General features: G+C 55.4%; 5 protein-coding genes and 1 long non-coding RNA gene across 11 annotated transcripts in view; 4 read left to right on the top strand and 2 right to left on the bottom strand.

The window, feature by feature from the left end:
- Window positions 1-733: 733 nt before the first annotated feature.
- LOC132809040 (uncharacterized) lies at window positions 734-3,014 on the top strand. The gene is made up of 2 exons (XR_009642180.1): window positions 734-831; window positions 1,817-3,014. It is a non-coding gene; the product is annotated as an uncharacterized LOC132809040 (long non-coding RNA).
- Window positions 3,015-19,596: 16,582 nt separating this feature from the next.
- LOC132809080 (twinfilin-1-like) lies at window positions 19,597-36,513 on the top strand. Its single transcript, XM_060822477.1, has 9 exons — window positions 19,597-19,674; window positions 21,335-21,412; window positions 22,270-22,448; window positions 23,842-23,937; window positions 24,310-24,414; window positions 30,565-30,690; window positions 32,281-32,431; window positions 34,709-34,830; window positions 36,339-36,513. The coding sequence occupies exons 1-9, from the start codon at window positions 19,650-19,652 to the stop codon at window positions 36,498-36,500; spliced, it is 1,044 nt and encodes a 347-aa protein (XP_060678460.1). The 5' UTR covers window positions 19,597-19,649; the 3' UTR covers window positions 36,501-36,513.
- Window positions 36,514-40,402: 3,889 nt separating this feature from the next.
- On the top strand, window positions 40,403-86,968 carry LOC132809019 (RNA-binding protein 10-like). 6 transcript variants are annotated; one of them, XM_060822392.1, is made up of 26 exons: window positions 40,403-40,637; window positions 43,105-43,227; window positions 45,540-45,717; window positions 47,868-48,041; window positions 49,260-49,329; window positions 54,204-54,277; window positions 60,674-60,760; window positions 63,829-63,889; window positions 64,432-64,590; window positions 65,836-65,996; window positions 67,247-67,344; window positions 67,839-67,926; window positions 68,798-68,902; window positions 69,048-69,153; window positions 70,158-70,306; window positions 71,353-71,500; window positions 73,636-73,727; window positions 77,704-77,862; window positions 79,264-79,413; window positions 81,460-81,543; window positions 82,645-82,830; window positions 84,034-84,108; window positions 85,236-85,318; window positions 85,517-85,625; window positions 85,708-85,747; window positions 86,727-86,968. In XM_060822392.1, the coding sequence occupies exons 2-25, from the start codon at window positions 43,211-43,213 to the stop codon at window positions 85,708-85,710; spliced, it is 2,616 nt and encodes an 871-aa protein (XP_060678375.1). In that variant the 5' UTR covers window positions 40,403-40,637; window positions 43,105-43,210; the 3' UTR covers window positions 85,711-85,747; window positions 86,727-86,968. The 6 variants fall into 6 exon arrangements, with proteins under 6 accessions (XP_060678375.1, XP_060678373.1, XP_060678377.1 ...); XM_060822390.1 differs by having other exon boundaries at window positions 85,711-85,747; XM_060822394.1 differs by having other exon boundaries at window positions 81,460-81,519; window positions 85,711-85,747.
- A 1,079-nt stretch (window positions 86,969-88,047) lies between these two features.
- Window positions 88,048-99,303, bottom strand: tpk2 (thiamin pyrophosphokinase 2). Its single transcript, XM_060822418.1, has 8 exons — window positions 99,227-99,303; window positions 97,230-97,468; window positions 96,375-96,438; window positions 91,988-92,118; window positions 90,654-90,772; window positions 89,590-89,722; window positions 88,493-88,589; window positions 88,048-88,300 (listed from the first exon to the last, which is right to left on the bottom strand). The coding sequence occupies exons 1-8, from the start codon at window positions 99,300-99,302 to the stop codon at window positions 88,254-88,256; spliced, it is 906 nt and encodes a 301-aa protein (XP_060678401.1). The 5' UTR covers window position 99,303; the 3' UTR covers window positions 88,048-88,253.
- A 6,527-nt stretch (window positions 99,304-105,830) lies between these two features.
- LOC132809028 (mucin-12-like) lies at window positions 105,831-111,865 on the bottom strand. Its single transcript, XM_060822405.1, has 3 exons — window positions 111,466-111,865; window positions 109,985-111,295; window positions 105,831-105,877 (listed from the first exon to the last, which is right to left on the bottom strand). The coding sequence occupies exons 1-3, from the start codon at window positions 111,863-111,865 to the stop codon at window positions 105,831-105,833; spliced, it is 1,758 nt and encodes a 585-aa protein (XP_060678388.1).
- Window positions 111,866-112,132: 267 nt separating this feature from the next.
- Window positions 112,133-139,403, top strand: part of LOC132809048 (protein SET-like) — a 39,414-nt gene continuing 12,143 nt past the window's right edge. The window contains exons 1-3 of the mRNA XM_060822423.1: window positions 112,133-112,854; window positions 136,393-136,470; window positions 137,944-138,055. Of these exons, the coding sequence (XP_060678406.1) occupies window positions 112,465-112,854; window positions 136,393-136,470; window positions 137,944-138,055 (580 nt within the window). The 5' untranslated portion in view covers window positions 112,133-112,464. The remainder of the gene's footprint in view (window positions 112,855-136,392; window positions 136,471-137,943; window positions 138,056-139,403) is intronic.

Here is a 139,403-nt window from a genome sequence, read left to right on the forward strand (position 1 = left end):
TTCTCTCCTTCTCTGTCTCCCACCCCTCCCTCTCTCCTTCTAACTTTCTCCTCTGAATGGCCTGCTGTCCCTGTGTAACAGGCTGGAGGAGGAGGGGCTGAATGGCCTGCTGTCCCTGTGTAACAGGCTGGAGGAGGAGGGGCTGAATGGCCTCCTGTCCCTGTGTAACAGGCTGGAGGAGGAGGGCTGAATGGCCTCCTGTCCCTGTGTAACAGGCTGGAGGAGGAGGGGCTGAATGGCCTCGTGTTTTCAGATGCCTGGCATTTGCAGTGATGGGTGCAGTGATTGGTATTGTCAGTGTGAGGGGGATGTTGTGGTGGGGGTGTCTGGTGGAGTTGTGGTGCTATTCCCCCAGGATGTGTGTTCCCCCGCGGGTCAGCTCCGGGTGTGGTGTAACACCCCCCCCCCCCCCCCAGCTAACAGAGTGGTCACCAGCTGGAGATTACGGTGCTGGCCCGGGGGTCTCGATGCTATACTCAGTCCTGTTCTCTCTCTCTCTGTCTCTGTCTGTCTGTCTCTCTCTGTCTCTCTCTCTCTCTCTCTGTCTCTGTCTGTCTCTCTCTCTCTGTCTCTCTCTCTCTCTCTCTGTCTCTGTCTGTCTCTCTCTCTCTGTCTCTCTCTCTCTCTCTCTCTCTGTCTCTGTCTGTCTCTCTCTCTCTGTCTCTCTCTCACACACACACTCACTCTCACTCTCTCTCTCTCTCTCTCTCTCCCTCCCTCCCTCTAACAGAACGACCACAAGCTGGAGATTACTATGCTGTCCCAGGGGGTCTCGATGCTATACTCGTTCTTCATGCCAGCATCAAAGCTGAAGGAGAGAATCGAGCAACCGTACGTAGTGTCTGACTTTCCTGCCCTCGCGCCCATCTCCCCATCCACACCACGTCGCTCCGGGCACTCTGTGTTCTCCCTGCACAAGCATGTACCTCTCACCTGGCTCTCCCCACAGGAACAACCCCTACCTTCCTCCCCATGGGAGTGAGTCACCCCACCCCCCTATTTTAACTCCTCTATTCCCCCCTATGGAAGTAAGACCCCTGTTTCTCCCCCCCGGGGGGATGGGTCTGCCCATTGTCCTCCATCTGTCATTTGCGGCCCACCTCCTCTCACGTGCTCTCTCTCCCACACCCTACCTCTCAGCATGTCTCTCGCTCCTTCTGCCCCCTCGGCATGTTCCCCCCCCCCCGGGCGTGTGTCTCCCCCCCCCCCCCCCCACCCCCGGGCGTGTCTCTCTCTCTTTCGCCCCTCCCCCCTCGGCGTCTCTCTCTCTCTCTCCCACTTTCCCCCCTCGGCGTGTCTGTTTCCCCCGCCTCGGTGTGTCTCTCTCCCCCGCCTCGGCGTGTCTCTCTCTCTCTCTTCCCCCCTCGGCGTGTCCCTCTCTCTCTCCCCCCTCGGCGTGTCCCTCTCTCTCTCCCCCCCGTCCCTCTCTCTCTCCCCCCTCGGCGTGTCCCTCTCTCTCTCTCTCTCTCCCCCCTCTGCGTCTCTCTCTCTCCCCCCTCTGCGTCTCTCTCTCTCCCCCCTCTGCGTCTCTCTCTCTCCCCCCTCTGCGTCTCTCTCTCTCCCCCCCCCCCGCTCTCTCTCTCTCTCCCCCCCCCGCGTCTCTCTCTCTCTCTCCCCCCTCTGCGTCTCTCTCTCTCCCCCCCCGCGTCTCTCTCTCTCCCCCCCCGCGTCTCTCTCTCCCCCCTCTGCGTCTCTCTCTCTCTCCCCCCTCTGCGTCTCTCTCTCCCCCCTCTGCGTCTCTCTCTCCCCCCCCTCTGCGTCTCTCCTCTCTGTGTCTCAGCAGCGGCCTCTCCTTTTGCCTCCCCCCTGGTTGCAGGATGACCGAGATTGTTGCCAAAGTCTCCAAGAAGAAGATTGGCAAACACGTCAAGGCGCTGGTGTTCGAGCTGTGCTGCAACGATGAGAACGACGAAGATGTCGAGGTCCCCTACGTCCGTTACACCATCCGCTGAAAGCCGGAGTGTGGGGGGGGAGGGGGAGGGGGGAATCCTGGTGGTGGGAGCGGGCTGTGGGATGCTGCTTTCCTGTGGGGCGTGTCAGTCCTAACCTGAGCGTCCGCGCGTTTCGGAGGGGAAGGGAAGGGGGGTGTGTGCTGAGTTCCGCGCGGTTCCCTCAATCTCCCTGGAAACCCCCCCACCTCTGGTCTGCATGTCTGAGCACCTTCAGGTGGGGGGGGGGAGACACGCCAGGCGCGATCTTGTATTCCCCCTCCCCATCCCAGTCTCCCCACCCTCTCCAGGCGTGAGTGTGTGTGTGTGAGAGAGAGAGAGAACGCGTTAGAATCCCTGATCGCCCTTGACCTTGCGTCGTTTAATTTAAACGTGTCGTGTGTAGCCTCTGCCCGCCCCCCCCCCGTCTCTCTCTGTCTGTTTGGAGTCTCCCGGGGGCTGAATTTTGGTGGAACTTGGGGGGGGGGCGGTGGGGGGAGAGATGAGTCTGTTGAAGAATGGGGGCACCCCCCCTTTCTCCTTGACTCGCCCCCTGAGCCAAAGGATTCCTTTGTCTCGTTCCTCCAGTCGTGGTGTCGTAGCGTGTGTCCCCCTCCCCCATCGGCTGTAGTTGCTTTTATTTCTCTCCCCGTGCGGGATCGGAGGGAGGGAGGGGTGTGCGGTGGGAGGAAGCCCGTGTGGGGTTTGGGGGAACGTCCGTGTGTGTGTGCATATTTTTTGTTCTGTGTATAACTGTGTCTTGGACCCTCCCCCCACCCACCACCTGCTGTGTCCACTCCCTATCTGTCACCCTTGTGTTTGTGAGTGTGTGTGTGTGGGTTGCGGGGGAGATGCTCCTATTCTGTTGGCTGTTACCCACCATGAAAAAGACAGCGGGCTGACCCCACCCCCCCTCTCCCCCTCCCCCGGCTCTGGGCAGGGAGGGAGGGAGGATGGTCGTGGTGTTTCCCAGGCTGCGTGGAGTGGGGGGGTGGGAGGGGAGTTGGGGAACAGAACCCAGACGCACCGGTCTTGTGTACACATAGGCTACGGCTGCAATAAACTTTCACAGTAACCAACAGTTCACATGGGCTGTCAGCTATCGTTGGTATTCACCCTCTGCCCTCCTCCCCCCTCTGCCGTCCTCCCTCTGCCCTTGCCCGAAATGAAAACGTTTTCTACAGATCAGACACAGATGCCTCAATGCTTTAATGAGCTTTATAAGCTAACATTTATGCTTGATTATGGCGTTTAATTGAAGTTTAAAATAAGAAATTAGTACAGATTCCTTTTGGCTGAGTGGTCAGCACCGCTGCCTCACGGCGCCAGGGTCCCGGGTTCGATTCTCCCCCCCCTCGGGCGACTGTCTGCATGGAGTTTGCACATTCTGCCCGGGTCTGCGTGGGTTTCCTCCGGGTGCTCCGGTTTCCACCCACAGTGCCCAGCGATGTGCAGGTTAGGGTGGGATTGGCCGTGCTAAATTGTCCCCGTAGTGCCCAGGGATGTGCAGGTTAGGGTGGGATTGGCCGTGCTAAATTGTCCCCCGTAGTGCCCAGGGATGTGCAGGTTAGTGTGGATTGGCCATGCTAAATTGTCCCCGTAGTGCCCAGGGATGTGCAGGTTAGGGTGGATTGGCTGTGCTAAATTGTCCCCGTAGTGCCCAGGGATGTGCAGGTTAGGGCGGATTGGCCGTGCTAAATTGTCCCCGTAGTGCCCAGGGATGTGCAGGTTAGGGTGGGTTGGCCGTGCTAAATTGTCCCGGTAGTGCCCAGGGATGTGCAGGTTAGGGTGGGATTGGCCGTGCTAAATTGTCCCCGTAGTGCCCAAGGATGTGCGGGTTAGGGTGGATTGGCCGTGCTAAATTGTCCCCGTAGTGCCCAGGGATGTGCAGGTTAGGGTGGATTGGCCGTGCTAAATTGTCCCGGTAGTGCCCAGGGATGTGCAGGTTAGGGTGGGATTGGCCGTGCTAAATTGTCCCCGTAGTGCCCAAGGATGTGCGGGTTAGGGTGGATTGGCCGTGCTAAATTGTCCCCGTAGTGCCCAGGGATGTGCAGGTTAGGGTGGATTGGCCGTGCTAAATTGTAATGTCCACAGACTTTGAGCCAATCCCTTTAAGTGGAATTCCTGTCACCCTGCTGCCTTCCCCTCGAAGAGGGAAGAAGGGAGGGGACCTTCCCTACCCCGACAAGGGTGGGCTGTCATGGCCTGGAGTAAGGACTTCCCCTTGCTGGGGCGGTCTGGCCGGGCAGTTCCCCTTTTAAACGGGGTTGTCTCTCGCTCAGGCTTCCCCTTTCTCACGGCTGGGTTCCTCAGCTACAGAGTCATCCAGCGCAGAAACAGACCGTTCAGCCCAGCCAGTCCGTGCTGCCCCTAAACCCAGATTAAACGCGGCCCACTCCGGCCCTGCTCCTGGCTCCATACCCCTCCCTGGACCTTCCCTATAAATCTCTCTCGTCTCACCTTAAAAATCTGCCGAGAGAGAGAGAGAGACCACCTTTAGGGGGTGTAGAAAGGCTCTGGCATTTGCTTAGTCCATGTCCCTCAGAATTTGGTAAACCCCTCAGCCTCTGACGCTCCAGGGAAAACAGCCCCAGCCTCGCCTTATCAACACACACCTCCCGTTCCCGGCAACACCCTGGTCAACCTCTCCTGAGCCGCTTTCTGGCTTAATACTACCCTTGGAGGGGAAAGGGAGGGCTGCAGATGCTGGTGAGTCACAGAGTCTGGAAAGCACGGCGCTGGAAAAAACACCGCATCCGAGGAGCAGGAGAGTCGACGTTTCGGGCATAAGCCCTTCGTCAGGAATCTCCTCCCTGTAACAGGGCGACCAGCACTGGGAGCAAGAGAGACCTCACCAAGGTCCTGTCCAGCCCCAATGTCACCTCCCCAGCTCAGACACTCAGATGAGGTCCAGAGTGCTCAACGCCTTCTCCCTTAGTGAATTAACCCTCTTCGCTGTCCACTACACCTCCAATTTTGGTGTCATCTGCAAACTTACTGACTGTACCTCTTAGGCTCACATCCAAATCATTTATATAAATGACGAAAAGTAGAGGGCCCAGCACTGATCCTTGTGGCACTCCACTGGTCACAGGCCTCCAGTCTGAAAAACAACCCTCCACCACCACCCTCTGTCTTCTACCTTTGAGCCAGTTCTGTATCCAAATGGCTAGTTCTCTCTGTATTCCATGAGATCTAACCTTGCTGACTAGTCTCCCATGGGGAACCTTGTCAAACACCTTACTGAAGTCCATATAGATCACATCTTCTGCTCTGCCCTCATCAATCCTCTTTGTTACTTCCTCAAAAAACTCAAATCAAGTTTGTGAGACATGATTACTCAAGCGTAAAGCTATGCTGACTATCCCGAATCAGTCCTTGCCTTTCCAAATACATGTACACCCTGTCCCTCAGGATTCCCTCCAACAACTTGCCCACCACCGAGGTCAGGCTCTCACCGGTCTATAGTTCCCTGGCTTCTCTAATATAGACATGTCACCATTTATTTCCAGGCATTCTGTAAGATGTCACCATCTATTTCCCTACAGTCTGTATCTTCCATATCCTTTTCCACAGTAAACACTGATGCAAAATACTCATTTAGTATCTCCTACGGCTCCACACAAAGGCTGCCTTGCTGATCTTTGAGGGGCCTGATTCTCCTTAATTCCATTTCCCAAAGCTATCTCATGTCCCCTTTTTGCCCTCCTGATTTCCCTCTTAAATATACTCCCACTGCCTTTATACTCTTCTAAGGATTCACTCGATCTATCCTGTCTATACCTGACATATGCTTCCTTCTTTTTCTTAACCATAGCCTCAATTTCTTTAGTCATCCAGCATTTCCTTTCACCCTGACAGGAATATACTTTCTCTGGATTCTTGTTATCTCATTTCTGAAGGCTTCCTATTTTCCAGCCGTCCCTTTACCTGCGAACATCTGCCCCCAATTCACCTTTTGAAAGTTCGTGCCTAATCCCGGCAAAATTAGCCCTCCTCCAATTTAGAACTTCAACTTTTAGATCTGGTCTATCCTTTTCCATCACTATTTTAAATCTAATCGAATTATGGTCGCTGGCCCCAGAGTGCTCCCCCACTGACACCTCAGTCACCTGCCCTGCCTTATTTCCCAAGAGTAGGTCAGGTTTTGGCACCTTCTCTACTAGGTACATCCACACACTGAATCAGAAAATTATCTTGTACACACTTAACAAATTCCTCTCCATTTAAACCCTGAACACCATGGCAGTCCCAGTCTATGTTTAGAAAGTTAAAATCCCCGACCATAACCACCCTATTATTCGTACAGATAGCAGAAATCTCCTTACAAATCTGTTCCTCAATTTCTTTCTGACTACTAAGGGGGTCTCTCGGTCTAAGATGATCATCCCTTGAGTTCCACCCCAATAACTGATTTTAAATCTTTTTACAAAATCTCAGTCGAACAACCTTCTAACATAATCACCATAACAGGAAGCAAACTATTATTCCACAAACCACCGAGAGGGGGAGAGAGAGAGAGAAAAGAACTACAATTCAATGAATAATTTTAAAATTGAACCACGATAAATTGAGTTACGTTCAATTGAGTTAATGCTATCTGATCATCAGTTGGATCACCGGGAGCATCAGTTGGCAATGCTGTATTTGTTCTGGATTCTTCCTTGCCCCCGAGAGACCCCCCCCCCCCGAACTGCCAGACCCCAGCCCTCCTGACTGCACAAAAGCCCTGAGCAATATTGCTGATATGTCTGTGTCTGTGATACAGAAAGGACCCCACGTTCTGTGAAAGAGTTTGGTTTTTCTGATGCGCCTCACTCATGAGGAAATCCCCACAGGCTGTGCTCCATAAACGCCCGTTCCCCTGGCGTGCACATCTTTGTGTTTGTCGGAGAAAACCCACGCAGACGTTGGTGGGGGGAGGAAGAGAATGTGCAAACTCCACCCAGACAGTCGCCCCCGAGGCTGGGATTGAACCCAAGTTACGTCACCCCGAGATTCCCGGAGGATTCCCTAGTGCCCAGCTCATCCTTGCATGTAATGAAGGAATATTAAAACAGTTTCTTCCCACGCGAGTCCGAAGAGGAGGAGGGGAGAGAACGGATCCACCATATCCTCGGTTCCCAAAACTCTCGGGATGACGCCCCGAGACCCACAAAGCCTGTGGCCTGATCACCAGCAGTGAGCAAGGGGGCCAACATGGGTGGGGTGGGCTTACTGGGGGAACGCTCCTGTCTTTTGCAAGCCGCTCCCTTGCCAAACGGGCCCCTGTGGAGCCCCTTCGGTCGCGTCGTGTTCCAAATCGAACTCTTCCTGACGGGATCTCCACCCTCCGTTCGTGACTTCGGGTCACTCGGAGCCGCTCAAGGCTCCTCGAAACGCGGCCCCCACCTCAACGCGCGCGCCGACAGAGAAGAGGCTCACAGACACAACCGTTTTCCATATCCGACTCTCGGTCAACGTAGTCTTTTACTGTGTACCATCCCTAACTTGAAAATAACGAAAGAGCTCCCCTCCCAGATCGCTCGTACCTCCGAGTCAGCTTTTCGAAAGACACCGTGGCAGACGGAGTTTAATTCAGATCAATGCGAGGGGCTGCATTTTGGGAAAGCAAATCTTAGCAGGGCTTATCCACTTAATGGTAAGGTCCTGGGGAGTGTTGCTGAACAAAGAGACCTTGGAGTGCAGGTTCATAGCTCCTTGAAAGTGGAGTCACAGGTAGATAGGATAGTGAAGGCAGCGTTTGGTATGCTTTCCTTTATTGGTCAGAGTATTGAGTACAGGAGTCGGGAGGGTCATGTTGCGGCTGTACAGGACATTGGTTAGGCCACTGTCGGAATATTGCGTGCAATTCTGGTCTCCTTCCTATTGGAAAGATGTTGTGAAACTTGGAAAGGGTTCAGAAAAGATTGACAAGGATGTTGCCAGGGTTGGAGGATTTGAGCTACAGGGAGAGGCTGAACAGGCTGGGGCTGTTTTCCCTGGAGCGTCGGAGGCTGAGGGGTGACCTTATAGAGGTTTACAAAATTATGAAGAGCTAGGGTAAATAGGCAATTTTTTTTCCCCCCTGGGGTGGGGGAGCCCAGAACTAGAGGGCATAGGTTTAGGGTGAGAGGGGAAAGATATAAGAGACCTCGGGTAACCTTTTCACTCAGAGGGTGGTATGGGTATGGAATGAGCTGCCAGAGGAAGTGGTGGGGGCTGGTACAATGACAACATTTAAAAGGATCGGGGGGGACATGGATAGGAAGGGTTTGGAGGGATATGGGCCGGGTGCTGGCAGCTGGGACTAGATTGGGTTGGGATATCTGGACAAGTTGGACCGAAGGGTCTGTTTCTATGCTGTACATCTCTATGAGCTCCCCATCAAGTAAATCTCCTAGACTCCTCTCGCCTCCCAGAGCTTAAAGCCAGAGTCCGTCGATCCCCGGCTGGAATCCGAACACCGTGGGAGTGAAAAGGGGACTTTTTATTTTGTAAGTTGCCCCCCTCCTTGCCGTGTGCTTTGACCGTGTTTCAGACAATCGGGTTCCTGCGAGGGTCCACGACAGCCCTCATCTTATCCCTCGGCCACAAATTGCTGAGGAGGGGGTGGCAGTTTTGCCCGGGACGTCCAAGCTGATCGGTCCCGGCAATCTCAGTCAGCTATGTGGGGTCGCGAGGACCCCGCTCGGTATTTCTTAAACTCCGGGCCATCCAGACTTCCCGTTCCCCTGCAGAAGCTGCAGTTTGTTTGGCTTTAATGAGATGGTGAAAGACCCAAGCCAACTGTTGAGTCCCCTTTTAGCTCTTGACTGGGTAGCATCAGAGGGAGCATTCGCGTGGGACAGAATAAACGAGGGGGAACACTGATTTTGACCAGAGTCAACTACCCAAAGAGGACATTGTAAGATCCTCACATCGCTGAAGGCCCTGCCTTATCTTCTCTCTCAACTGCACACAGAACATCGAACATAGAAAAATACAGCGCAGTACAGGCCCTTTGGCCCTCAATGTTGTGCTGATCCAAGCCCACTTTCCTCCATATGCCTATCCAATGCCCGCTTAAATGACCATAAAGAGGGAGAGCCCACCACTGCTACTGGCAGGGCATTCCATGAACTCACGACTCGCTGAGTAAAGAATCTACCCCTAGCATCTGTCCTATACCTACCTCCCCTTAATTTAAAGCTATGCCCCCTCGTAATAGCTGACTCCATACGAGGTTCTCATGGTCAACCCTATCTAAACCCCGAATCATCTTGTACACCTCTATCAAGTCACCCCTAAACCTTCTTTTCTCCAATGAGAACAGCCCCAAGTGCCTCAGCCTTTCCTCATACGATCTTCCTACCATACCAGGCAACATCCTGGTAAACCTCCTCTGCACCCGTTCCAGTGCCTCCACATCCTTCCTATAGTATGGCGACCAAAACTGTGCACAATACTCCAGATGCGGCCACACCAGAGTCTTAGACAACTGCAACATGACCTCAGGACTCCGGAACTCAATTCCTCTCCCAATAAAAGCCAGTACACCATATTCCTTCTTCACAGCACTATTTACCTGGGTGGCAACTTTCAGAGATCTGTGTACATGGACACCAAGATCCCTCTGCTCCTCCACACTACCAAGTAGCCTACCATTAGCCCAGTAATCCATCTTCCTGTTACTCTCGATACTTCATCATGTAGTAAATGATAAATAGTACTGACGGAAGATACCCCCATTGGTCATAACACTCTACATTCTCTATCTCATTTATAAAGACTATCCAATAACGTAGTCTTCTTCTGTACATCATCTCGAATTTGGAAGTATCGAAAGAGGTCTCCATTAGGTTATCCGAATTTCTGAAGCAGCTGTTCAAAAGACATCAGGGCCCCTTTTTAAACTGATCCCCGAAATATGAGATTCCCCTGGATCTCCAGAGTTTGAAAGTGACATCTGTAAGCCCCGGTTGAAATCCCCGTGCTCCCACTATTGGAGCAGAGGGGGATGTTTGATGTGAGTTGCCCTCATTTTGCCGCATTATATTCCAAGCTCTAATTGTGTTGAGTATTATAGGGTTTTTACAGTGATCTGTAAAGATTTTCCTCTTGTCTGAATGTAAGAGGTTAATAAGTGGGCATTTTACTTTGATGCCCAGCCAGATGGATTGTGGGTCAGACAAGCTATGTAGCTTAATAGGGAACTTAACTGATATTTCCTAAAGTCTGGGAAGTCCAATCCTCCCCTTGCCTGTGGAAGCTGGAGCTTCTTCAGCTTAATGAGGGGGCTGTCTATGATTCCAGATAAATGAACCCACCCAGCCATTTAATTTACGTAGCGCCAGCCTCGGCAGCATCACCGGGAGCATTCTCATAGGGGATAGGAGACGGGGCAGGACATTCGTTTTAATTAGTGTTATTCTACCCAGCCAGGACATTGGAAGGTCTCCCCATCGCTGGAGGTCCTGCCTTATCCTCTCCAGTAAATGCACTAAGTTAGCCTTGTATAACTGACCAAATACTGGGGCAATAAAAATGCCTAAATATAAGAAACCCTTAAAATCTGATTGAAGATGTGTAGCTCGGGTATCCGTTGTTGAAACATCAAAGCAGCGCTTCACACGAGGCTCCAACAGCACTGATGATGTTCCCTAGCCAGGGAACGAAACATTTGCAGCAAAAACTTCCAGCTCGGCGAGCAGAACCACAACATAAGAAACCCTCCAGGGACCAACGAAAAGGGAAAGTGGGATCCGTCCACTAAGTGGGGTATCACAGCAAGGTCACCCATTGGCAGTGCTTCCGACTTTGAGAAATTAATTCTCACAGCCTGAGAATGCACTAAATGTGTTAATAACTTGGATTAAGCGAGGCACGGACCTCAGGGGATAACTGAGGAATAGGAACTGCATAAAGGGGTAATTTTATGTTTACCTGTACCAATCCCCGGGGCCGTTATATTAGGATCAGTCCGTATAGCTTCTGCTAGTGGCTCGATTATTAGCGTAAATAGCAATGGGGAGAGAGGACATCCCTGATGGCAGCCCCTACCCACACTGAAGTTATCTGAACCTAATCCATTGGTAATCACAACTGCTTTGGGATTACTAGACAGTATTGTGACCCATTTGGTAAACACCTGTCCAACGCCAAACCTTTCCAATGTGTAAAACAAATATGACCATTCAACCCTATCGAATGCCTTTTCCGCATCTAATGAGACTACAACTCCTGGTATCTTTCCCTGATGGCAGGCTTGAGTCATATTCAAAACCCTTCTAGTATCGGATGATCTACGGCCCTCAATAAACCGCGTCTGATCCTCCTTTATGATATGTGGCAATACCCTTTCTAGCCTCAATTTTAGAGAGGATTTTAAAATCTACATTTAGCAAGGATATTGGTCTGTATGACATACAATCTTCTGGGTCCTTTGATTTTTGAGGATGAGAGAGATATTTGCCTCTTTCAGCGAAGGCAAGAGACAGCCCTGAACTGTGTGCGTAGTTATACATGTCCACAAGTGGACCAGAGCTGAAAATGTGTTGCTGGAAAAGCGCAGCAGGTCAGGCAGCATCCGAGGAGCAGGAGATTCGACGTTTCGGGCATAAGCCCTTCTTCAGGAGTCGGGCTTATGCCCGAAACGTCGAATCTCCTGCTCCTCGGACGCTGCCTGACCTGCTGCGCTTTTCCAGCAACACATTTGCAGCTCTGATACTCTAGCATCGGCAGACCTCACTTTTTCCATAAGTGGACCAGCCAATATTCCTGTAAATTCTTCGTAGAATTCAGCTCGAAAGCCATCTGGGCCCGGCGCCTTACCGCTCTGAAGTTGCCTGATTGCGTCAAGTATTCCTTGGGTTATTAGGGGAACATTCAGAACCGATACCCGTTCTGGAGTTAGGTCAGGTTTTTAAAATATGACTGCATCCTCCTAGTCCTGTCTTCGCAATCCTGCGATTTATATAAATCAAAATAAAACTTTCTAAAGATTGTGTTCATCCTTTTATAGATGTAACAGTTTGAGGAGCCTTCATTTTACTTTGTGAAAAATACTAAGTATTTACCAGGTTTATCGCCGAATTCATATAACCTTTGGTTTTGCAAATAATATTTCCCTCTTAGCCGTTTGGGTAGGCGTGGTGTTTAGAGCTGTCCTGAGGGCCGTAACCCTTTGCAATTTGATAATAGAAGGTCTATCAGCGATTTTAGCTGCTTTTAAGCGAGCTCCGAGCAGACGCTCCCTTTAATTTCTTTCTGGGACGCCGAGTAGGAGCTGATCCAACCTCGTGCGTGAGCTTTGATGGTCTCCCACATCGTCGGTGGGTTGCCAGTCGTACCTGAATTAATTTCTTAAAATAAAAACGTTTTAAATTCTTGAGAGAAGTACTTTACAAGTTGACTATCTTTCACCAGGAAGGGCCGGGGTGGGGTGTGGGGGTTGTCTCATTGTCCCTCGCCTTGGTCTCCATATATACAGCAGCGTGATTGGAAATTGCTACACTGCCCATTTTAACAGGACGATACGGAATTTTTTAAAAAATCGAAAGGGGGCAAAAGAACCTATCGATTCTGGTGTGACACTTACATGGATCGGAGTAAAAGGAAAATCTCTGCCCTGTGAGTTGAAGGCATCTCCACACATCTCGTCCTAATCCTTCGTTCGAATCCACCAATTGTCTGGATACTCCTGCAGCACTCTTGGGAATCCTGTCTCTTTCCGGATCCGTAATACAACTAAAATCTCGCCCTAGAACTGGATGACGGGCACCGAGAGCCGTCAATTTTGAGGCGGTTTCCATTATAAATTTAAAAAGGATGTGCCGGGGGGAGCAATACAGATTTAAAATCCCATGTTCAATAGACAATAGGTGCAGGAGTAGGCCATTCTGCCCTTCGAGCCTGCACCGCCATTCAATATAATCATGGCTGATCATCCTTAATCAGTATCCTGTTCCTGCCTGGTCTCCATAACCCTTGATTCCACTGTCCTTGAGAGCTCTGTCCAACTCTTTCTTAAAGAGACTGGGCCTCCACTGCCCTCTGGGGCAGAGCATTCCACACAGCCACCACTCTCTGGGTGAAGAAGTTTCTCCTCATCTCTGTCCTAAATGGTCTACCCCGTATTTTTAAGATGTGTCCTCTGGTTCGGCACTCACCCGTCAGCGGAAACATGTTTCCTGCCTCCAGAGTGTCCAATCCTTTCATAATCTTATATGTCTCAATCAGATCCCCCTCTCAGTCTTCTAAACTCAAGGGTATACAAGCCCAGTCGCTCCAGTCTTTCAGTGTAAGGTAATCCCGCCATTCCAGGAATTGACCTCGTGAACCTACGCTGCACTCCCTCAATAGCCAGAATGTCTTTCCTCAAATTTGGAGACCAGAACTGCACACAGTATTCCAGGTGTGGTCTCACCAGGGCCCTGTACAGCTGCAGAAGCACCTCTTTGCTTCTACACTCAATCCCTCTTGTTATGAAGGCCAGCATGCTATTAGCCTTCTTCACTACCTGCTGTACCTGCATGCTTGCCTTCATTGACTGGTGTACAAGAACACCCAGATCTCTCTGTACTGCCCCTTTACCTAAATTAATTCCATTGAGGTAGTAATCTGCCTTCCTGTTCTTGCCACCAAAGTGGATAACTATACATTTATCCACATTAAACTGCATCTGCCATGCATCTGCCCACTCACCTAACTTATCCAGGTCACCCTGTAATCTCCTAACATCCTCCTCACATTTCACCCTGCCGCCCAGCTTTGTATCATCAGCAAATTTGCTAATGTTACTATTAATACTATCTTCTATATCATTAATATATATTGTAAAAAGCTGTGGTCCCAGCACTGATCCCTGTGGTACCCCACTGGTCACTGCCTGCCATTCCGAAAGGGAGCCGTTTATCACTCCTCTTTGTTTCCTATTAGCCAACCAATTTTCAGTCCAAGCCACCAATACCATGCGCCCTAATTTTGCTCACTAACCTTCTGTGTGAGACTTTATCAAAGGCTTTCTGAAAGTCTAGGTACACTACCTCCACTGGATCTCCCTCGTCCATCTTCAAAGTTACATCCTCAAATGATTTTTGAGGATGTAACTCTGAAATCCCATATTCCTCTCCATTATAATCAGAATATATCGTCCAGATTCATCTTTTACCTGGTTTAAGATTTTGAAAGGGAAATTCTTCCAAATAAGAATAACAACTCCCCTGCTTTTTGAGCTGAAAGAAGAAAAAAAGGCCTGAACAAATCCATCCTGTCATAATTTCAAGTGTTCTTTATCCAATAAGCGTGTCTCCTGTAGGAGAGCCATATCAACCCTTTCTTTCTTGAGGTTTGATCATATTTTCTTCCTTTTGACTGGTGAATTACTCCCTTGACGTTCCAGGTGCACCACTTAACCGACTGATCGTCCGGGCAAATCCGAGACCCCTCGAGAGGGGGAAAACCTTATCCAGAACATCCCGAGCATAGAGCATATAAAAATTCACAAAAATAATACCACTCACAAGAGTATAATAAAAAACTATTTCTAAATAAAAAAAAATGTATTTAAATGGAAATTTCCCCCCTTGTTCCCAGGGGGAATCGCTTCCTTTCCAAAAGTCCATCATATCCTCTCCCAACCAGTGCCCCACCCTCGACCCAGGCGCTCAATAGGATGAAGAAAATTCAAATATACTGCAAAGCTAGAGTTAACAGTGGGCACCCTACACCCCACCCGAACCAACACCTGGATATATTTGGCAATGTTAATACCATGTATAAACATATATAACTATAAAATTACAACCTCAACAAGTAATAATTAACCGTACTAATACAAAATAACGAGGGAAAAACAACCCTGCTCCTAAAGACAGAGATGGAACAGGATAAGGTAACCACCTCCCCCCACCAACATTAACTCGATCCCCTGGCCTATATATATATGTAGAATTTAAAAAATTAGGGGGGGAAGAAAATCGCTAAGTAGAGAACAAATAAATAAATCCCTCTCCCCACCCCGCCAAGATAATATTAAACATTCAGGTAAAAAAAAGGGATTAATATATTTAAAAAGGGGGCGTAAATCGGGGTGGGAGGAGGGTAAAACAACATCAATTAACTCTTACAATTTATCTAAGAGAGTCCAAGAATTCCTTGGCCTTTTCCCGCGATCCCAAGTTATACACGGACCCTTCGTGGTTAAAGTGTAGCGTCGCGGGGTAGCGTAAGGAGGACTGAATATTTAAGTCCCTTCTTTACTTGGTCAAACACCTTCCTCTTTCGGACCAGAGCTGGGGAAAAGTCCTGGAATAACATGAGCTCGGATCCGTTGTAGGTCATGGGCTTGGGGGGAGTCTTTTCCAAGATTTCTGGAAGCTTCCATCTGCCTCTCCTTGGAGCTCTGCAGCCGGAGCAGGACGGGCCGGGGGGGGGGGGGGGGGGTGGGGGGGGGGCGCTTGGTTCGAGCCAGGCTCGTGCACTGTGACCCCGGGGTAGGCCCGTTCCACCCTGACCAGGCCTGATCCAGCCTCCAGATTTAAACAGCTGTGGGAGCCACCGCACGAGGAACGCTGGCCTTCCTCTTCCCGTTCGGGAAGATATGATTCTCGAAGGTCTGGACTCGCCCCCCCCCCACCACGGCTGATAGTGCTGTCGTCTCGGGGGTCGTGGCCCTTAGCCAAGCTCCTCCGACTCGACGCTCAATTTCCTCGATGCCTCGGCTCCGGGACTCTTCGATGAAGGCGTCAATCTTCGCGTCGAGTTTGGAGATTACTTCCGCGAGACTCGCCACGGTAGCTAAGTCCCCCCGGGGCGACTGCGGACAGCTCTGCTGCAGCTGGGGAGGGTGGGGGAGGGGTTCCTGCCTGCTGAAAGCTGCGGGTTCCCTTCCCTTTAGTCATTTTTACTGGAGATTAAAATGTTTAACTTCAATATACTAAGCAACATTAAGTTAAAAACTATTTGAAATGATTTGGTGAGTGTGGTGGGGGTGGGTGACCCACTTTGCCCAAGTCTTGGGAGGAGCAACATAGACTCAGACTCGCTGGGTCGCCGCCATCTTGAGTTCCCCACCCCGTGTACAAAGTTAACGTGACCCTCACCTTGGAACTTGTATCTTCTTGCAGCCAGGCTCTCCTCGACCCTCTCCTCCCTCAGTCTTGAAAGCATTTCTGTTCTCTTAATCGGTGAATGACTCCCCTTAATGTTCCAGGTGCACCATTTAAACGAAGGGCTAGCCATGACAGTCCGAGACAGGTTTGTGACCGCTCCCGGGAGGGAGGTTTCCCCACCTGTGGCGCGCCGAGTGAAAAGTTTGTATCAATCTAAAAATACAACGACCTAATCAAAACTTCTAATTGCTCCTTCTGCAACAGACCAACATATATCACAAATGGAAGGAGTCTCTCCCTCCTTGCTCGCAGGGGGCGCTCACATTGCCCACTCACCCCTCCATGGCTCCTTCTAACATAGAGATATACAGCACAGATACAGACCCTTCGGTCCAATCCGTCCATGCCGACCCAGATATCCCAACCCAATCTAGTCCCCAGCACCCGGCCCATATCCCTCCAAACCCTTCCTATACCCATCCAGATGCCTCTTAAATGTTGAAATTGTACCAGCCTCCACCACATCCTCTGGCAGCTCATTCCATACACGTACCACCCTCTGGGGGGAAAATTTACCTCTTTTATATCTTTCCCCTCTCACCCTAAACCTATGCCCCTCTAGTTCTGGACTCCCCGACCCCAGGGAAAAGACTTTGCCTATTTACCCTATCCATGCCTTTCATAATTTTATAAACCTCTATAAGGTCACCCCTCAGCCTCCGACGCTCCAGGGAAAACAGCCCCAGCCTGTTCAGCCTCTCCCTGTAGCTCAGATCCTCCAACCCTGGCAACATCCTTGTCAATCTTTTCTGAACCCTTTCACGTTTCACAACATCTTTCCGATAGGAAGGAGACCAGAATTGCACACAATACTCCAACAGTGGCCTAACCAATGTCCTGTACAGCCGCGACATGACCTCCCAACTCCCTGTAGTCGATACTCTGACCAGTAAAGGAAAGCATACCAAACGCTGCCTTCACTATCCTATCTACCTGCGACTCCACTTTCAAGGAGCTATGAACCTGCACTCCAAGGTCTCTTTGTTCAGCAACACTCCCCAGGACCTTACCATTAAGTGGATAAGTCCTGCTAAGATTTGCTTTCCCAAAATGCAGCACCTCGCATTTATCTGAATTAAACTCCATCTGGAGCTGTTTTCCCTGGAGCGTCGGAGGCTGAGGGGTGACCTTATAGAGGTTTACAAAATCAGGAGAGGCCCGAAACGTCGATTCTCCTGCTCCTCGGATGCTGCCTGACCTGCTGCACTTTTCCAGCAACACTCTCTCGACTCTGACCTCCAGCGTCTGCCATCCTCACTGTCACCCAAATAGGCCAAGTCATTTCCCTGGGGTTGGGGGTGGTCCAGAACTAGAGGGGCATAGGTTAAGGGTGAGAGGGGAAAGATATAAAAGAGACTGAAGGGGCAACTTTTTCCCCAGAGAGGGTGGTACGTGTATGGAATGAGCTGCCAGAGGATGTGGTGGAGGCTGGCACAATTGCAACATTTAAGAGGCATTTGGATGGGTATATGAATAGGAAGGGTTTGGAGGGATATGGGCCGGGTGGGACTAGATTGGGTTGGGATATCTGGGTCGGCACGGACGGGTTGGGCCGAAGGGTCTGTTTCCATGCTGTACTCTACGTATTAAAATGCCACACCCATCTTGACAACTAGATGCCCAGGCCCCATGACAGAGAAACACAAAATAAACACTGTTGTCTATCTGATCCGAATCAATCAGACGATCTTAAAGCGTCTGGGAAGACATTTGCCTATTATTTACTTAGCTGTGCTGCTTAACTCTGTTTGTATCGCTCGCAAGACATCGCTTTCGACGTGACAATAAATTCAGTGAGTCGAAATTAAACACAGACCCCGAAACGCAATATCTTCCAGAATACTGGAGACTCGAGTCCCTCAGTCGCCTGTTTAACCTAAACCTGTCACAGGTCACCGCTGCGGAAAAGTCCTGGAAAAGCCCTAATTTGTGATCCGTTGTCTATCAGAGGGCTGCAGCCTCTGCTGTACGCGAGGGCCCGGGGGGGACTGGTCCGATCTGCGTTTGCCCGCTGAGATGCTGGGACCCTCCCGGCAGCATTTCCGGGATCAGGCCCGGGCTCCCGGGATCTCCCCCGTCGACGATTCGGGTTTCTCTCGGAGTCTGGCAGACTCCGGGACCGGGCCGCGCTCCGCAGGTGAGTCCCCCCATCCTGGGGAGGTCGAGGTGCTCTGCGGGCCACGATCCTCAAAGTGGTGAGCACTGCTGCCTCACAGCGCCAGAGACCTGGGTTCAATTCCCGCCTCAGGTGACCGACTGTGTGGAGTATGCACGTTCTCCCCGTGTCTGTGTGGGTTTCCTCCGGGTGCTCCGGTTTCCTCCCACAGTCACAAAGATGTGCAGGTTAGGGTGAATTGGCCGTGCTAAATTGTCCCCGTAGTGCCCAGGGATGTGCAGGTTAGGGTGGATTGGCCATGCTAAATTGTCCCCGTATTGCCCAGGGATATACAGGTTAGGGTGGATTGGCCGTGCTAAATTGTCCCCGTAGTGTCCAGGGATGTGCAGGTTAGGGTGGATTGGCCGTGCTAAATTGTCCCGTATTGCCCAGGGATGTACAGGTTAGGGTGGATTGGCCGTGCTAAATTGTCCCGTAGCGCCCAGTGATGTGCAGGTTAGGGTGAATTGGCCGTGCTAAATTGTCCCCGTATTGCCCAGGGATGTGCAGGTTAGGGTGGGATTGGCCGTGCTAAATTGTCCCGTAGCGCCCAGTGATGTGCAGGTTAGGGTGAATTGGCCGTGCTAAATTGTCCCCGTAGTGCCCAGGGATGTACAGGTTAGGGTGGGATTGGCCGTGCTAAATTGTCCCCGTATTGCCCAGGGATGTGCAGGTTAGGGTGGGATTGGCCGTGCTAAATTGTCCCCGTATTGCCCAGGGATGTGCAGGTTAGGGTGGATTGGCCGTGCTAAATTGTCCCCGTAGTGCCCAGGGATGTGCAGGTTAGGGTGGGTTGGCCGTGCTAAATTGTCCCCGTATTGCCCAGGGATGTGCAGGTTAGGGTGGGTTGGCCGTGCTAAATTATCCCGTATTGCCCAGGGATGTGCGGGTTAGGGTGGGATTGGTTTGGTGTGGACATCCCCTTTAAGGGAGGGTGCCTGGTTTAGTGTGGACCTCCCCTTTAAGGGAGGGGTGCCTAGTTTGGGTGTGGACCTCCCCTTTAAGGGAGGGGGTGCCTGGTTTGGTGTGGACCTCCCCTTTAAGGGAGGGGTGCCTAGTTTGGGTGTGGACCTCCCCTTTAAGGGAGGGGGTGCCTGGTTTGGTGTGGACATCCCCTTTAAGGGAGGGTGCCTGGTTTAGTGTGGACCTCCCCTTTAAGGGAGGGGTGCCTAGTTTGGGTGTGGACCTCCCCTTTAAGGGAGGGGTGCCTAGTTTGGGTGTGGACCTCCCCTTTAAGGGGTGTTTGGTTTGTTGTGGACTTCCCCTTTAAGAGGCTGGGTCTCCAGATGGTGCGACCTTCCCCTTTAAGAAGGGGGCGGGGTTAGTTCGGGGGCTCCGCCCACTGGACGGACGATTTCCTGTCGGCTCACTTCCCCTTTAAGGGAGTGTACCCGGAAGTGCGGCCGCTTCCGGGTTTGAGAGGGACAGAGGAAAATGTCTCATCAGACAGGGATTGGGGGTATACCCGGGGCTGGGGGCATTGGGTGGGGGTGAGAGGGGGGTGAAGGATGGGGGAGGGGCATTGGGTGGGGGTGAGAGATGGGGAGTGGGGAGGAGCTGGAGGGGGTGGGTATTGTGGGGTATCTTGGGGGGTGGGGGCTGGTTCAGTACAAACTGGGGGAGGGGTAACTTGGAGAGGGCCGGTGTAGGAATAAAGTGGGGGAGGGGGGTAATGGGGAAGAGAGGGAGGGCATTGTCGGAGGAGCGCGGATAACTTACTGTTCTCTCTCCCCCCTCCCCTTCCCCCCCCCTTCCCCCCAACTCCCCCTCCTTGTCTCTTCCCCCGTCTCTCTCTCTCTCTCTCCCCCCCCGTCTCTCTCTCTCTCTCTCACCCCGTCTCTCTCTCTCCCCCCCCGTCTCTCTCTCTTCTCCCCCCCCCGTCTCTCTCTTCTCCCCCCCCGTCTCTCTCTCTCTCCCCCCCGTCTCTCTCTCTTCTCCCCCCCCCGTCTCTCTCTTCTCCCCCCCCGTCTCTCTCTTCTCCCCCCCGTCTCTCTCCCCCCCCGTCTCTCTCTCCCCCCCCGTCTCTCTCTTCTCTCCCCCCCCGTCTCTCTCTTCTCCCCCCCCGTCTCTCTCTCTCTCTCTCCCCCCCCCGTCTCTCTCTCTCTCTCCCCCCCGCCGTCTCTCTCTCTCTCCCCCCCCCCCCTCTCTCTCTCTCTCCCCCCCCCCCGTCTCTCTCTTCTCTCCCCCCCCGTCTCTCTCTTCTCTCCCCCCCCGTCTCTCTCTTCTCTCCCCCCCCCCGTCTCTCTCTTCTCCCCCCCCCGTCTCTCTCTCTCTCTCTCCCCCCCCGTCTCTCTCTCTCTCTCTCACCCCGTCTCTCTCTCTCCCCCCCCGTCTCTCTCTCTTCTCCCCCCCCGTCTCTCTCTTCTCCCCCCCCCGTCCTCTCTCTCTCCCCCCCCGTCTCTCTCTTCTCTCCCCCCGTCTCTCTCTCTCTCTTCTCCCCCCCCCCCGTCTCTCTCTCTCCCCCCCGTCTCTCTCTCTCTCTCTCCCCCCCGTCTCTCTCTTCTCCCCCCCCCGTCTCTCTCTTCTCCCCCCCCGTCTCTCTCTTCTCCCCCCCCGTCTCTCTCTTCTCCCCCCCCGTCTCTCTCTTCTCCCCCCCCCCGTCTCTCTCTCCCCCCCCCCGTCTCTCTCTCTCCCCCCCGTCTCTCTCTCTCCCCCCCCGTCTCTCTCTTCTCCCCCCCCGTCTCTCTCTCTCTCCCCCCCCGTCTCTCTCTTCTCCCCCCCCGTCTCTCTCTCTCCCCCCCCGTCTCTCTCTCTCCCCCCCCGTCTCTCTCTTCTCCCCCCCCGTCTCTCTCTTCTCCCCCCCCGTCTCTCTCTCTCCCCCCCCCGTCTCTCTCTCTCCCCCCCCCGTCTCTCTCTTCTCCCCCCCCGTCTCTCTCTCTCCCCCCCCCGTCTCTCTCTTCTCTCCCCCCCCGTCTCTCTCTCTCCCCCCCGTCTCTCTCTTCTCCCCCCCCCCCGTCTCTCTCTTCTCCCCCCCCGTCTCTCTCTTCTCCCCCCCCGTCTCTCTCTTCTCCCCCCCCGTCTCTCTCTTCTCTCCCCCCCCGTCTCTCTCTCTCCCCCCCGTCTCTCTCCCCCCCCATCTCTTCTCTCTCCCCCCCCCCATTCTCCCCCCCCCCCCCCAGCCTCCCAGGATCTGCAGCAGCTCTTCTCTCGATCGAAAGACGGCTCCTTGCGCCTGATCCAGGTTCTGATAGACGATGGTACGTCCTCCCCGCGATGCCTCTGCAGTCGAATGGCCCTGTGCTTGTTTTGTTTAGGGGTCTTATTGTATTTTCGGAGGGTGGTCGGGCCCAATGGGGGTAGAGGTCGAACCAGTGGGTGGGGGCGGTGTTCGGGGGTCACTTTCTCTCTCTCGCATGCTCGATGTCTGAGGGGGAGGTGGGGGTGGGGGTGGAGGGGTGAATATGGATTACAATCAGTTCCCCCCCAATCTTCCCCCTCCTCCAAAAAGTCAATGAAGCGTAACCATTTCTCTCCCTCCCTCTCCCTACCCCTCCATCCCTCCCTCTCCCTACCCCTCCATCTCTCCCTCTACCCCTCCATCTCTCCCTCTCCCTCTACCCCTCCATCTCTCCCTCTCCCTCTACCTCTCCATCTCTCCCTCTCCCTCCACCCCTCCATCTCTCTCTCTTTCCCTCCCCTCTCTCTCTCTCTCTCGTCTCTCTCTCCCTCCCCCTCTCCCTCCCCCCCCCCCTCTCTCTCTCTCTCTCTCACCGCGTCTCTCTCTCTCTCTCTCTCCCACCTCTCTCTCTCTCTCCCTCCCCCCCCCCCTCTCTCTCTCTCTCCCCCGTCCTCTCTCTCTCTCTCTCTCTCCCACCCCGTCTCTCTCTCTCTCTCTCTCCCACCCCGTCTCTCTCTCTCTCTCTCTCCCACCCCGTCTCTCTCTCTCTCTCTCTCTCTCCACCCCGTCTCTCTCTCTCTCTCTCTCTCTCTCCACCCCTCTCTCTCTCTCTCTCTCTCTCTCTCCCACCCCGTCTCTCTCTCTCCTCTCCCCCCCCCTCTCTCTCCCCCCCCCCCCCCCCCCATCTCTCCCCCTCCCCACCCCTCCCCCACACAGAGCTCCTGGTGGCGGGTGAGTGTTGCCCCCCAGTTGCCAGCTGGGAGAGTGACTACGATGAGCTGCTGTTGCCTCTGCTCAAGCCCAAAGTCCCCTGCTACGTCCTTTATCGGCTGGATAGCCGCAACGCTCAGGGCTTCCAGTGGGTCTTCATCTCGTGGATCCCCGAGAGCTCCGCGGTAAGGCCTGTGCCGGGGAAGGGTGATGGAAGAAGCTGAATGAGGCCTGGTGCACTATCGCTCTTGCGCTCTCTCTCTCTAACCCCTCCACCCGCCCCCCGATAATACTCTTGTCCCTGTACACAGGAGGGTTTGGTTTGGTGTTGTATCACAACTCTCGAAGGGGAGCCTCGGTGAGTTGCTGTAGTGTGTCTTGTAGAAGGTACACACCGCTGCCCCTCTGTGTTGGGGATGGAGCTCAGCCGAGCATTCCTAATGAGCCCAGCTACCTCGGGGGTGGGAGGGAGGGAGTGTTGGAGCTCAGCTGGGCATTCCTAATGAGCCCAGCTACCTCGGGGGTGGGAGGGAGGGAGTGTTGGAGCTCAGCCGAGTATTCCTAATGAGGCCAGCTACCTTGGAGGGTGGAGGGAGGGAGTGTTGGAGCTCAGCCGAGCATTCCTAATTAGCCCAGCTACCTCGGGGGGTGGGGGGAGTGTTGGAGCTCAGCCGAGCATTCCTAATGAGCCCAGCTACCTTGGGGGGGTGGAGGGAGGGAGTGTTGGAGCTCAGCCGGGCATTCCTAATGAGCCCAGCTACCTCGGGGGGTGGAGGGAGGGAGTGTTGGAGCTCAGCCGGGCATTCCTAATTAGCCCAGCTACCTCGGGGGGTGGGGGGAGTGTTGGAGCTCAGCCGAGCATTCCTAATGAGCCCAGCTACCTTGGGGGGTGGAGGGAGGGAGTGTTGGAGATCAGCCGGGCATTCCTAATGAGCCCAGCTACCTCAGGGGGGGCAGTGGGAGGGTGTGTTGGAACACAGCCGGGCATTTCTAATGAGCCCAGCTACCTCGGGGGGTGGAGGGAGGGAGTGTTGGAGCTCAGCCAGGCATTTCGAATGAGCCCAGCTGCTGCAGGGTGTTGGTAGTGAAAGGAGCGAGTGTTGAAGGTGGGGGGGGTCAGTGTGTCGATCGAGTGTGGGGGGTGGAGGGAGTGAGTGTTGAAGGTGGGGTCAGTGTGTCGATCGAATATGGGGGGATGGGCTGCTTTGTCCCTGAACAGTGTTGAGCTTCTCGTGTTGTTGGAGCTGCCCCTAGTCCAGGGCGTGGGGAGTATTCCCTCACCCTCCTGACTTGTGCCTTGTCGATGGTGGGACAGGGCTTTGGGGGGAGAGTCAGGAGGGGGGTTACTCGCTGCAGGATTCCCAGCCTCTGACCTGCTCCTGTAGCCGCTGGATTGATATGGGGCTGGGTCCGGTTCAGTTTCTGCTCAACGGTAACCCCCAGGGTGTTGATGACGAGGGGATTAAGTGATGGTAACGCCATTGAACATCAATGGGGTGAGATATTGGGGGGAGCTTTTGAATGGGGTGGGGAGTGAGCTGTCTGGCACTGATGCCCCCTCCTTCCTGACCCTCCCAGGTGCGACCGAAGATGCTCTATGCTGCCACCCGTGCCACCCTGAAGAACGAGTTTGGGGGCGGGCACATTAAAGACGAGATCTCCGCGACTCAGCGGGTATGGGCTCTGAGGTTTGGGACGGAGGGGGGTTGGCTGCGAGGAGGGGGAGGGAGGTGGGGATGGGATGGGAGGGGAGGTATCAAGGACTGGGCTTTTGAAATGAGAGCTCAGTGGGGTGTGGGGAGGAGGGGTGGAGGTCAGTTCTCTGCGACTGAGCGGGTACAGGCTCTGGACGGGATGGGACGTGAGAGGGAGAGGGAGCTCAGTGAGGGGGTGGGGTTGTGGGTCAGCGATGGGGTTTGCCCGAGAGTGATTGAGGGGAGAGGGGAGGGAGTTGCAGATTCTTCCCCCGCTACGTGGAGAGGCTTTTGCATGATTTCTCTAATTCTTCCCTCTTTCCCCTCCCCCCCACAACTCCCCGGGTTACAGGAGGACATCACTCTGAGCGGTTACCAGAAACACTTGGCATCGGAGTCAGCCCCTGCCCCGCTCACAGCCGCTGAGCAGGAACTGCAACAACTCAAGATTACTGAGGTATCCTCCCTTGTAGGGAAACTGTCCCCCTTCCTCCCCTTACCCTTCCCTCCCTCCCTCCCCCTCACAGGGGAGCCGGTCCCCCTCATCCTCCTCCCTCCCCTCTCTCCCAACCATGACAGATCGAGAACTTTGCTTTTGCTGTTTTGTGCGGGGGTGGTTGGGAGAGACGCTGAAAAGGGAGGCTGACGGTGTACTTTGAACAAAACAACGCAGGTTTATCGCGAAAGAAAAGGGAGGGGGAGAGAGAGGCGGTTTGGAAAGAATTTAGCAGAAAAAGGAACTCAAGCTTCAACTATTTTTCCTCACTGCTCCCAGCAACATCCTTTGCAGATACTCAACCCCGATTGAAATAATACCTCCTGAAGTAGAGTCTGGGATATTGGAGTCTACGCAGGATTGAGTATCTGCTGAACTCAGTTACCCTTCGATCTTAACTCTCTGATTTCATCCTTAACCAATGAGATTTCTTTTCAGAGAAATACTTTGATGTTCGCTCCCTCAAAAACGGCGATAGCTTTGGCAAATAGGGCTAAGGAGAATTTGAAGGAATCCCACAAATACGTTAAGGACGCAAGGGTAACTGGGAGAGAACAGGGCCCCTCCAAGATCAGCAAAGCAGCCAATGTGTGGGAGACGGGGTGGGTGGCGATACTAAACGAGTATTTTGCATCAGTGTTTACCGTGGAGATGAACATGAAGTTACATAATGTGCGCAAACAGACGACAACATCTTGAGTCTTAACAGAGGAGGAGGTGCTGGACGTCTTAAAAGGTGGATAAATCCCCAGGACCTGATCAGGTGTACCCTAGAACTCCGTGGGAAGCTAGAGAAGTGATTGCTGGGCCCCTCGCTGAGATATTTGCATCATCGATAGTCACAGGTGAGGTACTGGAAGACTGGAGGTTGGCAAACGTGGTGCCACTGTTTAAGAAGGGTGGTAAGGACAAGCCAGGGAACTATAGACCGGTGAGCCTGACCTCGGTGGTGGGCAAGTTGTTGGAGGGAATCCTGAGGGACAGGATGTACATGTATTTGGAAAGGCAAGGACTGATTCGGGATAGTCACCATGGCTATGTGTGTGGGAAATCATGTCTCACAAACTTGATTGAGTTTTTTGAAGAAGTAACAAAGAGGATTGATGAGGACAGAGCGTTAGATGTGATCTATATGGACTTCAGTAAAGTTGTGGTGGTTCTGTTCGCCGAGCTGGAAGTTTTTGTTGCAAACGTTTCGTCCCCTGGCTAGGAGACATCATCAGTGCTCTGGAGCCTCCTTCGAAGCACTTCTTTGATGTTTCTTCCGGTATTTATAGTGGTCTGTCCTTGCCGCTTCAGGGTGTCAGTTTCAGCTGTCTGCTGTAGTGGTTGGTATATTGGGTCCAGGTCAATGTGTTTGTTGATGGAGTTTGTGGATGAATGCCATGCCTCTAGGAATTCCCTGGCTGTTCTCTGTCTGGCTTGCCCTATGATAGTGCTGTTGTCCCAGTCGAATTCATGTTGCTTGTTGTCTGTGTGTGTGGCTACTAGGGATAGCTGGTCGTGTCGTTTCGTGGCTAGTTGATGTTCATGTATGCGGATTGTTAGCTGTCTTCCTGTTTGTCCTATATAGTGTTTTGTGCAGTCCTTGCATGGTATTTTGTAAACTACATTAGTTTTGCTCATGTTGGGTATTGGCTCCTTTGTTCTAGTGAGTTGTTGTCTGAGTGTGGCTGTTGGTTTGTATGCCGTTATGAGTCCTAAGGGTCGCAGTAGTCTGGCTGTCAGTTCTGAAACACTCCTGATGTATGGTAACACACAAACAAAGCTGCATCAGGACACTATTCAAAAGAGCTACAACACACTGCAGTACACCAGAACTGCGAAAAGAGGAAGAGGAACACCTGTACAAGGTATTCGCCAAAAACGGATACACGCGCAACTTTATCAACAGATGCTTAAGAGATACACCACGGAACGAGGACATGCCACAACCAAAAGGACTAGCCACACTACCATACGTCAGGAGCATTTCAGAACTGACAGCCAGACTACTGCGACCCTTAGGACTCATAACGGCACACAAACCAACAGTCACGCTCAGACAACAACTCACTAGAACGAAGGACCCGATACCCAACATGAGCAAAACTAATGTAGTGTACAAAATACCATGCAAGGACTGCACAAAACACTATATAGGACAAACAGGAAGACAGCTAACAATCCGCATACATGAACATCAACTAGCCACGAAATGACACGACCAGCTATCCCTAGTAGCCACACACTCAGACAACCAGGAACATGTATTTGACTGGGAAAACTACTATCATAGGGCAAGCCAGACAGAGAACATCCAGGGAATTCCTAGAGGCATGGCATTCATCCACAAACTCCATCAACAGACACATCGACCTGGACCCGATATACCAACCACTACAGCGGACGGCTGAAACTGACACCCGGAAGCGGCAAGGACAGACACTATAAATGCCGGAAGAAACATCAAAGAAGCGCTTCGCAGGAGGCTCCAGAGCACTGATGATGTCTCCTAGCCAGGGGACGAAACGTTTGCAACAAAAACTTCCAGCTCGGCGAACAGAACCACAACAACGAGCTACAAATCTTCGCACAAACCTTGAACTTCAGTAAAGTGTTCGATAAGGTTCCCCATGGGAGACTGATTAGCAAGGTTAGATCTCATGGAATACAGGGAGAACTAGCCATTTGGATACAGAACTGGCTCAAAGGTAGAAGACAGAGGGTAGTGGTGAAGGGTTGTTTTTCAGACTGGAGGCCTGTGACCAGTGGAGTGCCACAAGGATCGGTGCTGGGCCCTCTACTTTTCATCATTTATATAAATGATTTGGGTGTGAACATAAGAGGTACAGTTAGTAAGTTTGCAGATGACACCAAAATTGGAGGTGTAGTGGACAGCGAAGAGGGTTACCTCAGATTACAACAGGATCTGGACCAGATGGGCCAATGGGCTGAGAAGTGGCAGATGGAGTTTAATTCAGATAAATACAAGGTGCTGCATTTTGGGAAAGCAAATCTTAGCAGGACTTATCCACTTAATGGTAAGGTCCTAGGGAGTGTTGCTGAACAAAGAGACCTTGGAGTGCAGGTTCATAGCTCCTTGAAAGTGGAGTCACAGGTGGATAGGATAGTGAAGGCAGCGTTTGGTATGCTTTCCTTGATTGGTCAGGAGGGCAGGAGTCGGGAGGTCATGTTGCCCCCGGACAGGAAGGATGTTGTGAAATTTGAGAGGGTTCAGGAAAGGGTTTGAGCTACAGGGAGTAGTTGGATAGGCCGGGGGCTGTTTTCCCCGGAGCGTCGGGGCTGAGGGGTGACCTGATAGAGGTTTATAAAATCACGAGGGGGGGGGGGACATGGATAGGGTAAAAAGACAAGGTCTTTTCCCCCTGGGGTGGGGGAGCCCAGAACTAGAGGGGTGTAGGTTTAAGGTGAGAGGGGGGAAAGGGACCCAAGGGGTAACTTTTTCCCCCAGAGGGTGGTGCATGTGTGGACCGAGCTGCCAGAGGAAGTGGTGGGGGCTGGTACAATGACAACATTTAAAAGGGATCTGGATGGGTTTAGAGGGAGATGGGCCAAGTACTGGGGAATGGGGACGAGGTTAGGTTCGGATATCTGGGTCAGCAGGGATGGGATGGGCCAAAGGGTCGGCTCCTGTGACTCTTGTGATTCCCCTCGTTAAACGTGACACCCAACCTCCCTCTCGGAAATAAAGATGGGGATGCAGATTCCCTCTGGTTTTCGCGCGTTCCCCCGCCCCTGCCCACCCCCAGCTTGAACAGCGAGGGTGGGAAGTCAACTGCAGAGGCTTCACAGTTGTGTCTCTGCCCTGCGTCCATACTTGTAACGTCCTCTACAGGCGAACGTTGGAATATAGAACATTCTAGTGCAGCCCAGGCCCTTCGGCCCTCAATGTTGTACTAACCTGTGGAACCAATCTGATGCCCATCTAACCTACACTATCCCATTCTCATCCATAACTGCCCTTAAAGGTGGCGAGAGTGCTGCTGTTGCATTCCTCTGGGTGCTCTGGTTTCCTCCCACATTCCAAAGATGTGCAGGTTAGGGTGGGATTGGCCGTGCTAAATTGTCCCCGTAGTGCCCAGGAATGTGCAGGTTAGGGTGGATTGGCCGTGCTAAATTGTCCCCGTAGTGCTCAGGGGTGTGTAGGTTAGGGTGGATTGGCCGCGCTAAATTGTCCCCGTAGTGCTCAGGAATGTGCAGGTTAGGGTGGGATTGGCCGTGCTAAATTGTCCCCGTAGTGCTCAGGGGTGTGCAGGTTAGGGTGGGATTTGCCGTGTTAAATTGTCCCCGTAGTGCCCAGGAATGTGCAGGTTAGGGTGGATTGGCCGTGCTAAATTGTCCCCGTAGTGCTCAGGGGTGTGTAGGTTAGGGTGGATTGGCCGTGCTAAATTGTCCCGTAGTGCCCAGGGATGTGCAGGTTAGGGTGGATTGGCCGTGCTAAATTGTCCCGTAGTGCCCAGGGATGTGCAGGTTAGGGTGGATTGGCCGTGCTAAATTGTCCCCGTAGTGCTCAGGGATGTGCAGGTTAGGGTGGGATTGGCCGTGCTAAATTGTCCCCGTAGTGCCCAGGGATGTGCAGGTTAGGGTGGATTGGCCGTGCTAAATTGTCCCGTAGTGCCCAGGGATGTGCAGGTTAGGGTGGATTGGCCGTGCTAAATTGTCCCGTAGTGCCCAGGGATGTGCAGGTTAGGGTGGATTGGCCGTGCTAAATTGTCCCCGTAGTGCTCAGGGATGTGCAGGTTAGGGTGGGATTGGCCGTGCTAAATTGTCCCCGTAGTGCCCAGGGATGTGCAGGTTAGGGTGGGATTGGCCGTGCTAAATTGTCCCTGCAGTGCCCAGGGATGTACAGGTTAGGGTCGATTGGCCGTGCTAAATTGTCCCTGCAGTGCTCAGGGATGTACAGGTTAGGGTGGATTGGCCGTGCTAAATTGTCCCCGTAGTGCTCAGGGATGTGCAGGTTAGGGTGGGATTGGCCGTGCTAAATTGTCCCCGTAGTGCTCAGGGATGTGCAGGTTAGGGTGGATTGGCCGTGCTAAATTGTCCCTGTAGTGTCCAGGGATGTGCAGGTTAGGGTGGGATTGGCCGTGCTAAATTGTCCCCGTAGTGCTCAGGGATGTACAGGTTAGGGTGGGATTGGCCGTGCTAAATTGTCCCCGTAGTGCTCAGGGATGTACAGGTTAGGGTGGGATTGGCCGTGCTAAATTGTCCCCGTAGTGCTCAGGGATGTACAGGTTAGGGTGGATTGGCCGTGCTAAATTGTCCCCGTAGTGCTCAGGGATGTACAGGTTAGGGTGGGATTGGCCGTGCTAAATTGTCCCCGTAGTGCTCAGGGATGTACAGGTTAGGGTGGGATTGGCCGTGCTAAATTGTCCCCGTAGTGCTCAGGGATGTACAGGTTAGGGTGGATTGGCCGTGCTAAATTGTCCCCGTAGTGCTCAGGGATGTACAGGTTAGGGTGGGATTGGCCGTGCTAAATTGCCCAGAGTGTTAGGTGCATTAGTCAAGAGGGAAATGGGTCTGAGTGAGTTTCTCTTTGGAGGGTCGGTGTGGACTTGTTGGGCCGAAGGGCCTGTTTCCGTACTGTAGGGAGTCTAATCTAATCTGTCCTATAACTATCAACCCTCATTGTAAAGCTACGTTCCCTCGTGCTAGCCCTCACCATCTTGAGGGAAAAGGCGCTCTCTGTCTAACCCTCTGATAATTTCAATTAAGTCACCTTCTTTTCTCTGATGAGAACAGTCTCCAGTCCTTCTGTAAGACCTTCCCTCCAGACCAGGCGACATCCTGGTAAATCTCCTCCGCACCTCTTTCCTCCCCCCCCATCCCCGCCTCCTTTTCTGCCTCAATAAGATCGCCTCTGGTTCGTCTAAACTCCAATGGGTGCGGGCTACTCTGCCTCTCCTCGTCCCTGGCTCCCCAGGATTGGCTGCAGGAGCCTTCCCTGGACAGACTCGAATATCGGGTCTATCCCTGCTTGGATACAGGGCCCCAGGAGCATCCGTGCATTTCTCGGCTGGATCCTTTGGGTTTTTTTTGTTCGACACGGCCTTCGAACGTCTGCCTGGACGCTTTGGTTACGGGAACGTGTCTTTCGATCTGCCCCGTCAGATGAACACTGAGGTGAGCGTGGACACCAAACAGCCAACACTGCAAGGCATCTCGTTTCCTGTTGACGAAGACGCCGTCCGTGCCTTGCGACAACTCCAGCAGAAGGATTGCTCCTACGTCCAGCTGGTAGGTGGGCTGATGGCGGGGGGCGGGGAGAGGGGAGGGATGGGCGCCGTTGTGGGAGGGAGAGGGAATTTGAGAGAGGACCCCAGCGTTGCAGGTCAGCCCGCCCACGAGGTCTCTCGCTCTATGGCCAACCCTGTGCCCGTTCCTGCCACCCTACGCCAATCTGAGGTGATGCCCCTCTGGGTCCTAGACTCTTACACGAGGGGGAGTCACCTTTTTTACCCCCCCGCCTTTTCTGCCTCATTAAGATCACCTCTGGTTGGTCTAAACTCCGATGGGTGCGGGCTACTCTGCCTCTCCTCGTCCCTCGCTCCCCAGGATCGGCTGCAGGAGCCTTCCCTGGATGGACTCGGATACCGGGTCTATCCCTGCTTGGATACGGGGCCCCAGGAACATTTCCTGCTGTGCTCTGACTGGGGCCTTCCTGCGAAACCTTGCTGAGGTTTATGGGAAGGGAGAGCGGGATGGGGGCAGACCCAAGCCGTGATGGGGCTGAGTTGTGGGACAGGCTAGAGGGGTCGAGTGGCCTCAACACAGCGCCGTGTTTGAGCTGTGTGTTTCCACACGGTGACTGTATCCCCAACCCTCACCCAGCCACACCCTCAGGACTGTCGGAAGGAGGGACTGTACAGCGAAGGAGCATTCATCTGAGGGGGGGCTCTTTCCTCTCCCGCTAACCACCGTCTCTCTCTACCCCCTTCCCCCTCTTTCTCGTACCTCTCCCTCCCTCTCCCCCACCCTCACTCCCCCCATCCTCTCACCTTCGCCTGCATGCCTCTCTATCCTCTCACACTCACCATCTCTCTCCCTTCCCCCTCTTCCCCATTCCTTCCTCTCTCTCCCTCCCCTCTATCTCTCTTCTCCCCCCACCTCCTTCTCTCACCTTGCTCCCCCAACTTTTCCCCCACTCTCAATCTCCCCACCTGCCCACCCCACCCCTCTCTCTCCCTCCCTCCTGCCCCTTCTCTCCCTCCCTCGCCCCCCCACTCCCCTCTCTCTCTTCCCCCCCCCTCGCTCCTCTCTCTTCTCCCCCCTCCCCCCCTCTCTTCGCCCCCCGGTCCCCTCTCTTCCCCCCCCACCCGCTCTCCTCTCTGTCTCCCCCCCCTCTTTCTGTCTCCCCCCCCTCTTTCTGTCTCCCCCCCCTCTTTCTGTCTCCCCCCCTCTTTCTGTCTCCCCCCCTCTTTCTGTCTCCCCCCCCTCTTTCTGTCTCCCCCCTCTCTTTCTGTCTCCCCCCTCTCTTTCTGTCTCCCCCCTCTCTCTCTGTCTCCCCCCTCTCTCTCTGTCTCCCCCCTCTCTCTCTGTCTCCCCCCTCTCTCTGTCTCTCCCCCCGCTCCTCTCTGTCTCCCCCTCTCTCTCTCTGTCTCTCCCCCACTCTCTCTCTGTCTCTCCCCCCCTCTCTGTCTCTCCCCCCGCTCCTCTCTGTCTCCCCCCCTCTTTCTGTCTCCCCCTCTCTCTCTCTGTCTCTCCCCCCACTCACTCTCTCTGTCTCTCCCCCCACTCTCTCTCTCTGTCTCTCCCCCTGCTCCTCTCTGTCTCCCCCCTCCCTCTCCCCTCACTCTCTCTCTGCCTCTCCCCCTTACCACCCTGCAGAAAGTGGACACTGAAGCAGAGGTCATCTCCCTGGTCAGCACCCAGCAGACTGGCATCGCTGACCTCCCCCAGCGGGTACCCTCCGATGCTCCTCGCTGGCATTTCTTCCTGTACCAGCACTCCCACGAGGGCCAGTCGCTCGAATCTCTCGGTGAGACCTCGCCTCGAGGATTGTGGGAGTTGGCGCTGTCCTGTACCTGAGGGAGGAGGAGCTGTGGGGTGGGATCGGGGGGAATATGGGAACGTGGTTGGACGGTCAGTCTGGTGGAGTCCCTCAGGGTAGTACCTAGGCCCCCATCCATCATCAATGACCTTCCCTCCCCCATCGGGGGGAGGGGAGGGGGGGATGTTCCCCGATGGTTATACAATGTTCGGCACCATTCGCCCCCTCCACCCCCCCTCCCTCAGATACTGAAGCAGTCCGGGTCCAAATGCAGCAAGATCTGGACAATACCCAGGCTTGGGCTGGCGAGGGGCAGGGAACATTCACTCCACACAAATGCCAGGCTGTGACCGTCTCCAACAAGAGAGAACCTAACCATCGCCCCCTTGATGTTCAATGGCGTTACCATCACTGAATCCCCCTCCCCCCACTATCAACATCCTGGGGGTTACCATTGACCAGGAACTGAACTGGACCCAGCCCCAGATCAATCCAGCGGCTTCAAGAGCAGGTCAGAGGCTGGGAATCCTGCAGCGAGTAACTCCCCTCCTGACTCTTTCCCCCCCCCCCCCCCCCCAAAGCCCTGTCCCACCATCAGAGGCTGGGAATCCTGCAGTGAGTAACTCCCGTCCTGACTCTCCCACCATCGGGTCAGAGGCTGGGAATCCTGCAGCGAGTAACTCCCCTCCTGACTCTCCCCCCACAGCCCAGTCCCACCATCGGGTCAGAGGCTGGGAATCCTGCAGCGAGTAACTCCCCTCCTGACTCTCCCCCCAAAGCCCTGTCCCACCATTGACAAGGCACGAGTCAGGAGGGTGAGGGAATACTCCCCCCACTTGCCCTGGACGGGGGCAGCTCCGACAACACTCGAGAAGCTCGACACCGTCCTGGGACAGAGCAGCCCCTCGCTCGAAGGGCCCCACATCCACAAACATCCCCTCCCTCCCTCCCCCACTCAGTAGCAGCGGTGTGTACCATCTCCAAGACACACTGCAGAAACCCATCCTCAGGCAGCAGCTTCCAAACCCACGGCCACTTCCATCTGGAAGGACAAGGGGCCGCAGATACATGGGGTGGGAGGGGGGAAAATCTGGTGTCTGTACTCAGTTTGGGGCTTGAGGTGTGACCCTGACTGTCTCCTCTCCCTTACCCAACGGTGAAATGGTTAGAACAGAGAGACCAAGGGATTCGGGGACATCAGTCTTTGATGTTGGCATCACAGGGAGACAGAGTGGCTAAGAAGGTGTTTAGCACACTTACCCTCATCGCTCAGAGCTTTGAGTGTAGGAGTCGGGGATGTCGCATTAAGGTTATACAGGACATTGGTGAGGCCCCTTCTGGAATACTGTATCTAGTCCCAGTCCCCCTGTTTATAGGAAGGTTATTAATGCAGAGGGGGGGGTGGAAGAGATTCACCAGGATGTTGCTGGGTACGGAGGCTATGAGTTATAAAGAGAGGGTGGGGCTGTTTTCCCTGGAGTGTTGAGGGGTGACCTTATAGAGGTTTATAAAATCATGAGGGGGATGTGGATAGGGTAAATAGACAAGGTCTTTTCCCCGCTGGGGTGGAGGAGTCCAGAACTAGAGGGACATGGGTTTAGGGTGAGAGGGGGAAAGATTTTTAAGAGTGGACCCCAGGGGCAGTTTTTTTCCACACGGTGTGTGGAATGAACTTCCTGATGAAGTGGTGGACGGGTGGGACAGTTACAATGTTTTAAAAGACATTTGGTTTAAGTGCATGAATAAGGAAGGTTTAAGGGGACCGGGAGCAGGCCGGTGTGGGACTAGGTTATGGGTGAGTGAAAATAAGCTCTGGAAAGAGAAGTGGGGTGCAGATGGGTGGGACATTGGACCAGCAGGGAAGAGATGGGCCATAAGGCCTCTGTTTGTTTGTGATTTTTTAAAAAAAATGAAAAACTTGGTTGTTTCTGCTGACTGGAACCATTGGTTGGTGCTGAAGTTAACTGGTTTCTTTCTCTCTCTCTCTCTCGTTTTCTCTCTCTCTCTCGTTTTCTTGTTCGCGCTCTCTCTCTCGTTTTCTCGTTCGCGCTCTCTGTCTCTTGTTTTCTCTGTCTCATTTTCTCGTTCGCGCTCTCTCTCGTTTTCTCGTTTTCTCGTTTTCGCGCTCTCGTTTTCTCGTTTTCGCGCTCTCGTTTTCTCGTTCGCTCGCTCTCGCTCCCGTTTTCCTCGCCCCCTTGTCTCACGCTATCTCTCTTGTGCTTGCTCTCTTGCGTGCTCTCTTCCTCTCCATCTCTCTGGGTCCAGTGTTTATCTACTCCATGCCTGGCAGTAAATGCAGCATTAAGGAGCGAATGCTGTACTCCAGTTGTAAGGGACCCTTCCTGAGCTACGTGGAACAGGTGCTGGGCTTGCAGATTGCAAGGAAGGTGAGTAAGGAGGGAATCTCTCTTGGGCGGGCAGTGGGGTGGGGGGGGGGCGAGCCAGGAAACATGGAGCATCCTGCCCACTCTCCCCCCAGCCAACCATCTTGGGATGGCCCCCGGCGATTGGCCATCCCCTTCCCTTCCGGATTTCCCGGACTGTTTTGCGGAAGGCGCAGGGTGGCTGGTCAGCATGTTGGAGCCATTGGCGCGAGCTCACTGGAGCAGGTGCGGAAATGATGGTCTGGACTCTCTCCGGGATTCCAGACAGGCAAAGGGGGTGGATGTTTACAGTTTTTCTCCATGTTTTTGTGTTCCAACTTCCAAGCTGACCAGTTACTGAAAAACGTATCTGTCACTCTCTCTCTCATGTCTTGTTCCCTCGTTCCTTTGTTTCTTCACTCCCTCTCTCCCTTCCCCATTTCCCTCTCCCTCTCATTTCCTCTCTTCCACCCCCACAATATTCCTCTCCCCCTCCTTCCCCATATCCCTCCCCCTCCTTCCCCCCCTTCTACCCCATGTCCCTCTCCTCTTCCTTCCCCATGTCCCTCCCCCCTCCTTCCCCCCCTTCTTCCCCATGTCCCTCTGCCTCTCTACCCCATGTCCCTCTGCCTCTCTACCCCATGTCCCTCTCCTCTTCCTTCCCCATGTCCCTCCCCCTCTCTCCCCCTTCTCCCCCATGTCCCTCTCCCCCACCTCCTTCCCCATGTCCCTCTCTCTCTCCATCCCCCCTCCTTCCCCATCCCCATCTCCCCTCTCTCTCCCCTTTCCCCCATCTCCCTTTCCCCTCTTTCCCTGTTCTCCCCATGTCCCTCTCCCTCTCTCCCCCCTTCCCCATGTCCCTCCCTCTCCCTCCCCCCCTTCCCCATGTCCCTCCCTCTCCCTCCCCCCTCCTTCCCCATGTCCCTCCCTCTCCCTCTCTCCCCCCCTTCCCCATGTCCCTCCCTCTCCCTCCCCCCTCCTTCCCCATGTCCCTCCCTCTCCCTCCCCCCCTTCCCCATGTCCCTCCCTCTCCCTCCCCCCTCCTTCCCCATGTCCCTCCCTCTCCCTCCCCCCTCCTTCCCCATGTCCCTCCCTCTCCCTCCCCCTCCTTCCCCATGTCCCTCTCCCTCCCCCCCCTTCCCCATGTCCCTCCCTCTCCCTCCCCCCTCCTTCCCCATGTCCCTCCCTCTCCCTCCCCCCTCCTTCCCCATGTCCCTCCCTCTCCCTCCCCCCTCCTTCCCCATGTCCCTCTCCCTCCCCCCCCTTCCCCATGTCCCTCCCTCTCCCTCCCCCCTCCTTCCCCATGTCCCTCTCCCTCTCTCCCCCCCTTCCCCATGTCCCTCCCTCTCCCTCCCCCCTCCTTCCCCATGTTCCTCTCCCTCTCCTCTCTCTCTCCCCCCTTCCTCATGCCCATCTCCCCTCTCTCTCCCCCTTCACCCCTGTCTCCCCCCCCGTCTCCCTTTCCCCTCTTTCCCCGTCTCTCCCCATGTCCCTTCCCCTCTCCCCCTGCGTGTCTCCCCGCCCCCGCCCAGGTGGAGATCGATGACGGGGCGGAGCTAACGGCAGAGTTCCTGTATGACGAGCTCCATCCAAAGAAGCACACGTACGAACGAGCGTTCAACAAACCACCAGGGCCAGCCCGCAGTCGGGGAGGCGGGAAACGTATCGTTCGCAATCCTGCAGCAAGCAGTTAGGGGGAGGGGGAGAGGGACACAGAAACAGAGGGGGGGGATACGAGGGAGTGACGCACAGAGAGGGGGACCGAGGGAGAGAGGCACAGAGAGAGAGGGGGGAGAGAGGCACACAGGGGGGAACGGGGGGAGAGGCACAGAGAGGGGGAACGAGGGGGAGAGAGCCGGGGGGATACGAGGGAGAGAGGCACAGAGATGGGGGAACGAGGGAGTGAGGCACAGAGAGGGGGTAATGAGGGGGAGAGAGGCACAGAGACAGAGGGGGGGAACAAGGGGGAGAGGCACAGAGAGACACTGAACGGGGGGGAGAGGCACAGAGACTGGGGGGAACAAGGGGGAGAGAGGCACACAGACGGGGGTGGAATGAGGGGGAGAGAGACAGACAGAGGGGGGGAAACGAGGGGAAGAGGCACAGAGGGGGGAATGAGGGAGAGAGAGAGAGAGACACGGGGGGGGAATCGAGAGAGAGAGAGAGAGACGGGGGAGAGATGAAGAGAGGGAACTGGGGGGAAGTTACAGAGAGGGGTGGAACGAGAGGGAGAGACATGGAGAATGAGGGGGAGAGACGGGGGAGAGACACACAGGCGGAATGAGAGACGGGGGGGGGAGACAGAAGGTGAACGAGAGGGGAGAGAGACAATGGGGAGAATGGGGGGGGGGGAGGAAATGAGGTGGGGAGGCACAGAAAGAGGCACCATTCAGAACAGGCACGAACCAAACAGGGGTAAAGACAGGAGCTGGACTCTGGTGTTTTGTGGGAGGGGTGGGGGGCATTTAAGGAATAGGTTCCTCCTCCTCAGTCACTTTAACAAGTTTACCAGGGGAAGGGGCTGTACGGAACAGAGAGCCTCAGCATTTGGTCTTTGGTATCACTTCGCACCCCTTCCTCATTCACACACACACTGTCTCCCCCTCTCTCCCCTCCTGATGTTCCCTCCCACCCCCCCCCAGGGATGTGCTGTTACAAGCTGGACTGACTGTAGTTGTGATTGTGTGTGTGCGTGCACGTGTGTGGCCATGTGAGTGAGTTGATTTTTGTATCCCGAACCTCTGAATAAACACTGCCTGGCAGACCCCCCACTGTGAGCAAATGCTCTCAAATTCCTGTCTCCTATCCTTTCCTCTCTGATGGTGGCAAATCCTGTCCTCTGCGCAATGGGGCGGGAGAGATGCCTTCACTAGCCGCTGCACTCTGGGCCGGATTTTATGGAGACTCCGCACCCCCGGCACTTGCCCAGGATGACCTGGCGACGCCCCACCTCGTCCAGGAGCCACGATTACTCACTGCCCAGCCTGACGGGAGCCGACAGACCCTCTCTGCTCAGGAGCTGCCGGGGGCCCGGTTAACCGCGCGGCTCGGGGAACCTGGGTTTGGCATCGTCAGGACACTTTGCAAGAATGCCAAGTAAAGGCAAAGGAGTGGGTTAAGGGGGGGTGGGTGGATGTGAAAATTATCATGGAAAGGTTGCTCTGTGAGTTGGGGTGGGGGGAGGAGACACCCCCCCTTCAGTGTCTCTAGGGTCAGAATCCTCCCTCACAAGGGCACTGTGTCCCTATGCCACCAGGTTGCTGCAGTGGGTCATCCCCCCCCCCCCATCCTTCTAAAGGGGGCAATTAGATAGATAAATGCTAGCCCTTCTCAGTGAGTCACTCCGGTTCCTTGATTTGAGTATGTTCTCTTCCCCCACCCCCCTACTCTTGGTCTGACACTCTCTGCGTAATGCTGGTGGAGTGGTGTGTCCATCAGCGAAACCCCACAACATTGACACCACTACCCCCCCCCGCCCCCTCCCCCAGGACCACAGATCACCAGGGATGGGGGGGAACCGAAGCAGCCAGGGACTCAGTGCAAGAGCAGCATCTACATCCGGATTTTCGGTCTGTGCGATCGAGCGTGATGTTTTTGCTCTTGCTCTCTGCGAGAGGATCCATCTCTCATTCTGAACATCGCGCTTTCACTCTTGCTGTCCCACCCTGACCTGCTCCGTCTTGTCTGAAGGAATGTGTACTTTGTCTCAACACACCGCACTTGCTTAGATTTTACACTCCCAGGACAGAGACGGGGGTTAGATACAGAGTAAAGCTCACTCTACACTGTCCCCCCCCCCCCCCCATCAAACACTCCCAGGACAGAGACAGCACGGGGTTAGATACAGAGTAAAGCTCTCTCTACACTGTCCCTATCAAACACCCCCAGGGACAGCACGGGTTAGATACAGAGTAAAGATCCCTCTACACTGTTTCCCCCCCCCCCATCAAACACTCCCAGGAACAGCATGGGGTTAGATACAGAGTAAAGCTCCCTCTGCACTGTCCCCCCATCAAACAGTCCCAGGGATAGGGACAGCATGGGGTTAGATACAGAGTAAAGCTCCTTCTACACTGTTTGCCAGTCCCTCCAATCAAATACTCCCTGAATAGGCAGAGCATTGGGTTAGATGCACAGAAAAGCTCCCCCTACAGTATTTCGCGCCCCCCCTAATCAAATGTTCTCAAGACAGGGACAGCATGATACTCCCTTGACAGGGTTAATGCCAAGGAATTGCTGCATGAGTGTGCCTGCGTGATGTTAAATCCTCCAGCCCCCTCAGAGGGGGAGCGTGGCTCATAGGTCAGTGCAGAGAATAGCAGCAGTGAGACAAAATTGCTCCTGGGATCCTACTGTGCAGCACCAAGGCCAGCTCAGGGGCACTCCCAAGAGGCTGGTGGCCCTCGAAGAGGTGTTGTGGCATGTTTTCTGTTAACTCATGTGAACAGGAGTCGACTCCATCCTATTCTCCTTGGCGTCTACCCCATCCTATCCCCTTGGCCATGGCTCATAAAACTGTCAAACAAAGACACTGCCTGAACTTCCCTGAGACTAGGCTGGGGGGGGAAAAGAGATCCGTCTGACGGACAGGCGGGGGGTCCAATAGGAGGCGACCAGAGACGGGACCGGCCAATCAGCGTGCCATGGCAACTGGACTGACGAGCGGCTAAGCCAATGGGGACCAGGAGGGGGCGGGACCAGCCAATGATTGACGGGTCGTTCCTACTCCATCTTGACAAACGCGTGGCAGCGATGGGCGGGGGCCGGACTCAACCCACCAAATGAAGGAGCAGCGCTACGAAATCTAGTGCTTTCTAATAAACCTCTTGGACTATAACCTAGTGGTATGTGACGGTGAGCTTCGTCCAACACCAGCACAGCCACAGCGTGACTCCCAGCGGGGTCAGCACAGAGGCAGTTGCGGATGACGGACGGGCAGACTAGCCAATGGGAAAGAGGTGCATCTTGACCGACAGCCATCCTAACCAATCAGCCGGCGGTCCCGACTTGAAAGATGGACGCGCGACTAACAGGCGACTGGTAGAGGTGGGACGTTATAAGCCCACTGGCCATTGGTGCTTGCGGGGGGCGGTTACCGCTGACCGACGGGAGCCCTGGCCAATGCGAAAGGGGCCTATCTTGACCGATAGGCACTTCGGCTAATCAATTAGCGGCATCACCTTGATCGATAGGCAGACAGACCAATCGTATCAAGGATAGGCTGCAGAGGGCGCTCCTGCCATTGTGACTGGTGAACGGGGCGGTCTCTGCTGACGGACGGACAGACTGGCCATTGGCAGCGGACCTGACGTTGACCGACACCGATGTGGACCAATCACTCCCCGTCAGCGGGCTCGACCAGCGGCGTGGGGGGGCGGTGGTGTGACGTACCCGACCAACGGGAGGCGGGGCGGACGGTCGGACACGTTCCCGTCCATTGGGAAGGGGGGCGGGGCACCCAGGTCACGCTCCGACGGGCCAATGGGACGCCCCGTCCGCCTGTGACGGGCGGGCGTGGCGGCCAATGGGGGTGTGACGGCGGGCGCTGCCCCGCCCCACCGGGGGGTGGGCGCGAGGGCAAGCAGCCGCCCCCCGATCGTCGACTGCGGCGCCGCCGCCATTTTGTGGCCGCTCCGTGAGGGCGAAGGAGACGACGGAGAGTGAAGGGGGGATGGGCCCGACAACGCAATCAAAGGAAAACGCGCCGTGAAATCCGACGTTAACGGCGAGGAAGGGCCGCTCCGCCTGTCCCGAGGGGTCTCTCCCCCCCCCCCCCCGCTGACCTTGGTTACAACAACAACCCCTTGCATTGAAATAGCCCCCTTCTCCAGGTAAGGGCCGTCCGCAGGTTCCCTCCCTCCTGGGTTACCCACTTCACCTCATTTTTGGAGGGGGGAGGGGAAGGAAAATCCGACAGAAACGAGAGGGGTAAAACTTCCAATTTGGATGGGGGGGGGGGGAGAGTTTTTAAAAAAATGTCCATTTCGCCCCTCCCCCCCAATACAAACACGTGTCGCGCTGTCAGATTATGTTCCCTGGGTCGGCGGTGGGGGGGGGGATAGCCTGGGGAGGCGAGGGGCCGAACGGGCTTCGTTGCGCTGCCGGCCGGAGTTGGGGGTGTGGAGGGGGTGGAGGAGTGGGGAGAGGAGACGTCACGTTGTCCCCTGGACACCGCCACCTTCCCCGGGGGCGGGTTTGGGGCTCCCCGGATCCGATGCCGCTGCTTCCTGAATCCGGATCCGATGCCGCTGCTTCCCGAATCCGGATCCGATGCCGCTGCTTCCCGAATCCGGATCCGATGCCGCTGCTTCCCGAATCTGGATCTGATGCCGCTGCTTCCCGAATCCAGATCTGATGCCGCTGCTTCCCGAATCTGGATCCGACGCCGCTGCTTCCCGAATCCGATTCTGCTGCTTCCCGAACCCGCCGGCGCTACGCCCTGAAAATGGCTTCATTCCGGCGGGGGGGGGGAGTGGGGGCGAAGAGACGGGGACCGGTGGTGTCTGATTTGGGAGCTGGGGAACGTATCGGTGTCGCGTTGGGGAAGCAATAGTGCCGTCGGATTCGGGAAGTAGTGGCATCAGAGCCGCGGGGTGGTGTTGTGTCCGGGTTCCCCATCCTGTCCTGGCGTGGGGTTTTGTGGCCAGTGGGGAACGTCTTCTGCCATTGCAAGTTTTCCCCTTTCCAGGAGTCCGGTGTGGGGGGTTGGTCGGTAAGTCGTGAATCGAGCTGTTGGTGGCCCCCTAAGGGGTCCAGATCCAAGATCGCTCCGCACAGACTCCACAGCAGCTGGGAGTGCGAAGGGACCGCCCACGGGAAGTGGACCATGTACCGTCTGCTGCGTTTTCTCCAGCCTTCTGTCTTCCTCCCGGAGCCACGGCAGGGGACAGATCTCTCGTCCGAGTCATGGGGAGGAGTAATTCCGTTATCAGCCTCACAAGAAGATGTAGGTTGTGGCCAGACCATCCTGAGATCGGTGTCTCTCCAGGGCAGGTCTGCTGTGTTTCGTGCGCGTGTGCAATGCTGCGAGACCCTGGTACGGAAGGAGAGGCGCGCATCTGGATTGCCTCCAGATGTCCAAACCTGCTTCACAGCTCTGTGGGAGTGCTGCCTTCCTGAGGGGAATTCGCAGAATGAACTCCCAGCAATTGCAAAAGCATCATTTATGTCCCACTGATGGACCCCAGGACAACATGTCTCCAATCGCCACCCCCAGCTATGCTCTAATAGTGGCATCTTTTCAGCACTGCCCCCCCCCCCCCCCACACTGCCAGTGCCTGCTCCCTTGCCATTGAACCCCCAACAGTGCCCACTTCCTCGTCGCTGACCATCTGTCACAGCCTGCTCCTTCAACTGTGCAAAGCTGTGTCCTGCAGTTGTTTGTAAAATTGGGCAGTTGCATGAAGTTTGCATCCTGGAAACCTTGTTGAATGTCTCTGCGACCCATTGTTCTAATTTTCTTCGGACAGAGCAGTTCCCGAGTTGTAAATTGGTCATTGAGTTTGACAGATAGCCCTGGGTAGCACTGGTTTCACTTTGTACAGCGCCCAGACATATTCTCGAGGTGGCTTCTCTAATCTCTGCCGATCTCAGCACAGTGGCTCAGTGGTTAGCACTACCACGTCACAGTGCCAGGGACCCAGGTTCAATTCCCACCTCGGGCAACTGTCTGTGTGGAGTTTGCATATTCTCCCCGTGTCTGCGTGGGTTTCCTCCGGGTGTTCAAAGATGTGCCGGTAAGGTGAATTGGCCATGCTAAATTGCCTGTATTGTTGGGTGGATTAGTCAGGGGTAAATATAGGGGGGTGGCTTTCTCTTCGGAGGGTCGGTGTGGTCTTGTTGGGCTGCAGGGCCTGTTTCCACACTGTAGGTAATCTAATCTAATCTTTTGTCTCATATTCCGTGCTATGTTGCCCAGTAGCCTCCTGAAGGCCATCACTGCACTCCTCCAGGTGACACACACCAGTCCGAGTGGAATCTGCACTCTGGCTGCTGCGGTCCGACTATTCCTGCAGACTTGGCCGTAGGGCAGCTGAGGTATTTCAGCCCTGTGACATCCTGTCTGGTCCTGAGCTGCGATTTTTCTGGGGAAGCGATGATCTTCTTTATTCCCACTGATAACAATCGAGAGTGAATGGTGTGTCACTCACAGGGCTGACCAGAGAGAGGGGCAAATATCTCACATCCCCTTCCGCTTCCCCCCCCTCCCTTTTTTTTTGGTATGTGTTTTGGTTTTTGTTTCTCACGGAGGCAGGTGGATGGACCAGTCAGCACTGACAAGAGTGTTCTATTTTGCAGGCTAAACGACAGACGAGAGAGAGAGAGAGAAGGAGGTGCAGACACTCAACGGTTCGACATCTAAACAATACTGAGTGCGCAGGTGCGCACAGTCTGGAAGCTGGGGATGGATTACGACAAGCGGTAACTTCAATAGGCCTGTGTTTTTTTATAGGGACCACCAGTGTGCCTCCAGCCCCTATTTGTAGATTGAAAATATCTGTGTTTGTTCAGTGGGAGGAGGAATTATTGGCAAAGTCAACCATTTATTGCCAGTCCCTAATTGTCCTTTGAGAAGGCGGTGTGAAATAGGGACGTGGGAGAGGGAGTTCCAGGACTTGGACATGGCAACTGAAGGAACGGGCATGAGCCCTTCTTCAGGAATGAGGAAAGTGTGTCCAGCAGGCTAAGATAAAAGGTAGGGAGGAGGGACTTGGGGGAGGGGCGTTGGAAATGCGATAGATGGAAAGAAGTCAAGGTGAGGGTGATAGGCCGGAGTGGGGGTGGGGGCGGAGAGGTCAGGAAGAAGATTGCAGGTTAGGAAGGTGGTGCTGACTTCGAGGGATTTGACTGAGACAAGGTGGGGGGAGGGGAAATGAGGAAACTGGAGAAATCTGAGTTCATCCCTTGTGGTTGGAGGGTTCCCAGGCGGAAGATGCGGCGCACTTCCTCCAACCATCGTGTTGCTATGGTCTGGCGATGGAGGAGTCCAAGGACCTGTATGTCCTTGGTGGAGTGGGAGGGGGAGTTGAAGTGTTGAGCCACGGGGTGGTTGGGTTGGTTGGTCCGGCTGTCCCAGAGGTGTTCCCTGAAACGTTCCGCAAGTAGGCGGCCTGTCTCCCCAATATAGAGGAGACCATATCGGGTGTAGCGGAAGCAGTAAATGATGTGTGTGGAGGTGCAGGTGAATTTGTGGCGGATATGGAAGGATCCCTTGGGGCCTTGGAGGGAAGTAAAGGGGGGCGGGAGGTGTGGGCGCAAGTTTTGCATTTCTGGCGGTTGCAGGGGAAGGTGCCGGGAGTGGAGGTTGAGTTGGTGCGAGGTATGGACTTGACAAGGGAGTCACGGAGGGAGTGGTCTTTTCAGAATGCTGATAGGGGAGGGGAGGGAAATATATCTCTGGTGGTGGGGTCTGTTTGGAGGTGGCGGAAATGAATACAGATGATACGATGTATATGGAGGTTGGTGGGGTGGTAGGTGAGGACCAGTGGGGTTCTGTCCTGGTGGCGATTGGAGGGACGGGGCTCAAGGGCGGAGGAGCGGGAAGTAGAGGAGATGCGGTGGAGGGCATCGTCGATCACGTCTGGGGGGAAATTGTGGTCTTTGAAGAAGGAGGCCATCTGGGTTGTATCTCAGCCTGCTGGACACACTCTCCTCATTCCTGAAGAAGGGCTCATGCCCGAAACGTCGATTCTCCTGCTCCTTGGATGCTGCCTGACCTGCTGCGCTTTTCCAGCAACACATTTTCAGCTCTGATCTCCAGCATCTGCAGTCCTCACTTTCTCCTCAACTGAAGAAACGGCTGACCTCTCTGCCAGTCGGGGCTGTGTGTGTGTGTGTGTGTGTGTCTGTGTCTGTGTGTGCGTGCACATGAGTCGGTGTGTGTGTGTGTGCGCGCACGCGAGTCGGGGTGTGTGTGTCGGGTTTGGAAGGCGCTATTGGAGGATCCTTGGTAAATCGCCGCAGTGCATCTTTTCGACGGTTCACACTGCTTCCACTGTGCATCGGTGTTGTAGGGACCGAATGTTCAACCACATCTGCATTGTCCAGGATAGTTTCAAACTGCTGACATGTTGTTGGAGCTGCACTGTGTATTTCAATGGTTGGACAGGCTTTGGGGGAGAGTCGGGCCGGGGGTCGGGGGGGGGGGGGTAGGTAGGTACGTACTCTGTTTAGGAATCCCAGCCTCTGACCTGCTCTTGTAGCCACAGCATTGATATGGCTGGGTCCAGTTCAGTTTCTGGTCAGCGATAATGTCCAGCAAGTTGATAGTTGGGGGTGGGGGGACATTCAGTGATGGTAACACCATTGTACGTCAAGGGGACGATAGTTAGATTCTCTCTCTTGTTGGAGACGGTAAGCCCCCAAGGGGAGGGGAGGGAGGGGGGGAGGGGGGGGGGGGGGGGAGGGGGGGGGGGGGGGGGAGGGGAGGGGAGGGGGGGGGGGGGGGGGGGAGGGGAGGGGAGAGGAGAGGAGAGGAGAGGGGAGGGGAGGGGAGGAGAGGGGAGGAGAGGGGAGGGGAGGAGGGAAGGGAAGGGATGTACATTCTCCCACCTCCAGCATCCTGGTGAACGGGCAAGAGGTTGTGCTCAGAGTCCTGCTCCAGGGCGAGCCCTCCTGCGTGCACACGGGAAATTGTACTTGCACGAGTCAGCATTTTCGGGGGGGGTCAGGGACGGGTCGAGGGGTCGCAATGAGTGCGCAGCAGCGCCTCATACCTGCGCGTCCTGTTGCAGAGCAAGCCGGGGAGAACGTATGGGGCGCTACGGGAGCGAACGTAAGAAAGACGAGGTACCGGACACGCGGGACCACGACTACAGGGACATGGATTACAGGTCGTACGACCGAGAGTACGAATGTGACGGAGGCAAGGAGTACCTGCAGCAGGACTACAGGAACTACGATCAGTCCGAGGTAACGTTCGAACCACAGCGGGGTTTAATCCTTTAATATTGACGGGGTTAGGGGGTTAGGGTGGTGGTGTTTCATTTCAGCAGAACTGCAGCATTTGAACACAGCCCCACCACCACTACTCTGTGAAACGATGTGCATTGAGTAGAGCTTTACCTGTTTCGTCCTGCTTAAGCACTTTCCCTTCACCGTCCCCCCCACCCCCTTATCTCTAGCCAGCTCTGCCCAGCTCCGACTGAGTTCCGAATCAGTGCGGTCTGCTGCCCGTCTCCCTTCCCGCCCAGAGAAGGGATGGCGTGGTGGCACGGTGACCAAGGGAACCGTTGGCCCATCACCCCAGGTGCCGCCGTGTTGATAAGTTTCCCTGTGGCCACTCCTCTTCCCGAGGCTGTCAGCCGGTATCGAGGTGATTCCAGAACGATCTCCCAGCCTCGTGAACCTCGAGGTGAAGCCTGGCACGGTCTGGGGCCAAGACCTGGTACAGACTGGAGACCAGGTACCAGCCTGATCTGGGTTGGAAGGTCTGAACTTGTATTTATTTTTTATTTTGCATATCTAGTAATTAAGGAAGCTGTGTCTGTGATGGCACTGTAAGCGGCGACTTATACATTTTGCTCATTTGAATGCAATTCTGTTCTATTTATGTAGCCGCAGCTGCCACTTTGTCCTCTCTCCACCTGTTGATGCCTCGCTCTCTCCACTCTCATGTCCCACCATCCCTCTCCCTGCTGCTTCCCTGTCCACGTGAATTACCCGAGATTTGAATGGCACTGTTTATTCTGTTGTTTTCCTCCCCCCTGCCCCTTCTCACTACCTGCTGGTTGTGTGCGTCACGATACGCAGGAGGTCGCTATGCAGCATCTGTGTTGCTGTCACAGTGCAGTCTATGTGTGTATGCGCATGCAGTTTTGTGATGTTACTTTGTGTGTGTGCGGATCTTGTTCTCCCATCTCCCCTCAGTGCCTCACAGCCACAGTTAAAAGTGCTTCAGTTTGGACACTCGAGTGGGGCTTCACTGCTGAAGGGCAGGGGTGGGAATCACAGTACTGGTATGCAAACCAAACCTTCATCAACAGTTTGTGAGTGAGAGAGAGAGAGCAGAAATGAACCAAACAAAATCTGGACATAGCCTAAGATACAGGAGAGGACCATGGGTATTTGGATGCCTGGAAACATATATCAGTGAATGCAGGAGGTGGCTGTGACAGCACCTATGCTTCTGTCACAAGGTGTGTCTGTGTGGAAAACTGACAGGGTCTTGTGGGTGAGGATGTGTGTGTGTGTAACTGTGGCAGTGTCCTCTGTGCGCACGCGTGCGTGTATCTCTGATAGTGTCCTCTGTGTGCGTGTGTGTATACCTGTGACAGTGTCCTCTGTGTGTGTGTGTGTGTGTGTGTGTCTGTCTGTCTGTCTCTGTGGCAGTGTCGAGTGTGTGTCTGTGGCAGTGACCTGTGTGTGTGTGTCTCTGTGGCAGTGTCGTCTGCGTGTGTGTGTCTCTGTGGCAGTGTCGTCTGCGTGTGTGTGTCTCTGTGGCAGTGTCGTCTGCGTGTGTGTCTCTGTGGCAGTGTCGTCTGCGTGTGTGTCTCTGTGGCAGTGTCGTCTGCATGTGTGTGTCTCTGTGGCAGTGTCGTCTGCGTGTGTGTGTCTCTGTGGCAGTGTCGTCTGCGTGTGTGTGTCTCTGTGGCAGTGTCGTCTGCGTGTGTGTGTCTCTGTGGCAGTGTCGTCTGCGTGTGTGTGTCTCTGTGGCAGTGTCGTCTGCGTGTGTGTCTCTGTGGCAGTGTCGTCTGCGTGTGTGTGTGTGTGTGTGTGTCTGTGTCTCTGTGGCAGTGTTGTCTGTGTGTGTGTCTGTGACAGTGTCGTCTGCGTGTGTGTCTCTGTGGCAGTGTCGTCTGCGTGTGTGTGTGTGTGTGTGTATATATCTGTGACAGGGCCCTCTCTGTGTGTGTGTGTGTCTATATCTGTGACAGGGCCCTGTGTGGTGGGTGTCTGTGCCGGGAGACTTGCGTGCAAGTTTGTAGTGATAGGTAAATGTACGTTGAGTTTGGCTGGGTGTATCTGTGCGAGAGTGTATTTGTGAGTGTGTGTAATCCTGCCAAGCCCTATTTGTTGACCTGCCTCTGGTGCTAACCCTCTCGCCATACCACCCACTGCAGGAATACAGAGAGGACAGCGACAGTTACAAAAGCTATGAGAACACAGAAGAGGCCTTCAGCTTCCCGGGCGACGGGGACTACAGGGACCAGGACTACAGGAGCGAGTCCGGTGATGAGAAAGCCAGCAAGATCATAATGCTCCGGATGCTGCCTCAAGCAGCCACCGAAAACGATGTACGTATGAGAGAGAGAGTGTGTGAAAACAAGGCCTGAACGTTTCTGTGAGGATCAGAACCCCAACCCCTTCCCACCCCCATTATGGCCGTGCGATGTGTTCAGCGATGGGGTTGTCTTGATCAGCTGCAGAGATCCACTCTCTATCCTGCCTTTCGCTGCTAGGGCATTAGGTAATTGAACTGACAGACCAGAAGTTGTACTTACAGCAAAGCTGACTGTGGTAGCACATCCCTTTGCCAGATGGAAATTAAACCCCTGATTGCCCTCGAGTAGAACCCCAGATTCAGACATTGTGGTTGTGAAGGACAGTGTAGAGGAGCTTTATATCTGTGTCTGTGTTAGATACTCTGTATCTAACCCCGTGCTGTCCCTGTCCCTGGGAGTGTTTGATGGAGGGGACAGCGTAGAGGGAGCTTTACTCTGTATCTAACCCTGTGCTGTCCCTGTCCCTGGGAGTGTTTGATGGTGGGACAGTGTAGAGGGAGCTTTACTCTGTATCTAACCCCGTGCTGCCCCTGTCCCTGGCAGGGTTTGATGGGGGGACAATGTAGAGGGAGCTTTACTCTGTATCTAACCCTGTGCTGCCGCTGTTCTGAGATTGTTTGATGTGGGGACAGTAGAGGGAGCTTTACTCTGTATCTAAACCCGTGCTGTCCCTGTCCCTGGGAGTGTTTGATGGGGGGGGACATTGTAGAGGGAGCTTTACTCTGTATCTAACCCCGTGCTGTCCCTGTCCCTGGGAGTGTTTGATGGGGGGGAACAGTGTAGAGGGAGCATTACTCTATCTAACCATGTTCCCTCCCTGTCCCTGGGAGGGTTTGAGTGAGGACAGTGTAGAGGGAGCTTTACTTTGTAACTAACCCCGTGCTATCCTTGTCCTGGGAGTGTTTGATGGGGGGGACAGTGTAGAGGGAGCTTTACTCTGTAACTAACCCAGTGCTGTCCTTGTCCTGGGAGTGTTTGATTTTGGAGGTTGGGGGTGTGTGGGGGGGGGGGGGGGGGGGGGGGAGAGTTTGCAGTGTACTCCCAGTTGAAAAGAGTGCTTTATTCTCCACCTAACCCCATGCTGTAGCTGTCCCTCTTGTCCACCATTGTGCCTCCCTGGGCTTTGCCAGCCTGGGAGCGGGAGGAGTATAAGGCGTGAGGAAGGGGTATGTGCGAAAGGAATCTGTCAGGCACCACTAGAGTTCGCTGCCTCTCCCTGTCTTGTTTCAGATCCGGGTCCAGCTGCAGTACGCCGGCTACCAGCCTCGGGAGGTGCGGCTAATGAGGAACAAATCTTCAGGTGAGAGTCTGTTGGTGATTTTGAGAGAGGTCTCCTCCTTTTGCAGCTCCTCCGTACACTTCCCCCCCCCCCCCCCCCCCCCGCCGCCGGCACTCGCCACCCTCGCCACCCTCCCCTCCCCTTTCTCACTCTGTTCCAGTGAGTGGTTTCAGGTTGCTGATTGGACTGTGGTGGATGTCGCCGCATGTGGTTGAGCGTAGAGAGCCGAAGGGCCCCGCTGTTGGTTGTGTTCTTCGAAGAGGAATCTTTTGAATCTGTTTTGTCTTTTAAACCTCCTCCTCTTTACTGTCCCTCTACCCCCCCCCCCCCCCCCCCCCCCCAACAACTCCACTCCTCCCACTGCCAACGCCTGGTTTAGCATGTTGGAATCGTGCATTTCTGCTCTTGCTGCACCCCCCCACTCCTCCATAGCAATTTCGGAAAGCAGGTTATCCTGCGCGGTGAGGGCTCGGAGATGCGGTCGAGGCTGTTTGGTAGTGGTGGTGAAATGAATACCAGGATATGGTGGTCCCTGCTGATACCAGATCTGGACTACTGTGCACAGTATTGATCATCTTATTTAAGGAAGGAAATGACAGTGTGTTGAAGGCCGCTCAGAGAAAGTCTTCCAGAGTAATACCAGGAATGGGCAGATCGAGGAACGGATGGGCTTATTATCCTCTGGAGTGAGAGGCAACCTTTAAGATCCCGAGGGAGTCTCGACACGGGTAGATGTGGCGAGGTAGTGTGGGGGAATCACTCTTGAAAAATCGCCTGTATAAAACAGCGATGACCCGTTATTATTCCTGTATCTCAGAGGGTGGTGAATCTTCCACCGTTTTCTCCTGAAATGGAGGTGGGGCACAGAGTTTTTGAATGTTTTTCAGGCAAGAGGGAGAGGTTCATGAAGGGCAAGGGGGGATAAGGAGTTTATGGCAATCAAAGCAGCCACAATGGTATTGAGTGGGCGAGCAGGGCTTGTGTGGGGTATCCATCTCCTAAATTGTACATTTTGTACGAGTTTATGTTATTGTGGGCACTTCTTTGGATCCCCTCTACCTGCCTCGAAACAGGGCCTGGTGTTCGGGCATCTCCCAGTCCTTTTGCAACTCACTCTGTAAGAGATTGTTCTTAAAAAAAACAGGAGTGATGTTGAACTCTGAGATCCATGAACCATTTTGGGCTCCACATCGTATCAAACACGCGGGGGTGCTGGATAGCACGATAGCATTGTTGGGGGGGAGGAGGAGGCGAAGGTGATCCTACAACTGAGGGGGCAGTAATGATCAGGAAAGGTCAAACAGGATGGGGGCTCCTCCTCTTGAATACGGAAGGGTTCAGGTCTTTGAAATGGAGAGGGGGAGAGTTCGAGCAGGTCGGTGCTGAGATGTTTCCACTTGTACGGGGTGTGGGCAGAGGGTAAGAAGGTCTCTGATAAATCCAATCAGCTAATTCGGCAGAAAGATCCATCCACCGCCCCCAGAGAGCGCGGGGAGAATGTGAGAGCAGCAGTTCGATCGTCATTTCTCTGCCGCGAGTCTCTTCCAGCACCCTCATTACCTCCCACATCAGCTTGTCCCTGTGCTCCTTTCCTCTGTGTTTATGCAGCAACTCCTCACCCCCCGCAACTCTCCTTTCAAAGTTCATAAAGTTCGAACGGTGCAAGTTCCAGTTTTTTGCTCCTTGGAGATGAGCGTGTTTCCGTTAAAAAGAAAAGAGTATCTCATCTCATGGGAATTTTATTGATGTTTATGCTTTGTATGTGGGGTGTGATGGCTTTGTGGTGGGTTGTTGCTATCCGGTAAGTCGGTAAGTTATGCAATTGGCATCACTTGTGTTCTTGGATGCATTGATCTCCCCACCCTGACTCCCTACCCGTTTCCCGTCCCTCTGAGCTGTGGTGCAACAAAGTGGTTCCCATCTCTTGTGAGCTCACTCTTCCCAGGGTGAGCTAGGCTTGCGCACGGTCCCTCGCATTCACAGGAGGGGCCTGTGTGCTTTGTGCCCTCTGACCTTCGGTACCGGGGTGGGTGGGGAGGTGGTTGTGAAGGGAGGGCCCGGGCTGGGGCTGGTGAAAGTGTGGCACAGGCAGGGCTGTGCGCAGATGAGACTCGGCAGAGCAGGGTCACTCTCTTTGCATGGGCAAGTACAGGGTTTCGACAGACGGGTTGTTTGGGGGTGGGGGTGGGGTGGGAAGGGAGATGGGGGAGGTGTTGAGGAAGCAAAGGCCAAGCCCCTTGCCTGCCACCGATGGCGGGTGTCCCTTCCCTCTCCGGGTGCAGTGATTCACGCCCACTGCGTGGGTCTCCCAGGAAGGATCGGTGAACATCGCCCTTGCGAAGATGGAGCAATTCTGCAGCTGGTTGCAAGGTTTACTGGGGCTCTTCACATGGCAGCTAAGAGCTAATCACGTTGTGTACGTCTTGAGTCACTGTCCCAGAACAGGCAATGTTGGCAATCTTCCTGCATGATGTTAGTGCATTTGTTCATCCATATGACAACTTCGCTGGCACTTCAATAGATTATTGACAGTAATATAAGGAGTGTAGCTTTGCTCGCTGAGCTGTAGGTTTGATATCCAGGCGTTTCATTACCTGGCTAGGTAACGTCCAAGTGAAGCTTGGAGTTCGCCACTGATGATGTTACCTAGCCAGGTAATGAAACGTCTGGATATCAAACCTACAGCTCAGCGAGCAAACCTACACCCTACACCTCAACCTGAGCTACAAACCTTGCAAAAGCAGTAATATAACCCCTGCATTCCCGTACCTGGATTACTGTCCAGTGATATAACACCCACACCCCGGATTGCTGTCCAGTGATATAACTCCCACACCCCAGATTACTGCCCAGTGATATAAATCCCACACCCTGGCTCACTGCCCAGTGATATAACACCCACGCCCTGGATTACTGCCCAGTGATATAAATCCCACACCCTGGCTCACTGCCCAGTGATATAACTCCCACACCCTGGATTACTGCCCAGTGATATAACTCCCACGCCCTGGATTACTGTCCAGTGATGTAACTCCCACACCCCGGATTACTGTCCAGTGATATAACACCCACGCCCTGGATTACTGTACAGTGATATAACACCCACGCCCTGGATTACTGCCCAGTGATATAACTCCCACACCCTGGATTACTGCCCAGTGATATAACTCCCACGCCCTGGATTACTGTCCAGTGATGTAACTCCCACACCCCGGATTACTGTCCAGTGATATAACACCCACGCCCTGGATTACTGCCCAGTGATATAACACCCACGCCCTGGATTACTGTCCAGTGATATAACTCCCACACCCTGGATTACTGCCCAGTGATATAACTCCCACACCCCGGATTACTGCCCAGTGATATAACTCCCACACCCTGGATTACTGCCCAGTGATATAACTCCCACGCCCTGGAATACTGTCCAGTGATGTAACTCCCACACCCCGGATTACTGTCCAGTGATATAACACCCACACCCCGGATTACTGCCCAGTGATATAACTCCCACACCCTGGATTACTGTCCAGTGATATAACTCCCACGCCCTGGATTACTGTCCAGTGATATAACTCCCACGCCCTGGATTACTGTCCAGTGATATAACACCCACGCCCTGGATTACTGCCCAGTGATATAACTCGCACACCCTGGATTACTGCCCAGTGATATAACTCGCACACCCTGGATTACTGTCCAGTGATATAACACCCACGCCCTGGATTACTGCCCAGTGATATAACACCCACACCCTGGATTACTGCCCAGTGATATAACTCCCACACCCTGGATTACTGTCCAGTGATATCACACCCACGCCCTGGATTACTGCCCAGTGACATAACACCCACACCCTGGATTACTGCCCAGTGACATAACACCCACACCCTGGATTACTGTCCAGTGATATAACTCCCACACGCTGGATTACTGTCCAGTGATATAACACCCACACCCTGGATTACTGTCCAGCGATATAACCTCCCACACCCTGGATTACTCTCCTGTGTTATAACTCCCACACCCCAGATTACTCTCCTGTGTTATAACTCCCACACCCCGGATTACTGTCCAGTGATATAACTCCCACACCCTGGATTACTCTCCTGTGATATAACTCCCACACCTTGGATTACTGTCCAGTTAAGTAAGCCCCACACATCTGTTTCGGCCAGTGTAGGTTGGAACCGTCTGTTGAGAGGGTTGGTGGGGCTGGGTACCGTGTAAATTGCACGGAATGAGTGGCTGGTGAGGTGAGACTGAATCCACTATCTTGCCACTTGCTATTTTCAGAGGTCAGGTCCGAATCCAGCCTGTAAGTAAGACCCCCAGGGCCTGTGCCTCTATAACTGAGGTCACCAGTTAAAGGGCGAGGTGGGTGGACGTTGCGCAGAGATGCACGATCTAAACTGACCTTCCTGTTGTGTGCGATGTATGCAGTTCTCTGAGGTGAAGTGGCCTTTTATTCCTGCATTGTGTGCTGTGCTGCAGTTGTCCCACTGAGGAAGGAGGCTTGATTTCCTTTTATTTTTCTTCATGGTAGTTTGCCAGGGAGTGGTACAGAGCACTCGCTGCTGGGATCGAGCAGGGAACCCCGTGTTTGTTTTCAGGTGGCTGTCCCGAGGGGATCCCTGCGACGGGGGGCTGGCTCCCCTCCCAGCACTCGGGGAGGGTCTCTTCCCCCAGCTCTGGAGTCGTTCACGCATCCGTCCTAGGGGGCCAGGCTGCCCTGGGTAACAGCCGGTGTCATTTCGTTCACTTCCTCCCACCCCCCTTTCCCGTCCCTACATCAGACTTGCCCGTGCAAACAGGGTTTCTGAGGCCTGCTGAGGAAAGGCTCCTTTGTTGTGATGAACTAACACACTCCGTCTGTATTTGAATGCTGTCTCCAGGTCAGAGCCGTGGTTTCGCCTTCGTGGAGTTTAATCACTTGCAGGACGCTACCAGATGGATGGAAGCCAATCAGGTTGCTCTGCTGCATTTGAACACACACAGACACACATACAAGTACAGTCTCTGTTAATTGGGACACCCCAATGCCTGGTTCACACGGTCGCACCAGCCTGCAGCAGCACTGGGCAGTACACTTACTACCCGGCCTGCCTGTTCAACTAAAACCACCTCCTGCCTCCCTCCATCTCTCCTCCTTGCACCGCTCCCTCTCTCTCCCCACCCCCCCCCCGTCCCCTCGCCCCCCCCCTCGCCCCCCTCTCTCTCGCCCCCTCTCTCTCGTTTCTCCCTTTTTTCTCTTTCTCCCTCCCTGTCCCTGCCTCCTTCTCTTGCCCCTCCCTCTCCCCTTCACCCACCGCTCTGAATCGCTGTTCCCCCACCTTCCTCTCCTGCCTCTTTTGCCTGCTCTTTCCCTCCCCCCACCTCAGCCACACCCTCCCCTGCCCCTCAGTCCTCCCTTCCTTACTCACTTCCCCTCTCTTCCACCACTCTTTCCATCTCTCTCAGGCTGCCATCCCGTCTCCCTTGCTCCACTCCTCCTCCACCTGCTGTCCACTCCCTCTTTCTTCCCCTGTCCACTCACCCTCTCCTCATCCTCCCGTCCACTCCCTCTCTCCACCTCCCCTGTCCCCATTCACTCGCTTCTCTGCTCCATTTCTTCTATCCCCCAGTACACTCCTTCTCCCCACCCACCTCGACTTGTCGTCTTACCCCCTCCTTGTCTCATTCTCTCCTCCCCCCCCCCCCACGCTCTCTGAGACTCCTGCCAATCCAGTCCCTTCCCCGCCCCACACCCCCAACACCCAACAAAGCTGTACGTCTCCCCTTAGCCCACCACCAAGCGCTGCCCCCAGACATACATCCAGCCACCATCCCAAACTACATCCGCCGTGACTTCTGGTTTGCTTTCCCAGAGCCAGCAACACCCTTTCCCCTCACTCGCGTTGAGTGCCAGCCCTCTGCCCAGATCTTCATCTCAGTGTCCACGGAGTCTCACGGCCGAGAGTGGTGGGGCAAGTCGCTTCCTCCCAGAGACGGGGTGGGGGCACGCGGAGCGCAGAAACCAACCTCTTTGTTTCCCCCCCCCTCCCCCCAACCTTCACCTCCCACCTTAACCTCCACCGGGGTGCAGCGCAGGCTAAGGAGCAAGTGAGGTTTGGGGTGGGTGGGGGACTGAGAGTTTAGGTTGGTCCATCTCTGGAAGTGAGATGGGAGGTTGGTGGTGGTGGTGGGGGGAGGGGGGGGTGGGGGGAAGTTAAGCGCAGTGGGAGTACTGACAGACCTCGTCAGCTGCAACCTGACCCTGGCGTTCCTGAGTTGTCGGTTGGTTCGTTGTTTCCAAACCCTAGCCTTGCACTCGCAAACACCCACCACCCCCACCCTCGATACCCTCCGCCAGGGTATTGCATCAGTGTGCTGCAAATCCCCACCACTCCCCCATCTCCCCCTGTGCTGGAGGATCGTGTCAATCAGGCATCCGTGTCTTTAAAGATGTTGAGTGAATTATAATTTGCCAACAGAAGAAACACAGGTGGAACTGTATATTTTCTAATGAAAATATCATGCTTTATTTAAAAAAAAAGAAATCAAATGAAGTTTAAAGTGTGGGTCACGTTGGCGCAGGCTTGATTCTGTTTTATGTCTTGATTTTTTTTAAATGGAGAAAGAAAGTAATGGAAAGAACGCGCTGTTTGGAATTCACCTGGTTCTGGCAGCTCCCCACCCACCACCCCCGACACCTGGCTCCGTCGCTGTCCTTTCCTGAGTGCCAAGTGTGTGTCTGGGTACCCGGCGGGACACCCACGATTCCATTCAGGATGGCGGCGGGTGTTTGCCTGACTCACCAGCCCTTAACCCCTCCAGCTCCTCCCTCGTGTGACTTGTTGGGTTTTCAGGAATTGGGCTTGGAGAGAGGTGGAGGGGGAGATGCGAAGGAGGCATCCCCCCCACCCGGCCCTGTCGGCCTCGCGTAACTTCTTGGCATGGCTCGACGAGGGCAAGCCACGGGCCTCTGAGGAAGAGGAGGAGGAGGTCGGGGAAGGGGTGGCCGTCGGGCATAGATCTCCCTCATCTCCCTGCCCCCCCACCCCAACCCCGCCTTCGATGGACTTTCACTGAGTGTGTGTGTGTGTGTGTGCGCGTGTGTGAGGGAGTGGCGGGCGCGGAGAAATGAGACTGTGTCACTGGAGCCCAAGTCCAGAGGGTGTCTGTGAAAAAGGGTTAGCGAGGAGTCTAACCAGTGTCATGATGCGGTTTGCTGGCCTTTCTCTTGCCCCCACCCCTCCCCTCCCGCCTCCAGTGCCCCAGGAAGGTGTCACCTATGTCAGGGCAACACAGCATTGGGCAAGTGTTATCGGCAGAGTGCAGCGCGTTTAATTTGCAACCCACCCAGTTCGGTGCTGCTCTCGTTTCCTGGGAGACTTGGGAAATGTGACGTCTGGGCCGGGGTGGTGGTGGGGGAAAGGTTTTGGTTGGAGGCGGGGGCGGGGTGAGGGTTGCATCTGGCTGTGTTGCCTTAGCAGACTGGTCCTGGGCAATGGAACCGGGTGCCCGTGTGGTGCGAGTGAGGGCCACACCCCCACTCCAGTGCTGTCGGATGTGGGGTGTTGATCCGGCAGTGATCTGCTGTTGAGGTGGAGTTTGGTTTCTTCTGCGTGGAAGTGTCTTGGTGGGCTCAGGCTGAGCACTCGGAGGCAAGTACGGAGGGACAGGCCCTCTATGAAGGAGCTGAGAGTTGGTCAGTGTTGTGGACCAGGACTCAAAGGGGCTTTTAGTGTCACAGCAGCAGTTTTCCAGGTGAGGGTAAGACTCCATCAGCGTGATTCCACTGAGCTGTCCTTCTTTGGCTTTGGACTTCTCTGCGGAACAGGCATCATCCGAGATCCTTCAAGATATCAGCGGCAATTTCAGCCAGGGTTCCTGCTCCTGATCACTGCCCAGTGATCCCTGGGGTAGAGAGGAGAGAGAGGGGAGAAATCAGCCAGGGTTCCTGCTCCTGATCACTGCCCAGTGATCCCTGGGGTAGAGAGACAGAGAGAGAGAGAGAGAGGAAATCGGCCAGGGTTCCTGCTCCTGATCACTGTCCCTGGGTTAGAGAGAGAGGGGGGAAATCAGCCAGGGTTCCTGCTCCTGATCACTGTCCCTGGGTTAGAGAGAGAGAGGGGGGAAATCAGCCAGGGTTCCTGCTCCTGATCACTGCCCAGTGATCCCTGGGTTAGAGAGAGAGGGGGGAAATCAGCCAGGGTTCCTGCTCCTGATCACTGTCCCTGGGTTAGAGAGAGAGAGGGGGGAAATCAGCCAGGGTTCCTGCTCCTGATCACTGCCCAGTGATCCCTGGGTTAGAGAGAGAGAGGGGAAATCAGCCTGGGCTCTTTGAGTGTCCCAGAGGCTGCTGCAGTGACTTCTGTGAGGGAACATGCTGCTGCTGCTGCCTGACCAGCCTGGGATCTCCCGTCTACCTATAGTTTCAGCTCCTTTTGGAGGGAATTCGATGTAGTAAGTGAATGTGAGGTGAGGGAGCTTATGGGTAATGTGTGTTGCTGTTGTTTGTGAAAGGTCCTTTGAGCTCCCTGGTTTCATGCTGAGAGTGATGAACTGCTATCAGTGAGAATGCTGCTGTTGTTAGTGATCTGTCTCTGCCCTGTGCCATTTCGAGCCGTGTGGTAAGATTTGATCAGCAAGGCATCGTGGCTCTGTGTTGGCGGGTTGCTGGAAATGCCCACTCACTCAGAAAGCTTCTTCCAGTTGGTTAACATTTCAATCTGGAATCAGGATAATTCTGTTAATAATATTCCAGTCACTCCAGGTTTGATGTATTCCATGTATAAACCACCCTAAACACTTCAATTAATTCCAGTCTGTAACTCACTCCCAAGTATCAGTTATTCTATGTATGAACCACCCTGAACCTCTCAATTAGATTCCTGTGTGTAACTCCCTCCTGTGTGTAACTCCCTCCCGGGGTATCTGTTATTCTGTATATAAACCCCCCCCGAACCCCTCGATTAGATTCCAGTCTGTACCTCCCTCCCGGGTATCCGTTATTCTGTATATAAACCACCCCGAACCCCTCGATTAGATTCCAGTCTGTACCTCCCTCCCGGGTATCCGTTATTCTGTATATAAACCACCCCGAACCCCTCGATTAGATTCCAGTCTGTAACTCCCTCCCGGGGTATCTGTTATTCTGTGTATAAACCACCCCGAACCCCTCGATTAGATTCCAGTGTGTAACTCCCTCCCGGGTATCTGTTATTCTGTGTATAAACCACCCCGAACCCCTCGATTAGATTCCAGTCTGTAACTCCCTCCCGGGGTATCTGTTATTCTGTGTATAAACCACCCCGAACCCCTCAATTAGATTCCAGTCTGTAACTCCCTCCCGGGGTATCTGTTATTCTGTATATAAACCACCCCGAACCCCTCAATTAGATTCCGGTCTGTACCTCCCTCCCGGGGAGCTGTTATTCTGTATATAAACCACCCCGAACACCTCGATTAGATTCCGGTCTGTACCTCCCTCCCGGGGTATCTGTTATTCTGGATATAAACCCCACCCCGAACCCCTCGGTTAGATTCCAGTCTGTACCTCCCTCCCGGGGTACCTGTTATTCTGGATATAAACCCCACCCCGAACCCCTCGGTTAGATTCCAGTCTGTACCTCCCTCCCGGTTATCTGGTGTCCTGTGTTTATGAACTGAAATGATTGCAGACCCAGTGAGTGGCCATTTCCTAAAGCCCCGAGTGGGCGCAGGAGTCGTGATGAGTGGTACTGTTGCCTTTTCATTCTCTGCTTCTTGGTCGTTGTGATCTTGTGGGGAGGAGTGTTTCTATTGCCGAGAGGCGAGTTTTTCTCGAAAACGGTGTTGAAAGGGCTGCAGACACAGCACGATTACCTCCACCTCCCTGACTCCAGCTCGAAGCCTCCCAGGCCTAGTATCAGGGGGGAGAACTGTGCAGCTCCAATACCCGGGGGAGCACGTTTGGGTGGGGGAGTGGGTGTCGCTGCTGTTAAGTTGGTTCCCGCACTCCTGGTTGTTCTGACCGTCCTGCGGCGATGTCTCCCACCAAGAAAAGACACAAAGGTGGTGTGGCGGCCACGAAGCTCACCTCTGACGATCCCCCGCCTCCCGTGGTTGAATAGCCTGTTGGGCAAATGCCAGCCTGGGATCAGCCTCGGGCTGGGCGCAGCGAGGGCGAGGAGGCCAGAGTGATCCTGCTGTGACTGTACCTGGACAGCACCTTGTTTGTGGCCTGGTGTGGCCAGTGATCGGTTCTGCACCGGCCCTCCGGTGACCCGTTGCCCTGTGAATGGGATCCTGTGCGCTAAAAGAGAGCGTGGTACTGGTCTGATATTTGCTCCTCCCTCCTCCGTTCTCTCTCTCTCTCTCTCTCTCTCTCTTTCTCTCTCTCTCTGTGTCTCTCTACTCTTCTGCAGTCATGGCTGGATCTCGGGGTTGAGCTGAGCGGCGAGTGGGGCACCGCCCCGTGAGCGTGTACCAGAGATCTCGCTGCTGCCCCCACCCCCAGCACCCGGACTCCGCAAACGTGACCGTGGTGCACGTAGCCGTTGTGGGCAGGAGTAGGGTGGAAGGACCCGGGGCAGGGAAAAGGGCTGAACAATAACCACCCCCACCCCTGAGTCCCTGAGCGTCTGCAGCCTCTGACCCGGGGAGGGGGTGTGGGAGGAGGGCTCGGCTCCTGACCCCTTTCCCGTGGTTGGCGTCAGGGTGTAACCCACCCACACCCCCTGCCCCAAATGCCCGCAGTGCCCCAGTTCCCCGCTCAGTCTCATTCTTGTAAATTGTCGGTGTTGGCTTGCGTCCTCTGGGTGGGGGAGGACGGTCGGTTTCAAGGTGGGTCGGATCTGGGTCCCCTGGTTGTTTCGGAGTTGTTGGTGGTGTCGTGGAGGAGGTTGTGTTTGCGAGTGGCTGCAGTGTGTTTGCTTGTGTCCGGGTTCCCAATGAAGCGGGCCAATGCCGCTGTGTCTCTCTCTCTCTCTCTCTCTCTCTCTCTCTCTTTCTCTTTCTCTTTCTCTCCCTCTCTCTCTCTTTCTCTCTCTCTCGGTTTCCAGCAGAAAAGGTAGTTGCCTCTCAGAGGAGGCAGGGTCCTTCCTCCCATTCCCTCTTCCACACTGAGCAAGGTGTTGCGATCCTCCTGTGTTGCTTCGGTCAAAGGTGGTGAGAATTTGGTCGGCTCAGGGCCGGGTCCCTTACTTCCACAGTCGAAAGGTTGCAGCTGTTTTATTTTCCCGTTTTGTTCTGTTTTGTTCTCCAATCTGTGTCGTTTTTTTTTTATTGTTGTTGTTCGTTCCTCTCCATGCAGAAGGGTGTTTTTCACAATGAGGCATGAGGTTGGGAGCCTGTGTCCCAAAGGAGGAACTCATTTTGTCACACCTTGTGTTTCTTGCAGCATTCCCTGGTTATTCTCGGTCAGCAGGTCTCCATGTACTACAGCGACCCCAAACCCAAGGCCAACGAGGATTGGCTCTGCAACAAGGTAGGAGCCTGCGGCGTTTGGATCTCGTCAGCGGGTCAGCGCTGAGGGAGCGGGGGCTGTGGGAGGGTCTACACTGAGGGAGCGGGGCTGTGGGAGGGTCTACACTGAGGGAGTGAGGGCTGTGGGAGGGTCTACACTGAGGGAGTGAGGGCTGTGGGAGGGTCTACACTGAGGGAGCAGGGGCTGTGGGAGGGTCTACACTGAGGGAGTGGGGCTGTGGGAGGGTCTACACTGAGGGAGTGGGGCTGTGGGAGGGTCTACACTGAGGGAGTGGGGCTGTGGGAGGGTCTACAATGAGGGAGCGTGGCTGTGGGAGGGTCTACACTGAGGGAGTGGGGCTGTGGGAGGGTCTACACTGAGGGAGCGGGCGCTGTGGGAGGGTCTACACTGAGGGAGCGGGGCTGTGGGAGGGTCTACACTGAGGGAGCGGGCGCTGTGGGAGGGTCTACACTGAGGGAGCGGGCGCTGTGGGAGGGTCTACACTGAGGGAGCAGGCGGTGTGGGAGGGTCAGCGCCGAGGGAACGGGGCTGTGGGAGGGTCTACACTGAGGGAGCAGGCGCTGTGGGAGGGTCTACACTGAGGGAGTGAGGGCTGTGGGAGGGTCTACACTGAGGGAGTGAGGGCTGTGGGAGGGTCAACACTGAGGGAGTGAGGGCTGTGGGAGGGTCTACACTGAGGGAGCGGGCGCTGTGGGAGGGTCTACACTGAGGGAGCAGGCGCTGTGGGAGGGTCTACACTGAGGGAGTGAGGGCTGTGGGAGGGTCTACACTGAGGGAGCGGGCGCTGTGTGAGGGTCTACACTGAGGGAGTGAGGGCTGTGGGAGGGTCTACACTGAGGGAGCGGGCGCTGTGGGAGGGTCTACACTGAGGGAGCAGGCGGTGTGGGAGGGTCAGCGCCGAGGGAACGGGGCTGTGGGAGGGTCTACACTGAGGGAGCAGGCGCTGTGGGAGGGTCTACACTGAGGGAGTGAGAGCTGTGGGAGGGTCTACACTGAGGGAGTGAGGGCTGTGGGAGGGTCTACACTGAGGGAGCGGGCGCTGTGGGAGGGTCTACACTGAGGGAGCCAGTGCTGTGGGAGGGTCTACACTGAGGGAGTGAGGGCTGTGGGAGGGTCTACACTGAGGGAGTGAGGGCTGTGGGAGGGTCTACACTGAGGGAGTGAGGGCTGTGGGAGGGTCTACACTGAGGGAGTGAGGGCTGTGGGAGGGTCTACACTGAGGGAGTGAGGGCTGTGGGAGGGTCTACAATGAGGGAGCGTGGCTGTGGGAGGGTCTACACTGAGGGAGCGGGGCTGTGGGAGGGTCTACACTGAGGGAGCGGGCGCTGTGGGAGGGTCTACACTGAGGGAGCGGGCGCTGTGGGAGGGTCTACACTGAGGGAGCAGGCGCTGTGGGAGGGTCAGCGCCGAGGGAACGGGGCTGTGGGAGGGTCTACACTGAGGGAGCAGGCGCTGTGGGAGGGTCTACACTGAGGGAGTGAGGGCTGTGGGAGGGTCTACACTGAGGGATTGAGGGCTGTGGGAGGGTCTACACTGAGGGAGCGGGCGCTGTGGGAGGGTCTACACTGAGGGAGCAGGCGCTGTGGGAGGGTCAGCGCCGAGGGAACGGGGCTGTGGGAGGGTCTACACTGAGGAAGCAGGCGCTGTGGGAGGGTCTACACTGAGGGAGTGAGGGCTGTGGGAGGGTCTACACTGAGGGAGTGAGGGCTGTGGGAGGGTCTACACTGAGGGAGCGGGCGCTGTGGGAGGGTCTACACTGAGGGAGCCGGTGCTGTGGGAGGGTCTACACTGAGGGAGCGGGTGCTGTGGGAGGGTCTACACTGAGGGAGCGGGCGCTGTGGGAGGGTAAACACTGAGGGAGCGGGCGCTGTGGGAGGGTCTACACTGAGGGAACAGGCGCTGTGGGAGGATCTACACTGAGGGAGCGGGGCTGTGGGAGGGTCTACACTGAGGGAGCGGGCGCTGTGGGAGGATCTACACTGAGGGAGCGGGGCTGTGGGAGGGTCTACACTGAGGGAGCGGGCGCTGTGGGAGGATCTACACTGAGGGAGCGGGGCTGTGGGAGGGTCTACACTGAGGGAGCGGGCGCTGTGGAAGGGTCTACACTGAGGGAGCGGGGCTGTGGGAGGGTCTACACTGAGGGAGCGGGCGCTGTGGAAGGGTCTACACTGAGGGAGCGGGACTGTGGAAGGGTCTACACTGAGGGAGCGGGCGCTGTGGGAGAGTCTACACTGAGGGAGCGGGCGCTGTGGGAGGGTCTACACTGAGGGTGCGGGCGCTGTGGGAGGGTCTACACTGTGGGTGCGGGCGCTGTGGGAGGGTCTACACTGAGGGAGCGGGCGCTGTGGGAGGGTCTACACTGTGGGTGCGGGCGCTGTGGGAGGGTCTACACTGAGGGAGCGGGCGCTGTGGGAGGGTCTACACTGAGGGAGCGGGCGCTGTGGGAGGGTTTACACTGAGGGAGCGGGTGCTGTGGGAAGGTCTATACTGAGGGAGCGGGCGCTGTGGGAGGGTCTACACTGAGGGAGCGGGCGCTGTGGGAAGGTCTACACTGAGGCAGCAGGTGCTTTGGGAAGGTTTACACTGAGGGAGTGGGCGCTGTGGGAGGGTCAGTGCTGTGGGAGGGTCAGCGCTGAGGGAGCGGGCGCTGTGGGAGGGTCAGCGCTGAGGGAGCGGGCGCTGTGGGAGGGTCAGCGCTGAGGGAGTGGGTGCTGTGGGAGGGTCAGCGCTGAGGGAGTGGGTGCTGTGGGAGGGTCAGGGCCGAGGGAGCGGGTGCTGTGGGAGAGTCAGCGCTGAGGGAGTGGGTGCTGTGGGAGGGTCAGCGCTGAGGGAGCGGGTGCTGTGGGAGGGTCAGCGCTGAGGGAGCGGGTGCTGTGGGAGGGTCGGTGCTGAGGGAGAGTGGGCGCTGTGGGAGGGTCAGCGCCGTGGGAGAGGTGCTGTCAGAGAGTTGGTGCCGAGGGAACAGGCATGTACAGAAAGGATGTATTTTGCATAAATGGGAGTGAAGGACAGTGAGTTCCTCTGTCATCGTTACCCTCCATTTAAACTGTCTCCCATTTGCCTTGCAGTGTGGTGTACAGAATTTTAAACGAAGAGAAAAATGCTTCAAGTGCGGTGTTCCCAAGTCAGGTGAGAGCCAGGTTTTCCACTCAGCAGACAAGATTCGCTCGGCTCTTATACCCAGGAGGTAGATAACGCTCATCCTGGTCCAGTGTCCAATCACTGGGTCAGAGTGAGGCGGGGGTGGAGGGGAGTCAGCCAGGGTTCCTGCTCCTGATCACTGTCCCTGGGTTAGAGAGAGGGGGGGGAAATCAGCCAGGGTTCCTGCTCCTGATCACTGTCCCTGGGTGAGAGAAAGAGAGAGAGGGGAAATCAGCCAGGGTTCCTGCTCCTGATCACTGTCCCTGGGTTAGAGAGAGAGGGGGGGAAATCAGCCAGGGTTCCTGCTCCTGATCACTGTCTCTGGGTTAGAGAGAGAGGGGGGAAATCAGCCAGGGTTCCCGCTCCCCGCGTTAGAGAGAGAGCAGAGGTCCTTCAGCCCTTTCTGGTAGGCAGCATCTACTCTGTTATTCTGTGAAGGTCTTTGATGCTGTCACCTTGTATTGCTCAGGATGACTGTTGATTGTATTAACTAACGTGTGTGTGTGTGTCTCCCCCCCCGAAATCTGTAGAAGGGGAGGTGCGTCTGGTGCCTGGCAGGAAGGATCTTCAGCTGCCCCTCCCTGACGGACCACAGCCACTGCTCAAGTTTCCGCAACCGTTCCAACCGCCTCAGTTTCACCAGCAGCACCCAGTACACAGCCAGCAGTTCAACGAGAACGCCAATGACAGTAAGTGTGTGATCACTTGGAGGGTCTGCATGTTTGTCCAGGTCTGTCACTGTATAACAATAGGTTACAGTACTGGTGGGGACAGGTCTGTCCCTGTATAACACTGGAGTACAGTACTGGTGGGGACAGGTCTGTCACTGTATAACAATGGGATACAGTACTGGTGGGGACAGGTCTGTCCCTGTATAACACTGGGGTACAGTACTGGTGGGGACAGGTCTGTCCCTGTATAACACTGGAGTACAGTACCTGTGGGAACAGGTCTGTCACTGTATAACACTGGGGTACAGTACTGGTGGGGACAGGTCTGTCACTGTATAATACTGGGGTACAGTACTGGTGGGGACAGGTCTGTCACTGTATAACAATGGGATACAGTACTGGTGGGAACAGGTCTGTCACTGTATAATACTGGGGTACAGTACTGTTGGGGACGGGTCTGTCCCTGTATAACACTGGGGTACAGTACTGGTGGGGACAGGTCTGTCACTGTATAACAATGGGATACAGTACTGGTGGGAACAGGTCTGTCACTGTATAACACTGTGGTACAGTACTGGTGGGGACAGGTCTGTCACTGTATAACACTGGGGTACAGTACTGGTGGGGACAGCTCTGTCCCTGTATAACACTGGGGTACAGTACTGGTGGGGACAGGTCTGTCCCTGTATAACACTGTGGTACAGTACTGGTGGGGACAGGTCTGTCCCTGTATAACACTGGGGTACAGTATCGGTGCGGGACAAGGCTGTCACTGTATAACACTGTGGTACAGTACTGGTGGGGACGGGTCTGTCCCTGTATAACACTGTGGTACAGTACTGGTGGGGACAGGTCTGTCCCTGTATAACACTGTGGTACAGTACTGGTGGGGACGGGTCTGTCCCTGTATAACACTGTGGTACAGTACTGGTGGGGACAGGTCTGCCCTGTATAACACTGTGGTACAGTACTGGTGGGGACAGGTCTGTCCCTGTATAACACTGTGGTACAGTACTGGTGGGGACAGGTCTGTCCCTGTATAACACTGGGGTACAGTATCGGTGCGGGACAAGGCTGTCACTGTATAACCCTGGGGTACAGTACTGGTGGGGACAGGTCTGTCACTGTATAACACTGGGGTACAGTACTGGTGGGGGGCAGGTCTGTCCCTGTATAACACTTGGGTACGGTACTGGTGGGTGTTGGTGTCTGACCTTTTTAATTGAGGTACCTGAGGAGTGTCCGTTGTTGTTTGCTTGACAGCTGTAATTCTGCGGAACCTGAACCCACATACTACACTCGATGTAATCCTCAATGCGTTGACCCCCTACGCAGTTTTGTCACCCTCTAACGTGCGGCTTATCAAAGATAAGCAAACGCAACTGAACAGAGGTTTCGCCTTTATACAGCTTTCAACCATTGTGGTGAGTCATGAGCACTATTGTTAAATCATTGTTAACTTCTCAATGTGATAATTGAGTTTATCGTATTAATATTAGTATCGGTCAAAGAAATCGTAGGTCTGTATCAGTCATGTTCGTTCGTTTGGATTCTAGCACTCCCAAGATAGGGACTGCACTTGGTTAGATACAGGGTAAGGCTTCCTGTTCACTGTCCCCCATCAAACCCACCCAGGGCAGGCACAGCACAGGATTAGATACAGAGGAAAACTCCCTCTACACTCTTTACCCCCCGCCCCCAACAAACACACCCATGGACAGGGTAAGTTCTGGCTTAGATACAGAGGAAAGCTCTTTCTACACTGTCCCCCATCAAACACTCCCAGGGACAGAGGATTAGATATAGAGTAAAGTTCCTTCTACACTGTCCCCCATCAAACACTCCCCGGGACAGGGACAGCACAGGGTTAGATACAGAGTAAAGCTCCCTCTACACTGTCCCCCCATCAAACACTCCCCGGGACAGGGACAGCACGGGGTTAGATACAGAGTAAAGCTCCCTCTTCACTGTCTCCCCCCATCAAACACTCCCAGGGACAGGGACAGCACGGGGTTAGATACAGAGTAAAGCTCCCTCTTCACTGTCTCCCCCCATCAAACACTCCCCGGGACAGAATAGCACGGGATTAGATACAGAATAAAGCTCCCTCTACACTGTCCCCACCAAGCACACTCAGGACAGGGACAGTACATGTTTAATACTGATTGAAGCTCCCTCTACACCATCCCCTTTCTGACATTCCCAGTACAGGAATAGAACAAGGTTAGTTACAGGCTAGAGCTCCCTCTACACTGTTCCCCCCATCAAACGCTCCCAGGGACAGGGGGTTAGATACAGAGTAAAGCTCCCTCTACACTGTCCCCCCCCATCAAACACTCCCAGGGACAGGGGGTTAGATACAGAGTAAAGCTCCCTCTACACTGTTCCCCCATCAAACACTCCCAGGGCAGGGACAGCACAGGGTTAGATCCAGAGTAAAGCTCTCTCTACACTGTCCCCCATCAAACCCTCCCAGGGCAGGGACAGCCCGGGGTTAGACTCACATTGAAGCCCTCTCTGTGCTGTGGAATGGTTGTCCACAGTCTATCACCACCCGAGCTGGTTTTGTATTCTGTCACTTTGAGTCTGGTGATTGAAGAGGGGTGTCTCTGGCAGGGCTGGCTTTGTTTGTTGCTATAATCCGAGAGAGATTTTCTTTTTGTCTGATTCGAAGGAAGCCTCCCAACTGCTTCAGATCCTGCAGTCACTGCAGCCTCCTCTCAACATCGACGGCAAGACCATTAACGTCGAGTTCGCCAAAGGCACCAAGAGGTACGATTTCCACCCAGGCCAGGGTCGTGTTTCAGAGTGACCAAAATATGTGACGGTGGATTCTCCCGCTGCCTCAGGGCTCTCAGCTGGTAATGGTTAGACTCACTTGCTTTTGTTCAGGAGCTGTTGAGCATTTAACCCCACCCTGGGAGAACAGAGCAGGTTTTAGTATCAGGGCTGACTCTCCTGCCTTGACGCTGGCCCTTGGGCAGCTTGGTGGTCTGCAGTCACAAATGTGGGTGTGTGGGGTAGAGACTTCACTGGAGACACGGTCCAGTCAGCACGTGCAGCGTCATTGCCGACCGGATAAGTTCTCCACCCGGGATCCCGGGGATTCACAGAAACCGAGGGAGAAGTTAAGATCGCCGGTTAGAAGTTACCCTGCTTTGCCTTGAACCCATCTGGGGCGGAGATGCCAGGGCTATCTGTCAGCGGAGAGTTTCCTCACTTTGAAATTCTCTTTTCGCCAACACCCACCCCCCTTCCTGTTCCAGGGACGTGGTGCTGACCGACGGCAGTCGGGCGAGTGCTGCATCCGTGGCCAGCACAGCGATCGCTGCCGCGCAGTGGGCAGTCAACCAGGTGAGTGAGTGGGAGAGAGGGGTGTGTGTGTGTGTGTGTGTGTGTGTGTGTGTGTGTGAGTGAGAGAGGAGAGATGAGACGAGACAGTGGCCTGAAGTGTGGCCGAGAGGGAGAGGTTGAATAGGCCGGGCGCTGTTTTCCCTGGAGCGTCAGAGACTGAGGGTTGATCTTACAGAGGTTTATAAATCTTGACGGAACATGGATTGGGTCAATAGACAACGTCCTTTCCCCCAGCGGCAGAGGTTTAAGGTGAGAGGGGAAAGAATTAAAAGGGACCTACGGGGTGGTGCGAATCGGCCTAGGTTTCCTGTGTCCAAGGAGCAGCATGTGATTCCCATGAATGCTGGTCCTGATGGTTTTGTCTCCCTCCACCCATCCCTTCTCGCTCCGAGTGCCCTTGTCCAGGAGAGGGCTTGCACTGTTGAATCAGTACAAGTTGTGTTTTTTTTTAAATCGTGTGGACCTCTCTGGCCTGGCCAGGCCAGCATTCATTGCCCATCCCTAATTGCCCAGAGAGCACTGGATGTGGATCTCGAGTCACGTCCAGTCCAGACTGAGTAAGGGCGGCAGATTTCCTTCCTTCAAGGACATTAGTGAACCTTGGGGGGGTGGGGGGTTTCCCAACGATCAGCAACGGTTTCACGGCCATCATTAGCCTCTTAATTCCAATTTTATTTTTTTAAAACTGAGTTTAAATTCCGCCATCAACCCCCATGGCGAGTTTTTTGACCTGGGGTCCGCATGATGTTGTCTGGGCCTCTGCGTTAACCGATCAGTGATGATAGCGTGAGGCCATGCCTCCAGAAAGGAGTTTGGATGTTGGCGCAGGCTGTTGCACTCTGACCTTTGCCTCCTGCCCCCCTCCCTGCAGAGTTCAGATTCCGATAACCAGAGCGCATGGATGAATCAGGAGGGCCAACAAGGGGACTACTCGTACTACCATCATGACGATGGCTACCAGCAGCAGTACTCCCAGGTCAGTCCCGCTCTGTCCCGGCAGACTCTGGGGAGCGCAGTTCCGGTCCGGCCCTGGAATTCAGTGTGTCAGCTTGAGAATTCTTGGGAACCCTTTTCCCTCGTCTCAGCCCCTGATGCTAACACCTTGTTTCTGTGCCGGGCAGGGCTGTAACCAGTATTCCCAGGATTACCAGCGGGGCTCCGACCAGCAGCAGAAGAACACCGGGCGCTCGATGCCACCCTCCACGTACGAGGCACCGCCCACGACAGGTCAGTGGCAGTCACCCCTCTAACTGTCGCCACCCCCCTCCTCTCAAAGTGTACTGTTTAGTCACACATTGCTTGCTCGGTCATCACAGCGCAGTTGCAAGCGGTATAGACCTAATCAGATGTCGAGCATTCCTGGGTCCACTTCCAGGTCACAGACTGTCCTGACATGGAAATGTTTTGATATTCCTTCACTGGATCATAATTGATGCTGAGCCTATCCTGGGGGAGAGAGATGGGAACAGTGTAGAGGAAGCTTTACTCTATGTCCAACTCCTGTGCTGTCCCTGTCTCTGGGAGTGTTTGATGGGGGGACAGTGTAGAGGAAGCTTTACTCTGTATCTAACCCCGTGCTGTCCCTGTCTCTGGGAGTGTTTGATGGGGACAGTGTAGAGGGAACTTTACTCTCTATCTAACCCCTTGTCCCTGGGAGAATTTGATGGGGGTGACAGTGTAGAGAGAGCTTTACTCTATCTGACCCCATGCTGTGCCTGTCCTGGGAGTGTTTGATGGGGGGACAGTGTAGGGGAAGCTTTACTCTGTATCTAACCCTGTGCCGTGCCTGTCCTGGGAGTGTTTGATTGGGGGGACAGTGTAGAGGGAGCTTCAGTCTTTATGTAACCATGTGCTGTCCCTGTCCCCGAGTGTTTGATGGCGGGGGGACCGTGTAGAGGGAGCTTTACTCTGTATCTAACCCCGTGCTGTCCCTGTCTCTGGGAGTGTTTGATGGGGGGACCGTGTAGAGGGAGCTTTACTCTGTATCTAACCCCGTGCTGTCCCTGTCTCTGGGAGTGTTTGATGGGGGACAGTGTAGAGGGAGCTTTACTCTGTATCTGACCCCGTGCTGTACCTGCCCCTGGGAGTGTTTGATGGGGGACGGTGTAGAGAGAGCTTTACCCTGTATCTAACCCCCTGTCCCTGGGAGTGTGTGATGGGGGACGGTGTAGAGGGAGTTGTCCCTGTCCTGTTAGTGTTAGTTGGGGTTGAGTTCATTTTGATTTTTGCAGCAACAGAAACTTCGTCTGAGCCGGGTATTCCTGGAGTCGATCCCCTCCCAAGTCCACAGTCGTTCCCACAATCAGTTCAAACCCAGGCAGCTCCGCAGCTATATCAGAAATCATCCAGCAGTCCTTCAGACAGCAGCCGCACAACACAGGTAAGCTCACACTAATGTGGTATAAACCACAGATGGCTGGGAGGGTCAGTGCTGAGGGAGTGGGGGCTGTGGGAGGGTCAGTGCTGAGGGAGCGCGTGCTGTGGGAGGGTCAGTGCTCAGGGAGCGGGCGCTGTGTGGGTGGGTCAGGGCTGTGGGAGGGTCAGTGCTGTGGGAGGGTCAGTGCTGAGGGAGCGGGTGCTGTGGGAGGGTCAGTGCTGAGGGAGCGGGTGCTGGGGGAGGGTCAGCGCTGAGGGAGCAGGTGCTGTGGGAGGATCAGTGCTGAGGGAGCAGGTGCTGTGGGAGTGTCAGTGCTGAGGGAGCGGGTGCTGTGGGAGTGTCAGTGCTGAGGGAGCGGGTGCTGTGGGAGTGTCAGTGCTGAGGGAGCGAGTGCTGAGGGAGTGGGTGCTGTGGGAGGGTCAGTGCTGAGGGAGTGGGTGCTGTGGGAGCGTCAGTGCTGAGGGAGCGGGTGCTGTGGGAGGGTCAATGCTGAGGGAGCGGGTGCTGTGGGAGGGTCAGTGCTGAGGGAGCGGGTGCTGTGGGAGGGTCAGTGCTGAGGGAGTGGGCCCTATGGTAGGGTCAGTGCTGAGGGAGCGGGTGCTGTGGGAGGGTCAGTGCTGAGGGAGCGGGCCCTATGGTAGGGTCAGTGCTGAGGGAGCGGGTGCTGTGGGAGGGTCAGTGCTGAGGGAGCGGGTGCTGTGGGAGGGTCAGTGCTGAGGGAGCGGGCCCTATGGGAGGGTCAGTGCTGAGGGAGCGGGTGCTGTGGGAGGGTCAGTGCTGAGGGAGCGGGTGCTGTGGGAGGGTCAGTGCTGAGGGAGCGGGCCCTATGGGAGGGTCAGTGCTGAGGGAGTGGGTGCTGTGGGAGGGTCAGTGCTGAGGGAGTGGGTGCTGTGGGAGGGTCAGTGCTGAGGGGAGCCCTCGCCATTGATCGCATCTTGAAGATGTTCAGTCCAATCCTCCTTCCTGGCTCCCTTACCCCAGTGGGCATCAGCGTGAGGGCTGCTGTTCTGAGTATGCCCTCTCAGCTGACCTTGTTGATAATCTTTGAGCCTCCCCAGATCTCACGGCCTCCAACGTCCCAGAAGGTGGAGATTGTGGCCGAACCCCAGCTCACCATTGGCCAGGCTCCGGCAGTCAGCACCAGTACTCAGCCGCCTGCGGCCTCCAGCTCCAGTACACAGGACTACACCCAGTACCGTGAGTACAGCCCCTTGGCCTGCTGGGAGGTAGGGGGGGGCTGCATGAGTGCAGCCAGGGCCAGCTGGTGTTGTTATTGTTGGGGGGGGGGAATGTAGTGAGTAACGGACCCTTCCCCACGATCACCAGCCGGAGTCAAAATCGTAATGTTGAACCAGTCTCGTGGCCGGGCGGACGGTCATGGTGTATGTCCCGGTTTGCTGAGCCATGTCTCTGTCCATCTGTGACCACCAAGGCGTCAGGCTGGCTGTGGTCAAGTGGAGTGAGAGAACATGAGGACTCTTGCTCTCGTTATGTCTCACGTTCCCTCTCCCTCGCGCGCGCTCTGTCTCTTTCACTCTCTCTCTCTCGTGCTCTATCTCTCTCTCTCTTGCTCTATCTCTCTCTCTCTTGCTCTCTCTCACGCTTCATCTCTCTCTCTCTCTCACACACGCTCCATCTCTCTTTCTCCATCTCTCTCTCACGCTCCGTCTCTCTCTCTCTCTCACTCACTCACTCACATGCTCCGTCTCTCTCTCGCTCTCTCTCACGCTTCGTCTCTCTCTCTCTCTTTCTCTCTCTCTCACGTTCCATCTCTCTCTCTCTCTCGTGCTCCGTCTCTCTCTTGCTCTCTCTCACGCTCCGTCTCTCTCTCTCACGCTCTGTCTCTCTCTCTCTCTCTCTCTCTCACTCACTCACATGCTCCGTCTCTCTCTCTCACGCTTCGTCTCTCTCTCTCTCTCACTCACTCACTCACATGCTCCGTCTCTCTTACGCTTCGTCTCTCTCTCTCTCTTTCTCTCTTTCTCACGTTCCATCTCTCTCTCTCTCTCTCACGCTCTGTCTCTCTCTTGCTCTCTCTCACGCTCCGTCTCTCTCTCTCTCTTGCTCTCTCTCAGGCTCCATCTCTCTCTCTCTCTCTCGTGCTCCGTCTCTCTCTCTCTTGCTCTCTCTCAGGCTCCATCTCTCTCTCTCTCTCTCTCTCTCTCTCTCGTGCTCCGTCTCTTTCTCTCTCTCACGCTCCGTCTCTCTCTCACGCTCCGTCTCTCTCTCTCTCACGCTCCGTCTCTCTCTCTCTCTCTCTCTCACACACGCTCTCTCTCTCTCTCTCTCACGCTCCGTCTCTCTCTCTCTCTCTCTCTTTCTCTCTCTCTCACGTTCCATCTCTCTCTCTCTCTCTCTCTCTCTCTTTCTCTCTCTCTCACGTTCCATCTCTCTCTCTCTCTCTCTCTCACACACGCTCCCTCTCTCGCTCTCTCTCACGCTCCGTCTCTCTCTCTTTCTCTCTCTCTCACGCTCCGTCTCTCTCTCTCTCTCTCTCACACACACGCTCCCTCTCTCTCTCTCTCTCTCTCACGTTCCATCTCTCTCTCTCACGCTCCGTCTCTCTCTCTCACGCTCTGTCTCTCTCTTGCTCTCTCTCACGCTCCGTCTCTCTCTCTCTCTCTCTCTCTCGTGCTCCGTCTCTCTCTCTCTTGCTCTCTCTCAGGCTCCATCGCTCTCTCTCTCTCTCTCTCTCTCGTGCTCCGTCTCTCTCTCACGCTCCGTCTCTCTCTCTCTCTCTCATGCTCCGTCTCTCTCTCTCTCTCTCTCTCACATGCTCCCTCTCTCTCTCTCTCTCTCACGCTCCGTCTCTCTCTCTCTCTCTCTCTCTCTCACGCTCCGTCTCTCTCTTGCTCTCTCTCAGGCTCCATCTCTCTCTCTCTCTCTCTCTCTCTCGTGCTCCGTATCTCTCTCTCTCTCGTGCTCCATCTCTCTCTCTCTCTCACGCTCCCTCTCTCTCTTGCTCTCTCTCACGTTTCGTCTCTCTCTCTCTCTCTCTCTCACGCACCATCTCTCTCTCTCCATCTCTTTCTCTCTCTCTCTCTCTCTCTCTCACTCCGTCTCTCTCTTGCTCTCTCTCTCGCTCCGTCTCTCTCTCTCTCTTGCTCTCTCTTGTGCTCCGTCTCTCTCTCTCTCTCTCTGTCCCTCCCACGCTTCCTTCTCTCCCGCGCTGCCTCTCTGTCTGTCTCGCTCTGTCTCTCCCCCTCTGTTCCCCCCCACTCAACCCCTCTCTCTTGCGCTCTCTTCCTCTGCGTCTACCAGGATCTGGGTCGTGCAGAAACGTAAGGCCAAAGCCAGCGGTGCCCTGACCCTGCCCTCTCTCCTCTCCACAGCTGTCCCTGACGTCTCCACCTATCAGTACGATGAGATGTCAGGATATTACTACGACCCTCAGACTGGACTCTACTACGATCCCAACTCTCAGGTAAAGCCAGCCCACGAGCTTGGGCCCGTTTTGGTGAGGCGGGGGGGGAGGTTTGGGCGTTGCGGGGTGGGGGATGTGACTGCGACACTGGTGGGGACGGTCAGTCAAACCTGGAGCCACACCCCACCCACCCACCCACCCCATGCACGTCAGCTCCATCCTCCAATCTTCCTGGCACCACCCCACCCCACCCACCTCCCTTTGTTACTTGTCCCCCCCCCCCAAATTGACACCGAGGATTTCCCCCTAGCGTTAAATGTTTCAGCAGTGAGATGGGCACAGAGACTCAGTGTAAGGTGAAGTGTGCAGGATTAGGGTGACCCAGGGTGGTATTTGCATAATTCATTGAAGGTGGCAGGGCAGGTGGAGAGAGAGCAGTTAATACAGCATCCCGGACTATCAGTTTTATCAGTATGGTCATTGTGTGCAAGGACTTAGTGTTAATGTTGAGCTCACACTCTCTCTCTGTCTGCCTCTCGCTCTTTCGCTCGCTCGCTTTCACACACACTGTCTCTCTGTCTGTCTGTCTCTTCCCCCCCCCCCCCCCCCCCCCCCCACCCCCCGTCTCTTTCTGAGACTCTCACACGCACTCTCTCTCTCACACTGTCTGTCTCTCTTTCCCTGTTTCTAAGACTCTCACACACTCTCACAAACTGTCTTTTTCTTCCCCCCCCACCTCTAACACTGTCACACGTGCACACTCTCTCACACGCACTGTCTCGCGCACACACTGTCTGTATTTCTCTTACCTCCCTGTCTCTCTCTAACACTGTCACATGCACACTGTCTCTCACGCACTGTCTCACACACTGTCTGTATTTCTCTCACCTCCCCATCTCTCTCTAACACTGTCACGTGCACACTCTCTCTCACGCACTGTCTCACGCACAATGTCTGTATTTCTCTCACCTCCCCATCTCTCTCTAACACTGTCACATGCACACTCTCTCTCACGCACTGTCTCACGCACACTGTCTGTATTTCTCTCACCTCCCTGTCTCTCTCTAACACTGTCACATGCACACTCTCTCTCACGCACTGTCTCGCGCACACACTGTCTGTATTTCTCTCACCTCCCTGTCTCTCTCTAACACTGTCACATGCACACTCTCTCACACGCACTGTCTCACGCACTGTCTGTATTTGTCTTACCTCCCTGTCTCTCTCTAACACTGTCACATGCACACTGTCTCTCACGCACTGTCTCACGCACACTGTCTGTATTTGTCTTACCTCCCCATCTCTCTCTAACACTGTCACGTGCACACTGTCTCTCACGCACTGTCTCACGCACACTGTCTGTATTTCTCTTACCTCCCTGTCTCTCTCTAACACTGTCACATGCACACTCTCTCTCACGCACTGTCTCACGCACACTGTCTGTATTTCTCTCACCTCCCCATCTCTCTCTAACACTGTCACGTGCACACTCTGTCTCACGCACACTGTATTTCTCTCACCTCCCCATCTCTCTCTAACACTGTCACGTGCGCACTCTCTCTCACGCACTGTCTCGCGCACACTGTCTGTATTTGTCTCACCTCCCCATCTCTAACACTGTCACGTGCACACTCTCTCTCACGCACTGTCTCGCGCACACTGTCTGTATTTCTCTCACCTCCCCATCTCTCTCTAACACTGTCACGTGCACACTCTCTCTCACGCACTGTCTCTCACACACTGTGTGTATTTGTCTTACCTCCCTGTCTCTCTCTAACACTGTCACGTGCACACTCTCTCTCACACAATGTCTGTATTTCTCTCACCTCCCCATCTCTCTCTAACACTGTCACATGCACACTCTCTCTCACGCACTGTCTCACGCACACTGTCTGTATTTCTCTCACCTCCCTGTCTCTCTCTAACACTGTCACATGCACACTCTCTCACACGCACTGTCTCACGCACTGTCTGTATTTGTCTTACCTCCCTGTCTCTCTCTAACACTGTCACGTGCACACTCTCTCTCACGCACTGTCTGTATTTGTCTTACCTCCCCATCTCTCTCTAACACTGTCACGTGCACACACTCTCTCACGCACTGTCTCACGCACTGTCTGTATTTGTCTTACCTCCCCATCTCTCTCTAACACTGTCACATGCACACTCTCTCTCACGCACTGTCTCGCGCACACACTGTCTGTATTTCTCTCACCTCCCTGTCTCTCTCTAACACTGTCACGTCCACACTGTCTCTCACGCACTGTCTCACGCACACTGTCTGTATTTGTCTTACCTCCCCATCTCTCTCTAACACTGTCACATGCACACTCTCTCTCACGCACTGTCTCACGCACACTGTCTGTATTTCTCTCACCTCCCTGTCTCTCTCTAACACTGTCACATGCACACTCTCTCTCACGCACTGTCTCGCGCACACACTGTCTGTATTTCTCTCACCTCCCTGTCTCTCTCTAACACTGTCACATGCACACTCTCTCACACGCACTGTCTCACGCACTGTCTGTATTTGTCTTACCTCCCTGTCTCTCTCTAACACTGTCACATGCACACTGTCTCTCACGCACTGTCTCACGCACACTGTCTGTATTTGTCTTACCTCCCCATCTCTCTCTAACACTGTCACGTGCACACTGTCTCTCTCGCACTGTCTCACGCACACTGTCTGTATTTCTCTTACCTCCCTGTCTCTCTCTAACACTGTCACGTGCACACTCTCTCTCACGCACTGTCTCACGCACACTGTCTGTATTTCTCTCACCTCCCCATCTCTCTCTAACACTGTCACGTGCACACTCTCTCTCACGCACTGTCTCACGCACACTGTATTTCTCTCACCTCCCCATCTCTCTCTAACACTGTTACGTGCGCACTCTCTCTCACGCACTGTCTCGCGCACACTGTCTGTATTTGTCTCACCTCCCCATCTCTAACACTGTCACGTGCACACTCTCTCTCACGCACTGTCTCGCGCACACTGTCTGTATTTCTCTCACCTCCCCATCTCTCTCTAACACTGTCACGTGCACACTCTCTCTCACGCACTGTCTCTCACACACTGTGTGTATTTGTCTTACCTCCCTGTCTCTCTCTAACACTGTCACGTGCACACTCTCTCTCATGCACTGTCTCTCACACACTGTCTGTATTTGTCTCACCTCCCCATCTCTCTCTAACACTGTCACATGCACACTCTCTCACACGCACTGTCTCACGCACTGTCTGTATTTGTCTTACCTCCCTGTCTCTCTCTAACACTGTCACGTGCACACTCTCTCTCACGCACTGTCTGTATTTGTCTTACCTCCCCATCTCTCTCTAACACTGTCACGTGCACACACTCTCTCACGCACTGTCTCACGCACTGTCTGTATTTGTCTTACCTCCCCATCTCTCTCTAACACTGTCACATGCACACTCTCTCTCACGCACTGTCTCGCGCACACACTGTCTGTATTTCTCTCACCTCCCTGTCTCTCTCTAACACTGTCACGTCCACACTGTCTCTCACGCACTGTCTCACGCACACTGTCTGTATTTGTCTTACCTCCCCATCTCTCTCTAACACTGTCACGTGCACCCTCTCTCTCACGCACTGTCTCACGCACACTGTCTGTATTTCTCTCACCTCCCCGTCTCTCTCTAACACTGTCACGTGCACACTGTCTCTCACGCACTGTCTCGCGCACACTGTCTGTATTTCTCTTACCTCCCCGTCTCTCTCTAACACTGTTATGCGCACGCTGTCACACGCATTCTTCGGAGTCTCTCTCTCTCGTTCTCTCTTGTGCGCTCTCTCTCACACACTCTCGCTCTCTCTGGTTCTGTCTCTCTCGCACACACGCGCAAAACCTCTCCACCCCGTCCCTTGTCACCCTCTCCCTCCCCTGAAGCAAGGTGCTCCTGGTTCGCTCCCCCCCTGGTACCTTCAGAGCGTGATTGTGACCCTAGCAAGTGTAAGGCTCCCGGGTTAATGGCGCTCTCTCTCTCTTTGTGTATATATTTTCATGTGTAGTACTACTATAATGCACAGACGCAGCAGTACCTGTACTGGGACGGCGACAAGCAGACTTACCTCCCAGCCCCTGACCAGAGTGGAGACGCAGCCAAGGACCTGGCCTCCAAGGAGGGCAAGGAGAAGAAGGAGAAGCCTAAGAACAAGACTGCCCAGCAGGTGAGGACAACCATCAGCGACAGAGAGGGCAGGGAGACAAGGGGCTGGCCGCATCACACAGTCAGCAGGGGCTGGGTGCCCGTTCATCATCAGCATTCCTATCCGATAACACCACCTGCTCTGGTACAGTCCGAACCCCATACACAAACTCCCCCTCTCACGCACAGACACACCCACCCCCACACACAGACAAAGACCAGTGTGCAGTAACCTCGGCTTCGGAGTGACGTTACCACACTGTACCTGCCCTACCGTTGGTGAAACGTGTGAGATCCTGAAGGGGAGGGCACTACGGGACAATTTAGCACGGCCTATCCACCCTAACCTGCACATCCCTGGGCACTACGGGGACAATTTAGCACGGCCAATCCCACCCTAACCTGCACATCCCTGGGCACTACGGGGACAATTTAGCACGGCCAATCCACCCTAACCTGCACATCCCTGGGCACTACGGGGACAATTTAGCACGGCCAATCCCACCCTAACCTGCACATCCCTGGGCACTACGGGGCCAATTTAGCACATCCATTAAGGTGGAGTTGGTTTGATTCTTGCCAAGTGAGATAAATTGGTGGTGGGTGGGGAGGTTAGGGAATGAAACGTTACTGGGAGTGGGTGGCAACATAGTTAGATCCGCCATGCTGATAGTGAATGGCCGAGCAGGGGGAGAGGGACATCCTGGCTCCTTGTTCACATTTCTCACCTCTATCCTTTTAACCCTGGCGTGTGGGATGGAGGAGGAGAGAGGGAGAGGGAGAGGGAGAGAGACAGCTGGACTAATGCCTCCCCGCCCCTCTGTCCCTCCCTCCCGCCGTCCCTCTCTCCCTGTCCCCCCCTCCATCTGCCACTCTGTCCCCTGCTCCACCTCTCTCCCACCCTTGCTTGCCCTCACTCTTACCCTTGCTCTGTCTCCCTCTCTGTCCCCCCCACCCCTCCCAGACGCCCACTAGAAACGTTGTCAAGTCTGTGGGGCTGGAGCATCAAGTGGACATTTCAGAACTCCTATCGGGGGAGCTCTGATGGCGGGCAGCGGAGACTAAACAGGTCAATGTCAGCCTAATCTTAGACCCAACACAAGGAGGGGGCTGAATGGCCTCCAGTTCCTGTGTAACAGGCTGGAGTGAGGGGCTGAATGGCCTCTAGTTCCTGTGTAACAGGCTGGAGGAGGAGGAGGAGGGGTGATTTCTACCTGTTCCAACATCCCATCCCCTATTAAATTGAAGTGGGTGTGTGGAGTTACGTTGGGAGGGTGCGGCCTATCTGAACGAGCAGCCTTGGGTTGTGGTGGGGGATGACAGTGAGCTGTAATCTGACCCACCCTGCCCCTTGTGTGGAGTTGGGCACTGTTGTCTGAGGGCAGGGCAGATTGATTCTGAGCGGATATCTCTGCTGTCCCAGATCGCCAAAGACATGGAGCGGTGGGCCAAGAGTATGAACAAACAGAAGGAAAACTTCAAGAACAGCTTCCAGCCTCTCAGCTACCTCCGGGACGACGATCGCCGAGAGTCTGCCTCAGCTGATGCTGGCTATGCCATGCTGGAGAAGAAGGTACAGTGAAGGAGGGAGGGAGGGAGGGGACACCTTTGCACCCCGCTCACCCTCATGGGTCCGGATAGAGAGGGAGAAGCTCGCTCAGCCCTTTGCAACAGCACCTCCTGTACCCCCCCGAACCCATCCCCTCCCCCCGACTGAACCCCGTGCACACCTCCTCCCGTACACCCCCCCGATCCCATCCCCCCCCCCCGACTGAACCCCGTGTACACCTCCTCCCGTACACCCCCGAACCCATCCCCTCCCCCCCGACTGAACCCCGTGCACACCTCCTCCCGTACACCCCCGAACCCATCCTCCCCCCGACTGAACCCCGTGTACACCTCCTCCTGTACCCCCCCGAACCCATCCCCTCCCCCCCCGACTGAACCCCGTGTACACCTCCTCCCGTACACCCCCGAACCCATCCTCCCCCCGACTGAACCCCGTGTACACCTCCTCCCGTACACCCCCGATCCCATCCCCTCCCCCCCCGACTGAACCCCGTGCACACCTCCTCCCGTACACCCCCCGATCCCATCCCCTCCCCCGCCCCGACTGAACCCCGTGTACACCTCCTCCTGTACCCCCCCGATCCCATCCCCTCCCCCCCCCGACTGAACCCCGTGCACACCTCCTCCCGTACACCCCCGAACCCATCCCCTCCCCCCCCCGACTGAACCCCGTGTACACCTCCTCCCGTACACCCCCGAACCCATCCCCTCCCCCCGACTGAACCCCGTGCACACCTCCTCCCGTACACCCCCGAACCCATCCCCTCCCCCCCGACTGAACCCCGTGTACACCTCCTCCTGTACCCCCCCGAACCCATCCCCTCCCCCCGACTGAACCCCGTGTACACCTCCTCTCGTACACCCCCCGAACCCATCCCCTCCTCCCCGACTGAACCCCGTGCACACCTCCTCCCGTACACCCCCCGATCCCATCCCCTCCCCCCCCGACTGAACCCCGTGCACACCTCCTCCCGTACACCCCCCGATCCCATCCCCTCCCCCCGACTGAAACCTGTGTGCACCTCCTCCCGTACACACCCGATCCCATCCCCTCCCCCCCCGACTGAACCCCGTGCACACCTCCTCCCGTACACCCCCCGAACCCATCCCCTCCCCCCCGACTGAACCCCGTGCACACCTCCTCCCGTACACCCCCCGACTGAACCCCGTGCACACCTCCTCCCGTACACCCCCAAACCCATCCCCCACCCCCCGACTGAACCCCGTGTACACCTCCTCCTGTACACCCCCCGATCCCATCCCCTCCCCCCCGACTGAACCCCGTGCACACCTCCTCCTGTACACCCCGAACTGAATCCCCTCTTTCCCCCCCCCCCCCGTACACCCCTAATCCAAACTGACATCTTGTCCCTGTGTAACCTTAACGCCCCCTGTACAGCCCAGACCCCTGTATGACACCCTTTCTTCTCTTCCCCCCCCCCCCCACCCCCAGTCCCCCCTCCTCTCCTGAGCACCCCAATTCCTATCTGCGTCCACACCACCCACCCTCCCCAGTACACCCCTAACCCACTGCCTGATACCTCCTCTTACACCCCTAACCCCCTCGCCACTGTCACAGCCACTAAATTTTACCATGGGATTATTCTCTCTCTCTCCGTCCCCCCACCGAACACCCCAATCCCTATCTGAGTCCACACCACCCACCCTCCCCAGTACACCCCTAACCCCTGGAAGATAACCCCCACCTCATACACTCTGAACTCACTGCCTGATACCTCCCCTTAAACCCCTAACCCCCTCACCACTGTCACAGCCACTAAATTTTACCATGGGATTATCCCACCCCGGACCTTGCTTGTGAATAGCTTACTTGGACGATGGCGAGTGGGGGCTGGTGGCCTGGCGTTTGTTGGGGTGGGGGCTTTACCTTTGAGACTGGACTGGGCTGAAACACCGTGGTGAGGTGCCGTCAGTGACTCGCTCCCCACTGGCCAGGATGGGGCGGGTGAAGCCTGGGACCTGCCCACAGTGTCACCTCCTTGAGGACCCCTACCCCTCCTGATTGACTAAAACTCTTTGTTCCTTTCAGAGCACACTGGCAGAGAGACAGCACGTCATGATGGAGCACCTGAAACGCACCACAGACAAGGTGAAGGATGAGGATAATCGAGCGGTACGAACCCAGGGGATAAACCCGCGCGCACCCACCTTCGGCAGGTTCACCTTAAATCGTCTCCGGGATTCCCCTCCTCACGGCCCCTTCCCTGAGCTCCCCATCCTGTGAAGGTCCCGTGCATTAACAACCTGCAGCGGTGAAGGGAAGGACAGGCTGATGTGTCTGGCTTGATTTGCTGCAGTATGCAAAAACTTCAACCACGTACTCTTCCTACTGTCGGGACAGAGAACGTACGGCCACCTCAGCCTTTATTCCTCGCTCACTCCCCCCTCGCCCTCTCCTCCCTCCCTCACAGGTCTTCCACTGAAACATAAACACATGCTGCAGACTAGATTTTAACCACAAATCCAATTTATTGCATAAAGTAAATGGGGATTAAATGGAATAATTTAAGCCATTTATAAATACCAGATGTTTGAGGATTTTGAAACACACGGTAAGACATGACCCTGACAGTGGTACAATACTGAGAGATCAGAGAGAGAATTCCTTTCTAAATCGCACACAATGTGGTTTCAGTTTTTGGCTTTAAAAATCTGACAGCCTCTTCATAAAACGGAGCTCAGATTTTCTCCACTTGAAATAACCCCTTTCAGTTTTTAACTAAACACTTCTGGTCTGGTTCGTTTTAACTAAGTTCCGTACTTTGTCATCATCTGTTTCTTAACTGTTTGAAACCTTCTCCTTTTGTCAGGACCGGCTGTGTTTTTAAACATCCAGTTAAGCAAAAAAAAAATGCCCAAACTGAAACCCAACTGTCCCTCCTCCCCCCAAATTATCCGTGTTTCCCTGAACAAAAGGAAAAACGGAATAAATTCCTGACCGTCTAAACTGCAAGTCTAATGCAGATATGTTTTTCTTGTTTGCTCTCCCAATGTAAACGTATCACCCTTCGAACTAGCTCTCAGACTGCGTTTAAAGCAGCCATCCCCATGGCTACAGGAATACCAAAAAGTTGACCTCTTCTCCAAAGCCCCACCAGTCTCCAGCACAAATCCAAACACCCGACAGAATGATGTTAAACAACTGCTGAAGCCCACGTCTGGCCTGCCGCAGGCTTGGGGTAACTCTGTGTCCTTTTGTTGTCCCCGGCTGCAGAGGGCGAGCCCACTGCGAGGCCTGGTGGCGGCCTACAGCGGGGAAAGCGACAGCGAGGAGGACCAGGAGGAAGACCAGGAGGAAAAGCTGACCGACTGGCAGAAGCTGGCCTGCCTGCTGTGCAGGAGACAGTTCCCCAGCAAGGAGGCGCTCATCCGACACCAGCAGCTCTCGGAGCTGCACAAGGTAACGCCATCGCCCTCCCCGCCCGCACTCCAGGAGCACTGGGCTCGTCGTTCTCCCCTGTCTCTGGGCTCTGCTGCACCTGCTTCCCAGCCCCCACAGCCTGGACGTATAGACAGTCTGGCCTGTACGGTCCCGGGGTCGATTTGTGAAACCTGAGAGTGGGATGCACAGAAAAGCCCATGGTCTGGGGGCTCGGGAATCTCGAGTATGGCTGCCCTGTCAGCACCTTCCCAGGACCAGTGTGTCCAAATCCAGTGGAATGCTGCCCACTTGCTTGGACGAATTCGGCTCCAACAACACCGGAGAAGCTCGGCACATTAACCCCCACCTTCAACACCCCCTCACTCCACCAGCAGCAGCTGGGCTCATTAGGAATGCCCGGCTGAGCTCCAACACTCCCCTCCTACCCCCCGAGGTAGCTGGGCTCATTAGGAATGCTCGGCTGAACTTCAACACTCCTCCCTCCCATCCCCGAGGCAGCTGGACTCATGAATTCAAAGTTTGGGAGAAGATTTGTAGCTCGGGTGCTCGTTGTTGTGGTTCTGTTCGCCGAGCTGGGAATTTGTGTTGCAGACATTTTGTCCCCTGTCTCGGTGGCATCCTCATTATGAATGCTTGGCTGAGTTCCAATACCAACGCAGAGGAGCAGCGGTGTGTACCATCTACAAGACGCACTACAGTGACTCGCCAAGGTTCCTGCGAACCTTCCCAATGCCCGTCGCCTCATAACCCCACACTGGGGAAGACAAGGAGGCAGCAGATGTTGTGGTGGGGGGGGAAGATGCACCACCCCCAAATACTCGCAACTATTTCAGCCGTTCTTTGTGTAACTGGTTCAAAATGCTGGGACTCCCTCCCTAATGTAAAGTGCGGGGTGTCCCTACCAGTAATTCACAAAGGCAGCTCACCACCACCTCCTGAAGGGCAGTTAGGGATGGACAGTCCACGCTGGCTAGGCCAGCAACACTTACGTCCTGAGACAGAAACAAAATACATACAAGGTGATGAACTCCCCCCCCACCTGTTCAGAAGAGGGTCTCAGTTGGCCCTCTCGCTCGCACTGAGCTCCTGCGTCCCGGGGCGATCGAACAGACCGGGGTACAGTGACGGGGCGATTGGTGGTCATCAGTGTTCCGGCCTGTTTGCCGTTGGGAGTGTGGGCGGTGAGAGCGCGGCGCGATTAAACCTGCCTCAATCTTTCAGCAAAACCTGGAGATTCACAGGCGGTCGAAGCTTTCAGAGTCCGAACTGGAAGCTCTGGAGAAGAGCGAGAGAGAGGTGGGTGACACGGAGGTGGGGGGCGGGGTGCTCGGGTTTCCCACCCGGGGACGAAACGCGTACCAGACCTTGGTTAGAATTGGGCATAAAGGTTCAGAGAGCGGGGCAACGTGGAAAAGTTTGTCCCACAGGGCGTGGTCGAGGCGAACTATATCAACATGTCTGGGATAAATGATACACATGAGAAGGAAATAAATAGGAGGACAGGGCAGGATGTGGGGTGAAGGGAGAGACAGGATGATAGCAGATGGGGGTGGGGGTGGTGGTGGAAGGAAAGGGGGGGTACGAGGCGGGTGGAGAATGGAGCTGGTCACTGAGCCCCTGGGGTCATCACGGCCGTATAACTGTGGGTGAAACAACCTGGTTCGTCCCTCCCCGTCTTTGTGCCCTCTCTTCAGATCCGGCTCCTCTGGAGGCTCTCCACTCATCCAGGCTGTCGGCTGAGCGCTCGACCCTGGAAGGCGTCACAGCCGGATCCTGGTCTGTCCCTTTCGTACCCCCCATGCTCCAGATGCGGTATCCCCAACTCATTCTCTCTGAATCGGCAACTCCACTCAAACGGGGTGGGAGAATGATTCAGTCACACAGCATGGAAACTGACCCTGAGAACCAACCAGTTCATGCTGACCATAATCCCAAAGATAAACTAGTCCCACACCTGCCCTGCTCCTGGTCCATATCCCTCCAAACCTTTCCCATTCATCTCCTTATCCAAATGTCTTCGAAAGATTGTGACTGTACCCACGTCCACCACTTCATTCCACACACAAGCGACTCTGTGGAGAAAGACAATTGCCTTTGACATCTTTTTAAAATTTTCCCCTCTCACCTTAAAGATGTGTGCCCCCGCCCTGGGGAAAGAAACTGCTGCCATTCACCTTATATATGCCCCCCGCCCGCATGATTTTATAAACCTCTATAAGGTCACTCCTCAGCCTCTGACGCTCCAGGGAAACCAGTCCTGTGATTCAACTCCTCCACTCCCAGCAACATCCCAATGAGTCTTTTCCTAACCCCCTCCAGCTTCGATAACATCCTTCCTAGAACAGGAAGACCAGGCTGAGGTCAGGGAGTACTCTAGGGATTTTACTTTTTTTGTAAACGGCGGTGTGTTTCGGTTTCCGCAGTTCAAGTTCAGAGTGACAGAGAGACGGGGGAAACTGGGCGCATCGGACACCGTCGAAGCCAAACGGAAAAGGACGCAAGCAGGGTAAGTGACCCAGAGCTTTATCGCGTGCGCGGGGGTGAGGTAACCCCACCTCTGGAAGGCTACGGGGTTGCCCTCCCGTGAGGGGGCAGCCCAACGAGGGATCGTGTAGCGGCCACCGGGTATCGCTGACGTGATCACTGGGATCTTCCTCCTCTTCTCTCCCGCCCACCCCCACCCACCCACCCATCCATCCTTTAGGTACGATAGTACGAGTCACGGCATTGGGAACCGCATGATGCAGGCGATGGGCTGGAAGGAGGGCACGAGGCTGGGACGCAAAGAGCCAGGGATGGCCCCCTCCTCCAAGGTAACCCCCCCCCTCGCGGTGTCATTTCTGAGCTTGACTCTGTAACTGTTAAAATTCACTCTCTCTCTCTCTCTCCTTCCAGTAGACCCGGGATTTTTGATTGGAATGTCATCACTGCGTCGGTAAGTTTCCTCCCTGCTCCCCTCAGCAGGCAGTTTGCTCACTGCTCCACCCCACTCCCAGTGACAGAACGCCTCTGGTTCCTGTCACATGGTGGAGCCAGGGTTCCAGCGCACTGTCACAGGCTGAGCCCAGAGACTCTGTCTGACCCCCCAGCCACTGCTGCGAGGAGCTGACCCAGGACCTGTATTTTACCAGTTTACAGGAGTCCTGCTCACGGGACGTGTGGGTGTTGCCCCCTGGAGAAGGTGGGGGGTGACCCACTGCAGATGCCACAACCCCCACCTGTATGGTGTAGGACATCCCACGAGGGAGGGAGTTCTGAAATACTGACCCTGCCGACACTGAAGGAACGGCCTATGTTATTCCCAGTCGGGAGGGTGTGGGGGCTGTTCACAGAGGGTGGAGTCATCCCCCTGCCCATCTGCTGCCCTTCAACCTTCTGGTGGGAGAGGGGTTGGAGAATGGTGGGTTTGGAAGATGCTGTCGGAGTCTCAGTGAGTGGCTGCAGTGCGTCTTGTGGATGGTACACACTCCTGCTGCTCATGGTTAGAGCTCAGCCGAGCATTCCTAATGAGCCCAGCTACCTCGGAAGGGGAAGGAGGGAGTGTTGGAGCTCAGCAGAGCATTCCTAATGAGCCCAGCTACCGCGGGGGTGGGAAGGAGGGAGTGTTGGAGCTCAGCTGAGCATTCCTAACGAGCCTAGCTACCTCGGGGCTGGAGGGAGGGAGTGTTGGAGCTTAGCCGAGCATTCCTAATGAGCCCAGCTATCTTGGGGGTGGGAGGGAGGGAGAGTTGGAGCTCAACCGAGCATTCCTAATGAGCCCAGCTACCTCGGAAGGGGAGGGAGGGAGTGTTGGAGCGGTCACTGTCGCCTGGGCTGCGGCGGGAGTATGCTGGGTTTCCCCACGGTGCGCGGGCGGGTGTTGGGCCTTCCCGGGGTGCTGGAGCAACACAGCTCTCCCTTTCCTGTCTCCACAGTGACGTGACGGCCACAGCACTCCGCGGAGAGGGAGAGAGAGAGAGATCGCCTACGAGTGAAGGTGTGCGAATTGACAAGCAGAGAACCTACAGCATTCAAGCAGTCTGGCCGATCAAACCTTCCTTTTTGTTTTATTTCCCCCCACCTCCGTCTCCCTTCAGAGGAGCAAGGGAAAGGACTGTAAATATTTTTCTCAGCCTCCGCATGTATGTTTTTCTACTAATTAAAAGAATGGAAACTATTCCCGGGAGGAGACGTTACTCGGGGTTCAGGGACGTGCGGTGTCTCCGGTATCGGAGCGGGTGGGAGACCAGTGAGGATCTCCCACCCTGCATTCCCAGTGGGACTTGGTGTCGGGGTAGAGACAGGGCAGATGCTGACAGAAGGATTGAGAGTTGGTGGGGGAGGGAAATGAAAGACTATCAGCCCAAGACTCAATATTTCAGGCAGGAGCCCTTCTTCAGGAATGAGGAGGGTGTGCCGAGCAGGCTAAGGTCAAAGGTAGGGAGGAGGGGCGATGGAAAGGAGATAGGTGGAAGGAGGTTAAGGTGGGGGTGGAGAGGTCAGGAAGGCGGTGCTGAGTTCGAGGGTTGGGACGGAGACTAGTTGGGGGGAGGGGAAATGAGGAAGCTGGAGAAATCGGAGTTCATCCCTTGTGGTTGGAGGGTTCCCAGGCGGAAGATGAGGCGCTCTTCCTCCAACCGTCATGTTGTTATGGTCTGGCGATGGAGGAGTCCAAGGACCTGCATGTCCTTGGTGGAGTGGGAGGGGGAGTTGAAGTGTTGAGCCACGGGGTGGTTGGGGTGGTTGGTCCGGGTGTCCCAGAGGTGTTCTCTGAAACGTTCCGCAAGTAGGCAGCCCGTCTCCCCAATATAGAGGAGGCCACGTCGGGTGCAGTAAATGATGTGTGCGCCTGCCTGACCTGCTGCGCTTTTCCAGCAACACGTTTTTCAGCTCTGTTCTCCAGCATCTGCAGTCCTCACTTTCTCCTATCAGCCCCAAGAAGGGAACCTTCCCCCTCCTCCCGAGAGGTCAGGGTTAGGAGTTAGAACATTTCAGCGCTGGCCCCTTCAGCCCTCGACGGTTCCACAGGTCACCGCAACGATCTGAAGCCTGTCGATCCTACACTATTCCACGTTTATCCATTTAAAATCCCCATAAAAGCTGGCGAGTCTACTCCTGGAGACAGGCCCATACTGTTGAAGTTATTTGACATCCTTTCCCCCCCCCCCCCCCCCCCCAAAAAACAGCCCAGCGCCAGGTTTGAGGATTTACTCCCTCCCTGGTTATCTCGAGTTCCCCTCCCTCCGATCGTTACTGAAGAGTTGGTGACGCTAAAGGCCCCAGTGGGCTGTGGCAAATCCCTCAGCCCCTGACCGACCGAGAGAGACGAGTCGCTGGAAATTCCCATGTTTCCTCCCCCCACTGTGTTCACGATTGACTTGGGAATCTAAAATCGCAAAGCCGCACACGCTGCCGGGGGTGGGGGGCTGGATTCCCCCACGGCGTCTCGGAGTCAGTCCCCTTCATAGCTCCCTGTGCAGCCCCTCGACCAGCTGCTGGTAATGGCGTTCTGGAAGGCAAACACACACAACCGACAGCTTTAACCTCCTGTTTCAAACTGGGTAGGGGGGGGCGTCATCCCAACGTTCACCGCGTTTCACCCGGCCGGGTCCTGTACCCTTCGACTTCCCTCCCACCCCCACCCCCCACCCCCCACCGAAACGGTGACGGCACCGAGCGAGCGGACCCCTAGCTGTCTCACCGTTATCGGCGTGGAGCAGCCCGTGCCGAATGGCGAAGTCCAACACCACCATGGCGCAGTTCGGTTTAAACTCCGAACCTGGGAGTAGCTCTATCACCTGGAGGGCCAGAGAACAGCAGCGGCTTTAACCAGACCCGTCAGACCATTACTGGATGTGTGTGTGTGGGGGGAGGTGAGTGCCCACTGCCCACCCCTCTCCAAACAATCCTACCCCACCATTCACCAGGAACGGTCGCTGCTGCCACTTCTCCCCCCCCCCCCCGCAGCTCCACCACCTGTAATCCTCGATTTCCCGACTGATGAGGAATCGCGGCTGTCAATGTGCACCGCGCTCTGGACCCGAACGAGGTGGGGGGAGGGGGCGGTCTGCAACAGACGAGAGACCGGGGGGGGGGCGTCGCTGTTGGCGGGAGGATCGAGAGCCAGCGGGAAGACCGGTACCAAAGTCACTCGGCCCTCAGACCCTGCGCTCCAACTCGTCCGTGCCAGATATCCTAACCCAGTCCCCGATCCCCAGCACTTGGCCCATCTCCCCCTAAACCCTTCCTATCCATGTCCCCCTCCCCATCCTTTTAAATGTTGTCATTGTACCAGCCCCCACCACTTCCTCTGGCAGCTCGTTCCACACACGCACCACCCTCTGGGGGGAAACGTTACCCCTCAGCTCCCTTTCCCCCCTCTCACCTTAAACCTACCCCCCTCTAGTTCTGGGCTCCCCCACCCCAGGGGGAAAAGACCTTGTCTATTTACCCTATCCATGTCCCCCTCATGATTTTATAACCCTCTCTATGATTTATAAATCCTTCCTCACCTCAGTCTTAGATCGGGACCTCTTTATTGCGAGACTATAAACCCCTCCAACACCGGGGGGTAAAGGTCAGGCCCCTGTGAGTTTCGATAACATCACCTCCTATTCTTCTGGTCTCCCAGCGAGTAGACTCCCCACAAAGACAACAGCCCTCGACCCCAGGGACCATCCTCCTACTCCTCCCAATGAAACGCGCCCCAAACGCTGTCCGGCCCGCGCCTCGGCCAGTTAAGGTGAGACCTTCGTCCCTTTTAAATCCCGCCGCCCCGCCCTCAAATCCTGCCCTCACCTGTTCCAGGGACCAGAGGTAGAATTCCAGCACCTCCCCGTCTCCCACCTCAGGCCGGAAGTCGACGGGGACCTCCAGGTCGTAGACGAACTGGCACTCTGGGAAAATCCCTGCATCATCTTCGTAGGTGTAACTGTCAGACAATCCCCCCGCACCGAGCCCAGGGAGAGGGGAGCAGAGAAACATGGTCAAAACGGGAGGAGGGAGTGGGTCTCAGTTTCAAGGATTACTCCTTCCCCATCCTCTCATCCCACTGCCCCACGGTCTGATTTACCCTCATTCGGAAGCCCCAGGATCGAGGAGGAGGGAGGGGGCTGAATAGCCTCCTGTTCCTGTGTAACAGGCTGGAGGAGGAGGGGCTGAATGGCCTCCTGTTCCTGTGTAACTGGCTGGAGGAGGAGGGGCTGAATGGCCTCCTGTTCCTGTGTAACAGGCTGGAGGAGAGAGGTGCTGAATGGCCTCCTGTCCCTGTGTAACAGGCTGGAGGAGGAGGGGCTGAACGGCCTCCTGTCCCTGTGCAACAGGCTGGAGGAGGTGGGGCTGAATGGCCTCCTGTCCCTGTGCAACAGGCTGGAGGAGGAGGGGCTGAACGGCCTCCTGTCGCTGTGCAACAGGCTGGAGGAGGAGGGGCTGAACGGCCTCCTGTCCCACAGGCTGGAGGAGGAGGGGCTGAACGGCCTCCTGTCCCTGTGTAACAGGCTGGAGGAGGGAGGAGCTGAATGGCCTCCTGTCCCTGCGTAACAGGCTGGAGGAGGGAGGGGCCGAATGGCCTCCTGTCCCTGTGTAACCGGCTGGAGGAGGAGGGGCCGAATGGCCTCCTGTTCCTGTGTAACCGGCTGGAGGAGGGAGGGGCCGAATGGCCTCCTGTTCCTGTGTAACCGGCTGGAGGAGGAGGGGCCGAATGGCCTCCTGTCCCTGTGTAACCGGCTGGAGGAAGAGGGGCCGAATGGCCTCCTGTTCCTGTGCAACCGGCTGGAGGAGGAGGGGCTGAATGGCCTCCTGTCCCTGTGTAACCGGCTGGAGGAGGAGGGGCTGAGTGGCCTCCCTGATGCCCCCGGGTTTACCTGATGGTGCCGGCCGGCCTGGCGTTCCGGGCGATGGAGTCGGGGATGCAGGCCTCTTCCTGACACTCCTTCAGCAGGGTCTCCATCACTCCGAGGCTGGCTGGGATACCCCCTGCAACCTGAGGCCGGGACGCAGAGGGGGTTAATCACCAGGAGGGGGAGTGGGAGAGCCCCCCACGGGGGATCATCAGTACTGCAGTGTAGGGGGGGAAACAGCACCCCCTCCGGTGGGGATAATCAGTACTGCAGTACAGAGGGGGAACAGCACCTCCCTCCGGTGGGGATAATCAGTACTGCAGTACAGAGGGGAAACAGCACCCCCCCCCCGGTGGGGATAATCAGTACTGCAGTACAGAGGGGGAACAGCACCTCCCTCCGGTGGGGATAATCAGTACTGCAGTACAGAGGGGGAACAGCACACCCCCCCCCCCGTGGGGATAATCAGTACTGCAGTACAGGGGGGGAACAGCACACCCCCCCCCCCCCCCAGTGGGGATAATCAGTACTGCAGTATAGGGGGGAAACAGCACCCCTCCCGGTGGGGATAATCAGTACTGCAGTACAGGGGGGGAACAGCACCCCCCCCGGTGGGGATAATCAGTACTGCAGTACAGAGGGGAAACAGCACCCCTCCCGGTGGGGATAATCAGTACTGCAGTACAGAGGGGGAACGGCACCCCCTCCGGTGGGGATAATCAGTACTGCAGTACAGAGGGGGAACAGCACCCCCCCCCCCCCGTGGGGATAATCAGTACTGCAGTACAGGGGGGGAAACAGCACCCCCCCCCGGTGGGGATAATCAGTACTGCAGTACAGAGGGGGAACAGCACACCCCCCAGTGGGGATAATCAGTACTGCAGTACAGAGGGGGAACAGCACCCCACCCGGTGGGGATAATCAGTACTGCAGTATAGAGGGGGAAACAGCACCCCCCCCCCCCCCCCCCGGTGGGGATAATCAGTACTGCAGTACAGAGGGGGAACAGCACCCCCTCCGGTGGGGATAGTCAGTACTGCAGTATAGAGGGGAAACAGCACCCCACCCCACCCCCGGTGGGGATAATCAGTACTGCAGTACAGAGGGGGAACAGCACCCCCACACCCCCCGGTGGGGATAATCAGTACTGCAGTATAGAGGGGAAACAGCACCCCCTCCGGTGGGGATAATCAGTACTGCAGTACAGAGGGGGAACAGCACCCCCCACCCCCGGGGGATTGAACTCAGTCCCACTTGGGTGAACAGCCCCAGTGAGTGACAGACCCCAATCCCTGGGGGAGTGGACCTTGGGGAAGGTGGCAGGCAGGGGAAGGGTAGGGGAGCGGGCCGCGGATTACCAGGTTATCCAGGCGGCCGGGGTAGGTCTCCTTTTGGATCGTGCGACGGCCAATCCACATGGACATGCGCCCGTCGTCATGTCGGACGAAGCCGTTGAGGTGGACCCCGTAGCTCCTCACACCAAATAAACCTGCCAGAGAGACGTGGAGAGAGAGAGAGAGAGGACGACGTAGACCTTACATCTCCCAGCCGCACCCACCTAAACTCTTCCCTGCACTGCACTGGGATTCCAGGGGCTGCCTGCATCCTAAATACATGGGATCCAAAGATCCTGTTCCGGTGAGTGGGATCGATCCGTGCTATCAGCGGCGATTCGGGCAGGGAGGCGATCATTCTCACTTGGGGTTGTAACTACCTTTCAGAGTGAAAGTCTGCTGTCCTCATCGTCACCACGTGACTCCTGACTCCCACAGGAGACTGGCGATGGACGCTTCACAGACTCCCGATGAGATTAGGTTCCCGACCGTGTGGAAACATGCCCAACAAGTCCACACACCAACCCTCCGAAGAGAAACCCACCCCCCCACCCCCACCCATATTTACCCACAACTATCCCATCTCACACTACGGGGACAATTTAGCACGGCCAATCCCACCCTAACCTGCACATCCCTGGGCACTACGGGGACAATTTAGCACGGCCAATCCCACCCTAACCTGCACATCCCTGGGCACTACGGGGACAATTTAGCACGGCCAGTCCCACCCTAACCTGTACATCCCTGGGCACTACGTGGACAATTTAGCACGGCCAACCCACCCTAACCTGTACATCCCTGGGCACTACGGGGACAATTTAGCACGGCCAACCCACCCTAACCTGCACATCCCTGGGCACTACGGGGACAATTTAGCACGGCCAATCCCACCCTAACCTGTACATCCCTGGGCACTACGGGGACAATTTAGCACGGCCAACCCACCCTAACCTGTACATCCCTGGGCACTACGGGGACAATTTAGCACGGCCAATCCCACCCTAACCTGCACATCCCTGGGCACTACAGGGACAATTTAGCACGGCCAATCCACCCTAACCTGCACATCCCTGGGCACTACGGGGACAATTTAGCACGGCCAATCCACCCTAACCTGCACATCCCTGGGCACTACGGGGACAATTTAGCACGGCCAATCCCACCCTAACCTGTACATCCCTGGGCACTACAGGGACAATTTAGCGCGGCCAATCCACCCTAACCTGCACATCCCTGGGCGCTACGGGGACAATTTAGCATGGCCAATCCACCCTAACCTGTACATCCCTGGGCACTACAGGGACAATTTAGCACGGCCAATCCACCCTAACCTGTACATCCCTGGGCACTACGGGGACAATTTAGCACGGCCAATCCCACCCTAACCTGCACATCCCTGGGCACTACGGGGACAATTTAGCACGGCCAATCCACCCTAACCTGCACATCCCTGGGCACTACGGGGACAATTTAGCACGGCCAATCCACCCTAACCTGCACATCCCTGGGCACTACGGGGACAATTTAGCACGGCCAATCCCACCCTAACCTGCACATCCCTGGGCACTACGGGGACAATTTAGCACGGCCAATCCACCCTAACCTGCACATCCCTGGGCACTACGGGGACAATTTAGCACGGCCAATCCACCCTAACCTGCACATCCCTGGGCACTACGGGGACAATTTAGCACGGCCAGTCCCACCCTAACCTGTACATCCCTGGGCACTACGGGGACAATTTAGCACGGCCAATCCCACCCTAACCTGCACATCCCTGGGCACTACGGGACAATTTAGCACGGCCAGTCCCACCCTAACCTGCACATCCCTGGGCACTACGGGGACAATTTAGCACGGCCAACCCACCCTAACCTGTACATCCCTGGGCACTACGGGGACAATTTAGCACGGCCAATCCCACCCTAACCTGTACATCCCTGGGCACTACAGGGACAATTTAGCACGGCCAATCCACCCTAACCTGCACATCCCTGGGCGCTACGGGGACAATTTAGCATGGCCAATCCACCCTAACCTGTACATCCCTGGGCACTACAGGGACAATTTAGCACGGCCAATCCCACCCTAACCTGCACATCCCTGGGCACTACGGGGACAATTTAGCACGGCCAATCCACCCAAACCTGCACATCCCTGGGCACTACGGGGACAATTTAGCACGGCCAATCCACCCTAACCTGTACATCCCTGGGCACTACAGGGACAATTTAGCACGGCCAATCCCACCCTAACCTGCACATCCCTGGGCACTACAGGGACAATTTAGCACGGCCAATCCCACCCTAACCTGCACATCCCTGGGCACTACGGGGACAATTTAGCACGGCCAATCCACCCTAACCTGCACATCCCTGGGCACTACAGGGACAATTTAGCACGGCCAATCCCACCCTAACCTGCACATCCCTGGGCAAAACGGGGACAATTTAGCACGGCCAATCCACCCTAACCTGTACATCCCTGGGCACTACAGGGACAATTTAGCACGGCCAATCCCACCCTAACACGCACATCCCTGGGCACTACGGGGACAATTTAGCACAGCCAATCCACCCTAACCTGCACATCCCTGGACACTACGGGGACAATTTAGCACGGCCAATCCACCCTAACCTGTACATCCCTGGGCACTACGGGGACAATTTAGCACGGCCAATCCACCCAAACCTGCACATCCCTGGGCACTACAGGGACAATTTAGCACGGCCAATCCCACCCTAACCTGCACATCCCTGGGCACTACGGGGACAATTTAGCACGGCCAATCCCACCCTAACCTGCACATCCCTGGGCACTACAGGGACAATTTAGCACGGCCAATCCCACCCTAACCTGCACATCCCTGGGCACTACAGGGACAATTTAGCACGGCCAATCCACCCTAACCTGCACATCCCTGGGCACTACGGGGACAATTTAGCACGGCCAATCCACCCTAACCTGCACATCCCTGGGCACTACGGGGACAATTTAGCACGGCCAATCCCACCCTAACCTGCACATCCCTGGGCACTACGGGGACAATTTAGCACGGCCAATCCACACTAACCTGCACATCCCTGGGCACTACGGGGACAATTTAGCACGGCCAATCCACCCTAACCTGCACATCCCTGGGCACTACGGGGACAATTTAGCACGGCCAATCCCACCCTAACCTGCACATCCCTGGGCACTACGGGGACAATTTAGCACGGCCAATCCACCCTAACCTGCACATCCCTGGGCACTACAGGGACAATTTAGCACGGCCAATCCACCCTAACCTGTACATCCCTGGGCACTACGGGGACAATTTAGCACGGCCAATCCCACCCTAACCTGCACATCCCTGGGCACTACAGGGACAATTTAGCACGGCCAATCCACCCTAACCTGCACATCCCTGGGCGCTACGGGGACAATTTAGCATGGCCAATCCACCCTAACCTGTACATCCCTGGGCACTACAGGGACAATTTAGCACGGCCAATCCCACCCTAACCTGCACATCCCTGGGCACTACGGGGACAATTTAGCACGGCCAATCCCACCCTAACCTGCACATCCCTGGGCACTACGGGGACAATTTAGCACGGCCAATCCACCCTAACCTGTACATCCCTGGGCACTACAGGGACAATTTAGCACGGCCAATCCCACCCTAACCTGCACATCCCTGGGCACTACGGGGACAATTTAGCACGGCCAATCCACCCTAACCTGTACATCCCTGGGCACTACAGGGACAATTTAGCACGGCCAATCCCACCCTAACCTGCACATCCCTGGGCACTACAGGGACAATTTAGCACGGCCAATCCCACCCTAACCTGCACATCCCTGGGCACTACAGGGACAATTTAGCACGGCCAATCCCACCCTAACCTGCACATCCCTGGGCACTACGGGGACAATTTAGCACGGCCAATCCACCCTAACCTGCACATCCCTGGGCACTACGGGGACAATTTAGCACGGCCAATCCACCCTAACCTGCACATCCCTGGGCACTACGGGGGACAATTTAGCACGGCCAATCCACCCTAACCTGTACATCCCTGGGCACTACGGGGACAATGTAGCACCCCCCAGGGGGGATAATCACTAACCACTGAACCACCACGCCCTCTGAGCAGTTAGGGATAAAATAAATCACCCGAACCGCTCCACCATCGGCTCCTGACCTGGACGGAGCACAATCCCACCAGCCCTGGGCGGCTCCATCACTGTGGGAGACCCAGCTGTTTTCGACTGAGTGGTGCATCACAGCGGTGCAGACCCTGGGTGCACACTGCCGCCCAATCAGAGTGTTCGAGGAGGGTGAGTCCCTGTGACTCCCTAACGCCCTGCCTCAGTCCTGGGTCTCGGGTTCAGGGAGGGGTGGGGTTCAGGAGCAGCTTACCCACAGCGGCCCGTTCAATGTTCATCAGCGGAGGGTCACAGAACCGCGACATTACCGGGTATTCCTGCAAACACAGAGAAACGGGGCATCACACACCAGGCTTTCTCAGGGGCTGGAGGGACACCACAAGGAGACAAGGAACATCGGTAAGGCCAGCTCAAGGAAGCAAGGACGGCAGAGGACAAATACCTGATCACACCCGCTCCCACAGCGCCCGCTCCCTCAGCGCTGACCCACCCACAGCACCCCCTCCCTCAGCACTGACCCTCCCACAGCGCCCGCTCCCTCAGCGCTGACCCTCCCACAGCACCCGCTCCCTCAGCACTGACCCTCCCACAGCCCCCGCTCCCTCAGCGCTGACCCTCCCACAGCGCCCGCTCCCTCAGCACTGACCCTCCCACAGCCCCCGCTCCCTCAGCACTGACCCACCCACAGCACTGACCCTCCCTCAGCCCCCACTCCCTCAGCACTGACCCTCCCTCAGCACCCGCTCCCTCAGCACTGACCCTCCCTCAGCGCCCGCTCCCTCAGCACTGACCCTCCCACAGCCCCCGCTCCCTCAGCACTGACCCTCCCACAGCCCCCGCTCCCTCAGCACTGACCCACCCACAGCACTGACCCTCCCTCAGCACTGACCCTCCCTCAGTACCCGCTCCCTCAGCACTGACCCTCCCACAGCGCCCGCTCCCTCAGCACTGACCCTCCCACAGAGCCCACTCCCTCAGCACTGACCCTCCCTCAGCACTGACCCTCCCTCAGCACCCACTCCCTCAGCACTGACCCTCCCTCAGCACTGACCCTCCCTCAGCACTGACCCTCCCTCAGCACTGACCCTCCCTCAGCACTGATACTCACCTCATTCCTCCATTTGCTGAGACAGTTGAACAGCCCGCGCTCCCTCCAGTCCCTGAGGACCTGCTCCAGTGCCGTGGAGCGCTGCTGGAAGGTGCGAAGGTGGTCCCTCAGCTCCACGTGTCCGTTGGTGATCTGGAACACCTCAGGGTATCCCCGCAGCAAAGGGAGCATCCTGGGCTGCACCACTCCCACTGCCTGGCCCCCAACACAGAACTGTTTACACACCGGCTTCGAGGAACCTGTCGGGGGATCGAGGGCCAATGGGTCAGTGCCAAGGAGCAGCAAGAGGCAGGAACCATCAGCAGCACCATCCCCTTCCCCTCCACTGTACCCTTCCCAGTCCCCTCCTCCAGCCCCTACACCCCCTCCCTATCCCCGTCCCCTCCTCCATCCCCCTACACCCCCTCCCTATCCCCTCCTCCAGCTCCTACACCCCCTCCCTATCCCCGTCCCCTCCTCCAGCCCCCTACACCCCCTCCCTATCCCCGTCCCCTCCTCCAGCCCCCTACATATCCCCGTCCCCTCCTCCTGCCCCCTACACCCCTCCCTATCTGTGTAACCCCCTCCTGCCTCCTACACCCCCTCCCTATCTGTGTAACCCCCTCCCGCCTCCTACACCCCCTCCCTATCTGTGTAACCCCCTCCCGCCTCCTACACCCCCTCCCTATCTGTGTAACCCCCTCCCGCCTCCTACACCCCCTCCCTATCTGTGTAACCCCCTCCCGCCTCCTACACCCCCTCCCTATCTGTGTAACCCCCTCCCGCCTCCTACCCCCCTCCCTATCTGTGTAACCCCCTCCCGCCTCCTACACCCCCTCCCTATCTGTGTAACCCCCTCCCGCCTCCTACACCCCTCCCTATCTGTGTAACCCCCTCCTGCCTCCTACACCCCCTCCCTATCTGTGTAACCCCCTCCTGCCTCCTACACCCCCTCCCTATCTGTGTAACCCCCTCCCGCCTCCTACACCCCTCCCTATCTGTGTAACCCCCTCCTGCCTCCTACACCCCCTCCCTATCTGTGTAACCCCCTCCTGCCTCCTACACCCCCTCCCTATCTGTGTAACCCCCTCCTGCCTCCTACACCCCTCCCTATCTGTGTAACCCCCTGCACCCCTCCCTATCTGTGTAACCCCCTCCTGCCTCCTACACCCCTCCCTATCTGTGTAACCCCCTCCTGCCTCCTACACCCCTCCCTATCTGAGTAACCCCCTCCTGCCTCCTACACCCCTATGTGTCACCCCCTCCCTATCTCTGTAATCCCCTGCACCCCCTCCCTATCTCTGTAACCCCCTCCGTATCTGTGTAACCCCCTCCAGCCCCCCCTATGTGTCACCCCCTCCCTATCTGTGTAATCCTCTGCACTCCCTCCCTATCTCTGTAACCCCCTCCCTATCTGTGTAACCCCCTGCAGCCCCCTACACCCCTTCCCTATCTCTGTAATCCCCTGCACCCCCTCCCTATCCCTCTCACCCCTTCCCTATCCCCCTCCACCGTCCCCCCCTCCAATCCCCTACACCCCATCCTTATTTCTGTCACCCCCTGCCTATCTGTGTAACCCCCTCCATGCCCTGCACCCCCTCCCTATACCCCTGTCCCCCCTCCACCCCATCCCTGTCCCCCTCACCCCCCGTCCCCCTCCCTATCCCCCCTCACCCCCTCCCTGTCCCCCCCTCCTCCCTATACCCCATCCACCCCCTCCCTATACCCCTCCATGTCCCCCCTCACCCCCTCCCTATACCCCTCCATCCCCCCCCCCCATACCCCTCCATCCCCCCCCCATACCCCTCCATCCCCCCCCCCCCCATACCCCTCCATCCCCTCCCTCCCTCCCTCCCTCTGTTGCAGACACACAGATGGGGAATGCTCCTATCTGTTGTAGCTGTTGCCAAGGTGAGTGTACACATGCATTCACTCAGAGAGAGAGGCACACTTCTTGAGATATAAACACAAAAACAAAACAAATGCACAGACAGAGGCCCAAGAAAGAGTTTGCAAACCCTGCAAGGTGTGGAAGGAGTTCATCCTGCCCAGGAGTTGCAGGACACCCTCAGCCCACGACCTGCTCCCTGCCATCTCCTGCTGCAAAGCGAGCCCCAGGGCACCCTGGGGGAGGACTGCCGCGCTGGTCCTCCGCCTTCCCACGTTGCCCTGGGCGCTCGACGCGCAGGCGCACTGACGTCGCCCTCACGAAGGACTACATTTACCGTGAGGCGCCGGGGGGCCGACGCAATGGGGAAGGCGCGAACTTCAAACGGCGGCCATTTTGAAGGCTGCCCATTGACCAATTTCTGAAGAAATAAAAATCCAGATGAGCCTTTGTTCATCCTTTCTTTTTTGTTCTGTTTAGAACTGCAGCCTTTTTAAAAAAAGATAAAGTCTTCTGCTTCCCAAAAACTGGCAGCCTCTCCCTAATTATTTGCAGAAATTGCACTCCCACACACTCCCTGAGCACTCTCTCAGGTTGATACCACCTCAGATCAGAATATCCCCATCTCTCTAACCTACTCCTGTCACCTCCCACACCCCTCCCTATCTCTGTCTCCTCATACACCCCTTCCCTACCTCCATATTCCCCTTCAGCCTGTACCCCCCCTCCCTATCTCTGTCAACCCCTCCATCCCCTCTGCATCTGTCACCTCCTCCACCCATTCCTATCTTTGTCACCTCCTCCAATCCCCTATACCCCTCCCTCTCACCTTCTCCAGCCCCACACCCCTTCCCTGTCTCTGTCACCTCTCTGGCCCCGCATCCCTCCCTACCTCTGTAATCTCCCTCCAGTCCCTATCTCCGTCCCCTCCTCCAGCCCCCTACACCCCCTCCCTATCTCTGTCACCCCCTCCAGTCCCCTACACCCCCTCCCTATCTCTGTCACCCCCTCCAGTCCTACATCCCCTCCCTATTTGTAACCCCTGCACTCTCCCTGTCTGTCACCTCCTCCAACCTCAACACCTCCTTCCCTATCTCTGTATCCTCTCCAGCCCCTAAACCCCTTCCCTACCTCTGTCACCTCCTCCAGCTCCTACACCCCCTCCCTATCTTTGTCATGTTCTCCAGACCCTACACCCCTTTTTATCTCTATTACCTCTGTTACCTCCTCCAGCCCCTTACACCCCTCCCTATGTCACACCTCTAACCCCTATACTCCGGTCACCTCCTCCTGCCCCATACCCCTATCTTTGAGACCTCCTCTGTGATCCTTTCATAGAATCATAGAATCCCTACAGTGTGGAAACAGGCCATTAGTCCCAACAAGTGCACACTGACCCTCCAAAGAGTCTCCCACCCAAATCCATTCCCTTATCCTATGACTTCACCCTGTCCTCAGCCTCCAACACTCCAGGGAAAACAGCCCCCGGCCTATCCAGCCTCTCCCTGTAGCTCAAGCCCTCTGATCCTGAATACAACAAAATCCAAAGGCCTTTATCAGGTAATTTCATGGGTTCAGGGGGATGTGTAGGTTAAGGTGCATTAGTGAGGGCGAATACATTTCCCCTCATCTCAGTCCCAAAACCCCTTATCACTTCAGAGCCCGATTCCACCTTTCTGTGTGTTTTGTTTTAACCCATTCCCACACCCGATCCCGATATGATGTGGTTGCTTCCAGCATGGACAACAAATTCTCTGCCACCCTCAGTTCTCATTTTTACCTACCAACCTTCCCTTTCTGCTTTGCGCCGACATCTGTAACCCTCTTACTTACCTCACAGAATTGTACAGCACGGGGAGTCCAAAGCTAGAGGGTCATAGGTTGAAGGTGAGAGGGGAAGGATTTAAAAAGGACCTAAAGGGGCAATGTTTTCACGCAGAGGGTGGTGCGTGTGGGGAACGAGCTGCCAGAGGAAGTGGTGGAGGCTGGTACAATGGCAATATTTAGAAGGCATCTGGATGGGGGAACATGAATAGGGCGGTTTTGGAGGGATAGGGGCCAAGTGCTGGCAAATGGGGCTAGATTAATTTTGGATATCTGGGTCAGCACGGACCCATTGGACCGAAGGGCCGGTTTCCGTGCCGTATATCTCTGAGTCTATGACTTTCCAACTTGCAGAGGGATAGGGGCCAAATGCTGGCAAATGGTATTGGATTGAAGGAGAGTATCTGGTCAACATGGAGGAGTTGGACTGAAGGACCTGTTTCTGTGCGGTCAACGAGGGAATTATGGATGTCAGCGCAAGGCAGAAGATAAATAAAGTGAGAACTGTAGTTGGCAGAGAAAGTGTCATCTGTGATGAAAGCACCTATATATCGGGATCGAGTGTGGGTTTAAGAAAACCACATGGAAAGGTGAAATCGGGCTCTGAAGTGATAAGGGGCTTTTGGACTGAGAAATGTCGTCACCCAGAGAGTGGTGCTGGAAAAGCACAGCAGGCCAGGCAGCATCTGAGGAGCAGGAAAATCGACATGGCGGGCAAAAGCCCTTAATCAGGAATGAGGGTGGGAGATAAATGGGAGGGGAATGGGGCTGGGGGGGAAGGTAGCTGAGAGTGCAATAGGTGGATGGAGGTGGGGGTAAAGGTGATAGGTTGGAGGGGAGTGTGGAGCAGATAGGTGGGAAGATGGACAGGTCATGAGGACAGTGCTGAGCTAGAAGGTTGGAACTGGGGTAAGGCGGGGGAGGGGAAATGAGGAAACAGGTGAAATCCACATTGAGGGTCCCAAGGTGGAAGATGAGGCGTTCATCCGTCAGGTGGTAAGGGAGTGGCAATGGAGGAAGCCCTAGTGGTGGGGGTCCATTTGTTGATGGTGGAAATGGCGGAGGATGATGTGATATATACGGAGGTTGGTGGGGTGGAAGGTGAGGACGGGTCTGCCTTTGTTGCTGTTGGAGGGGTGGGGTTCGAGGGCAGAGGTGCGAGATGTGGATGAGATGCGCTTGAGGGCATCACTGACTACGTGGAAGGGGAAATTGTGGTCTTTAAAGAAGGAGGCCATCTGGTGTGTTCTGTGGTAGATACCGACCTTTCGGGACCAGATGTGGTGGAGTCGGAGGAATTGGGATTAAGGAATAATAGGGAGTGGGGAGATGTAATCCAGGTAGCTGTGGGAGTCAGTGGATTTGTAGAAAATATCAGTGTTGAGTCAGTCACCGTTGATGGTGATGGAGAGGTCCAGCAAGGGGAGGGAGGTGTCAGAGATGGTCCAGGTGAATTTAAATGCTTTGGTGAAGTTGATGAACTGCTCAACCTCCTCGTGGGAGCGCGAGGTGGCACCGATGCAGTCATCAATGTAGCGGAGGAAGAGATGGGGAGTGGTGCTGGTGTAACTACGGAAGATCAACTGTTCTACAGCCAACAGAGACAGGCATAGCTGGGGCCCATACGGGTGCCCATGGCTACTCCTTTTGTCTTGAGGAAATAGGAGCACTTGAAAGAAAAATCATTGAGGGTGAGGACCAGTTCAGCCAAACGAATAAGAGTGTCAGTGGAAGGGTACTGCTGGGGACGTCGGGAGAGGAAGTAATGGAAGGCTTGGAGGCGCTGGTTATGACCCACCTATTACACGCTCAGCCCCACCCCCTTCCCATTTATCTCTCCACCCCCAAGGCTCCCAGCCTCATTCCTGATGAAGGGTTTTCGCCTGAAATGTCGATTCTCCTGCTCTTCGGATGCTGCCTGAGCACCACACTCCCGACTCCAACCTTTGCCCAGAGATTGGCGAACCTGTACAATTCACCCCCATTTGAGGCTTTCATGTTTCTATTCTATTCGGTCACAGGACATGGGCACCGCTGGCTGGACCCAGCATGAATTGCCCATGAGGGCAATTAAGAGTTCAACCGCATCGCTGTAGGGTCTGGAGTCACACGTAGGCCGAGACCAGGCAGCGGTGGCAGTTTAGGGGCGGGCTGCCTTAGAGGGGCTGGAACGTGGAAGGGACGGTCGTTCTGTGTTACACACACTGTTTTGTTGTTCGGTTTATCGGATGGTCTGTATGTGGTTGTGTTTCCTATTGGATATAATAAAGTGGGCATTTGAGGTTTGTCCTCCCTTCCCTGTGAACTGGTTGGACGGTGGGGTTTTGGGGTGTCTGGATTTGCTGCCCCTTTCCCCTGCTGTAAACTGCTGTTCATTGTTAACTGTTGGTTTGCGATTTGTGCTGGTTAACAACATATTAAAAATATCAAGATGGCAGCTTCCTTCCCGGGAGGACAGGAGAGAACCAGACGGGGATTTTCTGATAACTGTTAATGGTTTCGTGGTCCTCATCGATTCGGATTCTTTTTGAATTCAAATTTCACCATCTTCTGGAAGGGGGGAATCAAAACCTGGAGCCCCCCCCAGAGCATGACCTGGGAGGGAGGTCATGTTCTGAAGAAGGGCTCATGCCCGAAACGTCGACTCTCCTGCTCCTTGGATGCTGCCTGACCTGCTGCGCTTTCCCAGCAACACATTTTCAGCTCTGATCTCCAGCACCTGCAGCCCTCGCTTTCTCCTGGGAGGGAGGGAGGGGTCTCCGGATAAACAGTCCAGTGATAATACAGGTAGATGATCCTTTATCCAAACAGCTCTGAAATCCGAAGGTCTTTTTTTTGGTTAAGTTAACCCAAGTGGACACCCACTCGATGCATGTCACTCAGATGTGACATGAGGGGAAGGAAGTGTGGCCAAGCATGTTTCTACTTAGAAATCTGCTCCTCTGGTAGGATTTCAAAATAAATTTCACCATTGAACGGTCGCCTGTTCTGAAAACCGAAAAATTCCGAATTCTGAAAACCAGCTGGTCCCGAGCATTTCAGATAAAGGAGCGTATTAAAGATATGTAGTGTCTTTAAAATTAATTTGTGGGACAAGGACATCAGCAACATTTTATTGTCCATTCCTGGATGCCCTCTCGAGAGGGTGGGGGAAGAGAAGGTGAGCTGCCATCTTGAACCGCTGCAAGTCCACCTGCTGTCAGTTGACCCTCGGGGAAGGGAATTCCAGGATTTTGACCCAGTGAAGGAACGGCGATACATTTCTGAGCCAGCATGGAGAGTGGCTCGGAGGGGAACGTTCAGGGGCTGGTGATCCCCTGTATCTGCTGCTGCCCTTATCCTTCTCGATGGAAGTGGTCATGGGTTTGGAAGACGCTGTCCGAGAATCTTTGGTGAACAATGATGCTTTTGAGGAGATAGATACAGTTCCTGTTGCTAAAGGGATGGGGGGGGGGGAAGAGAGTGAGATTAGGGTTGTGTGCTCAGTAATCAGCCCATGATCACATTGATCAGCCTCAATGAGCCAAATGGACAACTCCCGCTCCTATCTTCTGTGTTTGTGTAATTTTATTGGATTTAAATTTTCACCACATTTTGCAGTGCCATACAAAACCTCTTTCCCAGGACATCAGCCAATGGTTCTGGAATGTTAATACCACCATATTACCACCAGGACACCAGCTCCACTAACATCGGGCTGACACACAGATGTTTACTTCAGACTTTCCTTTGACTGAATCATAATTCCAACTGTGTGTGTGAGAGAGAGAGAACAAAAAGAGAGAGAGAGAGAGATAGAGAGAGAGGCAGGGAGAGAGACAGAGAGGGAGAGAGAGACAGAGAGAGAAGTAGACACAGAGGGGGAGAGAGAGCAAGAAAGAGAGAGAGAGAGAGCCAAACAGAAAGAGCGACAGAGAAACAGAGACAGACAGAGGGAGAATGAGAGAGGAGGGGGTGGAAGCAGAAAGAGCCAGAGAGTGAGTGGGACGGGGATGGGGGTGAGAGAGAGCGCACGCGCAAGAGTGAGAGAAAGCAAGAGTGGGGGAGAGAGAGAGAGAGAGGAAAACAGGGAGAGTGTGAGAGAGCCAGAGAAAGCGAGGGGGACAGAGGGGGTGGGGGAAGAAGAGAAACACACAGAGAGAGTAAGAGGCACAGAGAGAGTAAGACAGAAAGAGAGAGAGAATGAGAGAGAGCGAGAGCAAGAAAATCAGAGAAAGCAAGAGAGAGGCAGGGAGACTAAGATAGAGGGAGATAAAGAGACAGAGAGAGAGAAACATGGAGAGAGTGAGAGAGCCAGAGAGAGCAAGGGGGTGGAAGAGAGAGAATGAGAGAGAAAGTGAGAGAGGAAGATGGAGAGAGAGTGAGAATTGATGGTAATTTTAGTCTGTAGGTCACCACGCCTCAGGCAACGAATGTGGTTGGACCGTCCTGACATCCTCAGCCATCTCTCCCCATCACAAGCCACTCGCCCAAGCAAGCCCACCCGCAAACCCTGTTCCAACGAGTTGGACAGAGCCAGTCCCCAAGTCCACGATGTTAACGAGGCTACTCTGGATGCAAGCCAGGTTTTTACAGAATTTATTGTGTTTGTCCTAAACGGTCCGAAAGGATGACAGTCTGGTAGAAGCAGCGGACTGAGCCAGTTCACGCTGTGGCCTCTGGCTGACTGGACATGTGTCTCTTGTCCTGTTCTGTTGACTGAAGGTTAGTGTGTGCACCAGGCCGGTGGGAGTCACAGTGTGTACAGCCCTGTTAGTCACCACTCCTTGAACCTCAGCAGAGGCACCCTCAACTGTAAGCGGGGCTCGGAAATCCAGGATCCCCGATTGGGCAACGCACAACGGCTAATTCCTGAACGCTTTCATCAGGTCATTCGAACGTCTTTGTACCTTACTGGTTTATTGAATCGTTTATGGGATTATCCAGTTTGTTGCAGCCAGTCCCTCTTCGGAAGATTCTTCTCCTCCAGGAAAGCGAAAGATTTTATGTTAAACAAAACTCAGGCAGCTGAGGACATTTGGCAATACCCTTGCCAACTTTTATAGGTGCACCACTGAGAGCATTCTGTCTGGATGTATCACTACCTGGTATGGCAACTGTACCATTCAAGATTGGAGTCGGTTACAGAGAGTGGGGAACTCGGCCTGGACAATCACAAAGGCCAACCTCCCATCTCTAGAATCCATCTCCCAGGCCCACTGTCAAGGAAAGGCCGCCAGCATTCTCAAAGATCCATCCCACCCTGGCAATGCTTTTCTACAACCTCTACCATCGGGGAGTAGGTACAGAAGCCTGAACACATGCGCCAGCCGGTTTCGTAACAGTTTCTACCCTACTGCTGTTAGAATATGAATGGACTCACAAACTCTTAACATTCGCCTGCCCCTGTGTTTTTGTTTTAGCTGCTGTTTCCCTATTGTTTACTTATCGATGTTGCTTAACTCTGTGACCTGCCTATATTACTCACAAGACAAAGCTTTTCACTGTGACAATAAATTCAATTAATGTAAAGATGGAGACTTCCTTCATGTTTTCCCCATCTTTCTATTCTGCTGTTTGGTTTATTTTTCTGCCTTTTAAGATCGTGCCAGAGAGTGGTGACACTATACAATCCTTTTCACTGCATTTTGTAACACAAACACTGGAGAATAAATACAAAGTGCTCAATTTATCTGAGTCGGAGTCCCAGTTGGACAGTTAACATGGACCAGGTTCCTGCATTGTACCAAAATCATTACGTTTCGCAAAAATAATTAGTCTCTGGCTGGAGAGAAACATTATGAACCGTCCACATATACAAGGATGTCGGAGGGTTTGAGCTACTGGGAGAGGCTGGATAGGCTGGGGCTGTTTTCCCCGGCGCATCGGAGGCTGAGGGGTGACCTTACAGACGTTTATAAAATCACCGGGGGTGGGGGGGGGGCATGGACAGGATGAATACGCGAGGTCTTTTCCCCCTGGGGTGGGGGAGTCCAGAACTGGAGGTTTATAAAATCATGAGAGGACATGGATAGGACAAATAGCTGAGGTCTTTTCCCCCTGGATAGGACAGTTTAGAACTAGAGGGGTGTAGGTTTAAGGTGAGAAAGAGAAAAAGACGTGAGGAGCAACTTTTTCATGCAGAGGGTAGTGCGTGTGTGGGATGAGCTGCCTGAGGAAGTGGGGGAGGCTAGTACAATGACAACATTTAAAAGGCATCTGGATGGGGGACATGGATAGGAAGGGTTTACAGGGAGGTGGGCCAAGTGCTGCCAAACGGGGACCAGATTAGGTTAGGATATCTGGTCGGCATGGACCAATAGACATGTACAGCATGGAAACAGACCTTAGTCTCTACTGATCAGATTGGTAACTCCCTCATAAAACCAGGCCTTAAACACACGCAGTGAAAAAAGTGGGTGTTACAGATGGAGGGAAAATTGTTCAGAAGATCTACTGAGATTTCAGCACATGCGAAATACTCGCTGCTGGAATCGCCCTACTGCAAACAGAGAGAAACGTTCTCAAAAATACCGATGTCTAATGCATCAGCAGCAAATCGCGCTGCCAAAACATGCTGTGTATAAGAAGCCCCTTGTACTTACCGTGTACAAGTCTTTATGAAACCTTGCTCCCCAAACCCCACACGCCAGCTACAGATTGTAACCAAGTCAGTTTTGGAACACACCTGGAGTCTAATGAAACTTGCCGTTTTATTTCATTTGGATGCTCTGGTACATGGACACTTCAGGTACTCGAGCTGATGTAGCTGGCTAAAAGTTACCTGGAGATGGTTGGTGAGGGTACGGTGGTCTTCCTAACCTGTGGTCTGTTCCGACCCTCGATTCCAAAGCTCATATTTCCTGTGCAACAGTCTATACACCTGTCACCTAAGTGGATCCTCTCTGAAATCTAATAGCCTCAATACCCATTCTTTGACACTTAGCTGTCTTTCTCTTGAGCACGGTGGCTCAGTGGTTAGCACTGCTGCCTCACGGCGCCAGGGTCCCAGGTTCAATTCCTCTGGCAACTGTCTGTGTGGAGTTTGCACATTCTCCCCGTGTCTGTGTGGGTTTCCTCTGGGTGCTCCAGTTTCCTCCCACAGTCCAAAGATGTGCAGGTTAGGGTGGATTGGCTGTGCTAAATTGCTCATAGTGTTAGATGCATTAGTCAGAGGGAAATGGGGTGGAGGTGGGTTACTCTATGGAGGGTCGGTGTGGGCCGAAGGGCCGGTTTCCACATTGTAGGGAAGCTGATCTAATCTAATTCAATATTGTATCTTCAAGATATCATTTCATGTGCAAAACGGGACACTTAACACGCAAAACAGGACGCATCCGTCGTCTTGGAACTTGAGTAGCTGAGCTTGTGAAAGTGTGGCTGTGGACTGGGTTTAAAGCGTTTGCAGCTTTAGCTCGCTGGGTCACAGTTCTGCTGGTTGTAAAGCCTCTCCTTCTCCAAATGCTTCCACTCGCTTGCAAGAGGCACAGGGTGGCTGCAAGTTCACTGACATATCGACTAACTGTCATGGATTTTAGCAGCTGCTGGAACAAACAAAAACGGGCTTTTCTTCAGGCTTCTGCAGAGGAGAGAGAGCTCCCGGAGTTCTGAGAAAGTTCTCCTCTCCCCGAGAACCAACCACGTTATTGATGGCATGCACAGAATCTTGGCCTGAAACCAAAGTGCTGCTCGTTACCAACGGGAGCTCCATTTAGACACAAGCCTTCTGCTCTAGCTCACCTGCACCGTCTGCTATAATACAAACAACAAAGAACCTTACAGCACAGAAACAGGCCTCTCGGCCCTGTCCCCCCCACCCTCCTCCAACCTGCACCGATCCAGATGCTCTATTTAAATCCGTTGCCTGGTTTCTAAGGATCAGTATCCCTCTGCTCCCTGCGCATTCATGTAACTGTCCAGATATATTTTAAATGATACTACAGTTCCCTCTGCTGGCAACGCGTTCCAGTCACCCAACACCCTCTGGGTGAAAAACATTCCCCGTATATCTCCCTAAACATTTCCTCTCACACTTTGAACTCATGACCCCTAGTAATTGAGTCCTCCATTCGGGGAGGATGGTTCTTGCTATCCACCCTGCCTACACCTATTATGGCACACACAGGGAACACAGGGGGCTAACACCTTCGACATATTATCTGGCTAACACCAATTGTTACAATTAACCTGAGAATGTAACTTTTAATTAAAAGGTTTTGTGATTGACATATGAAAGAAGTGAAGCTATCATGGTATTCCAACAGATGAAAGACTCAACAAACAACCAAGGAATTTATAAATGTGTAATTTCAGTTACATCACACTGTAAACTTTTGCTATAAATTCTGTGTCTTACAAATTGTCCTCCACAACCACCTGATGAAGGAGCGTCGCTCCGAAAGCTAGTGCTTCCAAGTAAACCTGTTGGACTATAACCTGGTGCTGTGTGATTTTTAACTTTGTCCACCCCAGTCCAACACCGGCATCTCCAAGTCATTACACCTCTCCTGATTTTGTCGGCCTCAATCAGGTCCCCCCTCAACCTTCGTCTTTCCAATTAAAATAATCCTAACCTACACAATCTCTCGTTATACCTGGCGCTCTCCATACCAGGCAACAACCTGGGGAACCTCCTCAGCACCCTCTCCCAAAGCATCCACATCCTTTTGATAATGTAGCAATCAGCACTGTAAGCAGTATTCCAAATGTGGCCGAACGAAAGTATTATACAATTGGAACATGACCTACCAACTCTTGTACTCAACACTCCATCCGATGAAGGAAGGTATGCCAAATGCCTTCTTGACTACTCTACTGACACGCAATGCCACCTTCAGAGAACAATGGACCTGAACATCCAGATCACTCAGGACATCAATTTTCCCCAGGACTTTTCCATTTACTGTATAGTTTGCTCTGGAAATGGATCTTCCAAAATGCATCACCTCACGTTTGTCTGGATTGAACTGCAGCTGCCATTTCTCTGCCCAACTCTCAAGTCTGTCTATATTCTGCTGTGTTCTCTGACAGTCCCCATCACTATCCACAAATCCACCAATCTCAGTGTCATCTAACAGAAGGATACGGAGATGGGGAACTGTGCACGGTGCTCCGAGCGTGGGTCTGACTGAGGGATACGGAAATGGGGAACTGTGCACGGTGCTCCGAGTGTGGGTCTGACCGAGGGATACGGAGATGGGGAACTGTGCACGGTGCTCCGAGTGTGGGTCTGACCGAGGGATACGGAGATGGGGAACTGTGCACGGTGCTCCGAGTGTGGGTCTGACCGAGGGATGTGGAGATGGGGAACTGTGCACGGTGCTCCGAGTGTGGGTCTGACCGAGGGATACGGAGATGGGGAACTGTGCACGGTGCTCCGAGAGTAGGTCTGACCGAGGGATACGGAGATGGGAACTGTGCACGGTGCTCCGAGTGTGGGTCTGACCGAGGGATACGGAGATGGGGAACTGTGCACGGTGCTCCGAGAGTAGGTCTGACCGAGGGATACGGAGATGGGAACTGTGCACGGTGCTCCGAGTGTGGGTCTGACTGAGGGATACGGAGACGGGGAACTGTGCACGGTGCTCCGAGTGTGGGTCTGACTGAGGGATACGGAGACGGGGAACTGTGCACGGTGCTCCGAGTGTGGGTCTGACCGAGGGATACGGAGACGGGGAACTGTGCACGGTGCTCCGAGTGTGGGTCTGACCGAGGGATGTGGAGATGGGGAACTGTGCACGGTGCTCCGAGTGTGGGTCTGACCGAGGGATGTGGAGATGGGGAACTGTGCACGGTGCTCCGAGTGTGGGTCTGACCGAGGGATGTGGAGATGGGGAACTGTGCACGGTGCTCCGAGTGTGGGTCTGACCGAGGGATACGGAGACGGGGAACTGTGCACCGAGTGTGGGTCTGACCGAGGGATACGGAGACGGGGAACTGTGCACGGTGCTCCGAGTGTGGGTCTGACCGAGGGATACGGAGACGGGGAACTGTGCACGGTGCTCCGAGTGTGGGTCTGACCGAGGGATACGGAGACGGGGAACTGTGCACGGTGCTCCGAGTGTGGGTCTGACCGAGGGATACGGAGACGGGGAACTGTGCACGGTGCTCCGAGTGTGGGTCTGACCGAGGGATACGGAGACGGGGAACTGAGCACGGTGCTCCGAGTGTGTGTCTGACCGAGGGATACGGAGATGGGGAACTGTGCGCGGTGCTCCGAGTGTGGGTCTGACCGAGGGATACGGAGATGGGGAACTGTGCACGGTGCTCCGAGTGTGTGTCTGACCGAGGGATACGGAGATGGGGAACTGTGCACGGTGCTCCGAGTGTGTGTCTGACCGAGGGATACGGAGATGGGGAACTGTGCACGGTGCTCCGAGTGTGGGTATATTTGACCCTTAGGGTCGAGGTGCTGCCCAACTTCCGGTCTGTGAGATGTAGCTGACCCTTGACCTTAACACACACACCCCTCCACAAAGGTCACGTTTCCTGGAAATCCAAATCCTGGAAGATAAAGATAATTGCGGACTGCAGTTAATTTAAACCCAGCAGAAGATTAATCCCAACCCGGGGAAGAACAAACGTATCTTTCTCTTTTTAATCCTAGGGTCACTTCCGCCCGCACTGACGTAGCCATGCGCTTGGCCAATTGGGAGTTCGCTCTGAAACAGAGCGGGCGCCCCCTTGAGTCGGCGCCGCCGATTGGAGGGGGAGGTGACAGCCGCTGAGCCAATAGGAAAGCCACCCGCGGGTCACGCGGTCGAAGCAGCGTCGCTGCCTGGCGGGGCAGCGATTGCCAGCAGACCAATGGGAGCACCCCTTTCAAGGGTGGCCGCCAACGTGGATGGAAAGCCGCCGCCCATTGGATCAGAAGGAGGAGGCGGAGCCTCGGGGTGGCGGCGTTTGTGTGCGTCCAGTGGACGAGAGCGGGGCGCTGAGGGAGCGACCAATGAGCGCGCGCGCGCATAACGTGAAGGGACGGTTCCCCGCGAAATGAGAGGGCGCCCCCGATTGGAGCGTGGGCGGTGGGGCGGGGTCGAAAAGGGGAGGCGGGCCAATAGCAGCGCCCGTCACATCACGGGTGGGGAGGGAGAGAGACGCCAGCCCATAGGCGGAAGACGAGCGTGTAGGGGCGTGGCTGGGCTGGGCCGCCAATCGGACGGCGCCTCTGACTCGCGCGGGCGGGGGGGTGGGGAGGTCCGAGAGGGCGCCTGCGATTGGTGTGGCGCCGGACCAATGGCAGTCGCGTTTACTGGCGGGTGCCGAGCGGAGACGGAGGTTCGGGAGGGAGAGCAAAACGGGCGGGCGAAAAAAAAAATTATTAAAATAAACCACCTTTCGGGTTGACGAACCCGTTGGAGAAGGAGAACGCCGAGGCGAGGGGACGTTGTAAACGAGCGACTGACTAAACCCGCGTCGAAACGTCGTGAAGGAGGGTCGCCTTGGCGGGGGGCGGGAAAAAAAACAAAAACAAACTCGAAAAACGCGCGCGGAGGAATATTTAAATTTCTTTTCCCCACCGTCCTCCAAAAAGAAAGGAAAGAAAAGTGAAGAAAACTCACGGCGATGAGCGGCGGAGGGGGAGCTCCCGGAGCCAAACTGCCGCGTCTGGAGGCGCCAGAGCGCGGGGACCAACCGTCGACGACGACGACCAAGCTGGGCGCGCATGCGCCGCCCGTCGCCATGGCAACCCCGGCCGCCGCCGCCGCGGTGATCGCGACGGCCCCGGCTCCCGTCGCCGTGGCAACCCCGGCCGCCGCCGCCGCCAGTAACGCGGGGGAGACGCAGCGCGCGCTCGAGGCGGTGGACGCGTGCCAGCGCGAGCTGGAGGCGCTGAACGAGCGCGCCAGCGAGGAGATCCTGCAGGTGGAGCGCAAGTACGGCGGCCTGCGGCGGCCGCACTTCGAGCGCCGCAACCGGCTCATCGAGGACATCCCCGGCTTCTGGGTCACCGCCGTATCCTTTCCGCCTCTTCCCCGGCAGGGGAGGGCGCACCAGTCGCCTGCGGGCGTAGTTGCACCCTCCCCACGTTGCACCTCTCACATTGCAGCGTGGTTGCGCCCTCCCTACGTTGCACCTATTGCACAGCGGCGTAGTTGCGCCCTCCCCACGTTGCACCTCTCACATTGCAGCGCAGTTGCGCCCTCCCCACGTTGCACCTATTGCATAGCGGCGTAGTTGCGCCCTCCCTATGTTGCACCTATTGCATTGTGGCGTAGTTGCGCCCTCCCCACGTTGCACCTATTGCCGTTGCGCTTATTGCATTGCAGCGTAGTTGCACCTATTGCATTGCGGTGTAGTTGCGCCCTCCCTATGTTGCACCTATTGCATTGCGGTGTAGTTGCACCCTCCCCACGTTGCACCTATTGCATTGCGGCGTAGTTGCACCCTCCCCACGTTGCACCTATTGCATTGCGGCGTAGTTGCACCCTCCCCACGTTGCACTTCTCACATTGCAGCGCAGTTGCACCCTCCCCACGTTGCACTTCTCACATTGCAGCGCAGTTGCACCCTCCCCACGTTGCACTTCTCACATTGCAGCGTAGTTGCACCCTCCCTGCGTTGTACTTCTCACATTGCAGCGTAGTTGCGCCTATTGCATTGCGGTGTAGTTGCATCCTCCCCACGTTGCACCTATTGCATTGCGGTGTAGTTGCATTCTCCCCACGTTGCGACTATCGCATTGCGGCGTAGTTGCACCCGCCCCATGTTGCACCTCTCACACTGCAGCGTAGTTGCGTCCTCCCTGCGTTGCACCTCTCACATTGCAGCGTAGTTGCACCCTCCCTGCATTGTGTCTGTCACTTTGCCGCGTACATGCACCCTCCCTGCATTGCACCTCTCACTTTGCAGTGTAGTTGCACCCTCCCCACGTTGCACCTCTCACATTGCAGCGTAGTTGCACGCTCCCTGCATTGCGTCTCTCAGTTTGCCGCGTAGGTGCACCCTGCCTGTGTTGCACCTCTCACATTGCAGCGTAGTTGCACCCTCCCTGCGTTGCACCTCTCACATTGCAGCGTAGTTGCACCCTCCCCACGTTGCACCCTCCCCACGTTGCACCTCTCACATTGCAGCGTAGTTGCACCCTCCCTACGTTGCACCTCTCACATTGCAGCGTAGTTGCGCCCTCCCTGCGTTGCACCTCTCACATTGCAGCGTAGTTGCACCCTCCCCACGTTGCACCTCTCACATTGCAGCGTAGTTGCGCCCTCCCTGCGTTGCACCTCTCACATTGCAGCGTAGTTGCACCCTCCCTACGTTGCACCTCTCACATTGCAGCGTAGTTGCACCCTCCCTGCGTTGCACCACTTGCAGTGCAGTGTAGTTGCACCCTCCCTGCGTTGCACCTCTCTCATTGCAGCGTAGTTGTGCCCTCCCTGCGTTGCACCTCTCTCATTGCAGCGTAGTTGCACCCTGCCTGCGTTGTACCACTTGCAGTGCAGCATAGTTGCGTCCTCCCTGCGTTGCACCTCTCACATTGCAGCGTAGTTGCACCCTCCCTGCATTGCACCTCTCACATTGCAGCGCAGATGCACCCTGCCTGCGTTGCACCTCTCACATTGCAGTGCAGTTGCACCATCCCTGCGTCGCACCACTTGCAGTGCAGCGTAGTTGCGCCCTCCATGTGTTGCACCTCTCTCATTGCAGCGTAGTTGCACCCTGACTGCGTTGCTCCTCTCACATTGCAGCATAGTTGCACCCTCCCCACATCGCGCCTCCGGGTGCTCCGGTTTCCTCCCACAGTCACAAAGACGTGCGGGTCAGGTGAATTGGCCGTGCTAAATTGCCCGTAGTGTTAGGTAAGGGCAAGTGTGGGGGTATGGGTGGGTTGCGCTTCGGCGGGTCGGTGTGGACTTGTTGGGCCGAAGGGCCTGTTTCCACACTGTAAGTAATCTAATCATATTGCAGCATAGTTGCACCCTCCCTGCAGTGCACCTCTCACATTTCTGCGTAGTTGCAACCTCCCTGCATTGCACCTCTCACATGGCAGCGTAGTTGCAACCTCCCTGCATTGCACCTCTCACATGGCAGCGTAGTTGCAACCTCCCTGCATTGCACCTCTCACATGGCAGCGTAGTTGCACCCTCCCTGCGTTGCACCTCTCACATTGAAGCGTAGTTGCACCTCTCACGTTGCAGCGTAGTTGCGCCCTCCCTGCGTTGCACCTCTCACGTTGCAGCATAGTTGCACCCTCCCTGCATTGCACCTCTCACATTGCAGCGTAGTTGCACCCTCCCTGCGTTGCACCTCTCACATTGCAGTGTAGTTGCACCTCTCACGTTGCAGCGTAGTTGCGCCCTCCCTGCGTTGCACCTCTCACGTTGCAGCATAGTTGCACCCTCCCTGCATTGCACCTCTCACATTGCAGCGTAGTTGCACCTCCCTGCATTGCACCTCTCACATTGCAGCGTAGTTGCACCCTCCCTGCGTTGCACCACTTGCAGTGCAGCGTAGTTGCGCCCTCCCTGCGTTGCACCTCTCACATTGCAGCGTAGTTGCACGCTGCCTGCGTTGCACCTCTCACATTGCAGCATAGTTGCACCCTGCCTGTGTTGCACCTCTCACATTGCAGCGTAGTTTCACCCTGCCTGCGTTGCACCTCTCACATTGCAGCGTAGTTGCACCCTCCCTGCGTTGCACCTCTCACATTGCAGCATAGTTGCGCCCTCCCCACATTGCACCTCTCACATTGCCGCGTAGTTGCGCCCTCCCTGCTTTGCACCACTTGCAGTGCAGCGTAGTTGCACCCTCCCTGCGTTGCACCTCTCACATTGCAGCGTAGTTCCACCCTCCCTGCATTGCACCTCACATCGCAGCGTAGGTGCGCCCTCCCCACATTGCACCTCTCACATTGCAGCGTAGTTGCACCCTCCCTGCGTTGCATCTCTCACATTGCAATGTAGTTGCACCCTCCCTGCACTGCACCTCACATCGCAGCGTAGGTGCGCCCCCCCCCCCACATTGCACCTCTCACATTGCAGCGTAGTTGTACCTTCCCTGCATTGCACCTCTCACATTGCAGCGTAGTTGCACCCTCCCTGCATTGCACCTCTCTCATTGCAGCGTAGATGCACCCTCCCTGCGTTGCACCTCTCACATTGCAGCGTAGTTGCACCCTCCCTGCGTTGCACCTCTCACATTGCAGCGTAGTTGCACCCTCCCTGCGTTGCACCTCTCTCATTGCAGCGTAGTTGTGCCCTCCCTGCGTTGCACCTCTCTCATTGCAGCGTAGTTGCACCCTGCCTGCGTTGTACCACTTGCAGTGCAGCATAGTTGCGTCCTCCCTGCGTTGCACCTCTCACATTGCAGCGTAGTTGCACCCTCCCTGCATTGCACCTCTCACATTGCAGCGCAGATGCACCCTGCCTGCGTTGCACCTCTCACATTGCAGTGCAGTTGCACCATCCCTGCGTCGCACCACTTGCAGTGCAGCGTAGTTGCGCCCTCCATGTGTTGCACCTCTCTCATTGCAGCGTAGTTGCACCCTGACTGCGTTGCTCCTCTCACATTGCAGCATAGTTGCACCCTCCCCACATCGCGCCTCCGGGTGCTCCGGTTTCCTCCCACAGTCACAAAGACGTGCGGGTCAGGTGAATTGGCCGTGCTAAATTGCCCGTAGTGTTAGGTAAGGGCAAGTGTGGGGGTATGGGTGGGTTGCGCTTCGGCGGGTCGGTGTGGACTTGTTGGGCCGAAGGGCCTGTTTCCACACTGTAAGTAATCTAATCATATTGCAGCATAGTTGCACCCTCCCTGCAGTGCACCTCTCACATTTCTGCGTAGTTGCAACCTCCCTGCATTGCACCTCTCACATGGCAGCGTAGTTGCAACCTCCCTGCATTGCACCTCTCACATGGCAGCGTAGTTGCAACCTCCCTGCATTGCACCTCTCACATGGCAGCGTAGTTGCACCCTCCCTGCGTTGCACCTCTCACATTGAAGCGTAGTTGCACCTCTCACGTTGCAGCGTAGTTGCGCCCTCCCTGCGTTGCACCTCTCACGTTGCAGCATAGTTGCACCCTCCCTGCATTGCACCTCTCACATTGCAGCGTAGTTGCACCCTCCCTGCGTTGCACCTCTCACATTGCAGTGTAGTTGCACCTCTCACGTTGCAGCGTAGTTGCGCCCTCCCTGCGTTGCACCTCTCACGTTGCAGCATAGTTGCACCCTCCCTGCATTGCACCTCTCACATTGCAGCGTAGTTGCACCTCCCTGCATTGCACCTCTCACATTGCAGCGTAGTTGCACCCTCCCTGCGTTGCACCACTTGCAGTGCAGCGTAGTTGCGCCCTCCCTGCGTTGCACCTCTCACATTGCAGCGTAGTTGCACGCTGCCTGCGTTGCACCTCTCACATTGCAGCATAGTTGCACCCTGCCTGTGTTGCACCTCTCACATTGCAGCGTAGTTTCACCCTGCCTGCGTTGCACCTCTCACATTGCAGCGTAGTTGCACCCTCCCTGCGTTGCACCTCTCACATTGCAGCATAGTTGCGCCCTCCCCACATTGCACCTCTCACATTGCCGCGTAGTTGCGCCCTCCCTGCTTTGCACCACTTGCAGTGCAGCGTAGTTGCACCCTCCCTGCGTTGCACCTCTCACATTGCAGCGTAGTTCCACCCTCCCTGCATTGCACCTCACATCGCAGCGTAGGTGCGCCCTCCCCACATTGCACCTCTCACATTGCAGCGTAGTTGCACCCTCCCTGCGTTGCATCTCTCACATTGCAATGTAGTTGCACCCTCCCTGCACTGCACCTCACATCGCAGCGTAGGTGCGCCCCCCCCCCCACATTGCACCTCTCACATTGCAGCGTAGTTGTACCTTCCCTGCATTGCACCTCTCACATTGCAGCGTAGTTGCACCCTCCCTGCATTGCACCTCTCTCATTGCAGCGTAGATGCACCCTCCCTGCGTTGCACCTCTCACATTGCAGCGTAGTTGCACCCTCCCTGCGTTGCACCTCTCACATTGCAGCGTAGTTGCACCCTCCCTGCGTTGCACCTCTTGCAGTGCAGCGTAGTTGCACCCTCCCTGCGTTGCACCTCTTGCAGTGCAGCGTAGTTGCACCCTCCCTGCATTGCACCTCTCACATTGCAGCGTAGTTGCACCCTCCCTGCGTTGCACCACTTGCAGTGCAGCGTAGTTGTGCCCTCCCTGCGTTGCACCTCTCACATTGCAGCGTAGTTGCACGCTGCCTGCGTTGCACCTCTCACATTGCAGCATAGTTGCACCCTGCCTGTGTTGCACCTCTCACATTGCAGCGTAGTTTCACCCTGCCTGCGTTGCACCTCTCACATTGCAGCGTAGTTGCACCCTCCCTGCGTTGCACCTCTCACATTGCAGCATAGTTGCGCCCTCCCCACATTGCACCTCTCACATTGCCGCGTAGTTGCGCCCTCCCTGCTTTGCACCACTTGCAGTGCAGCATTGTTGCACCCTCCCTGCGTTGCACCTCTCACATTGCAGCGTAGTTCCACCCTCCCTGCATTGCACCTCACATCGCAGCGTAGGTGCGCCCTCCCCACATTGCACCTCTCACATTGCAGCGTAGTTGCACCCTCCCTGCGTTGCATCTCTCACATTGCAATGTAGTTGCACCCTCCCTGCACTGCACCTCACATCGCAGCGTAGGTGCGCCCCCCCCCCCCACATTGCACCTCTCACATTGCAGCGTAGTTGTACCTTCCCTGCATTGCACCTCTCACATTGCAGCGTAGTTGCACCCTCCCTGCATTGCACCTCTCTCATTGCAGCGTAGATGCACCCTCCCTGCGTTGCACCTCTCACATTGCAGCGTAGTTGCACCCTCCCTGCGTTGCACCTCTCACATTGCAGCGTAGTTGCACCCTCCCTGCGTTGCACCTCTTGCAGTGCAGCGTAGTTGCACCCTCCCTGCGTTGCACCTCTTGCAGTGCAGCATAGTTGCACCCTCCCTGCGTTCCACCTGTCATATTGCAGCGTAGTTGCGCCCTCCCTGCATTGCACCTCTCACATTGCAGTGTAGTTGCACCCTCCCTGCGTTGCACCACTTGCAGTGCATCGTAGTTGCACCCTCCCTGCGTTGCACCTCTCACATTGCAGCGTAGTTGCACCCTCCCTGTGTTGCACCTCTTGCAGTGCAGTGTAGTTGTACTCTCCCTGCATTGCACCTCTCACATTGCAGCGTAGTTGCACCCTCCCTGCCTTGCACCCTCCCCGGATTGCTGTGTAGTTGCACCCTCCCCGCATTACACCTCTCACATTGCAGCATAGTTGCACCCTCCCCACATTGCAGCATAGTTGCACCCTCCCCACATTGCAGCATAGTTGCATCCTCTCTGCATTGCACCTCACATTGCAGCGTAGTTGCACCTCTCACATCGCAGCGTAGTTGCGCCCTGCCTGCGTTGCACCTCTCACATTGCAGCGTAGTTGCACCCTCCCTGCGTTGCACCTCTCATTGCAGCGTAGTTGCACCCTCCCTGCGTTGCATCTCTCACATTGCAGCATAGTTGCACCCTCCCTGCATTGCACCTCTCTCATTTCTGCATAGTTGCACCCTCCCTGCGTTGCACCACTCATATTGCAGTGTAGTTGCACCCTCCCTGCGTTGCACCTCTGATATTGCAGTGTAGTTGCACCCTCCCTGCGTTGCACCTCTCACATTGCAGCGTAGTTGCGCCCTCCCTGCATTGCTCCTCACATCGCAGCATAGTTGCACCCTCCCCACATTGCACCTCTCACATTGCAGTGTAGTTGCACCTCTCACATTGCAGCGTAGTTGCACCCTCCCTGCGTTGCACCTCTCACATTGCAGCGTAGTTGCACCCTCCCTGCATTGCACCTCACATTGCAGCGTAGTTGCACCCTCCCCACATTGCACCTCTCACATTGCAGTGTAGTTGCACCCTCCCTGCGTTGCACCACTTGCAGTGCAGCGTAGTTGCGCCCTCCCTGCATTCCACCTGTCATATTGCAGCGTAGTTGCGCCCTCCCCACATTGCACCTCTCACATTGCAGCGTAGTTGCGCCCTCCCTGCGTTGCACCTGTCATATTGCAGCGTAGTTGCGCCCTCTCCACATTGCACCTCTCACATTGCAGCGTAGTTGCGCCCTCCCTGCGTTGCACCTCCCACATTGCAGTGTAGTTGCACCCTGCCTGCGTTGCTCCTCTCACATTGCAGTGTAGTTGCACCCTCCCTGCCTTGCACCTCTCACATTACAGCATAGTTGCACCCTCCCCACATTGCACCTCTCACATTGCAGCGTAGTTGCAACCTCCCTGCATTGCATCTCTCACATTGCAGCATAGTTGCATCCTCCCTGCGTTGCACCTCTCACATTGCAGCATAGTTGCACCCTCCTCACATTGCAGCTTAGTTGCACCCTCCCCACATTGCAGCATAGTTGCATCCTCCCTGCATTGCACCTCACATTGCAGCGTAGTTGCACCTCTCACATCGCAGCGTAGTTGCGCCCTGCCTGCATTGCACCTCACATTGCAGCGTAGTTGCACCCTCCCTGCGTTGCACCTCTCATATTGTAGCATTGTTGCGCCCTCCCTGCATTGCACCTCACATTGCCGCGTAGTTGCACTCTCCCCACATTGCACCTCTCACATTGCAGCATAGTTGCACCCTCCCTGCATTGCACCTCACATTGCAGCGTAGTTGCACCTCTCACATCGCAGCGTAGTTGCACCCTCCCTGCGTTGCACCTCTCATATTGTAGCATTGTTGCGCCCTCCCTGCGTTGCACCTCTCACATTGCAGCGTAGTTGCACCCTGCCTGCGTTGCACCTCTCTCATTGCAGCGTAGTTGCGCCCTCCCTGCGTTGCACCTCTCTCATTGCAGCGTAGTTGCACCCCGCCTGCTTTGCACCTCTCACATTGCAGCGGAGTTGCACCCTCCCTGCGTTGCATCTCTCACATTGCAGCGTAGTTGCGCCCTCCCCACATTGCACCTCTCACATTGCAGTGTAGTTGCACCCTCCCTGCGTTGCACCTCTCACATTGCAGCGTAGTTGCACCCTCCCTGCATTGCACCTCACATCGCAGCGTAGGTGCGCCCTCCCCACATTGCACCTCTCACATTGCAGTGTAGTTGCACCCTCCCTGTGTTGCACTTCTCATTGCAGTGTAGTTGCGCCTCTCATATTGCAGTGTAGTTGCACCCTCCCTGCGTTGCACCTCTTGCAGTGCAGCGTAGTTACACCCTCCCTGCATTGCACTTCTCATATTGCAGTGTAGTTGCACTCTCCCTGCATTGCACCTCTCATATTGCAGTGTAGTTGCACCCTGCCTGCGTTGCACCTCTCTCAGTGCAGCGTAGATGCACCCTCCCTGCGTTGCACCTCTCACATTGCAGCGTAGTTGCACCCTTCCTGCGTTGCACCTGTCATATTGCAGCGTAGTTGCACCCTCCCTGCATTGCACCTCTCTCATTGCAGCGTAGATGCGCCCTGCCTGCATTGCACCTCACACGTTGTAGCGTAGTGGCGCCCTCCCTGCATTGCACCTCACATCGCAGCGTAGGTGCGCCCTCCCCACATTGCACCTCTCACATTGCAGCGTAGTTGTACTCTCCCCACATTGCACCTCTCACATTGCAGCATAGTTGCACCCTCCCTGCGTTCCACCTGTCATATTGCAGTGTAGTTGCACACTCCTTGCGTTGCACCTCTCATATTGCAGTGTAGTTGCACCCTCCCTGCGTTGCACCTCTCTCATTGCAGCATAGTTGCTCCCTCCCTGCGTTGCACCTCTTGCAGTGCAGCATAGTTGCACCCTCCCTGCATTCCACCTGTCATATTGCAGTGTAGTTGCACCCTCCTTGCGTTGCACCTCTCATATTGCAGCGTAGTTGCACCCTGCCTGCGTTGCACCTCTTTCAGTGCAGCGTAGATGCACCCTCCCTGCGTTGCACCTCTCTCATTGCAGCATAGTTGCACCCTGCCTGCGTTCCACCTGTCATATTGCAGTGTAGTTGCACCCTCCCTGCATTGCACCTCTCATATTGCAGTGTAGTTACACCCTGCCTGCGTTGCACTTCTCATATTGCAGTGTAGTTGCACCCTGCCTGCGTTGCACCTCTCTCATTGCAGCGTAGATGCGCCCTGCCTGCATTGCACCTCACACGTTGTAGCGTAGTGGCGCCCACCCTGCATTGCACCTCACATCGCAGCGTAGGTGCGCCCTCCCCACATTGCACCTCTCACATTGCAGCGTAGTTGTACCCTCCCTGCATTGCACCTCTCACATTGCAGCGTAGTTGTACCCTCCCTGCATTGCACCTCTCACATTGCAGCGTAGTTGTACCCTCCCTGCATTGCACCTCTCACATTGCAGCATAGTTGCACCCTCCCTGCGTTCCACCTGTCATATTGCAGTGTAGTTGCACACTCCTTGCATTGCACCTCTCGTATTGCAGTGTAGTTGCACCTTCCCTGCATTGCACTTCTCATATTGCAGTGTAGTTGCACTCTCCCTGCGTTGCTCCTCTCACATTGCAGCATAGTTGCTCCCTGCCTGCGTTGCACCTCTTGCAGTGCAGCATAGTTGCACCCTCCCTGCATTCCACCTGTCATATTGCAGTGTAGTTGCACCCTCCTTGCGTTGCACCTCTCATATTGCAGCGTAGTTGCACCCTGCCTGCATTGCACCTCTCTCAGTGCAGCGTAGATGCACCCTGCCTGCGTTGCACCTCTCACATTGCAGCGCAGTTGCACCCTGCCTGCGTTGCACCTCTCACATTGCAGCGTAGTTGCACCCTTCCTGCGTTGCACCTCTCTCATTGCAGCATAGTTGTACCCTTCCTGCGTTGCATCTCTCACATTGCAGCATAGTTGCGCCCTCCCTGAGTTGCACCTCTCACATTGCAGTGTAGTTGTACCCTCCCTGCATTGCACCTCTCACATTGCAGTGTAGTTGCACCCTCCCTGCATTGCACCTCACAACGCAGCGTAGGTGCGCCCTCCCCACATTGCACCTGTCACATGGCCGCGTAGTTGTACCCTCCCTGCATTGCACCTCACATATTGCAGTGTAGTTGCACCCTCCTTGCGTTGCACCGCTCTCATTGCAGCGTAGTTGCGCCCTCCCTACATTGCACCTCTCACTGCAGTGTAGTTGCACCCTCCCTGCATTGCACCTCTCACATTGCAGCGTAGTTGCACCCTCCCTGCATTGCAACTCTCACATTGCAGCGTAGTTGCACCCTCCCTGCATTCCACCTGTCATATTGCAGCGTAGTTGCGCCCTCCCTGTATTGCACCTCTCACATTGCAGTGTAGTTGCACCCTCCCTGCGTTGCACCTCTCATATTGCAGTGTAGTTGCACCCTCCCTGCGTTGCACCTCTGATATTGCAGTGTAGTTGCACCCTCCCTGCGTTGCACCTCTCACATTGCAGCGTAGTTGCGCCCTCCCTGCGTTGCACCACTTGCAGTGCAGCGTAGTTGCGCCCTCCCTGCATTCCACCTGTCATATTGCAGCGTAGTTGCGCCCTCCCCACATTGCACCTCTCACATTGCAGTGTAGTTGCACCCTCCCTGCGTTGCACCTCTCACGTTGCAGCATAGTTGCACCCTCCCTGCGTTGCACCTCTCACATTGCAGTGTAGTTGCACCCTCCCTGCGTTGCACCTCTCACATTGCAGCGTAGTTGCACCCTACCTGCGTTGCACCTCTCACATTGCAGCGTAGTTGCACCCTCCCTGCGTTGCACCACTTGCAGTGCAGCATAGTTGCGCCCTCCCCACATTGCACCTCTCACATTGCAGCGTAGTTGCACCCTCCCTGCATTGCAACTCTCACATTGCAGCGTAGTTGCACCCTCCCTGCATTCCACCTGTCATATTGCAGCGTAGTTGCGCCCTCCCTGTATTGCACCTCTCACATTGCAGCGTAGTTGCACCCTCCCTGCATTGCACCTCTCACGTTGCAGCGTAGTTGCACCCTCCCTGCGTTCCACCTGTCATATTGCAGCGTAGTTGCACCCTCCCTGCGTTGCACCTCTTTCACTACAGCGTAGTTGTACCCTGCCTGCGTTGCACCTCTCACATTGCAGCGTAGTTGCACCCTCCCTGCGTTGCACCTCTCACATTGCAGCGTAGTTGCACCCTCCCTGCATTGCACCTCTCACATTGCAGCGTAGTTGCACCCTCCCTGCGTTGCACCTCTCACATTGCAGCGTAGTTGCACCTTCCTGCGTTGCACCTCTCTCATTGCAGCATAGTTGCACCCTCCCTGCATTGCACCTCTCATATTGCAGTGTAGTTACACTCTGCCTGCGTTGCACTTCTCATATTGCAGTGTAGTTGCACCCTGCCTGCGTTGCACCTCTCATATTGCAGTGTAGTTGCACCCTCCCTGCGTTGCACCTCTGATATTGCAGTGTAGTTGCACCCTCCCTGCGTTGCACCTCTCACATTGCAGCGTAGTTGCGCCCTCCCTGCGTTGCACCACTTGCAGTGCAGCGTAGTTGCGCCCTCCCTGCATTCCACCTGTCATATTGCAGCGTAGTTGCGCCCTCCCCACATTGCACCTCTCACATTGCAGAGTAGTTGCACCCTCCCTGCGTTGCACCTCTCACGTTGCAGCATAGTTGCACCCTCCCTGCGTTGCACCTCTCACATTGCAGCGTAGTTGCACCCTACCTGCGTTGCACCTCTCACATTGCAGCGTAGTTGCACCCTCCCTGCGTTGCACCACTTGCAGTGCAGCATAGTTGCGCCCTCCCCACATTGCACCTCTCACATTGCAGCATAGTTGCACCTCTCACATTGCAGCGTAGTTGCACCCTCCCTGCGTTCCACCTGTCATATTGCAGCGTAGTTGCACCCTCCCTGCATTGCACCTCTTTCACTACAGCGTAGTTGTACCCTGCCTGCGTTGCACCTCTCACATTGCAGCGTAGTTGCACCCTCCCTGCGTTGCACCTCTCACATTGCAGCGTAGTTGCACCCTCCCTGCATTGCACCTCTCACATTGCAGTGTAGTTGCACCCTCCCTGCGTTGCACCTCTCACATTGCAGCGTAGTTGCACCCTGCCTGTATTGCACCACTTGCAGTGCAGCATAGTTGCGCCCTCCCCACATTGCACCTCTCACATTGCAGCATAGTTGCACCTCTCACATTGCAGCGTAGTTGCACCCTCCCTGCATTGCACCTCTCACATTGCAGTGTAGTTGCACCCTCCCTGCGTTCCACCTGTCATATTGCAGCGTAGTTGCACCCTCCCTGCGTTGCACCTCTTTCACTACAGCGTAGTTGTACCCTGCCTGCGTTGCACCTCTCACATTGCAGCATAGTTGCACCCTCCCTGCGTTGCACCTCTCTCATTGCAGCGTAGTTGCACCCTCCCTGCGTTCCACCTGTCATATTGCAGCGTAGTTGCGCCCTCCCCACATTGCACCTCTCATATTGCAGTGTAGTTGCACCCTCCCTGCGTTGCACCACTTGCAGTGCAGCGTAGTTGCGCCCTCCTTGCGTTCCACCTGTCATATTGCAGCGTAGTTGCGCCCTCCCCACATTGCACCTCTCACATTGCAGCGTAGTTGCACCCTGCCTGCGTTGCACCTCTCACATTGCAGCGTAGTTGCGCCCTCCCTGCGTTGCACCTCTCACATTGCAGTGTAGGTGCACCCTGCCTGCGTTGCTCCTCTCACATTGCCGCGTAGTTGCACCCTCCCTGCGTTCCACTTGTCATATTGCAGCGTAGTTGCGCCCTCCCTGCATTGCACCTCTCACATTGCAGTGTAGTTGCACCCTCCCTGCGTTCCACCTGTCATATTGCAGCGTAGTTGCACCCTCCCTGCGTTGCACCTCTTTCACTACAGCGTAGTTGTACCCTGCCTGCGTTGCACCTCTCACATTGCAGCATAGTTGCACCCTCCCTGCGTTGCACCTCTCTCATTGCAGCGTAGTTGCACCTTCCCTGCGTTCCACCTGTCACATTGCAGCGTAGTTGCGCCCTCCCTGCGTTGCTCCTCTCACATTGCAGCGTAGTTGCCCCCTCCCTGTGTTGCAACTCTCGCAGTGCAGCGTAGTTGCACCCTCCCTGCGTTGCACCTCTCACATTGCAGCGTAGTTGCACCCTCCCTGCGTTGCACCTCTCACATTGCAGCATAGTTGCACCCTCCCTGCATTGCACCTCTCACATTGCAGCATAGTTGCACCCTGCCTGCGTTGCACCTCTCACATTGCCGCGTAGTTGCACCCTCGTCGCGTTGCACCTCTCACATTGCAGCATAGTTGCACCCTCCCTGCATTGCACCTCTCACATCGCCGTGTAGTTGCACCCTCGTCGCGTTGCACCTCTCACATTGCAGCGTAGTTGCACCCTGCCTGCGTTGCACCTCTCACATCGCCGTGTAGTTGCGCCCTCCCTGCATTGCACCTCTCATATTGCAGTGTAGTTGCACCCTCCCTGCGTTGCACCACTTGCAGTGCAGCGTAGTTGCGCCCTCCCTGCGTTGCGCCTCTCACATTGCAGCGTAGTTGCACCCTCCCTGCAGTGCACCCCTCACTTTGCAGCATAGTTGCATCCTCCCCGCGTTGCTGTGTAGTTGCACCCTTCCCACATTGCCCCTCTCACATTGCCGCATAGTTGCACCCTCCCTGCGTTGCACCTCTCACATTGCAGCGTAGTTGCACCCTCCTTGTGTTGCACCTCTTGCAGTGCAGCGTAGTTGCACCCTCCCTGCGTTGCATCTCTCACATTGCAGTGTAGTTGCACCCTCCCCACATTGCAAATCTCACTTTGCAGCGTAGTTGCACCCTCCCTGCATTGCACCTCTCACGTTGCAGCGTAGTTGCACCCTCCCTGCGTTCCACCTGTCATATTGCAGCGTAGTTGCACCCTCCCTGCGTTGCACCTCTCTCATTGCCGCGTAGATGCACCCTGCCTGTGTTGCACCTCTCACATGGCAGCGTAGTTGCACCCTGCCTGCGTTGCACTTCTCACATTGCAGTGTAGTTGCATTCTCCCTGCGTTGCACCTCTCTCATTGCAGCGTAGTTGCACCCTCCTTGCGTTGCACCTCTCATATTGCAGTGTAGTTGCGCCCTCCCTGCGATGCACCTCTCACATTGCCGCGTAAATGCACCCTGCCTGCGTTGCACCTCTCACATTGCAGCGTAGTTGCACCCTCCCTGCGTTGCACCTCTCTCATTGCAGCGAAGTTGTACCCTCCCTGCGTTTCACCTCTTGCAGTGCAGCGTAGTTGCACACTCCCTGCGTTCCACCTGTCATATTGCCGCGTAGGTGCGCCCTCCCTGCATTGCACCTCTCATGCTGCAGCGTAGTTGCACCCTCCCTGCGTTGCACCCTTCCCGCATTGCTGCGTAGTTGCACCCTCCCTGCGTTGCATCTCTCACATTGCAGTGTAGTTGCACCCTCCCTGCGTTGCACCACTTGCAGTGCAGCGTAGTTGCGCCCTCCCTGCATTGCTCCTCTCACGTTGCAGCGTAGTTGCACCCTCCCTGCATTGCACTTCTCATATTGCAGCGTAGTCGCACCCGCCCTGCGTTGCACCTCTCACATTGCTGCGTAGTTGCACCCTCCCCACATTGCACCTCTCACATTGCAGCGTAGTTGCACCCTCCCCACATTGCACCTCTCACATTGTGGCGTAGTTGGGCCCTCCCTGCATTGCACCTCACATCGCAGCGTAGTTGCACCCTCCCCACGTTGCACCTCTCACATTGCAGCGTAGTTGCACCTCTCACATTGCAGCGTAGTTGCACCCTCCCTGCGGTGCACCTCTCACATTTCTGCGTAGTTGCGTCCTCCCTGCATTGCACCTCTCACATTGCCGCGTAGATGTACCCTGCCTGCGTTGCACCTCTCATATTGTGTAGCATTGTTGCACCCTCCCTGCATTGCACCTCACATTGTAGCGTAGTTGCACCTCTCGCATTGCCGCGTAGATGTACCCTGCCTGCGTTGCACCTCTCACATTGCAGTGTAGTTGCATTCTCCCTGCGTTGCACCTCTCTCATTGCAGCGTAGTTGCACCTCTTGCAGTGCAGCGTAGTTGCACCCTCCCTGCGTTCCACTTGTCATATTGCAGCGTAGTTGCGCCCTCCCTGCATTGCACCTCTCACATTGCAGTGTAGTTGCACCCTCCCTGTGTTGCATCTCTCACATTGCAGTGTAGTTGCACCTCTCACATTGCAGCGTAGTTGCACCCTCCCAGCGTTGCACCTCTCACATCGCAGCATAGGTGCGCCCTCCCCACATTGCACCTCTCACATGGCAGCATAGTTGTACCCTCCCTGCATTGCACCTCTCACATTGCAGCGTAGTTGCACCCTCCCTGCGTTCCACCTCTCATATTGCAGTGTAGTTGCGCCCTCCCTGCGATGCACCTCTCACATTGCCGCGTAAATGCACCCTGCCTGCGTTGCACCTCTCACATTGCAGCGTAGTTGCCCCCTGCCTGTGTTGTACCTCTCACATTGCAGCGTTGTTGCACCCTCCCTGCGTTGCACCTCTCACATTGCAGCGTAGTTGCACCCTCCCTGCGTTGCAGCTCTCTCATTGCAGCGTAGTTGCACCCTCCCTGCGTTGCAGCTCTCTCATTGCAGCGTAGTTGCACCCTCCCTGCGTTGCAGCTCTCTCATTGCAGCGTAGTTGCACCCTCCCTGCGTTGCACCTCTTGCAGTGCAGCGTAGTTGCACCCTCCCTGCGTTGCACTTCTCTCATTGCAGCGAAGTTGCACCCTCCCTGCGTTGCACCTCTTGCAGTGCAGCGTAGTTGCACACTCCCTGCGTTCCACCTGTCATATTGCCGCGTAGTTGCGCCCTCCCTGCATTGCATCTCTCACATTGCAGCATAGTTGCGCCCTCCCTGCGTTGCACCACTTGCAGTGCAGCGTAGTTGCGCCCTCCCTGCGTTGCTCCTCTCACATTGCAGCGTAGTTGTGCCTTCCCCACGTTGCAGTTCTTGCATTGCAGCGTAGTTGCGCCCTCCCCGCGTTGCAGTTCTTGCATTGCAGCAAAATTGGACCCTCCCCGCGTTAAAGTTCTTGCATTGCAGCGCAGTTGTGCCCTCCCCACATTGCAGTTCTTGCATTGCAGCGCAGTTGTGCCCTCCCCATGTTGCAGTTCTTGCATTGCAGTGTAGTTGTGCTCTCCCCATGTTGCAGTTGTTGCATTGCAGCGTGGTTGTGCTCTCCCCATGTTGCAGTTTGTGCATTGCAGCGCAGTTGCTCCCTCCCCGCATTGTAGTTCTTGCATTGCATCGTAGTTACGCCCTCCCCATGTTGCAGTTCTTGCATTGCAGCGTAGTTGTACCCTCCCCATGTTGCCGTTCTTGCATTCCAGCGTAGTTGTGCCTTCCCCATGTTGCCGTTGTTGCATTGCAACATAGTTGTGCCCTCCCCATGTTGCAGTTCTTGCATTGCAGTGCAGTTGTGCCCTCCCCATGTTGCAGTTCTTGCATTGCAGCGTAGTTGTGCCCTCCCCGCATTGCAGTTCTTGCATTGCAGCGTGGTTGTGCCCTCCCCGCGTTGCAGTTCTTGCATTGCAGCGTAGTTGTGCCCTCCCCGCGTTGCCGTTCTTGCATTGCAACATAGTTGTGCCCTCCCCATGTTGCAGTTCTTGCATTGCATCGTAGTTGTGCTCTCCCCACGTTGCAGTTCTTGCATTGCAGTGTAGTTTTGCTCTCCCCATGTTGACATTCTTGCATTGCAGCGTAGTTGCGCCCTCCCCACGTTGCAGTTCTTGCATTGCAGCGTAGTTGTGCCCTCCCCACGTTGCAGTTCTTGCATTGCAGCGTAGTTGTGCCCTCCCCACGTTGCAGTTCTTGCATTGCAGTGTAGTTGTGCCATCCACATGTTGCAGTTCTTGCATTGCAGCGTAGTTACGCCCTCCCCACTTTGCAGTTCTTGTATTGCAGCGTAGTTGTACCCTCCCAACATTGCAGTTCTTGCATTGCAGCATAGTTTTGCCCTTCCAACATTGCAGTTCTTGCATTGCAGCATAGTTGTACCCTCCCCATGTTGCAGTTCTTGCATTGCAGCGTGGTTGTGCCCTCCCTGCGTTGCGGTTCTTGCATTGCAGCGTAGTTGTGCCCTGCCCGTGTTGCCGTTCTTGCGTTGCAGCGCAGTTGTGCCCTCCCCATGTTGCAGTTCTTGCATTGCAGCGTGGTTGTGCCCTCCCTGCGTTGCAGTTCTTGCATTGCAGCGTAGTTGTGCCCTCCCCATGTTGCAGTTCTTGCATTGCATCGTAGTTGTGCTCTCCCCACGTTGCAGTTCTTTCATTGCAGTGTAGTTTTGCTCTCCCCATGTTGACATTCTTGCATTGCAGCGTAGTTGCGCCCTCCCCTCGTTGCAGTTCTTGCATTGCAGCGTAGTTGTGCCCTCCCCACGTTGCAGTTCTTGCATTGCAGTGTAGTTGTGCCATCCACATGTTGCAGTTCTTGCATTGCAGCGTAGTTACGCCCTCCCCACTTTGCAGTTCTTGTATTGCAGCGTAGTTGTACCCTCCCAACATTGCAGTTCTTGCATTGCAGCATAGTTTTGCCCTTCCAACATTGCAGTTCTTGCATTGCAGCATAGTTGTACCCTCCCCATGTTGCAGTTCTTGCATTGCAGCGTGGTTGTGCCCTCCCTGCGTTGCGGTTCTTGCATTGCAGCGTAGTTGTGCCCTGCCCGTGTTGCCGTTCTTGCGTTGCAGCCTAGTTGCGCACTCCCCATGTTGCAGTTCTTGCATTGCAGTGTAGTTGTGCCCTCCCTGCGTTGCAGTTCTTGCATTGCAGCATGGTTGTGCCCTCCCCACGTTGCGGTTCTTGCATTGCAGCATGGTTGTGCCCTCCCCACATTGCAGTTCTTGCATTGCAACCTAGTTGTGCCCTCCCCTCGTTGCAGTTGTTGCATTGCAGCGTAGTTGTGCCCTCCCTGCGTTGCAGTTGTTGCATTGCAGCGTAGTTGTGCCCTCCCCGCATTGAGCTTCTTGCATTGCAACATAGTTGTGCCCTCCCCATGTTGCAGTTCTTGCATTGCAGTGCAGTTGTGCCCTCCCCACGTTGCCGTTCTTGCAATCCAGCGTGGTTGTGCCATCCACATGTTGCCGTTCTTGCATTGCAGCGTAGTTGCGCCCTCCCCGCGTTGCAGTTCTTGCATTGCAGCAAAATTGTGCCCTCCCCGCGTTGCAGTTCTTGCATTGCAGCGTAGTTGTGCCCTCCCCACATTGCAGTTCTTGCATTGCAGCGCAGTTGTGCCCTCCCCACATTGCAGTTCTTGCATTGCAGCGTAGTTGTGCTCTCCCCATGTTGCAGTTTATGCATTGCAGTGTAGTTGTGCCCTCCCTGCGTTGCAGTTCTTGCATTGCAGCATGGTTGTGCCCTCCCCATGTTGCAGTTCTTGCATTGCAGCGTAGTTGTGCCCTCCCCGCGTTGCAGTTCTTGCATTGCAGCAAAATTGTGCCCTCCCCGCGTTGCAGTTCTTGCATTGCAGCGTAGTTGTGCCCTCCCCGCGTTGCAGTTCTTGCATTGCAGCGCTGTTGTGCCCTCCCCATGTTGCAGTTCTTGCATTGCAGTGTAGTTGTGCCCTCCCCATGTTGCAGTTCTTGCATTGCAGCGTAGTTGTGCCCTCCCCATGTTGCAGTTCTTGCACTGCAACGTAGTTGTGCCCTCCCTGCATTGCAGTTCTTGCATTGCAGCGTAGTTGTGCCCTCCCCACGTTGCAGTTCTTGCATTGCAGCGCAGTTGTGCCCTCCCCATGTTGCAGTTCTTGCATTGCAGTGTAGTTGTGCTCTCCCCATGTTGCAGTTGTTGCATTGCAGCGTGTTTGTGCTCTCCCTGCGTTGCAGTTCTTGCATTGCAACGCAGTTGCGCCCTCCCCGCGTTGCCGTTCTTGCATTGCAGCGCAGTTGTGCCCTCCCCATGTTGCAGTTCTTGCATTGCAGCATAGTTGTGCCCTCCCCATGTTGCAGGTCTTGCATTGCAGCGCTGTTGTGCCCTCCCCATGTTGCAGGTCTTGCACTGCAACATAGTTGTGCCCTCCCTGCATTGCAGTTCTTGCACTGCAGCGCAGTTGTGCCCTCCCCACGTTGCAGTTCTTGCATTGCAGCGCAGTTGTGCCCTCCCCATGTTGCAGTTCTTGCATTGCAGTGTAGTTGTGCTCTCCCCATGTTGCAGTTGTTGCATTGCAGCGTGGTTGTGCTCTCCCCGCGTTGCAGTTCTTGCATTGCAACGCAGTTGCGCCCTCCCCGCGTTGCAGTTCTTGCATTGCAGCAAAATTGTGCCCTCCCCGCGTTGCAGTTCTTGCATTGCAGCGTAGTTGTGCCCTCCCCACATTGCAGTTCTTGCATTGCAGTGTTGTTGTGCCCTCCCCGCATTGCAGTTCTTGCATTGCAGCGTCGTTATGCCCTCCCCATGTTGCAGTTCTTGCTTTGCAGTGTAGTTGTGCTCTCCCCATGTTGATGTTCTTGCATTGCAGTGTAGTTGTGCCCTCCCCGCGTTGCAGTTCTTGCATTGCAGCATAGTTGTGCCCTCCCGAAGTTGCAGTTCTTGCATTGCAGCATAGTTGTGCCCTCCCGAAGTTGCAGTTCTTGCATTGCAGCGCTGTTGTGCCCTCCCCATGTTGCAGTTTTTGCACTGCAACGTAGTTGTGCCCTCCCTGCATTGCAGTTCTTGCACTGCAGCGCAGTTGTGCCCTCCCCGCATTGCAGTTCTTGCATTGCAGCGTAGTTGTGCCCTCCCCATGTTGCAGTTCTTGCATTGCAGTGTAGTTGTGCTCTCCCCATGTTGCAGTTGTTGCATTGCAGCGTGGTTGTGCTCTCCCCGCGTTGCAGTTCTTGCTTTGCAGTGTAGTTGTGCTCTCCCCATGTTGATGTTCTTGCATTGCAGTGTAGTTGTGCCCTCCCCGCGTTGCAGTTCTTGCATTGCAGCATAGTTGTGCCCTCCCAAAGTTGCAGTTCTTGCATTGCAGCATAGTTGTGCCCTCCCGAAGTTGCAGTTCTTGCATTGCAGCGCTGTTGTGCCCTCCCCATGTTGCAGTTCTTGCACTGCAACGTAGTTGTGCCCTCCCTGCATTGCAGTTCTTGCACTGCAGCGCAGTTGTGCCCTCCCCGCATTGCAGTTCTTGCATTGCAGCGTAGTTGTGCCCTCCCCACGTTGCAGTTCTTGCATTGCAGCGCAGTTGTGCCCTCCCCATGTTGCAGTTCTTGCATTGCAGTGTAGTTGTGCTCTCCCCATGTTGCAGTTGTTGCATTGCAGCGTGGTTGTGCTCTCCCCGCGTTGCAGTTCTTGCATTGCAACGCAGTTGCGCCCTCCCCGCCTTGCAGTTCTTGCATTGCAGCGTAGTTGTGCCCTCCCCACATTGCAGTTCTTGCATTGCAGCGCAGTTGTGCCCTCCCCATGTTGCAGTTCTTGCATTGCAGCGTAGTTGCGCCCTCCCCGCTTTGCAGTTCTTGCATTGCAGTGTAGTTGTGCCCTCCCCGCGTTGCAGTTCTTGCATTGCAGCGTAGTTGTGCCCTCCCTGTGTTGCCGTTCTTGCATTGCAGAATAGTTGTGCCCTCCCCATGTTGCAGTTCTTGCATTGTAGCGCTGTTGTGCCCTCCCCATGTTGCAGTTCTTGCACTGCAGCGTAGTTGTGCCCTCATGCATTGCAGTTCTTGCACTGCAGCGCTGTTGTGCCCTCCCTGCGTTGCAGTTCTTGCATTGCAGCGTAGTTGTGCCCTCCCCGCATTGAACTTCTTGCATTGCAACATAGTTGTGCCCTCCCCACGTTGCAGTTCTTGCATTGCAGCGCAGTTGTGCCCTCCCCATGTTGCAGTTCTTGCATTGCAGCGCTGTTGTGCCCTCCCTGCGTTGCAGTTCTTGCATTGCAGCGTAGTTGTGCCCTCCCCGCATTGAACTTCTTGCATTGCAACATAGTTGCGCCCTCCCCACGTTGCCGTTCTTGCATTCCAGCGTAGTTGTGCCATCCACATGTTGCCGTTCTTGCATTGCAGCGTAGTTGCGCCCTCCCCGCGTTGCAGTTCTTGCATTGCTGCAAAATTGTGCCCTCCCTGCGTTGCAGTTCTTGCATTGCAGCGTAGTTGTGCCCTCCCCACATTGCAGTTGTTGCATTGCAGTGTAGTTGTGCTCTCCCCATGTTGCAGTTGTTGCATTGCAGCGTGGTTGTGCTCTCCCCATGTTGCAGTTTGTGCATTGCAGCGCAGTTGCTCCCTCCCCGCATTGTAGTTCTTGCATTGCAGTGCAGTTGCGCCCTCCCTGCGTTGCAGTTCTTGTATTGCAGCGTAGTTGTACCCTCCTAATGTTGCTGTTGTTGCATTGCAGCGTAGTTGTGCCCTCCCCATGTTGCAGTTCTTGCATTGCAGCGCAGTTGTGCCCGCCCATGTTGCAGTTCTTGCATTGCAGCGCGGTTGTGCCCTCCCCGCATTGCAGTTCTTGCATTGCAGCGTGGTTGTGCCCTCCCCATGTTGCAGTTCTTGCATTGCAGCGTAGTTGTGCCCTCCCCATGTTGCAGTTCTTGCATTGCATCGTAGTTGTGCTGTCCCCACGTTGCAGTTTTTGCATTGCAGCGTAGTTGTGCTCTCCCCATGTTGATGTTCTTGCATTGCAGCGTAGTTGTGCTCTCCCCGCGTTGCAGTTCTTGCATTGCAGCGTAGTTGTGCCCTCCCCATGTTGCAGTTCTTGCATTGCAGTGTAGTTGTGCCATCCACATGTTGCAGTTCTTGCATTGCATCGTAGTTGTGCCCTCCCCACGTTGCAGTTCTTGCATTGTAGCGCAGTTGTGCTCTCCCCATGTTGACGTTCTTGCATTGCAACGCAGTTGCACCCTCCCCACGTTGCAGATCTTGCATTGCAGCGTAGTTGTGCCCTGCCCGTGTTGCAGTTCTTGCATTGCAGCATGGTTGCGCCCTCCCCACGTTGCAGTTCTTGCATTGCAGCGCAGTTGTGCCCCCCCACGTTGTAGTTCTTGCATTGCAGCATAGTTGTGCCCTGCCCGTGTTGCAGTTCTTGCATTGCAGCGCAGTTGTGCCCTCCCCATGTTGCAGTTCTTGCATTGCAGCGTGGTTGCGCCCTCCCCGCGTTGCCATTCTTGCATTGCAGTGTAGTTGTGCTCTCCCTGCATTGCAGTTCTTGCATTGCAGCGTAGTTGTGCCCTCCCCATGTTGCAGTTCTTGCATTGCAGTGTAGTTGTGCCATCCACATGTTGCAGTTCTTGCGTTGCAGCGTAGTTGTGCTGTCCCCACGTTGCAGTTTTTGCATTGCAGCGTAGTTGTGCCCTGCCCGTGTTGCAGTTCTTGCATTGCAGCATGGTTGCGCCCTCCCCACGTTGCAGTTCTTGCATTGCAACGTAGTTGTGCCCTCCCTGCGTTGCCGTTCTTGCATTCCAGCTTAGTTGTGCCCTCCCCATGTTGCAGTTCTTGCATTGCATCGTAGTTGTGCCCTCCCCACGTTGCAGTTCTTGCATTGCAGCATGGTTGCGCCCTCCCCACGTTGCAGTTCTTGCATTGCAGCGCAGTTGTGCCCCCCCACGTTGTAGTTCTTGCATTGCAGCATAGTTGTGCCCTGCCCGTGTTGCATTTCTTGCATTGCAGCGCAGTTGTGCCCTCCCCATGTTGCAGTTCTTGCATTGCAGCGTGGTTGCGCCCTCCCCGCGTTGCCATTCTTGCATTGCAGTGTAGTTGTGCTCTCCCTGCATTGCAGTTCTTGCATTGCAGCGTAGTTGTGCTCTCCCCATGTTGTCGTTCTTGCTTTGCAGCGTCGTTGCGCCCTCCCCGCATTGCAGTTCTTGCATTGCAGTGTAGTTGCACCCTCCTCGCGTTGCAGTTCTTGCATTGCAGCGTAGTTGTGCTCTCCCCATGTTGTCGTTCTTGCATTACAGCGTAGTTGTGCTCTCCCCATGTTGTCATTCTTGCATTACAGCGTAGTTGTGCCCTCCCTGCATTGCAGTTCTTGCATTGCAGCGTAGTTGTGCCCTCCCCGCGTTGCAGTTCTTGCATTGCAGCATAGTTGTGCCCTCCCGGAGGTGCAGTTCTTGCATTGCAGCGTAGTTGCGCCCTCCCCGCGTTGCAGTTCTTGCATTGCAACGTAGTTGCGCCCTCCCCGCGTTGCAGTTCTTGCACTGCAGCGTAGTTGTGCCCTCCCCATGTTGCCGTTGTTGCATTGCCACATAGTTGTGCCCTCCCCACGTTGCAGTTCTTGCATTGCAGCGCAGCTGCGACCTCCCCACGTTGCAGTTCTTGCATTGCAGCGTAGTTGTGCCCTCCCCACGTTGCAGTTCTTGCATTGCAGCGCAGTTGTGCCCTCCCCATGTTGCAGTTCTTGCATTGCAGCGCAGTTGTGCCCTCCCCATGTTGCAGTTCTTGCATTGCATCGCAGTTGTGCCCTCCCCATGTTGCAGTTCTTGCATTGCAGCATAGTTGTGCCCTCCCGGCAGTCCAGCGTGATTGTTTTGGGGGGTTCTTTCCGAATGGATTGTGGCATTGCCTGTGTCTGCTTGGTGTTGACGACAAAGTAGCTTGCAGTGTGGACCTCCTTCCTTAACTCTCCCTCTGCCAGTTCCTCAACCATCCGCAGCTCTCAGCTCTCATTGATGAGAACGACGAGGAGGTTTTCAACTACATGATGAGGCTGGAGGTAAGAATGGGGGTACACTGTGCCCTGTCCTGACTGTGGCTCAACAGTTACTTCCCACAAGTCTGTCTTCTGTCACTCCCTCGGTTTCTAGTCTCTTTCTCTGCAGTATTTGACAGCTTCCGCCCCCCGCCAGTCTCTGCCCGCAGCTGTTGGGGGCACCCAAGATCTAACACAGGACGCAGTGAATGCTCCCTCGAACCATTTCCCCCCAACCATCAGACACTCCCAGGACAGGAATGGCATCCGGTCAGATGTAGATTAAAGCTGCCTCAACAGTTTAGGCTGAAAGTAAAGTTCTGTGTACATTGTCCCCATCAAACAGTCCTACTGTTTTGATGTGTTGTGTAACCCAGCAGGTTCTGAACTGGTTCAATCCCAGAATGAGAATTGGACAGGTAAACCATCCCTTTTATGTTTTTAGATTAGATTCCTTACAGCGTGGAAATTGTTTATTGTAGTGTATTCTGAATTTGTTCACAAGTATTTTCAGCAAATTGAGCATAAAAGTTATCACTTAATTTAAACAAAAAAGCTTGTGACTATTTCATAACGTCAGACGGAAAGATTCAATCTTTTATCTCAGCAATAGCTCACTTATGGCTTAACATGCGTTCCCAGAACTCGTATCTTCGGGGAATGGCTTTCTCTCACTGACCGCCGCACGGCTTCTTATTCCGGAGATCTCTTCCCACGGACTTCTGAGCATTGCGGGATCTCTCCGCAGCTCACCATGTCAGTGACTCGGTGGTTAGCGCTGCTGCTTCACAGCACTCGGCTCCCAGGTTCGATTCCAGCCTCGGGCGACTGTCTGCATGGAGTTTGCACATTCTATCCCCCCCCACCCCTCCCCCGTGTCTGCGTGGGTTTCCTCCGGGTGCTCTGCTTTCCTCCCATGTGCAGGTCAGGTGAATTGGCCATGCTAAATTGCCCGTAGTGTTAGGTGCGTTAGTCAGAGGGAAATGGGTCTGGGTGGGTTACTCTTCGGAGGGTCAGTGTGGACTTGTTGGGCCGAAGGGTCTGTTTCCACACTGTAGGGAATCTAGTACAACGAACTTACTCTCTCCAGTTCAAGTCAGGAAATCCTTTCTAATTATCCGCCCCCCCCCCCCCCCCCCCCACCAAAACAGGATGTTTGCTCAAATCTCACGGGTCGTGCAAAATGCTGTTTTGCGTTCCCTGTTCCAAAAGCCTTCCTGACCTTCCCTGAACAAATCAGGCCGCACCTTCAGAGAGCTGGAGGCAAAGACCCCTTTCTCCTTCACCAGTTGGCTCCGTGCCAATGAAACGAGATCCATCGAGACAGTCCTGGGTAGCTCCCACCCCTGCCCAGTCAGTCCCATAGTGCCAGCCCTCCCAAGTGTCCTCCGCCAGTCAGCCCCACCCACCCATCCCAATTTCCCGTGCCCCCCCCCCCCCCCCCCCCCCCGGTGCCAGTTTGTTACCGCGTAGCTGTCTTTTAAACCCCACCCCCAGGTCGAAGAATTTGAAGACATCAAGTCGGGCTACAGAATTAAGTTCCATTTCGGAGAAAACCCTTACTTTGAGAACAGCCTCATCATCAAAGAATTTCACCTGGGAACCGGAGGTGAGCTTGGGAGGGGTTGGGGAGGGAGTGCAGGCTTTGTCAGGGGGGTGGGGGACGGGTTGCAGGCTCTGTCCATACCTCATGTTTGTCAGGGAGGGAGCCCCAGAGCTGACACGGGGTCAGGAGAGTGCTAAGATCTTAGAGGGAGGCAGGAAGTAACAACCGAGGTAGGGGCGGGCTGGAGGAGGTGACAGAGATAGGGAGAGGGTGTAGGGGGCTGGAGGAGGAGACAGAGACAGGAAGAGGGGGTAGGGGGCTGAAGGAGGGCACAGAGACAGGGAGGGGGGGTAGGGGGCTGGAGGAGGAGACAGAGACAGGGAGAGGGGGTAGGGGGCTGGAGGAGGGCACAGACAGGGAGAGGGGGTAGGGGGCTGAAGGAGGGCACAGAGACAGGGAGAGGGGGTAGGGGGCTGGAGGAGGGCACAGAGACAGGGACAGGGGGTAGGGGGCTGGAGAAGGGCACAGAGACAGGGAGAGGGGGTAGGGGGCTGAAGGAGGGCACAGAGACAGGGAGAGGGGGTGGGGGCTGAAGGAGAGCACTGAGACAGGGAGGGGGCTAGAGGAGGGCACAGAGACAGGGAAGGGACGTAGGGGGCTGGAGGAGAGCACTGAGACAGGGAGGGGGCATAGGGGGCTGGAGGAGGGCACAGATAGGGAGAGGGTGTAGGGGGCTGGAGGAGGGCACAGAGACAGGGAGGGGGGCATAGGGGGCTGGAGGAGGGCACAGATAGGGAGGGGTGTAGAGGCTGGAGGAGGGGACAGACAGTGAGGGGGCGTAGGGGGCTGGAGGAGGGGACGGAGATAGGGAGGGGGTGTAGGGGCTGGAGGAGGGGACGGAGATAGGGAGGGGGTGTAGGGGGCTGGAGGAGGGGATGGGGATAGGGAGGGGGTGTAGGGGCTGGTGGAGGGGACGGAGATAGGGAGGGGGTGTAGGGGCTGGAGGAGGGACGGAGATAGGGAGGGGGTGTAGGGGCTGGAGGAGGGGACGGAGACAGGGAGGGGGTGTAGGGGGCTGGAGGAGGGGACGGGGATAGGGAGGGGGTGTAGGGGGCTGGAGGAGGGGACTGAAGGTAAAGTGGGAGAGAGTAGCTGGAAATTTTGGAAAAGGAATATGAATGGAGGTAATTGTAGGGTTACCAATGAAAATGGTGCTCCAAATCGATGCTCTGTTATGGTGTGTGTGTATGTCGTTCCAATTCACAGGAGTAAGTGTTGTCCCTGTCCTGGGAGTGTTTGAGGGGGTACAGCGTAGAGGGAGCTTTACCCTGTCTCTAACCCCATGCTGGCCCTGTTCCTGGGAGTTTGATGGGGGGGACAGTGTAGAGGGAGCTTTACCCTGTCTCTAACC

The sequence above is a fragment of the Hemiscyllium ocellatum genome, unplaced genomic scaffold, assembly GCF_020745735.1.
Source record: "Hemiscyllium ocellatum isolate sHemOce1 unplaced genomic scaffold, sHemOce1.pat.X.cur. R, whole genome shotgun sequence".
In the NCBI taxonomy this organism is placed as follows: Eukaryota; Metazoa; Chordata; class Chondrichthyes; order Orectolobiformes; family Hemiscylliidae; genus Hemiscyllium; species Hemiscyllium ocellatum.

Coding starts and splice junctions, on each gene's coding strand:
- LOC132809080 (XM_060822477.1), top strand. CDS start 19,650: ATGTCTCATCAGACAGGGATTGGGG. Junction 21,413..22,269: donor CCAGGTTCTGATAGACGATG/GTACGTCCTCCC, acceptor TCCCCCACACAG/AGCTCCTGGTGGCGGGTGAG. Junction 22,449..23,841: donor GGATCCCCGAGAGCTCCGCG/GTAAGGCCTGTG, acceptor TGACCCTCCCAG/GTGCGACCGAAGATGCTCTA.
- tpk2 (XM_060822418.1), bottom strand. CDS start 99,302: ATGGCAGGGAGCAGGTCGTGGGCTGAGGGTGTCCTGCAACTCCTGGGC. Junction 92,119..96,374: donor CATTGAACGGGCCGCTGTGG/GTAAGCTGCTCC, acceptor TCTCTCTGGCAG/GTTTATTTGGTGTGAGGAGC. Junction 89,723..90,653: donor AGGCCGGCCGGCACCATCAG/GTAAACCCGGGG, acceptor ATTGTCTGACAG/TTACACCTACGAAGATGATG.
- LOC132809019 (XM_060822390.1), top strand. Junction 49,330..54,203: donor AATGAGGAACAAATCTTCAG/GTGAGAGTCTGT, acceptor TGCTGTCTCCAG/GTCAGAGCCGTGGTTTCGCC. Junction 85,319..85,516: donor CGGAAAAGGACGCAAGCAGG/GTAAGTGACCCA, acceptor TCCATCCTTTAG/GTACGATAGTACGAGTCACG.
- LOC132809028 (XM_060822405.1), bottom strand. CDS start 111,865: ATGCGCGCGCGCGCTCATTGGTCGCTCCCTCAGCGCCCCGCTCTCGTC. Junction 111,296..111,465: donor ATACGTTTGTTCTTCCCCGG/GTTGGGATTAAT, acceptor CTCGACCCTAAG/GGTCAAATATACCCACACTC. Junction 105,878..109,984: donor GTGCACAGTTCCCCATCTCC/GTATCCTTCTGT, acceptor CTGGAGGAGAAG/AATCTTCCGAAGAGGGACTG.